Source organism: Uloborus diversus, unplaced genomic scaffold (genome assembly GCF_026930045.1).
Source record: "Uloborus diversus isolate 005 unplaced genomic scaffold, Udiv.v.3.1 scaffold_264, whole genome shotgun sequence".
In the NCBI taxonomy this organism is placed as follows: Eukaryota; Metazoa; Arthropoda; class Arachnida; order Araneae; family Uloboridae; genus Uloborus; species Uloborus diversus.
Window position 1 is genome coordinate 1 of NW_026558422.1, and position 144,179 is coordinate 144,179.

The window sequence follows — 144,179 nt, forward strand, 5'->3', positions numbered from 1 at the left end:
CTAAAATTCTTGCATCCAATATTCTAATAATGTTATGGCTCTGAAACTTTTTAAGGAAATAATATAAACACCTTACCTTCATTTACAGCGAAAACGGTAATGTTATGTTCTTTCACTGATTTATAATGAATTTTTTTTCAATGAGTTGAAATAAAAATTTTCAATAATTTTCACTCGATCCGAAATGAATGCCACGGTTGGCTCTTTGCCAATAATGCTTAGACAAGTGATAAGTAAACATGTTCGATGCGAATTGCTGTTTTCCTTTGAAGATATGTAATTAAGTGCACTGTTCGAGGGGGGAAAAGAGCAAAAAGCGGTTAAAAAAATCCTAGTATTCTGTACAAAACACTAATTTGAAACCAAAAAAATAATCAATTTTATTCTTTTCGTTTGGTTTCAATTATTAAAACCCTGAGTTAATCATGCACAAAAAGAATTAAAGACAAGGGCTTCGGGGTTACAAAGAACCTTTTTTCTATTGAAATAAATAAATAAATAAATAAATGAACTAGGATATTATAATTGCAAAAACACTCGAAAATGGATATTCAAAAGCTCTTTGTTTTTGAATTGTATATATTGTACTCGTACCTTGGGTCGATCCTTAGTTTTACATCGTGTGATGTGTCTCGCTAAAAATTGTACGAACAAATTTGGAACTAAAATTTTATATAACTTTAATTTCACAATGAGTAGGTAAAATGCCTTAAATATGGATAGCTCGCTAGCGTAGGAACGTTAGGAGACAATTATAATTGTCTCCTAACGCTAGCAAGTGTATGTGTGGGGGGGGTGGTATTTCCCTCATTTTGCTACGTATAAGGGGGAAAGACCCCCTCCCCCGGCACATTATTTGCAGCAATGAGCTGAAAAAATATAAATATTTATTTATTTTATCTAAAATCTATCTCAATTTTAAGGAAGAGCAAATTTTCTTAGCGAGATCACAAAATAATTTAATTTATTAACTCATTAACGTACATGAGAAAATTAACATAACTGAACGCAAACACATGTTTTAGGGGTGCAGTGAATCTCTTTAGCGTTGCATAAAGGTAAGCGTTTTCGAAATTAATTGGATGATTCTCATTCCATAACTTACGTCTTTACACATTGATGAAGCGGTTTCTCATAACCATGAAACTCGTGTCTGAAATTTTATTGTTGTTTGTGCGCTCAAATATGTCGATCTTTTCATTCAGTAGTACTTGTGATAACTTTTTTGCAAATTTATTAAATCTTTGTAGGTAAATTCAGTTTAAAATCATGACTTGTCACAAAAAGATCGGATTATGCACTTTTTTTTAAAAAAATCATTTAAAAAAAGGGCAGTTGTAGGCGGAAGATTTTTTTGCTGAAATTAGCACTAGAGACTTTGCCAAATACGATGCAACTTTCAAAACAGCCCGACCAAGCCCGGCACCCACTTAAAAAGCTTTCTCTAGTTATAAATTAAGGCGAAAAGCCTTTAAAAATCTCACGTACCAAGTTTTCTTTATTTTTTTCACTAAAAGAGAATAAAAATATTTACTTTGATTTATAATTAGCACTAAGCCCTGACATTTCTTTATACCGTAAAATTGGTTTGGCTCAATTCCATTCATTTAGAAAGCCACAAAAAAATCTACATTGGAACGTAATAATTAAGCTGAAACGTAACAAAAAAAGCGAAAATTCTTATAGAAATCTCATTTTTCACTGAGGCTATGAGCAATTGTATGTGACTCAAGTTTCCAAAACAGGTGCCGATCGATGCACCAGTTAGTCAACTATCATGGAATAAATTTTCATAAAAATCGGGTAAATTTTTAATTTTGGACTTTTGGCCAGGATTTTCAGTCAAATACTCCACTGTGCGGCGCACCGGGCATTTGCCCAAATGCCCGCGTAGCCCGTTCGACCATGCCTCTGGCTTGGGGGTGCTGGACCAGGGATTGCTCGGCTTGTGGTCTGCTATAAAAAATCAGAGTTGTCTTCGGGTCCCATCTAACTGTTTAAACAACAAACAGTTTGTAGGTACAGGGGAGCCTGGAGTGAAAAGTGAAAAGTCTGCACTGGTAAGTTTATTTACAAACTTACCAACAGACTGGACTTAATGCCTAGAGTCTCAAGGGATTCTAATGATGTTCATCATCCACTCTCGACGCTCGAGTCTTGTTTGACTCACCCTGTAGTGTTGTTTTTCTGAAGTTTCTTTTGTTTTAATTACGTAATAAATTATGTATCATGTAATTGCAACACATTCTCTTTTTTTAAGGGACTGTACTATAACCAATTGAAGCTAACTTTTATCTCCATGAAAATACAGCGTCAATGAAATGAAACGAAATGAGAAGATTTCATTTAAATTATTCTTGTTTTCCCAAGCTGTCTGAATAGAATTTACCGCAGCAGACGTATTTACAAATTTCAAAATTTGTTGTAGCAATCTTTTTTAGAAGGAAAAGCTTAATGTTTCTAATGCTTATTAATTAAAAGAGTGATATAATGTTCAGAACCAAAAAATTAGCTGAGCATATACGAAAGTTTGATGCATATCCTAAAACATTAGAAGATTTTCGAATTAAAACATTTTCCGGCGCGGCTGGTTTGTGTTTCATTTCTTGTCAAATATATCTTTCACTTCGTATGCTTTTAAAGCAATTCCTGTAGCTGTTAAGTGTATTAATTTCATTAATTGAATCTCTTCCCCCCATGTTTGTTGGTTTTCCTCAGAAAATTACACCTTACAATGTAAAAATTGGCATCTAATTCATAATGTTCTATTTTGAAAAAAAAAAAAAAAAAATGTTACACGGTATTAAAAAAGGGGATATTTCGATAATTGGGAATCTGGCAATCTTTTTTCATTGGCGTCAATTTTTGGCGTAAATAATTAAATTTTGGTAACCCTGCTGATTTATAGTAACCCTATGTGACTAGTAGATTTGCAAAGAAAAATACCTCTCGCGCAGGCGCTGGAGCCAAAAATTGGTGCCAATAAAGAAAGATCGCCAGATTCCCAATTATCTAAATTTTCCCGAAAAAAATTATTTAAATTTTCGCTTATTTATTAATCTTTTTGTTTTCAAATTGCACCTCCGTGGAACCAAATTTCGATTGATTTTTTTCAAATATTATTGAAACTTTATTTAAATAACAAAAATCAAGAGTTGTATGAAATTACGTTATTAATGTTTTTTAATGTTTCTGTGTAATACCAGTATAGATGACTGAAGAGTATGTAATTACATCAGTACTGTTATGCTATTTTAGTTTTCATTTTGTATGTCCATATTAGTTATACTGAACTAAATGAGAGGATGCATAGAGAGAGCATTACACACTTTTTCTTTGGAACTACTTTGATATACCCCCCCAAATCGTAAATTTGGCGACTTTTTTTTCTCGCCAAGCATTATACCTGTACAAAAAATGGTACAAAATACAAGAAAATACTAAATTTGGCAACAGCAAAAACCTAAAAGCTGAAAAAACCTAAATTGTCAACACCAAAATAAGAAACAGCAACCCTAAATAGTTCTTAGGGAGTGCCAGTTTTGGCGCGTAATTTTTGGGGGGGTATATCAAAGTTATACCTTTTCTTTTTGTGCGTTTGCTAATTTTTCCTATTTCAGGCAAAGTGTTTTGAAAATGATATTTGAATTAAAAACAAATGAGAAGTATCCAAGTGCATTTGCTCAGGAAAACAGAAATTTGATATTAACAAGTTAGCTCATATTTGCTGATTAAAATGTCCCTGTAATTTTAGTTTCAATTTAGAACTTGATAATTTTGTAAAAGTTAATTGCAAAAGGGCGAAAAATCCAAGTTAAATATAACGATAACTCTGAAGAATGAAATTTTGCTCTTTGTGAAATACTTAGTTGCAGATATATATGCAGTTTGATAAAAGTTTGAAAATTCATAAACGGGGATTTTGTCCACATTGACCTTGATTATAGCAAATAAATGCCTGTTTTGTTCAAAATAAGTTGAATTTAAAATAGCAAATGCAATTTACAAAATGTTACATAAAATTTTATATAATAAATTTTTTAAGCGAATAAAATATTTGCTAAGAATAAAGTGCACTTAAATAGAACTGTAACAAAATAGCACTTACCTTTTTATATTTGGCATTACTTTAATTGGTATGGTTGAAAGCATAGTCGGATTTATTATTTTGTTTAGAGGCCGATGGTATGAAACCTAATTGAACAACCATATACCTATGAATGAAACAACTGTAAATAATAAGGAAAACTAGCAGTTGTCGGTTCTGTATTTTGCTAATCTTACATTCATTGTCTTAGACTAGTGGAATTTGTTGGGGACCTTTCCGTATGTTTTGATTATTGTAACTCAAATTTTTTTCTCATTAAATGGACCTGTAGTATTTCCAAATTCTTATATAATATTATCTTTATGTTTATTTCAGTTACCATAGTGAGTGCGATCCTCATCACATTACTATTCATTTCTGAGCTCAACTATTATCTTACACCTGAAGTGACAGAAGAGCTCTTTGTAGATGTCTCTCGCAGTGAGAAATTGAGAATCAATCTGGATGTCACATTTCCTAGAGTAACTTGTGAATGTACGTTTTTCATCATTTACAGTATAACCTCGTTTATCCAGACTAACTGAGGCCAAAGGGAAGGTAAAGAGCAGTAAATGTAGAAATATGCGTTTTTGCGATATTTGAAGAAACTCGTTTTGGATTCCATACAATAAGGAAATGTTGGAAATTGGAGGGGTTTTTTTACGAGCTTTATTTTGAGCGAAAACCAAGTAAGCAAGTTTCTACAGAAAGCAAAAGTACAATAGTTCAAAAAATTACAGATAATGCTCATTACCTTCCCTCATCAGAATGAGATGCTACATACATTTTATCATTTTATTGTACGTTAATATGTGAAGCTGCCAAAGCTTTGGCATATTTTGAGCTTTGAGCAAGCCCCGCTTCGTGCTATCACTAAGGTACTTCATCATAAGAATGTTTCACAATTCACTTAAACTTTTCGAAAACTTTTTAAAATAAAGATACAGTAAAACCTTAGCATTCCTCCACCTCTCTCTTTGTACTACTCGCTATTCATCCAACTTGTTCAAGTAAAATTGAACTCATCATTTGTACACTTCTTCACTATTCACACAGTATCACTTAAAAGAGTTTGTGGAGAACCACAGAAATGTGAGAGAACCGACATTTGAAGAACTCTAAATACTGTGCAGGGAAGAACTAGTTAAGAGACACAGGGAGGCAAGAAGATGTGGTTAAAGAAATTTCTTCAGGTGATTTAGAAAGTAGTAAATGAAGCATTTCCGCAGTAGAAATTAAAGAAGTGTGCCACTGGAAGAAAACTCATTAAAAAAATGCCATCATAAGACTGCTGTGGTCAACTGCAGCATCAACTTGTTCAACGCCATGGTTATTGTTCAACAATATTGGAAAGTTTTTCATAGAAGAAAGCCAAAGATTCTTCTAGTGCAAAAATAGATAAAAGAGATAACACCTGAAAGAGAGGAAACACCTGAAGGATTTTTTGTGGAAGGCGACTCCCCTTCCTAACAGTGGCATCAACACCCCTCTTTCTTGTCCTCACATTCCACTTATGTATTTCATGTACAGTACTGTTTATTTATTGTTTTTCATAGGTTTAAATAAGCAATCTTCCGTAATCTGGAACACATTATTTAAATTTAGATACAGTGGACTCTCTCTATTCTGAACACTCGTGAGACCGAACAAAAGTGTGGGGATTCAGATTATGGGGGTGTTCATTACAGAGGGAGAATGGATAATCCGTGTATATGTGTTCTATTTCTCAAATAGACTATGTTCAGTACTTTGCCTAGCAAGCTATACCAGTTACTGAGATAAAAGTGCTGTATTTTGGATTGGTGACTAGTGCAATGCCTAATTCAACTGAGTAGGACCTAAACCATTTCCTTTCTTTCTTTCTTTTTTTAATTTAAAAAATTTTATGTAGCATTCACTGATGAAATATTACACTACAGCTATTGGTACAGTACCTGAGAAAGAAAAAAGAGTAATTTTTAATTGGTTTTGCATTGTGTATTCTCATACAAGGTACATGTTAACATCCAAGTGAAAATTTTGCAGCCACATTTTGCATTGAGGTAATTGTACTTTAAAGGTATTGACTATTGATACAATGGGAAGATTCTTGAAACATATAGTTCACTTCCAAAAACTTCAGGCTCATATTGCTCTGCTGAATGATTTTATGTGATACAGTTTTATCCAGGAAAATATAATTTTTCTTTTTTCTCTCTCCATCTTCCCTTTATGCCCTTCAATCATTGTGTTCATTCATAGGAATTCCTGAGTACTGATTGTGAACATGCTCAGTATATGGAGAGGTAATTCTTGAAGGGGGTTGAAAATAGTGTTCATAATACTGGGGTGTTCATATTATAGGGTGTTCAGAGTACAGAGAGGTCAGCCTATGTTACGTCTATGGAGTTTCGCCGGGACCATCAAAATGGGTTCAGAATATTGCTGTGTTCACATTAGAGAGTGTTCAGATTGAGGGAGTCCACTGTAGTAGCTTAAAAAATGATTTGCCTTGTAAAAATGATTTGCCATTCGAACTGCCTTCTGGAACAAATTGTGAATGAATAGCCAGATTCTACAAAGGAAAAATTGAAGTTATGGTTTTCTAACTGCAAGAAATGTTTATTTGTGACAGTAATGAGAGAATCTGGGAAAAAATTAAGATTCTAAAGTTTTGGAAATTCTGTGCAGAGCTGTTTTTACCTATAGGCAAGACTATGCAGTCGCCTCGGGTGACAGATTCTTGGGGGTGGCAAAAAGACCTAAAACCTAAATTATAATGAAATTTATAACAAAATTATTATTCTTTTGAACTTAACCTGTAAGTAAATTAAAATATTATGGATAAAACTGCAGATAATATCGATTTTATAAAAATGTGTGTGTGTGAGTATATTTTCTTAAATTTTTTTCATAATAGAAAACAAATCTTTAAAACTTAAAAGGATTAAGTAATACTAATTATCATGCAACAGTGTTTCTTCAGGTTGTTGGGGGGGGGGGGATTGTTTTGGGCCTTCTAAAAGCTAAAATTAAATGATAAATATGTAAAATAATTTATCTTTTCTCATCAGTGATGTTCCCATCAATTTTTCTGAGGATATACTCCCAGTAATCAGTCATGCACAATATGTGTATGCAATCATATACATAATATGTCATAATATGAAAATTTTTGAAGCTTGAAGGTATACACTACTGTAAAACCTTGCTTAAAATTGATACTGTAGGGCCTAAAAAAATATTGTTATAGACATTTTGATTATTCATGGTGACATTTTTCTGAGACCAAAGAAAATATTGTTATTGACAGGTGTATTGTTATAGACAGTATCATCGTTATACACAGGTTTCACTGTATATGAATTTAAAAAAAAGTTTGACAGTATGTGCGGTATATGGAGTATAACCCTATTTGAACACCACTTTGTTTGGCATATACATTTCTTTAAATGCACTGTTTTCTAAAACTTGCATTATATTTATTTGTACATTGAACTTATTTGCAAAAATTTTCTTTTTTTAGTCCTTTCCATTGATGCAATGGATATATCTGGTGAGCAGCAAATTAACTTAGATCACAGTATATATAAAAGAAGGTTGGATGAAAATGGAAAACCTTTAGAGAAACCAGAAAAAGAAAGAAAGTATACATTTTACAGTTTTTAATTTGAATGCCCTCCTTGAGCTACTCATTTTGCTTGAGGCTAATGTTTCTTAGCAATGTTGAAACTGTTACACCAATCATATGTGCCATTTAATCACTCTTATTGTATTTTTAAATTAAAGTCAATTGCTTTTGATTTTGAATTTATATTTTTTATAACAGTTTATAAAATGGGAGTTGAAAATCCTCCTTTTCCCCTGAAATTCCACTTTTTTTGTGATTTTTACCTGAGTTTCGCTTTTATTATTATTTCTGCCTTGTTTGTTATTTTGATAAAAATTCCACTTTTATTGTAATTTTTCCATGATTTATGTGTTGTTTTTATTCAAATTTCTCAATTTTATGATGAAAAACTGAATGTGTCATGGAAGCAAATTCCCACTTTTTTGAACACCGGCAGTTCAAAAATGTGATTGTAGAATGAAGCAAACCAGAATAGGACAAGAAAATAATAATTTTACTTTCTATTTTTCATTATTTTGTATTACAGCATGCATATCTGTCAACTTTAGTCATTAATCCTAAAATTTCTGCATTTTAGCTGCTATTATGCTTTTACATGCTAATCCAGATTTTTTTTCGTATTTTGAGCTCAGAGTACATCTATTTTTGTTAAACTCTCTTATTTTAATCTATTATATGATTCTACTTCCTAGACATAACTTTGTGCTGAAAATTATTTTCAATCCTTCTTATATTTTATTTTTTGTTGTGGACTTGCCCTCTCATTCGAAAATTTCTATCCTGTTGCATCCACTTCCTAGTTAGCTTTAGCCAATACAGTTTTCAAAATTTAGCCTCAGTTAATTCTTACCTGGTTTACTAAAAATAAAGTTTGTGCGGAAAATTAATTTTACCTAGTAAGTATTAAAAACATTTAGTATGGCAATAGATTTTAGAATCAAGGAATTTTATTGTTCTCTGGAAAAAGTTAGGTAGAAGACTAAAAAATGTGTAAATTATTCAAAGGCAGGGTCTTATTTTCAACCTTTCTTAAAGAGAGCTTTTTTTTTAAATTGAGCATGTGAGTATGTTAATGTAGTAAGTGGAATTTACAAAGCAAATTTACATGTTCATTATTGAAACATTACATTGAGGTTTTCTCAAGCTGTTTTTGCACATCATATTGTAATTAATATTTCTATGTTCTATTGAAATATACCAAATGGTCGTATTTTGCTCCTTTCGAAATAGTTAGAGCATGCAAATCTCAACAGTTTAAAGACTACAAAATAAAAATCATTTTTGGTTCCTCTAACATTGATTTTCAAAGACCTAAAACATTTTGATGGAAAATTTCTAATTCCAATATTTTTTTTAGCTTTTTTTTCAATTGTGTGCTTTTATTCCTGTGAATAAAACATAGCAGTTCAAACAACGTACAAACACAAATTTTTTAAATGTTCATGGTGGAGTATGCTTAAAGCATACTGTTATTCAAGCATTATTATTAATTAATTTGTTGTTAATTCATCTTTTAAATATGTTCATACCTATTTGCATTTCAATTGCTTTGATTTCTCCCCCCCCCCCACCTTTTTTTACAAAAAATTTTCCATTTTTTAATCTACTTTAAAAATGTGTTTTTATTTAAAAGAAGTCTATCAATTTTTTCCTTTTTAAATTTCAGAAATAGGATCCTCTGCTGTTCTGAACATGGTAATTATAATTTCCATGTTTTATTTACCCTAAATATCATATCAACATATTATTTTTAAAATTAAATTCTTGATAATTTCGTGGAAATAGTATTAGTCAAAAGTTAAATGTATCTCTAAAATTAAGTTTAATGCTGTTCTAGAGTTTATTTATTTTTGCACTACAATTAAAGTAGAAAGTGAAACTACTGTACCCATGGGGAGGAAATTTACTTTTAAAGTTTTGCTGATCACTGAAAGGGTAATCGGTTGAGAAATTTTTCTGTCAGAACATACATTTTTTCATTTGAAAATTTCAAAGCTAAGATTTTAGTACCTGTTTTGCCTCAGCAATTAAAATTTAAAAAAAAAAGCTGAATGCATTACCTGAAAAAAATTATCAGAGTAATTATCTTTGTATACCAAACAGTTATTTACTGTAGTTTTTGTTTATAATCCAAACAATGTCTGAAACTTGAGGTGATATTGGGATTCTTGGCAAATGTTACTTTAAAAAGTGATAAAAATAGATCAGCTAGAGATAGAGAATGATAAATGCAAGTTAAGCGTAAAAATTGGTGTACTGCTAGCTACAGTGCTTCTCATATAAATAAATCAAATCCTTTTGTCAATTGTCTGTTGCCTGATCATTGCATTTAATTTCAAAATAAAACATACTGCAATTTTATGTTTTCACTTCATAAATAACTAAAGTTTAAACTACATTGTCTAAAAATTTGTTTAAAAAAAATCACTTCTCTTTGAATTATGCTCTAAAACAGAATTATGGTTCATTACATTTGATGAAGCAATAGTTATTTATTTTAAATAAAATTACTTCTTTTAAGGTGCCTTTAAAAAGTGCTTTATTTGAGGAAAAAAATATTTTTGAGAATCAACATTAATTGAAATTTTTGCATACTTGCATTTCATATTTGATTTTATAGACAAATAACATATGATTGGATGAAACATGTTTAAGAAGTTTGTGTGCTTGCCATTTTAATCGTGTGACTTAGCCGCTGGTTGTTAGGGTTGTAAGGCATGTTAACTTTCTTGCTTTTGGCAAGAAAGTTCTGATTTTCCCCTCATTTCTCTTACTTTTTTATAATTCTTGCATATTAAATGCAAAATTTACACATTTTTGATGTTTTTTATGCTTAAGTCTTGATTTTTTAAGCATTTTAAAATCCAATTGCATCTTCTGCGATAAAACTTGCCCGCTTTTGCTAACAATCTGATTCTGTCATTTGAACATTTCTAGTTTTGTACTCTTGATTATTTTCAATACTTTTTATTACATTAGCAACTGTCTTACAAGCTTGTTATTTATTTATTTTATTTTTTGTTAAGTATCCAGATTAAAGAAAAATCTCCAGATTTTGCTGTTTGACTGGCAAATATGGATTGTATTAGGCTGATGGATTTCAGCAATATATGAATCCATGATTGTCTATGAAATAACTGTTCCATCATCACTTGTGGTTCCATTGTCAGAAAATACGCTGAATTAAATGACATTATTCTAGAATCTATTCTTTTCACACGTTGGCTGCCAACTACAAGATTTTTAGTAGGTTGTGTTCTTTTCTAGGACACCAACTGCGAGTTATCTCGTTTTTGTTTACTTGCCATTTTTGTGCAGATACGATTAAACTCAGAATATATTAGTGCAAATATCGATCGATGGCTTCTGGGAAAAGAACAAAAACTCAATGCTTTCTTGCACAAACAGCAAATTTATTTTAAAAATAACAAAAAATATAACTATAAAAATGAATTCAAATTCCAGAAATAAAACGATATTTTATTGTTTGTGGAACTTCTTTAAACAATCTTCCACACAAAGGACTGGCTTCTCTTTTCATGCTAGACATAAATAATGCTTTCTCGCATTTTTTTTTTTGCTTCAGTACATATACAATGTGTCTTTGTCGGACGCTGTTTTTTTTTTTGGTAGGTGGTTTCATTTTTCATACTTTTTGATGATAATTATGCACTAGAATTAGAGTTTTTAATAATATAATGTGGTTAAATTAAATTGCCATTTTAGGGCAGATTCTAAAAATTGCTGTAATGTGTTTAAAAAAAAAAATCTCTTTTTGCTTGAATAATTGGATATTTACCTTATATTTTATTTTTAAGACTGTTCCTCCTACGTTGGATCCAAACAGATGTGAAAGTTGCTATGGAGCTGAACTCCCACCAAGAAAGTAAATTGATGACAGATTTTTTTTACTTAATATTTTCCTGATACAATCAATCAGCTTCTACCAAAAACTGATGTCATTTATTTGTTTGACTGTTTTCCCATGAGAAAATGTAGGCTATTGTTGTATTGTTATACAGAATGTCTGAAAAGTCGTTGACACATTTTAAAAAATCATAGAAAAGCTACAAAGTGTCATATGAATCATATGAATATGCAATTTGCCCCAAAATATTTCCCAGATTCAAGAATTTTTATGACATTGTTTAAAAAAAAAAGAAAGAAAAAGTATAAGTATTTGCTGTATCACCACATTAAGAAAAACTAACTTCATGTGAGGTATTTAAATATTTTATTAAACACAAAAAACACAAAGCAATATCTTTCTTTACCAGCATTCAGCATGGACACCATATGTTGCTCAAACCACATCTAAACAGTGCTCAAGTTCATTCCATGTCCACAAATGGTACACACATTGAACTTTAGTAATGAAAGAAAGTATTGCTTTCTGTTTAATAAAATGATTAGACACCTCACATGACGTTTGATTGTTTTACTATGTTGATACAGCAATTACTTGTTAGGTTTTTTTTTTTAAATGACTTCATAAATTCTTGAACCTGTGAAGTATTATGGCTCAAACCGTATATGCATACAATAATTTGTTGCTTTTCTATGAATTTTTTAAATGTGTCTAAGACTTTTCAGACACCCTGTATTTTTTATCCGATAGCTTATGAATTTTGTCTGTGTGTTTCTTTGTTAAAGTGCTCATACCCTCTACGAGAAAAGTTTCAAAAGTTCTTTACAAAACTAAACAAGTAAACTTTTCCATATGCTAGTATAGGTTTTCTTATGATAAACAACATATGCACATAATGTTATGAAAGCTCAACAAAACTTTCAACAGTCAAGTTGCATGCCTGCCAACTCTTCCGTTTTAAAATTTATGTTTTTGCACTAAATCTTGCAATCTAAAGCCAGTAGATTAAATTCGTTTTTTTTGATTTTTCATCGAATTTATTGTTTCTATGGCTTTTTTCTCTCCCACAAACCCTAACTCTTTTTCTGTGGTATTAATAATATTGACAAAGTCTTATCAATACTGCTTTAAGTATGTTGGAAAGTGAAACATTTCCTCAAAAGCGCCGACATAAAGACATAGGACATGCAGAAGAAACTTGTTAACATTCATCCAGGGGTGAGTAAAATGGAAATTTAGGGGGGGGGGAATCATGATTACATTTTGACCTGTAAGTTATATACAGAAGTAAAAAAAAGAGGCTAGGATTGGAACCAAAGTTCATTATTTCAAAAAACTGTTTTGTGGTTAATTTTAATACAAGATTTCACCAAATATATTTTGCTGCTCTTTGAAGAAAAAGAAAGGGAAAGTTTTGTGATCTCTCTCTCTCTCTCATCCTTACTTATGGCTTATGATTTGCCATATATTTCTTACATTAATGCATTTGAGTTAGGGTTCATGGGGATCATGGACAGGACCTGACTAATTCCGGGTCCCAGATCCCCAGGGTGACTAATAAAATACCTTAGTGATTAGTTCTATCAGAACAAGCATCTTTGAGAAGCCCTGTTACACTCAATTTCCCTATAAACTCTGAGAAATAATTTGTCTAGCAGCTAAAATGTTTTTCTAGCTCCCAAGATTTTACAATTTTTGTGTGGTCTCTGATCGTGAAGCAGAGTTCAATGGGGTTGCTTCCTTCCCTCAGCCAAAAGTACTACTTTTGGTCACTAAAATTGATAGAGTAAGCAAATAATAATAATAATAATAATAATAACATGGAACAAGAAAAAAACTAATTTTCCCAACGCTTCATTTTTAATTAGTTTTTTAGAATGTCCAATTTTGAAAATAAGGCGTAGTCTTTATGACGTCACAAATGATGTACTTTTCTCCGCACACACTGCTTAGCGGGTCCCCCACATGGCTGGGTCTGATGGTCAATACAAATGATGTATTTTGGCACATCTGTCTACCGCGTTTCCAGGTTATGATAATCAAGAAGCAAATTAAATATTGAACTCTATGCTTGCTATCAACCATATCGTTGCCAGTACACGTGAGTAAAGATGCGAATTAAATATTGCGCTGTGTGAATGGCATTTCATCATTTGTGATGTCATTGGTAGAAGTGTAAACAATGAAAGTGCATCAATTAAAATAATGTTTGAAAAGATATTAAACTTTGTCAAATTATTTAAAAAATGGTCAGATCCTATGTTTTAAAGCATACTCTTTCAGAAAAAAATACTTCTAAAATTTCAGAAGCGACCCCATTGTATGAAAATTTGTTTATTGCAAGAGAAATGGATTTTGCTCCATTTTGTATCATGTGTGCTGCAAAAAAAGTATAAACTTTGGCAGCTACAAATAATTCAAACTGGAGGGCTCTGCCCCCTGCTCGTTTTGCTTGCCACCTGCAGCGGATTAGAATCGATGATTTTAATGTTTTCAACCCAGGATGTCCAGCCCCTTAAGGTTTAAAGGGGTTAGGCAGGGCAGTATAGCTTTTCCCGGATGTCCTGCATCCAACAATATCAGTATTGTCCTGGGTAGATATTGCCAGTTTGGAAGAGATAAGGTTAGATAAGGTTACAAACACACACACATACAAATTATTAGTATGTATCAATAATTAGTTTTATCTTAAGATAAATCTAAGTACTCAAATGACGGATAAATTATTTTATTTTTCCTGTGCTAAAATTTGTTTAGCCAAATGTAAAGTATTATACAGTTTAAGTTAGCACAATGAAGTTTGAGGATTAATGTACAATAGCCTAAAATATATTTGCTAATTGCATCACAGATTTTATAAAAGTTGAATTTCTGTTGACTGACTCTTTTATACATTTATGCATATATGTATACTGGTATATTTATTTATTTATTTATTGTTTAGCTGTTGCAATACCTGTGAAGAAGTTCAAAATGCATATCGTTTAAGAGGATGGGCTGCTCCTGATGCAGATAGTATTGAACAGTGCAAAAGAGAAGGTTGGAAGAAGAAATTGCAGTCGGTGGATAAAGAAGGATGTCAAGTTTTTGGATATCTTGATGTTAATAGGGTTGGTACAAACGAAAGTTTTGCCTGAAATGTTAATTGTTTTAACAGACCTGAAGATATACACTCATTAATGTTTCCCCAGATATTAATTAGCTCATTTCTACGGGAGATACCTTTCTGGACAAATCATTTATATTTTGAATCTAGTAAGATTAAGGGGCAGATTCAACTGAAACATTTTTTGAACGTTTTCCCCTTTTCCATCAAACGCTTCAATCAAAAGCAGCGACTCCGGCTTCAACTGAAAGATTCGAACGTTTTGTACTACGTGTGACCCATCCGAGTGGTAGGATTCGAACGATTGGGAAGATTCGATTGATTTTTGTTTATCTTCCAGCAATGGCGTACGAAGTGTAGCGGCCAGAAATCGCTATCGCCGATGAAAAATATTTTGCTATATTCGCATCCGCAGTTGATTTGCAGGTGAGTGTTACATTTTTATTACAAATAAATACTTTTAGGACTTCTGTAACGATGATTGCTGCTTAAAATTAAGTTTTTATCTAGTTCGAACATTCATCCTTTTTTTAAACTTGATAACATCGTGGCAAGCTTCCAAAATTAAATCAAAATTTGTTTGCCAAGAAGCTATTTTATAAAAGTTCCTCTAATTACAAAGTAATTGTAACATATGACAGCATTGAGTCTTGATTATTTTAGGAAATTATTTAATGAATTATGAAACTATTTAATGAATTATGAAATTATTTAATGAATTATGAAATTATTTAATGAATTATTACTTTATTTAATGAATATATCTACTTCCGCAAATTCTTTCACTGCTTACATATAAGGTTAATTAAAAGATATTGCTTATTACTGAAAATACTAGTGTTTTTTTTAAATTTATTTTAAATTCTATGAATAACAACTATGTCTATAAAAACTTGCTTCTTGTAACTGATTAGATTTCAATAAACAAATTGAAGCATCTAGGTTTAGTTAAACTACTTGGGTTTTCAAGAATACAGTTTCGTATATTGCTCCTCCCTCCCCCCTCCCCTCTTCCAAGCGTTTAAATGCTTGTTATTTGTATAAATGAGTGTAATATATATTTTTTTTAAGGAAATGAATAAACAACTATTATTCTTCATTAAAAATACATTATTTTGAGAACTTTGAATCATATTATTCTTAGCAATTTCTTTGACATTCTAGATGCTGTCCACTTGCACCTTCTCAACGCTGGAATCTTCCAAGGGGGGCAGGAGAATGGAATTCTTCCAAAAGTTTCAGTTCCCAAGAAATATGAAAATGACGGACGGAATGCAACTGATCAAACAAAGGTGCAAGTACCTATTATGTTCCCAACTTGAACAGAAGAGGTAAATTTGTTGTGAATATCAAATTGTGAGTACAAAACATGTGTTACATATGCATGTAAAATTAATATAGTATATACACTAGGGTGGTCCTTATTTTTGAAGTTGTTGATATTTTACACGACGCCCCCTCAATTTGTTCCATTATACAAATAAATGATCCATGCAAAATTTTAAGTCAATCCATTATTATTAACACGTGCCCCTAGGGGCCCCTTTTTTGAGTTTTGAAGAAAAATTTGGGGATTTTTTCATTTTTACGTAAAAACATTCCTAGGTTTCATATTTAAAGTAATTTTGAACCTTAATAGATGTTGCTACTTCCAGACGAACCATTCTCCCACTTTCATTCTGTAAAATTTTACATATTACATAGGGTACATGTACACCAATGGCCTTGGGACAGGCATACCGCTATTCACGCTCGTTTCAAACCAAGCGGCATGGGAACATTTCTTTCCACCAAGATGGACACAAGGGATTCTAAAGGCTATTAATGAATGGCCTAGGCCATTAATGAATGATTTTTGACAACAACAAATAGTCTCCTTCAGGCTTTGGGGGTGTTGATTTAGAAAATTTTCTGGGTATGTAATAGGTGTGGCAAATAGGGTCACTATGTTTCCATGCTATAAATATAAGTAATGACAATTATATTTTAATTCGTTGTTCTTTAGTTATATACTTAAAAGTTTATGCATTCTTATAATTTAAATTTTGAAAAATCCTTGATTACCCTACCATAAAAATAAATAATATCTAAAATATAAATTTAAAAAAATTCCAGATCGGAATAATGTAAAAATCTATCCTTTAAACTGTCTTCTATTTCAGAACTTAGTCCTTTATTATCATCAAATTCCTCTTGCAATTCACAAGATTTAGAATCCGAAATGGGTATCTATCCTAACCTGTTGAACCTTTTTTCTATATCTGGTCTACCACAACGCAAAAAAGCTTGACAACTATTGAGATCTGCTGGCATCTCATCAATGTTAGACAAATGTCATATTAAAGACAAAGATGCTGCTCATTTATTAACAGCCTATGTAGATGCAGTAAATTTAAATCCAAATACCCTTATGATCAATTGTACATCCCTTAAGAGAACAAGAGAAAATCCTTGAGAGGTAAAATTAGATTTCATGAATTTAAATTTAGATTTTTTAGTTATCTCCTGGAATACAAAGCTATACATCCAGATGTAACTGGAAAAAACGCCGATAGGCTTACCATGATAGCTTCAGGTTCCAATGTTGAACAGCTACTCAGAATTTCTGAGATATTTCTTCAGTCGTATATGATATCTTAGATGATTGCTCTTTATTGCTAACTGTTCAAGCTGTAGTGTTTTATACAGCGGCTTACAATACCGGCCGTATAAATTGTGCCTGTAATTTTTTAGATCAAAAGCTGAACGGTGATATATTGCATTTGTATTGCTATCATCATGCACTTTAAATCGTACTGCAGAGTGTCTTTAAAGAAGTTTTTGCCTTTCTTAGATCTACACTCGATATTCCATTATTTAAGCGCTTCAAAATTCAAAAATTACACATACCACTTAAATTCTAAAAGAAGAATTTGATGACATATTATTGTTCATAGAAAGCGGAATTAAGAAATATTACAGAGAATTCTCCTAACGTGTCATAAAATTTCTTGGTGAAGTCCTCCCTCCTACAGGGACATGTTTTCGGCAACCTGGGGCTTATCTGTGAACCAGATGGGTGGCAAAAGGAATTTATTGTTTGAATATTTATATATTTAGGAAACCATTTAAATTGACCTTACATGAAGTGATTGCCCGTAAATGCTGTTTTACAGTTAAATGTTGTATGAAGATATAGTTTTTCGCAGCAATCCATTCCAGGCCTTTTAAATTAATATAAAGTCTAGTGTCTAAAACACCTGCAGCGTACAAAATGATGACAAACATGCAGCAGAAGCAGTGATTGAAAAATTCATAAATCACTTATGGTAATTATGGGATGAAGTAGTAGCTTTGTCCGTATCGGATGAAGGAATTAACTTTGAAGATAGGAAAAGAGTACTTCAAAAAAATGCTTGCTGAATAGGAAAACGTGTCTGATGACTGTATAAAAAATTTCAAATAACCGTAGATGATTTGATGGAATACTTTTTTTAGTAAAGATCTTCCTCTTTTAGAATCAATTACAAGTCAATAAAACTGTTTGATAAGTTACAAACACCAAAAGATGTTTTCCTATTTGATCCTGATTCATGGCGATGCATTAAAATGAAGGAAGCTATTTAAAGGGAAGAGATATCGTTAAAATGCTGAAAGTTGTGGATGACACAACTGAAAGAGGAGCACAATTAATCGAAGAATTTCTCAATCAATTTACCAAATATGAGTCACAAAAGCAATTTAGTATTTTACTGACACTCCAAGACTATCGGGGAAAAAAAATGCACACGATTGAGATACATTGAGAAAAGCGTACGATTAAGGTAAAGTTTCTAAAGCAATATTTCATTCTTATTCAATGTAAAATCTTTAGACGATATGAAATAATTAAAAAGATTAATTTTAGTGCTACCTCGCTGTCAAAATATTTTGCAAACATAGGAGAAACGATGTACGTGGTCTGAAGTTAAAACTCGAAGATTTGTGGGAAAATTATCAAAAGTGTTCAAGTTCAACGTCCTAGGGGCACGTGTTATTATTGACCGATCGAGTTCAAATTTTGCACCGATTACTTTTTATTATAGTGTCACAAAACTAGGGGGCGTCACCTGTTGAATTCCGAAAATTTTTTTTTCCCATATACATAAGGACCACCCTTATATACACGTTCAGTGCATGTGCAGAGTCGGACAAAAATTGTGAACTCTTGGTAGCCAGAAAAAAATTGTAGGCTACCAACAAATTATTTATCCGAGTTAATAGGAAAAATCTGAAAGATCTTCTGAAAGAGTCTTTGCTCTAAAACAACTTGTCACCTAGACTTTTTTTTTTCTTAAGTCACCTGTGTGACATGTTGGATCCAGTATATTTGTAGAACTGGTGCCTGACCTGTTACTTTGAGATTTCCCATGCTGAGGAGATCAATTTCAAAGCTGCTTTTTATTTGGCTTTTCTTTGATTAACCTTGTTGTACCAGAAATTGAGCAATCCCTGGTCCAGCACCATCGGAAGTATCGTTTCACTTCGAGGACTTTGTGACTACAGCATATTTAACATGCCCCAGTCACCATCAGCGAACTCGGAACCCTCCAGTTACAAGTCCGAGGTTTTTCTGATCAGGCCTGAGCATATACTTTAAACAGGGGTGTCATAGCGCAGACTGCGCCATTAAATTTTAGGGGCCAGTGAGCATATCGTCACCTCAGAGCAACAGTAGTGTTATTTCTGGAATTAGATAGCTCACTGTTGCTCTGAGCAACGATATACTGAATACTGGGTACAGCACTAGGTATACGAATATATTAAGCTTAAAAGAAACTGTAGACAAATGAATATGAATTGTTTATAAGGTCACCCACTTCTAAGATCAGTTTCAAACAGTCCGGAAGGGTGACCGTATATCGAGATACAGCTCGATTATATCTATTATGATTCATTTTACGACACTATTTTTAAAATTATTGATTAATATATTCAAACTAATTAATATAACTTTCTGAAATATATATTTTTCACGGATAAGTTTGTTTTCTTTCTTCAGAGTCAAGTAATGAGGTTCGGTAGAAAAATCGAATTAGCAGATAAAATGTTATACTTACTATAGTTGGGGCAAACCTAACTTGGCAGTATTGTGAAGGCTAGCCAGATCCTATCTCAGTATTGCATCGTTGCCAGGTTAGGTTTGGCCGAACTATAGCTACCTGAAATACACCGCCAGCTCAGTCATTCCAACCGAGGACTGCAGTTTCGTGCTTATTAGCACTCAACAGCCCGGCATAGGAAGTGACTGAGCTGGAGGTGGAAAACCTCTTAAGGAAGCCAAGAGTGCCAAACAAATTGAGTGCTAATAAGCACAAAAACTGCAGTCCTCGGCTGGAATGACGGAGCTGGCGGTGTATTTCATGCATTTCTGCCTTAGCCCTGGCCAATGGGCGGTAACTTACAGAAATTATAGCTACCTACTTGGCGAATCAGAAGAGATTGAAAATTGTTTTTGAGTTATTGGCTGGCACATTCCATTCTAACATATTTACTACAGACTGCTGCTTGTAAAAATGAAATTATTAATTAAAAAAATTATAGCAAAAAAAAAAAAAAATCGTGCAGCAGTTTGATAAATTAACTATATATTTAAAGTAAAATGCCTAATATCTCTTCAAACCTCGACACAGTGCTTTGAACTACTTATTTTGCTTGCTGTCAGCTTATTTTCCTGTTGCCAAGAAAAAATCTAGTCAAGTATCCTACCGTAGGTAATTTTTTTGTTTTGACGTGTATGTTTATGTCGGGACTCCTGATAGTGTACTCAATAAAAAGTTTATTTGTTACCAAGAGTGTGCACAGGAGAGGGAAGGGACACCCGTGCCCAATAGGGGCCCAATATTTTCAAAACTAGGCTTGGAATATAGAAGTAAACAATATGAAGGGGGGGGGGGGAGGGACGGAAAACTCATTTTGTGATGGGACCGAAAATCTGTGGACGGCCTTGTGTGTTACATATTTTTGATAATGCATTGATACTCTTATCCTTCTTTTGTAATTTAGGTCTCTGACAATAACTGCAAATAATTGGAGTTGTTGAAAGATGGTCAGGTTGTACCTACGATTCTTACAATCTCAAAGTTTGAGTGCCAAAGATACTGATGATGACAGCAAAGGAAACTAATAATTCCGCATTTGTGAAAGCAAATAATGTTAGAAATTGTGTAGCACAAATCTGCAATAAATGAGTTTGTACTTGTAATAAATGTTTTGTTTTATTGAAAACAATGTTAACTATGCACAATTGATAAGTTTATATAATTTTGATAAATTTAAAATTAATGGTAGTTATTGTCTAATGAAACATTGCATGGCTAATTACAGGAACTGTTTTTTTTTTTTTTGGAGGAAGGGGGAGGAGTGTAATTTTTGTGAAGACTGATTTTAAAAAAAAAGAATAATTTGAATTTTGACATCTTGAATTCAAATTATGTTTTTCGCAATCATATTTTTTACGTGTGTGCAGGCATGTGTGTGTGGGTATTTGTCTCTGTGCAGGCGTGTGTGTGTGGGTATTTGTCTCTGTGCAGGCGTGTGTGTGTGGGTATGTGTCTGTGTGCAGGCATGAGTGTGTGGGTATGCATGTAAGTGTGTGTTGTGTAGGCATGCGTGTGTGTATGTAGGATATGGACGCAACCTGGAGACGGTTTTTGCTGGAGGAGCAGCATCGTGAGGCCAGTCGACGGTGGTGCTGGCAGAGGGAGGTGGTGGGAAAATAAAATTACAGCACGCCAAAAACAGTCAAGTGAGAACAAAAAGCAATCGTGATTGCTCAAAAAAAAAAAAAAGTTGTAATGCTATTTACAAAAAAGCAGGAAGTATTTCAAGGTTAAAATATTTTTTTATATCGTTTTGCCGTACTTGGTTATTGATTGCATCTTTCTCTCAATTATACTGCTACTCGTAAATTGCATTTTTTGTCATTTTCTAAACCAAACGTTCTCTCTTTTTTTTTAAAGTAATGTTTCTTATAAAAAAAACAATCAGTAAAAAGAAATTTAACAACATTAAATATTTACAGAATACTGAACACTTAACTGTAATTTGTTTCGTAAAAATATTAAATCCAATGATAAAATGAAGTTCTTATTATTTAAAAGGTTACTTTTATACAGAAAACATACATATCATAAGTGTAAAAATAAATCAATAATTTGCAATTAATAACTATTCATTAAATTTCAATATTTCAACTATGCTGTTGCTTTTAATAGATGTAATACACCACTGAACAATCAAAATGTGATTGAAAAGATTTTTTGTTTCAAAGTTTTATGTACAGGGTATCTGTTATATTCAGAGTTTTCAAGTCCATGACTTTCTGTTGACATTTCTCGCAATAATTGTGCTTTGTGAAAATAAAATTGCATCTGAGCTGCGGTTACCCCCCCCCCCTTCAATATACTTCTAAAAATTCAACTTTAAGCAAAATGTATTGAGCTAAGCTATTATTATAACTAAAAACCAATTAAAGCAACAATTGTTTGTGATGCAAGTTACATGGAAAAAGTAAGATCAATATATTTTTTTGCGATTTACAATGAACCATGAAAATTTAAAATTACAATACATTTTAACTTCATGAGATGAAAAAAATATTTTTTATTCTAAGAAGAAAAAGAACCACACAAATAAATGGTTATGGTTATAAAGTTTCGGTAGCTTTCTAGAAAAAAAAAATGTGTGTGTGTCTTTTTTCAGATTTGTATTTAACACTAAAAGATAACTTGCAGATATCCGGAAAAATAAACACGAAACGAGAATGACATGACAAACGTAAACAAGGACAACAGCTGCAGTTACAGGTAACTTCATTCCCTCATTCAATTTTGTGATTGGCTGCCTCGAACTTCCGGCCATATGACGAAACGTCGAGCGAGGAAAACATTCGATTGCAACCCTACGCGTTTTGATCGAACGTCAAAAAGCAAGTTGAAGTGCAAAATTCGAACGATTCCGAAAACGTTCGAATTTGAAGGAGAATTTCGACCGTTCCTGATTCGATCGAACGCGTTTCAGTTGAATTCCCCGCTAAGTCATTTCTGCCTTTATTTATTAAGTATTCAGTGTAACATTACTCTAAAATTTACATGAGGTACTTTTCATTTTGCCTAGTGAAAAGAAAAAGAGAAATAATTTAATTCCATTTCACCAATTGATAACAGCCATTACTTATGAAAAGTGACTACTAAACTTAAATTTTCTGGTTATTGAATACTAATTTAAAATTTAAAATTCCAGATTAACTTATAGTGTAAATAGTTCCTCTACTTATAAAGAATGAAGTTTTGGTTGGTGTGCTTGTGTGTTTAAATTTTTTTTTTCATATTTTTTTTTCATTCTTGTTAAGAATAAAAATTTTCCTATCTAGCAGAGAAAGTGGGGAAACATTTCCATTCATTCATGCTGAAAAAGCATAGAAGTTTCCTTTATGTAACGCTTTGTCATACGAACATTTCCAGTATGAAATTTATCCTTTTTCAATACTGATGGCAGCTTTATCATTTAATATTTCTTGCTAAATTTCATGGGAGGGGAGGGGGGGCATGATAAAATGTATAGATGTCGCAGAGTCAATAGATATCAATAGTGTTTTAGTATTACAGTTTGTCTAGACATGAGATTAAGTACAGTCGGACCTCCATACATCGAAGTAGCAAATTGATGGAAAAAAATTCAATATATAGAATTTTGATCTATAGAAACAATCTTATTTTATCCTAAAATTCTTCTAAAACATTAAAATTAAAACTCATCCCTATCACAATTTTCGTGTATGAAACCTAATTTTTAATTTATATGAGCATTGGATTAAATGAAAGTTAATAATTAAAAAAATAACAGAAATTGCATTTTTGCGCTTTCATACATCTTCATTCTTCGGCAATTCAACTTGATCCACAACAATAGGGGATTTTCATTTTGACGATGTAATCGCAAGAAAATAAAAAATCAATCTGCTTAACTTGAATGAGTTTTATTGCAGCTAACAAGACTAGGAATGATAATCAATGGACAAAAGGGCTAACTTGAAACTGATTTTACAATGTTAGTGGTTAGAACTAAGATATTTGAAATAAATTTGAGGGAATTGAAGAACTCCAGAACAAAACAACCAGCTATCTACACACCCCTCAACCCCAGATTCTTTATGAGTTTCGTAGCAACCTTTAGTAAACATAATTTTCTCCCCTAACCTTTATTTTTCATGAGACAAACAATCTAAAGTGGAAAAAAAAATCTTCAAATGTCTCAAAAAAAAATTCGATATGTGGAGATTTTTTCGATAAATAGAAACAATTTTTCTATGTAATGGACATAGAAATTTGTTGGGATTTCGATATATAGAAAATTTGGATATGTGGAAGTTCGATATATAGAGGTTCAACTGTATTCAATTTTTCTGATATTTTTCATTTTTTGTTTGTTTTTGTTTTGTTAATATATTGGTGTAAAAACATTTTAAAGTTAGTTTTGATCTTTTATTAGGTTGCTGGAAACTTCCACATAGCCCCTGGGAAAACGTACAGTCAGCATCATGTTCATGGTACGTATTATTTCTTCTCGTTATTTGTAGCAGAGTTGTTTTCATTATTCAATTATTTGATTTCAAAAGGAACATAATTCCTATATATATATATATGAAGAAAGTTGGAAGTTTTTGCTGCAGATTTTCGTAAGAATAAGGGGGGGGGGGCATCTTTTTTAAATGAGTGTTGTATGACTTTACCATGATCAATTTTTTTTTTCACTTTTTTTTTGAGAGAGAGAGAGAGAGAGAAATGTATGAGTACTATTTTTTACATAAACTGCATTTTTCTTTATTAATTTTTGAGTTTTAAAATGGAAGTGACGCTAATTAATGATTTTTAGAACTTGGTTCAACATTATGATCAATGCATAAGTCAGATAATTTGGGTTACCCTTATTTAAATGAGATTCCCTAATCTAGAAAGAGTTGGTTCTTTCTACATTTGATAGATGTTTGTGTAGTTTTTAAACTGTTCATTTGTGTCTTGCTCAAAATTATGTTTGATAACTGAATACTTAAAAAAGTGAATAAAATTGAATATTAAAATGAAAATCTCTAACAGCTCTTTGTGCTAAAGTTTGACCTTTTAAAAAGTAAATTCTTATATCTTTTTCCAAAACAAATGGTGTAACAACAACTTTTTTCTTTGGAAAAGGGGTTTTTTTTATAACTTCCAGACATATATGTTTTGCAATTTTCTCTCTCATTATTTATGACTAATCAGTTACTAAATCTTCAATAGGGGTTAGTATAAACCATATTAGCATCAAGAAATATAAAACTTATTAACTAAAATAGTTAAAACTGAAAATTAAAACTAGTTTCAAGGAAAGAAAAGAAAATTAAAACTTTTTCTAAACCCGGCCTCACTTCACTATGGCTCAGTCTGGTTTTGATTATAAGGGAAGTAAATTAAAGTATTCCAGTGAACATAGATTCACCGAGAAAACAGAACATTTAATTTAATACATTACTTTGTGTTGCTGTTGCTTGAGTTTGCAGTGAAATGAAAGTAAAAAATAAATCAATATTTTTCACTAAAAATGTGAAAATCATTTTATAGTGCATAGATAGTAAATGTACTATATTTTTTTGTTTGTCTGTTTTCTACATATTCTTAAAAATCAGATTTTTACTGATTTTTGTGCTTGCAACATAAAACTACCCATGAGAGAGAAAAAATTTTCAATCCATTCAAACCCCAAATTTGCAAAAGTTGTCCTTGTACTTTATTTTGACAGCAATACCAAATGCAAAGCGTGTTTGAAATTGCTCTTCATTGAACTTAAAATCCTTATGTGTACAAATAATGGCTATTCTTGGTAGTACTGTCAAACCTTGATATCTCGAACCTCCTTATCTCAAAATCCTTGATATCTTAAAAAAAAAAAAAAAAAAAATCCCCAGCATTTTCTATAAAAACCCCTATGTATTTTCTATAGTTACCTCAAATTTATTTTTCGAAACCCTTGATATGTTGAAATTTTCGCACAGAAGCAAGTTTCAATTGTCGTTTTTCTTTGGCAATGTTCATAGTGAAACCAATTCCAGAGACAATTGCTTAACGTTTTCGTCCCTTTTCTTGGAAATTTTGTGAATAGGGGACTGGGGCAAGATAATAGGGGAGTGTTGGTATGAGAGGGTGCTGCAGGACATAAAACTGGTCAGTAAAAGTGGTTAGTCCAAACTTAAATCCAATGTTAAGCGCATGGCATTATCAAGGACGGATGCAAGGGGGGGGGGGGGGGTGATAGCCTCTCCCTTGAGGGCCCTGCGCCGATAATTTCTCCGAATTGAGGTCCAAAAACGATAGTGTAGGCCATCTTTGACATGACTTTAAGGAAAGAAATATGGTTCAAATCTCCCTCCCGGAAACTTTTTGGAAGAAAAATTTCAAAAGGGCAATTTTAAACGGTCTTTGTGTGCTATAACTACGTTGGTTTTCTCCAGTTATTTCTCAGCATAGGGTTATTTCTCGCTCTTTGGTGATGTTTGGAGGCCTTCCACCAGGCATTTTTCAAAATTTAAATCTTGAAAGATAAGATTGTATGTATATGGGGTAGTGTTAGGGGAAGGAACGGGTTCAGTGACTTTCCTCTGGTAGTTTTGCAAATCTGATGTTCCAAAAGGCGAAATTTTAGACGACCTTCAATGATATTAGGAGGAGGGGGATCTGAAACTTTTTGCCGGAATTATTACAAGATTGAGTTTATAAAACGTTTAGAGTAGCTGTATATCAGATATGTTGGAGAGGTAATGGTAAAAAAAAAACAATAGCCTACCCCTTGATAAATTTCTGGATCCGCCCTTGGGCAACATTGGGCACCAAAATTATATGAAGCTGGAAGCCAATGTTTTTCGCCCTAGGAATAACTTGATATTTACCATGGAAAACCATATGTTTGAAGTAACTAGCGGTAATGGAAACACAATTTCATAATTTCATTTGTAACTGTGTTTCTCAACCTTAAAAAAAATTCATAAATTAAAAAGTGTTTGTAATTATAGAACACCCTATTTTTTAGTTTCCCATTCGTATTTTACTGTGAATTGTATTTTATGCTTGTATCTACATTTTCGGGACAGGGTGTAGTTTTCGTACATGCAAAAATATTTGCTTATTAGTAAAATTAACAGTCTGCTAAATGTGCTGTGAGTTTACCAAAAGGTGTTTTAACTATAAACTAACAGAAATAAGTGTATAATTTATACATTTTTTCCACTTTGTATTTCCTAATTTTAGAATGTGTGTTACAGTGAAACCTGTGTAAGTTGACCACTTGCAGTGCATTACTTTTGCAGTCAACTTAAATAGGTGGTCAACTTATAGAGGTTGAATTATATGATAAAATCTAATTCTGTGCCCGAAAATAGCGGTCAACTTAACAGGTTTTACTGTAATAGTGAAAAGTAGGGGTGCAATGAGAAAAAATTCTAATTCTTCGAAGGGTGCTATAGAGGAGATGGAAAAGTTAGGGAACCCCTGCTGTATATATGCTATTCCGAGTGTGAATACAAGGATACAACTGATGTGCACATGGAAGTTATTGTGATTTTAGATAATTTATAATCATTTTTTCATTCTGGAAGCTTTTATTTTTCATTATTGAAATGATTTACTGTCGGCTCTCTGTTTAACGACTTTCAAGGGACCACAAAAAATCGTCCTTAAGTAGAAAGCGTCCTTAAATAGAATGATTTTAACTCTATGGCAGACCAAATGGGTCATTAATATAGTTATCTTAATATATAATAATCTTCTGTGCGGACGTTTGTCACCATAAGGCTTTTAAACGGCTGGACCGATTTTGATCAACTTTTTTGTGTGTAATTAAGTAGTGGCAAGCATGGTTTCGAAGCGCGATGGATAGAATCGGAAACGTTTTTGTTAATTAATTAATTTAAAACATTGGATGGTTATATCTCCCAAATGATTAATATTTATCTTAACCTATTGTTGAGCGAGAACTGAAATAAATATTTAACCCGTTGCCAAAGGACAATAAGAAAGCCAGCTCCACTTTTTGTAATAAAATTTCCTACTGCGATATGTCATTTGAGAATAGATAAATGAGAGAGAGAGAGTGAAGCCTTCATTTCTTGAAAGCAACGATTTTATGTCCTGAGATGTATTTTAAAGTAAAGTACCGGAAGGTTCACGCAATATGTTCTGTCGTCGTAGTTGAACCATGTGACCAGATCGGTGCTTTAGGTTTTCCTAACCAAATAACCAGAAAGTACCGTACCTAGCAACATTTGTTTCTCGGCTCAAATCCATCTGAGTTTTGGCACCAATGTCAAGAATACTTTAAGGATTATCTAACTAATCAGTACATTATTAAAAGAAAAGATTATGGAATTTAAAGACGAAACAAATTTTATTTTCGTCCAGATAAATTACAACAGATTAGAACAGAGTAGTTCTGTATGCAAAAGATCAGCGTAGTGGAAGATCTTTATCTTTCGTGGAAAGAATAAATTCGGCAATGTATGAAGATTAAAAAGTTTTTGTTCAAAAGATCGGACTGCTAACCGGTCGTAGTTGGCTTCGCTCACTCATCGAATGGATTACAGTAACGTGGTGGCATGACGACTTTGGCTATAAACAATAGAGTTGCGTGATCATTTGTTTACATTTTAAAGCTACTGTTAATGTAATTTATTGTATTTTTTGTTTATTTGGCGAAATATTTCAAATTGCAAAGAATTGCTTTTTGTTTTTAGTCATTTCAATTGAAGAATATGTTTTTTTTTACACCAGGAGGGGGGGGGGGGTGGAGGGATGAGTGATTTTTGCTTAATCAGAGAATTGTTTTTACCTTTATCATTTTTTTAAACGATATCTTTTCCATTGTTTTATTCTTTTTCATATGGGGGATGTTGCTGCGGGATTTCCCGTTTGTTGTAGATAGGGTAGTTAATTTTTTACACCTAATATCTGACTACGCTTTTTATCCTTTGAGTATGGCTGAAAGAACAAACCATCAAGTACAGGAGAAAAAATAGTTAATAAAATAACTACCCAGTGGGCATTAGATAAATCAAGTTGTAATAAATATACGTATTCTGACACCCAGCAGCTTAAAACATTTTCTTTTTACTTATTTTTTTCTACAAAACGGTTCACACACTGATAGTTAATTGAAATTTTTTAACTTTTCAATTTACAAAGTTTGAACAGAACAACATCTCCTCTAGTATAAGTTAAATATAGTTAAAGTCGTTAAATAGAGCGTCCTTAAACAGAGAGCCAACTGTATTTTGTAAACTGGTTTGCTATATGAGTTTTATTTTAAATGCTTTACCTAAACACTTTTTTAAAGGTCTTACAAATTGCTCATATTTTATTTCTTGTATTTTTAGTTCATGATCTGCAACCCTTTTCTGCTAGTCAAGTAAGTCTTGTGCCATTATATATTTATTTGTATGCTTAGAATTTTCTTTTTGAAATATAGTGTTTGTAATAAGGTATTTGTCAAATGTTCATTGAAAGTAAACTAAAATTTCTACTACATTAAGTAAAAATCTATGTTTTGCAACATCAAAGTAGTATATGTTTTGCCAATTAAATTAAAAATTAAAAAAAAAAAATTGACTGAGTCGCAAATGTAGAATCGAAAATGAATATTGAAAATACTTTTAAAAGCCTTGTACTATTAAAAATCAAATGAAAGTATTTTGTTTGTTAACAAATAGAAACTGGCCAACAATGAATTCAGTTACCAATAACTTGAATAAGGGCTTAGCCGTATTTAAAATCTGCTTTAAAAAAGCATTATAATTCTAATTCTGTATAACATGGAAGATCCAAACTCATTCTATCAGACACAGAAAAAAATGCTCTTAAAATTTTTAAATGTGTTTTCACTGCAAAAATCGCAAAAAACTTTTTAGAGGTTTTTAATTAATATCTTCCTCAATTAATGTCATCCGAAGACCCAACCTAACAAAGAACACTCTTGATCAACTCCCCTTTTAAATAAAATGTTTTTTTTTTTCAAAATCAATCCATCTTTTTAGGCGCTAGAATGCCACAGACAGATACACAGACGTGTCAAACTTATAACCCCCTTCCTTTGTGTTTCGGGGTTGATTTAACTTAAGCTATCTTAAGCTAACTTTTTTGTTTTTTCGATTCAATTAATGTCCCTGTGCATTTTTCAATCAATATGAAAGTTGCGAGTTCATTTAACATACAAGCTATCTTAAGCTGACTTATTTGGTTTATAATTTCTACAGTATTTATACTTAACCTGAATTTAGTTATTGTTAAATTATTGGTAGTTACTTATTTTAGGAAAATATTAAAATTTAAATTTGTGATAGTTCAACTAGATGTACAATTATGTGCATGCATGCACAAACACATGCACATATACATGTACAGCAACCCCTTGTTGCATTGTGCCTCATTATATTGCTCATTTGAATACAGTGAAACTTCAGTAAGTCGGAAGTTGCAGGGAAAGCGGAAAAATTTCGAGTTATCGAAAATTCGGCTGATTGAAAACAAAAACAAACCTACAGAATAAAATAAAATACTACCACTGACATTTTTGTTTTTAGTAAAACCCATTTAAAGTTGCGGTCCTAGATAGGCTTTCATTGAAAAGATTTTCTAAACTGTATAGCAGCACCTACCAAGGCTACTAGCATTAGGTCTTGCACCAAAACAAAGGAGAAATTCACTTACCATTTGTACAGGTTATCTGAAATTTTTTAATTTTATGACTTATATCCCTTTGCTTCTCATTTTCTCAATTACATATAATTTGTTCGATTATTTGGTTATTCTGTGTTATAAACTTTTGATCCACTCCACTTAAAGTTGCACTCAATGAATATTAGCATTTTTTTCTGACCAACTTTCTGAAGTTGTAAAATAAATTTATCATATTTATTTTTCCCCAGCATGTTGAAATGTTATCTATATACGAGGGCAAATCAAAAAATCTTTGCGCCTATTTTTTATATGCCAAAAACAGGTACATACAGGTATTTACATCTGTACATAGTATACTACGTAACTTACATTATTTCTCCACATAGTCACCACACCGGTTCAGGCATTTTTCCCATCGCAGCACTAAATTAGAGATTCCCCGTGGTAAATTCTTCCGGCTGCCTGTGGAACGACCGTCAGACCATGTTCTTGGCTTCTTTGTCGCATGTGAATCTCTGTTCTGCCAGAAACTTCTTCAGTAGACCGAAAATGTGAAAATCATTAGGGCAAGATCTAGGCTGTAGGTGACCCTGTGAATTGCTATGAGCTTTTGTCCATTGCTCCATACAAAACGAATAACACTTCGCTGCTCATAAGTTGTGGACGTCTGTCGAACAACTGTCATCTTAAATGACTGATAGCAGCTCTGCTTTTCCAAGCAAAAAGCAGATATGACTGGAATGGTTCAAGGAACTGTCACTGCTGGGAATGTATATGTTTTCTTTGCATTCACAGCCATATTTTGGCTGAAAAAAAAATAAGCGCAAAGACTTTTAGATTTTCCCTCGTAAATATAGTCAGACCCCGATTTAACGAACCTCTATTTAACTAATTTTGCGATTTCGCAAATTTTTCTTTTTCCCCGACGAAAATGAAGTCAAAACCCTCTATTTGCCGAATAATAAACTCTGAATTAAGGAATTAGTTAAACAACCGATTTTTTAAATTAATTTCAGCTAGGTAGGTGTTTTCCAAATATTATATCCACATTGTTCGAAGCAGACGGAGACTTTTCTTGGAGTCGGCAATTTTTGACGGGAGAGGAGGCAACCAACGAATAGTGATTCTGATGCAAAAAGCGATAATGAAACTCTCATTAAAACTTACTTTTTCAAATGATTTTTTACATGGCCTGGAAACTAAAAACATATCACATGCAGCAGGCTGCAAATGACACAGTATTTTCTTCTCTCCATAAAGTCAAAACTGAACTATTTCGAGTCAAGAAAATTGTCAAACATCTATTACTCAGTAGTTTAAATTGTGGAATGCTGAATAAAAAGTGTACACTTTGTAATTATGGATATTCTTGCACAGTTGCATGATAGGGATTTTAGATAAGGTAAGTGCAAATTGAAAAAAAAAAAACCCTTTTCACATCCCGATATTACGAATAAGCCTGATTTAACATATAAAAGTTTCGGTCCCGATGAATTCCTTAAATCGGGTTCCAACTCTAATTTTGAAGTAACCAATATTTTTGTGTGACAAGTATCAATGTAGTACTTTTTTTTCTTTAATTGCATTTAATTTGTTTAAATATTAGTGTGCAATTTTACTTTTTGAAATCTTTTTAGTTTAACTTAACGCACAGAATAAGGCATTTATCCTTTGGGAAAAATATACCTGGAAAAACGAATCCACTTGATGGCACAATGCAAGTTGCAGATAAAGGTAAGTTCATAACTTTTTTTTTTAATACTAAAATAATAACAACAACAACTGATGTTTCCTTGTTGGTTTAATTTAAAGTATTTGACCTAAACATTCAGGTATTCACAATATTGTGTTTTGAGCAATTCATATTTAATATTTGTGCATAAATGGCCAGTGCATCAAAAGATTATGGCATCAAACTAGGTGTGTGTGTAACCTCAGGTGTGTGGAGAGTGTTTGATTTACACTTTTTTTAATGACTTTTTTTTTATTTCTTTTTTTGGAAAATTGGACTATATTACTGAATTTTAAGGTTATAATTGATTAACTGACCTTTTCCAAAAAATTGAGCCCATAGGCTGAAAAGCAAGACGAATGGCTACATTGCAATGGGTAGGTAAAGAGCAGTAACTGCAAATTTTTCATTTTTCATTGTTTTGCATTTTTGTCATCTGTTGTATCAGACCCCGAAGAGTTCCTATTTTTCCTACTTTTTCCTACTTTTCAGATCTCTCTCCTCATTTTCCTACTTTTTCCTTTTTTTCCCTACTTTTTCCTTTTTTTTCCTACTTTTTCTTTCTTTAGTATAGAACTTTTAATTGTGCATTGATTCTTATTTTTACAATGCCGCACCCATAATTTTCTGCATGTTTCAATTTTGAAAAGCAAAAGAAGCAAGCAGATCCTGAGCTTTTCATTGACTGACTACATTAATTTCTAGAAAGAACAAGAACACTGCGGCGTTTGCCTGTTTAAAAGTCAATTTTTCGTAAGTAACTTTGTTGCCGTTGCAGCGTTTACGATCGACTTTTCTTTTTATCGCCCCGACTTCAGCCTACTGTTTTAACGAAACTATAAAAAAAAGACACTGACACATTCTGATGCAATTATATATTATTTACCCGTTAATTACAAGCTTTAGTTAAAGCAAACGGCCGACTGTTCAAAAAGTTCGGGAAAAGCCGAATTTCCTAATTGGCAAATTGTTTGTATGACTACAAGTGAAATGGAGCTCTATTTAAACAGAAAGGCAAAAAAGGAAAATAAGGAAGGAAAAAATGAAAAATTTGTACACTGTACATATTTTATTAATGTTAGTGCAAAATAAAATCGACAGACAACAGAAATTGGCAAAAACGGACCACTTCAAAAATAATCGCAGAAACTAACTTTTTTCGTACATAAATGTGATTATTGTTCATTCTAAATTGTAAACACTATTATAAAATTCATTAAATTTGATTTTCTTTCCTTGCAAAGAGTGTATTTGCAAAAAAAAAGCGGCAAAACCTGGATGGGCAAAACATTCCTAATTTTTGGAGAAAAATCGGAAATCAATTTAAATGAGAGATTCTGTTTTTATTTCTTCACATTTTTAAAAGTTGATTGATAGAGCCACAAGCGAATATGTATTTTTTTTTTTCTTTTTAATGGGTATTATCTACTCTGATATATCATCAATATCGAGGAGTTGCTCATCATTCTTATGTGCTGGGTTTATGGCAATGCGGTATTTCTGAACATTAAAATTTTTTTTCAAAGACTATTACTCCTTTTGGGGTGCGGCAATTATACCGATGCGGCGCATCTACTGTAAGTTATTGTACTTAGTGCTTCTGATCAAAGGGTAGGGGGAGAAAGAGATATATGCAGGCATTTGATTCCAGGTGCTCCCCCTCCCCCACTCTCAATTTCGTGAACAATTTCCGAATGAATATTTTTGTTGTATGGTGAGAATTGAGAGAAACTACATTCCTTCCCTTTTATGCACAGAGAAACATTAGAAACTGATCTTTGTCTTTGATAAAAATGTTATGATTACCATGCATGGATGTTTCCTTTTTTTTTTTGGTGACAAAAATTTTTGAACAAGAGGGAGGTAAAAATCACCAAACCATTAAAACAATATTCTTTTTTATTGCTTGATTAAAATTGAAACTAGCCGTAACATTGATTCCCCCCCCCCCCGGAGGTGGCTAGCGAAGGATGTATACTAAATGCAAATTTTATCTGAAAACAACAAAAAGTCCCCAAACTTTTATAGTTAAGCATTAATTTTCCAAAGCCAGGGAGGTAAGAAATTGACCCCACTGACCCCCATAAATGACGTACCTTAAACAAAAATGTATGTTCAATGCTAAAAATACAGAAATACAGAACATAGTACAGTCGACTCCCGCTACAACGCGATTCGACTTACGTGAAATGGCTATAAAGTGATTATTTCACCAGTAAATAATATTTGACCTAACAGGAATTCCTCCCCCGCAACACGAAAATTTTCAGAAGGGAATCACGGTGTGAAAGTGTCAGCTTTGTTATTGGCTACTAGAATATTAATGGACCTTAATCCCTTTAGCATCACTGGCAGTAGAAGTTCCCACACCGTACTAGTCTGAACATAGATGTGTTTGTGTGTACAACTTACTACTCCTCATTTACCTTTTTTTTTCCATTCTAAATGCGAAAGTTGATGAAATATAATGACATCTAAGAGCACAGTTCCATCTAAAGTTTATGAAAAGAGAAAGAGAAAGTTTCTGACATTTAAAGAAATGCTAAAGTTTCTCAATGTGTTTGAACAAGTAGGAAGTGGAGCGAAGATAGCACGACAATTAGGTGCGAGTGAATCTCCCATACGTACAATTAAAAGTCGAAAAAAGAAAATCCGTGAAAGATCGCCGCAGGGGTATGCACAGGGTTGGAGGACACCTGTTGGCCTGGGTCCGAGCCTAAAGTTGGTCCGAGATTTTTAAAATGAGGGGAAATATGTGTAGAGATGTAAGGGTAAACAAACAATATGAAGGGGGGCAGTAAAAGTCATAGTGACGGGCCCCAAAATTTCTGTGCACACCCCCTGGTTCGACTAGTAGTGTCTAAGCAAAATGCAAAAATTATGAAAATGGAAGCTCTTCTTGTATTGAGAATGAAAGAAACCAAGAGGAGGGGTGGAAGCGTTATAAAAGAGCTACCGAATCAACTGAATTTAAAAATGTATTAGAATAATGATTTTATTACGGAGTATAAATCATCAACATCTTCATTTTTTAAAGTTACAAGTATCATTACTGGATCTACTGCACAGTATTATTATAGTACATCATTTTATTATTACAATACATACAGTACGTACCGTACTGGTTTATTTTATGTCACGTTGATCACTGATTTCGTGCACCTTGACTGTGTTTTATGTTAAAACAGCTTTTTAAAAAGTACAAATAAAAATTCAGTTCTTTATGTAAGAAACGATAATGTGTAGTTAAGGTATGGTTTAAAACAGTTTGAGGTGGTGTTAACAAGTGTCCAAAAAAACTAGGTATGTTAAAAAAAAATTTACACTTGCACAACTTATACAATGCGAAATTTCGACGTACGCGAGAGGTCTTGGAACACATCCCTCGCGTAAGTTGGGATTCGACTGTACAAACCCTTTAGTTTACTTATTTCGTTATTTATTTAGTTTAATTATTTTATTATAAATTTTATGTCCCATATTTAAGAACAAATTTATTTTAGTTCTGCATTTTCAGTCTTTTTCCTTTTTTTTTTTTTTCAAATTTAAACATATGTCTCTGTTTATGCAAGAATGCATGTCAGCTGCTGATTATTTTCAACTAAAACTAATTGCTTTTGTATTATAGTTTATGACAACATGAGCTGAAAGTGTTAGGGTATTTTCAAATGATAAATAGATGCTCTCGAATGTTTTCGTCTTTGACAAAACAAATCTTTAACAGAAATTGGTTTTATTGCACCAAAATAGGAGTTTTTATTATTATTATTAGTTTTTTTTTTCACACTTAAAAATTTTGTTACTGTATTGTTGAAAGGTGTTTGTTTGTATTTTATTTTCATATTTTTGTAATTAAGATTTTTGTTTCCACCAGTTTATTTTTCATACTAATGATTGTCAGTCGTCTTGACGTGTGTGTAGTCCTATCTCTTCCTATTTTTTCCTACTTTTTTAATTTTTGATTTCCTTATTTCCTACTTTTTCTCCTCAAAAAACCACTTCAGAGTCTGTTATATGTTAGCATTACTGTACAATCATTTGCTTGTTTGGTTTCTACTAAAAAATGAGCTGATGTGTGCATCACATGACTTTCTTTTACGCTAATTTAATGATAATAGTGCCTTGGACTTGAAGTAGGCAAAGAAACACTTTACGTAGTTTCACCCCAAGTTTGTTGCAAACTGAACCGAAGCAAAAAAAAAAAAGTTTTTTTAATGTGATTCAATTAACTCTAAATATCGCCAATAGTGTAAAAAATGAAACTAGAAAAAAAAACGCCAAGTTGGTGACAAAACTTAGCGACCAAAAGCTTGATGATATATTACCAAGTGTTTGTCAAATTATAACACCACTTGAGTTTGCTTTGAAATTAACAACGATTTCCCTCCAAAAAGGGGTAAAAAAAACCCTTTGGAACATCTGAATGCAACCAAAAAGGGAAATGCACAACTAGATCCCACAAGGAGTCAACGTTCCAAATTTCTACTTTCTGGGACATACCGTTCTTGAGTTATGCGACATACATACATATGCGCATACATACATACATACATACAGACGTCATGAGAAAACTCGTAGTAATCAACTCGGGAATCGTCAAAATTTATATTTCGCGTGTCTATACATTCTTAGGTACTTATCCACGTGTGGTCGAGTCAAAAAAAAAAAACTCAGCATTCATTTGGAGGTGAGCAAAATGGAAATTAAGGCCGATTTTTGAGTGAAACTTTTTTCGCAAATATAATACTTCTTTTTTTGTAAAAAAAAGTAAAAAGTGGGAAAGAACCGTCAAATTCCAACACTTCCTTAAGTTGACCACTTTTGGTGCATTACTTTAGCGGTCAACTTAAACAGGTGGTCAACTTATAGAGGTTGAATTATATGATAAAATCTAATTCTGTCCTGAAAATAGCGATCAACTTAGACAGGTGGTCAACTTACAAGTGTGGTCAACTTAACAGGTTTTACTGTATTGAATACAAAACATGTTTCTTCAAATACCTCAAAAACTCTTTTCAGAAGATACTGTCATTTACCTGCCCATGGCAGTACAGTGGGACTCCCTCCATTCAATTCAAAGTCACATTTAAATTTGTATGAAATAGTAACATAAGTAAAAAATGAGATACATTTATCTACATATATATAAATGGATGTTGGTAAATGGGGGATGGATGTGTGTGTGTGTGTTCCCCAAGATCTCAGGAACTACCCGGCAAATTTGGCTGAAACTTTGACCGTTTGTTCTTTTTGGTACTGGGAAGGTTTATAGAGCGGTACGAAAAAAATCTGATTGATAGTTCCGTTTTTATTCCAATTTAAGTCCCAATTTTTGCATAAATGACCCAATATGGGGGTGAAAAAATCCTTGCACGTGTTAACATTATGTGTCCATCGAAAGCGCTAATTTTTCTGCTGAAGATGGCATCTGTTAGAAAGTTCTAAGTTGTGTAAAAAATGAGTTATAAGCTTTTTAGTTCCATGTTTGAAGGCTTTCATCAACGTAATTCATTATTTAATGTATCATCTCAACTCCCAGTTGATAGTTAAAATTGTTGTATTGTTGAATAATTTTGCATTTCTTCTGACTGTTTGAGACTTTTCTCAAGTCAAATCTTAAAGTAACGTTTTTCCACAAGATTGGCTAATAATAAATGGATTTGGCTGATTGTTTTCCTTTTAAATGGAATTTTAATGATTTTTTTTTTTTTTTTTTTTTTTTTATTTATTATTATTATTTGCTCTGATCAGACACTTTCTTATTATCCAATCTACCAGTCGAAATCTCACCAAAATTTTTGCAGAAATATTTCAGTAGCTGATGCGTTTGGCAGTTTTTTCGACTGCCTCTGTTTCTGAAGCTAAAGACTTTGTTATAATGTATCTCAACTTCTACCATGTAAACAAAATATCGCCATTAAAAGAATCTTTAAAACTTTTTTTCAATATGTGAAATAGTCCATCAACTAAATTAGACAAATCCATAAACAGCACAAAAACTTCCATTAATTTTTTTTGCACAATTTCAAACCATTGCCAAATTTTAGTACTTATTTTGCAAGCATTTCGGATGAAACTTTTTAGCGCATTTTATGGTGACCAAAAGAATCTCAGCATCTCTTTAACAAAAATTAGTAAAATTCAGTTTTACGAAGTAAGAAGAGGAATCATTATCCAAGGTATCCCAAAACGATTCCCGCAAAATCGGTAACATTTTAAATCTCACCAAGAACCCACAATAATTGAAATTTCCCAAAATAACTAAAGCAAGTATAGTGGGATTATGGGCGGCTACATTTTCCAAACTGTTCGTACTTCAATATTCATGCAGAGATGGTAAGACTAAAAAATAAGTATTAACTGATAAATTTTTTTTTAACATGTGAAGTTTAATTTCATATTTCGAAAATTCTTCAATTTGTATATTCTTTAAATTCTTTCACTTAAAACAGAAAACAAGTGCAAGTAACGATTGTTTGTCATAATTATTACTGGCCTAGGCAACACCGGGTATTTTTGCTAGTGCACTTATAAAGTAAATTCTTCTTTCTCTTTGTAAATCGATTGACACTATTGTTTTTCAAGCAGCTGTTAATTTTCAACTTGAAAAGTGGTGTGGCAAGGCTGCTTTACTTTCGGAAGTGAGTTGGCACTTGCTTCACCCCCCCCCCCCCTTCCTCTGTGCGAGCTGCCTATGTTTAATGCAGGAAACGAACACATTATTTGACTTTCTAAATGTCAGAATTTCTCCAATTATTGCATGCTTAAAGTTTTTTAAATGCAATATTTTAGTTGCTTCAGTTACAAAGATCTCAAAGTGTTGATGAGTGACCCTATCCCGTACCTCAGGTATGCTAAGAAGAAATTTAAAAAATAAACTAGACTGAATTACTACTTTCAAGTGCATGAAAGTAAATTGCTTTTGTACATGTAAAACCTATATGCATTTGTCCTTATAATACATAATTATTTCCTTATTTAAATCCATTTTTACCCACTTGAAAACCTGGAAAAGTCAGGGAAAATTTCAGCCAACTGAACAAGTCAGGAAATTTATTAATATCTGAAAAAAGTCAGGTAATTTTTAATTCCTAAAGAAAGGATTGGTTTTTTACTGTTTAAAAACTAAACACAAAGCATTGCCTTTACTTTGCTTAACTCTAGAGTATTTTTATAGCAATCAAATCCCATTTTAACCAGGGGGTGCTGAGGAATAATTTCACTGTTTAGAGAATTTCATTGTACTAATGTTATGAATACAGTTGAGTCTCGACTTACCCAAGGGGAAAAGATCCAAGACCCCTCGCGTAATTCGAAATTTCGCGTTGTGGAAAAGGAAGTGCTCACACATTTTGTGTAAACAAACTTGGTTATTTTATGCATTTTTGTAAACTCTCAAACTGTTTTAAACCATTTCTTATATAAACAAGTGAATTTTTACTGCATTAAAAAATTGTATTACTCAACATTACAATGTGCAAAATCAATGGAAGAAAGAGGCATAAATTAAAATAGTATGGTATATATAGTATGTAGTGAATAATAAATTGCAGCACTAATAATAGTACTGTACAGTAGGTACAGTAATGATGTTTGTAACTTAAAATTTGAAGACGGTGATGATTTATGCTGCCCAATCAGATTGTCATTAGTCTTCCCCTTACACTGCGTCAGAAGAAGAGGAAGAACAAGAAAAAGTGAAGAATTAATCTTCTGCTAAAAATCTGCATGTTGTGGGCGTAAAAATCGTGTTAGCTCTAAAATTCGTGAAAAACGCGCGTTATAGCCATTTTGTTTAAGTCGAATTACGTTGTAGCATGATTCGACTGTATTGATCTAGTCCTATATAATTTGAATTGGGGAGAACCAAAGTCTTTACTAAAACAAGACTTTTGCTGCTTACTTCGTTAAAATGGGATTTATTTCTTTTTGAGATAAGCGATTTCAATTTCTTTTTAATAATTAAAATTTTTATATCAGACAAAATTATATCATGGAAATTGAGTGTTGAAGCTACTATTTGAAACTTGAAATTTAAAAAATGAAATAGAGTAATTTTAATGCAGTAAACTCCCGATCATTTGCGGAATAGGGTGGTACAGTAACCGCGGATAATTCGAATCGTAGGTAAACGATACTTAGTGTGTACAAGCTAAAAAATATTAATAACACTCACACATGCATTTAAATTCTAACTAAAAACATTGCTACGTTGTATCTACTAACATTTAATATAAAAATGTATCCAAAATCTAAAAGCACACAATAATACAAGGTTGAAAAAAAAAATGTGAAAAGACCCTCGGACAATCCAACCATCGATTATCGAGAGTTTACTGTATATTGATAGAATTTTATAATAATTTTAAAAGAATGTAAAAAGATATGTATAAATCAATGGAAGGAAATATTTTACAAATACAAATGTGACGACCAGCAACAGGCTCTGGGCCCAGCTAGGCTGGTCCTAGTCAATTAATTATTCCTCAATGAAGATTAATGGCCATCTTAAAGCTATCCCTTGCTCATTACCGCCTCTTCTGGTAAGCTATTCCAAGTGACCATGACCCTACTAAAGTAGTAGTTTTTCCTAATTTCCAAGTTAGCCTGAGATTTAAATAGCTTAAAACAATGATCCCTCATCCTGCTTTCCCCGCAAAAATTTGATCCATTTACACCTTTCATTTTGATAAAATTAAATTACTGAATTATGTCCTCTCTGACTCTCCTTTGCTCCAGGCTACACATGTTAAGCCTATTAAGTCTGGTATCATAACCTAAATCTGAAAGTCCCCTTACTAATCTACTTACCCTTCTTTGAACCCTTTCCAATACAAAAATATCTTTCTTCAGATAAGGCGACCAAAACTGAACAACGTACTCTAAATGAGGTCTTACTAAACTCCTATATAAAGGCAGAAGAACCTTCTTAGATTTGTTTGAAATAGATCTATTGATAAACCCAAGCATTTTGCTGGCTTTGTTACTAGCAATGCTGCTTGACTAAACTTGAAGTTCTGATTTATTAAGATACCCAGATCCATAACATTTTCTGCCTGATTAATGACTGAACCCTGTAAACGATATCTCGTACGCTTATTTCCATGACCTAAGTGTAGCACTTGACATTTCCCTACATTAACTGCCATACCCCATTTACCTGCCCACTTAGTAATATGATCTAGATCCTCTTGAAGTTGTTTTAATTGGTCTCCATTTTCGACAATCCCCATAACTTTTACATCATCAGCAAAACAATTAATGCTTCCAGAAATATTTTTATTGATGTCATTCATCAAGATAATAAACAAAAGAAGCCCTAAAACTGATCCCTGAGGAACCCCGCTTAAAACATCACTCCATTTAGAATGATTTTCTCTCACAACTACTCTTTGCTTCCTACCAGTGAGCCAATTTCTAACCCATATCTATTTAAATGATAATTTTTAAAAATACATTAACTTTTTGATATCTGGAAATTTAATGTTGCCAGAATAAGAACATCAGGTGGAAAAGTCAAGGAAGTTGAAAGCTGATCTGGAATAGACACCCTGTTTCGATTGAAAGAATTTCTTGCTTGTTTTGTGCTAAGGTTTGTTCATGAATAATGTCGCCCTTTTTAAAAGATTTTTGTAGCCTACCTCCCACCTTTGTCACAAGATGTCACACTTCACCTTATCTACTTCCCTCCTCGTCTCACATGCCATGCTGTATTGCATAAACATATAGTTATGAAAATGTTTTTATTTGAAAGAAAATGAGTAATGTCACACTTCTTGTTACACCTTTCCTCCCCCTTGTCAGGGATATCTTGGCCCAGACCCCCATCCCCTTCCCATTTTGGCCCAAAAAAATACTTATGACCACCCCTCGGGAAATGACCCCCTCCAGAACCAGAAGCTGAATCCGGCCTTGTCTGGAGTATATTATTTTGCTCCCAAAATGCCAAAAAATTCTTCGAAAGGAATAGTGTGCATTGAAGGGGGGGGGGGGCATTGGTGAGATAGTAGTTTTTATTCTTTTAATGAATATGGGAAAACTAGATCTTCTCAAGCAATTAATGGTAGGAAGGGCATTGTACCTTGGAATGAACGGCATAGTCCTGCCGCAATTTGATGACTGACAACACTAGCCTCTGACAGTTCTTCGCTAAGCTATTTTAGTCTGTAGTTTAACTAGCAACTTTAAAACAAGATTTGTAGAATCTAAAAAATAAAAGAAAAAATTTCATCTGTAAGAAATTTATTATTGTTACTATTTAATTTTTTTCCTAGTTGATTAGTGTTAAAATTAAGTTAGTGTATTAAACTTTTAATTGCGTTCTACTTATTGGTAAGTAGTCAATCAGAACAACTAACCACAAACACTTTTACAGGCTGTGTTTTTTTTTTCTTTCTTTTTTTTAATGTGTTGTATACATTGAAAAAAAAAAAAAAAACTTCTTCTGTCCTTGGGAAAACTCTGCAATGTCTCTGATATCAAAACTAAATGAAGATAAGCAAAGCCTCAATTTGTCTACTATAGTAAAAAGTTGTATGTTGTGGCCATTTCACGAAACTTTCTTCTGTATCTATCTTATAAATTCTTGAATCTAACATATAACAGCTCATGTAATAGCTACTACAAAATTCTACTATTCTCAAAAGCCAGAAGATTTCAATAATTAGGCTAGCAAATGATTTCCCATGCGATTTTTGTGATACAATTTAGTATGGGAGTTAGTGTTTCTGAAAGGTACTGGCACGAGGAGAATGGATTTGGATGTTAGCACCCCTGAAAATAGTGAAGGGGAGCGGTTATAAGTGCACTTGGGAGCAAGTGGTTTCCTATTCAATTTTTGTGATACGATTATGGGAGTTAGTTTTTCTGAAAGATATTGGTACAAGAAAATCGAGTTTGGATGTTGCCAACCTTGAAAATGGTGCAGGGGGCAGGAGGACGGTTATAACTGCGTTGGGTGGGAGCAGGTTGTTTTCCATTCAATTTTTGTGCTACGATTATGGGAGTTAGTTTTTCTAAAAGTTATTTGCACAAGGAAAACAAATTAGGATGCTGCTACCCCCAAAAATTCTGCAGGGGGCAGAAGGCGGGAGTAATTATAACTTTGCGGAGGCGGGGGGGGGGCAAGTGGTTTTCCATTCAATTTTTGCGATACAATTATGGGAGTTTTTCAGAAAAGTATGGGTCCGCGAAAAACGCATTTGGATGTTGCCAACCCTGAAAATGGAGCATTGGGGCAGGGGGCAGTTATAAAAGCACTGGGGAGGGAGGGCAAATGCTATTCCGTTCAATTTGTGTGATACAAATATGACTAATTTTGCCCAGATAAATTCTAATCCAAATTTCCACGAATATACAGGTTTAACATGAAAGAATATCCCGGTTTTAAAAATTTATATTTCACTAACTATTACACTTACCACTATAAATGATAAATAAAAATAAAGATAAGTTGTCAAAGTTTTTGAACGCACGTAACTAAGCTTGCACTTTCTACGCTAGAAGCGCAGCCAGAGATTCCTTTGGGAAGTGGTTTTTTGGTCACAACAGTCCTTACACGTGTATTGACTACTGAATTAGGATTGGTAACATTGTTAAAACCGAGCCCTCTCGGGGGGGGGGGGGGTTACCCCTCACCCACTTTGCTGTGCCACTGACGTTCCACAAAAGTGGATTGGCCTTGCAGGTGATTGTGATTTACCCTGTATGCGTTGGCCAGCCAGATCCCCAAACCTAACCTCATGTTTGTTTTTTTTTTTTTTTTTCATTTTATGGTGTTTTGTCAAAGACAATGTTTATGCACTGCCATTGCCTACAACATTGCAAGAACTGAAAGATCGCATATGTGTATAGCACATATGTGTTATAGATGTGTGTCGCGTTACGAAAGGCGCCCACATCGAACATTTGTGAGTGAAAAGAAACTTGGACAGTTTATCTTTATTTTTATGTGTCATTTATAGTGCTAAATGTAATAGTTTATAAAATACAGTGAAACCTGTGTAAGTTGACCACTTGTGGTGCACTACCTTTGCGGTCAACTTAAACAGGTGGTCAACTATTGGAGGTTGAATTATATGATAAAATCTAATTCTGTGCCTGAAAATAGCGGTCAACTTAACAAGTTTTACTGTACAAATTTTTAAAACCAGGATATTCTTTTATGCTAATCCTGTATAATCGTAACCCGTAGGAAGCAGGATTCTGACCCATTGTTGTGATGTTGCATTTTAATCAGTAAAAAAGCATTTCTTTTAACATAGTAAGTACATGACAGAATTAGAGATCCTATATGGAGAGATTGGACAACGGCGTGCCGCTCTCCGCCATGTTTAGTCCAAGTGTTGTCAGCTCGAAATGCTGCGCTGTGTGAATTTCTAGCTTTCTCGCGGAACATAGGACATGAAATCTTCTAAGAACAGACTTATTATTTAGGGCTCGACCGATGGCATTTTTTGGCCGATGGGCAGATGCCGATTGTTGGCCGATTGTTCAAAGATGGCCGATGGCCGATTGTTTTCCTCCAAATGGCCGATTGCCGATGGCCGATGGCCGATGCCGTTGGCCGATGGAAAAAAAAAATCAAACAGAAATAAATTGATAAAATTGTCAGAGATTTAAAGGATGATTGATTCATTTCACTTTACTTCCTTTCTACGAATAAGGAATTGCAATCACAAAAAATAAAAAAAAATCAGATTTTCACCTAAATTTTTATTTTACGATCACCCAATTTAAACTTCACAAGTTTTTTCGGCACATCTGTACATGCATATGTACCTAAGAACATGTAGATGACCGAAATATCCATTTTGAACGCTTCCTCAGTTAATTATCGCAAATTCTCTTGTGATGTCTTCATGCGCGTAAACTTACGTCACTCAAAAACGTTATGAAATAGTAAGTTGAAAACTCATACGTACGTAGTATGATCTAAAGGTTAGAGGACAAGTTGTATAAAACCTTACCCTGAATAGTTCACATTACCGAAGCAAATCTATCTACAAAATAGTTACCTTGAACGACTATGCACTTCTGCCAATGTTCGTATAGCTTTTAGAAGCGCTCCTGGAAGACATTTTCGCAACTTCCTGCAAGGCCTCTTGCGCTGCTGCTTTAACTTCATCGTAGGAAAGAAAGCGACTTTCATGTTGAGGATGCACGGTTCGATTGGTCAATACTCTGATATGACAAACAAATAACATAACGTTTCGTTGGACTTAGCTCCGTGTGACTTTTACCTGTTCCCAGCAAAAAAACATTTGCATGGACGATGCTTTCCTCTGTCAGGAAAAGATAAAGCTGCATCATAGAAGGTAGCGAAAAATGGCTTTCAGAAGTGTTTCCAAAAGTTATATGAACACTGGTAGAAGTACATAGTCCCTCAAGGTAAACTTTTGAAGGTGGATGTGCTTCTGTAATGTGAACTATTCTGGGTAAGGTTTTATACAGCTTGTCCCGAACTTTTGGATCGTACTACGTACAATCTATATAGGGTGTAGTTATGCTTCTCCTTTTTTGACTGCTGTACAATGAAAGATAAAGAACAACAGCCAAAAAAAAAAAAGAAAGAAAGAAAGAAAGAAAGAAAAAAGGAAGAAAAACAAAAAGACTGTTTAATAAACAATTGATTTTTTTTTTTTAAATTGAACATATAACTAAGATTTCAGTAATATTGTAATGATGCATGGATTTAAGTTCACTAAACATAGTTAAAAAACATTAAAATATGTTGTTAAATCATTAAAAAAAATTAAGAATAAAACTATGAAACCGTCAACAAATTACGCAATTAAATTGGAAAGATTGCACGTAGACAATTTTTAGTCATCAAATTAAAAAAAAAAGATAACAGATAAATTACAATACTAAATCATAAAAGAAATATTTTTTTCTTATTTAAAATTTATGAATAGAAAATTTTGCATTTTTCAAAAAACTAAAACAGTGACATAAATTTTGCTGGAAAAAAAATTGCCATGAAAAGAGCGAGGTTCTTAAAACGCAGCTATAAACAAAATCAATATTTACACAAAGTTAATAACTGAATACATATGACTACTTGATCTGATGTTTGCATACATAATATTGAACAATTAGATTGTTTAATCTTTTATGAAGCTTTACAAACAAGTTCAAATTAAATTGTTCAATTTAACAGTAATTTTCTGAAATTTAAAAAATTGCATAATAGAAAATCCTTGAAACTTTTCTATAAAAAACGAAAATAACTTATTCATTGATTTTATATAAATGCATAAAAATAGTTACTTACAACAGAAAAAAAAAATCGATCGCTATTAATGATACAAAAAAGATGGCGCATTACGAAATGGAGGGGGTGGGGGGGGGTCACCCTCTGATTTTGCAGTAACTCACACTTCGGCCCCAACCTCTGCCTAATATTTGTAGTACAGAACCGCTAAAACCAACACCTCGGAAGAGTTTCTGAATCTATTTCAGCACTTCCGAAGAAAAAATTCAAAATTCCCTTCGATTTCCGAATTGTGTCACCATTCAAAACGTCTTTCTTTAATCAATTTCTTAAATTAATGCTCTAAATTCTTTCTAAACAATAGATAAAGTTTGAAAAAAAAATCTCTAATTTTATGAATGGTGTTAGTTTTAAACAACTCAAGAGTATAACTAGAGTTTAATTTCAGAAATTGAGGAAGTGGGAGGAGGGGCACACAAGTGTTCTCGGAAATTCAAAATAGTCGTAAAAAATAGAGTTCAAAATAATCATGAACATTGAGCAAAAAAACCCTTCCGAAACTTGCACCCGAGTTTGTATTGACTTGCAGTGGCGGATTTAAAATACAGAGTGTTTTAAATTGAATAGCGGGGTTTTGCCATCTCATATTTGTTTCCATAGTCTCCAATTCGGCAATATATCACCAAATGACCGTCAGTCTGAGACGCTATCTTAGTTTTGCATTGAAATAAGTAATTAATAGCCACAAAAAATGAGTAAACAGGCTTTTCAGAACACCGGATCGAAAACAAAAAGGGAAGTGCACAACTGGAACGTACGCACACCCCACACGCGAAAACTTATCCTTCTACAGTTTACCATTTTGGAGTTATGACTTATGAGAGATACTACGTACATCCAGCAGCAAGAAACAACGCAATAATTAACTTGTTTGGTACCTGAATGCAGTATTAAAAACTCTTTCAGGGGTGACTCAAATAAAAATTCATACTGAAATTTAGTAAACAATTTTATATGAAAACAACCTTTACTTTGTATTAAAAGGTAAAACATCAAAGGTCTTTTTTTTTTCAAAAACATCGGCCAATTCCATCGGCTTTTCGAAGTTTTTAAGGCCGATGGGCCGATGTTTCTTGCAATTTAGCATCGGCCGCCGATGCCGATGCCGATGGCTAAATTGTTGAACCATCGGCGCCGATGCATCGGCCAGGCCGATGCATCGGTCGAGTCCTATTATTATTTCTTCTCCTCGTATTTTCATTAAACGGAGTGAGCACTAAGTCTGGCAATCCGATGCCAATAGTTTCATATCGTCATAGCGCTTAGAAAGAAAAAATATTTTCTCAAATACTTGTTCATAAAGATAGAAAACAAACGCATATTTGTGATCTGCATATTGTATTTCATAATATCATAACTAGCTTCTAATTTTTTCGATACAATGTACAGTGGTATTTGGGTCAGAAGATGCATTACGGTCTACGGGGAGTGAACATCTTTGGACATAAGATGGCCGCCGTTCCGAAGCTGTCCAATCTCTCCGTATTTAGGATCTCTACACAGAATCATAAAAATTATTTCTTGAGGGTGTTTTTTGTGGGTGCGCCATAACCAAAATACTTAATCGAACTTCAAAAATAAGACATCGATTTTAAAGATTTGCTCATCTCCATCATCAAAAAGGAAACAAACAAGTCACATTTTGGCTGCTTTCCGAAAAATTACTCTTAAAACTCCGGATTTTTGAATTCCTGCTGCCGCGTGGGAATACTTCGTACAGCTCAGCCAGTCACTTGTAAGAATTAATTAATTTTTTTTCAATCATGAACATTTTCTAATTTTATCCGAACATGTTATTAATGTATGTCGCATGTGTAAACTTTTTAAATAGCATTTTAAATTTCTTTTATTGTTGAGAACTTAAGCTGCCAATTAAGTTCATAAAGTTGTTGATTTGCAAAAAAAAAACAGAATGGCACCTATCTGTTTACAGCTGTAATAAATGGAATATCTTTCTTTCAAAGCATTCGAAACTGAAAAGTAAAACTCTTTTAAATTTTAGATTAACTAATATATTATAAATTTTTTAATCATTGTTGTGAGCTTTCAGAAAAAATGTACTTTTAGAATATTTCAAGATAAGGAGTTTTCTCGCTTTAGTTATTGTTAGTTTTAGTCTGATTTTCTTTTTTTGAAATTTAAGTCTAAAAACCAGAATCGTAAGTTGCCTTTGATGTCAAGGGAATATGTTCGGCGACCCTCACCCGGATCTTTTTTTGAAATTTAAGCTCTAAAAACGAAATTTAATATGATCTTTAATCATGTGAAGAGGGACAGCAGGCATTCCCCTAAATTTTTTTTTCGAAATTAAAATCCTAAAAATCCATTTCTTGTCTATTTTTGATGAGGTTTGAGGACGGGAAGGGGTGCGTGGCTCTTCCCCAGGATATTTCCAAATTTAAGCTTTAAAAATGCAACTGCAGGACACCTTTCAGGACAAGGGTTGGGGCTTAGAGAATTTCTCACAGAAATTATTCGAAATTGAAGTTCAAAAACGAAATTTTAGACGATTTTTGATAATGTTAGAGGGATGGTATTCGGTACTCGGTCGTGGAAATTTGTAGAGATTGAAGCTCCTAAACCAAAGCTCATGATAATCTTAGAGGATGTTCTTAGATCAGGTACTCTGGCTTGAGAGGGGCAGGGGTTGCTGTAGTCCCATATCCCTTTTCCTGAATTCACCATTGCGCTCAAGTATTGATGCTCCTCTAAACTGATATTTTCCCCCTATGGTATTTTAATTTTTCAACTATGCAATAATATATTTTTAAATATAGGGATGATGTCGCGATCCCCTAAGAAATCCTTCGTGGCCCCATTGGGGGTATCGACCTACAGGTTGGGAACCCCTGTATTAAAAGGTAATTTAACAGGTGGGCTGTGCATTAGGGTGGGCCGAAAAACAACTTTTTTTTTATTTCGATGATGAGTAGTGCGGAAAAGGTGCCATTGGTAGAGCAAAGTGCACATAAAAAATTTGAATTTTTTCTGACAATTCTTTGATCTGCCACAACTGTGTTGAAGTTTCGAAAAAATGCTGCTTTTAAATGTTTTTAGCCAAAATTAGTAAAAATAGTATGTTTTTATTTTCGATGATGAGTCGCGCGGAAGAGGTACCATTGGAGACACTTAACTCCCATAAAAGTTTTGGGGGTGATGCATTTTTAGATGCTTGGTGTCATAAATTAACTACTTATTGCGTATAAAATTTTAAATTTCCGCACTACCCATCATCGAAATTAAAAAAAAAAAGTTTTTTGGCCCACCCTACTGTGCATGAACGGCAGGAAAAAACCCACTGCTTGTCCGTAAAACTGTAGCGAGGTAAAGTGGATTTTCCTGCATTGACACTACGCTGGCAGCAAAGCAACTTTTACAGAGTTTGTTCTCTCTTATTGATAAGCAGGTGATATAGTACTTGGTGCTGCTGCACAGGTTTTAAATGCAAAATACCAGGGGCTGTGTTGAAGTTTCGAAAAAATGCTGCTTTTAAATGTTTTTAGCCAAAATTAGTAAAAATAGTATGTTTTTATTTTCGATGATGAGTCGCGCGGAAAAGGTACCATTGGAGACACTTAACTCCCATAAAAGTTTTGGGGTGTGTGGTATAGCTCTTTCCTTTGCTACAAATTATGGGAGGTCACTGTGTCCTTCCAGAAAGTACCTTATTCGGCAAATTTTGTCTTAGAATTCGGCAAAATGTGGAGCCCCATTCGGTAAATTTATCCTCATTCGGCGAAATTTGGAGTTCCATCCGGCAAGATTTGGAGTTTCATTCGGCAAATTGAGAATTTTCACAATCCCAAATATTTAAGTTCGGGGCGCCCCTGAGTAAGATATCCAAAAACTCATTTACTTTTGCATTGAAAAAAAGAACCTTGTTACCCCGAAATGCGTTATTTTGTGCTTGTTTGACGTTATTGATTTTATTTTCATTGAGGTGGTAGTTCGAATTAAAATGATGCGTATACTTTTCATTGCAAAAAAAAAAGCGATTAGTACTCTTTTTATTTAATAACCTTAAATTAAATAGTGGTTGAATTAAATGAGATTGTCTTTGAAATTAATGCACTTGCACCAACATTACTTCGGATAGTCTTTGAAATTAAAATATTAACGTATTGCAAAAATTATAAAATTTAGCATTGCTCCCCATAAGCAAAAATCTGCATTAGATCTGTTGAAAGGTTGTGTAAAGCAGAGATTCAGACAGCTGAACATAAACAAATACGTTTAATACGAAACATGGGGACACACATACAGCAAGACATAGAGAAAAGTAGTGAAGCCCGATAAACAAGACTGCGGCTCTTTAAATAGAATAGAGGGCAGATTTTCAGTATCCAATGATGTTTCTCAAATAGCAATAAGCTTTCTCCAAAGTCCGATAGTGGATTTAAGAAGAGATTTCGCGAACTCCGTGGAAAGCTGCAAATGTCTCTTCCAATAAGAAATAAGCACAGTTATTTCTTTTAAACCAATAGAGAAAGCGATTACATTCAACAAGATCTATATTTATCGTGAAAAAATAAGAATTTTCTCTGTATACCTAAAATGAAGGTGTTGTACTTTATTGGATTTGGAATGTAGAAATGCTTCAATTTTTTTCGCTTGAAATCTTTGTTTCATTAAAAGTAACATGGATTAAAGTTGTGAAACACAATAGCGTGAGAACTAAAGTAATTAAATTGCCGAAGAATTGTCTCTACTAATAATAAAGTTGTAAGTTGGTATGTAAGGATATGTCTTTCTGTATGTTTGTGACTTACCTAAAGCTAAGACCGGTCGGTCAATTTTTATGAAATTTGACTGAAGTTTTTTTTTTTTTTTTGTTCTAATTGTAGGCCATAAAATGATAGGAAAAGGCTCTTTCTACGCGAACTTTGTATTTGAAAGTCTGTAAACAGAACGGATCCTAGGGTGTTGACGGTCCGTGTGCAAAGTCTTAATGCGCCACCCCTCTAGAGAATTTTTTATACTTTGCTTAATACTTAACGCCCTTATCCATCTTCCTTCAAATTTTCTGTATCAAGTTTTAAAAAAAAAAGAAAGAAAGAAACAGATAACATTATAAAACGTAAGAAGCGTTTTATAATGAGGAACACTTTGTGTGTACAATTTGTTGCTTAGAAGAAAATAATAGGTTCCAAAAATAATTCCTAAAAACGTATTTTAGTTCGCCTTCGATGACATCATAGGAAAGACGAAAGTTGGAGAATTGTGTGATCTCCCCAGAAATTTGTTGAAATTGAAGTATGAAAAGTAGTTTTAATTAATCGTTGGTGGTGTGGCGTCCTACTCCTTAGTCCCGGGGACCCGCAGTGGCCTGTCAGTAGATTTTCGAAATGCAAAAAATCGTTAGTGCCCATGTCGTATGACTGTGCGGCATTGCGAATGGTTAGTAGCCACTACGCGCAGCCCCATTAGAAAGAAAGAAAAAAAAAATCTTTGGTGGTGTTAGAAGAAGAGAGTCGGGTAGGTTCAGTTCTTCCACTGCGAAACTTTCAAAATTGGTGTCGAAAATCGAAATTTTATTTGCAATTTTACTATTAAGTTAATTTTAAGCTGCTTTTGGTAATCTTAGAACGGGTGGCGGCTCTTCCCGGAAATTTCCCGAAACTGAAATTTTTTTAACACGTTTTTGGGTATCTTTGTTAATGTTTAAGGAAAGGGGGAGGTTCGGGGCTGTGCCCGGGAATTTTTCGACATTGAACTTTGAAGAAACCAATTGCAAGTTACCTTTGATAGTGGAACGAGAGGGAGAGGATATGGTCTTTTCTCTTCTTCATTCAAAAATTTTCGAAAGTGAAGTTTTAAGGCATAAAGTCTTTGGCAAGGGTTGGGGTTTTGGCGACTTTTCTCTCGAAATTTCATAACACTGTAGTTTTAAAATCACATTTTTTGGCTATGTTTGTTAACGATAGTGGAAAGATGATTAGAGGTTCCCAATGAAATGCTTTTTCGAAACTGAAATCAGTTTTAGGCTGCGGAAGGAAGGGTTTGTGGGATCTCAGACAGGTATTTCTTAAAACGCAATTTTAGAAAATCTTTGGTGACTAAGAAACTCGGGCTATTTTTGAAACTAAAGTTTGAAACATCAATTATTGATTACCTTTAATGACGCTGACGTGAGCGGGATGCCCTAACATCGTAAAAAGTTAACTCAGGCGATCCCAAAAACGCAACTTTAAGCATTGTTTAAAAACGATAGGGAAAAAAAGGTTGCGGGGGGGGGGGGGGGCAGGGTGCTCTTTTTTTAAACTGAAGTCAATTTCAGGCTGGCTTTGGAAAAGAAGGATGTCTTGGTTCCATGGAACTATCTAAAACCGAAATTTTAAGCTATCCGTGACTACGTTAGGGAATGAATATTCTCTTCCGAAAATTCTTCGTAACTAAAGTTTTAAAAACACAATTTTAGTCTATTTCTGAAGACATTAAATGAGGGGGGGGGGGAGTTGGGTATCTTGGAAATATTTTGATAACCAAAACTTAAAGGCGTAATATAGACTAGCTTTGGTAGTAATGTCTGGAATATCGACAGCCTTCCGCCGTAAAAATTTTCGAAAATTTAGTAGAAATGAATTTTTTTTTAGGCAGTGATTGATGACGTTAGAAGAAGAGACGGTTTGTGGGCTGTCCCCGGATTAAACATTTTAGAGCCATCTTTATGGACTTCGTAAGAAAGAAGGAATAAAAGTCTAAAGATCGGCAACGGTTCACCCAAGAAAATTTTCCAAAATTAAAGTCCTAAAAATGCAACTTAAGGCTCTCTTTAGTCTTTTCAAGGAGAGACCTGCTTTTGGATTTGTGTTTTGGAACCACGCTTGAATTTGCTACCCGGGATACGAGCTCTGGACCCCTCTCTGATCTAAAACGGAGCAGTTAGTTCATTAGGGATCTTCACTATCTACCGAAAAAAATGTTGTAAAGTGGAAAAATTATGGAATTTTAGTTCGGAATTCATGTATGTTTGATCCGCAGGGTGGAGGAATTCCCTATTCCCCCCCCCCCCTGTTTCCGCGATTATTGAAAAATATAATTTTATATTTGAAGGTGTATCTTATTAATATAGTTATTTTATTCTGAAATAATTCTGATTGTATAAGGTCTGTTTAAGCTTGTAGGTGGCAGGCGAGGGGGGGGGGGGGCAGTAGTGGTCGCCATTGGTACCCCTTATAGAAAGCCCCCTTTTATCCTTCGGAAGGAGCAATTGCTCTTATTGCCCCTTCTCTGTATCTGCGCACGGTTGCCTGCCCACCGATGGCTCGAATTTTGCAATCAAATGAAGGATATTGTCAAGAGAAGACACAACTGTGCACTAACTTCCCTTTTTCTATGCAATGCTTTTGGGAAATCGGTACTCAGTTAAATTTTCAAAGTTTTCAGTAAACTTTTAAAATTTAGCATATTTATGCGACTTACTATAAATTTTGCTTTGAGAAATTTTGCTTGACTAGCTGACCCGTGCGAAGCATTAAAAAATTCAAGAAACCAATTTTTTAAGCAATATTTTGAATAGATAAAATGTGATTTGTTTGTTTATTTTTTGCTGATAGCAATGAAAAAACTTTAAATGATGTTTTTCGAAGTTTGATGAAATCCGTTTTGCCTCATCTTTTAATTGTTTTAAAGAAGATTTTTATTTTAAACCGCAAAAATGGTTCTTTTTTCGGCATTTAGATATATAGAGTTATAATTCAACTCTAAGCACATCAATGTAAAGCTTTGGTTGAAGTGCTGAGAAAAAAAATAGAAAAATCTTTTTGTCAATGCTGTCTGCTGTTTTTTTTTTTCCTCACAAAAAAAGTGTGTGATTGAGATCAATTGTTCTAAATCAAAGCATTGTCTTATTATACCAGTGTAGTGTAGTCCTAGAAAAATAAATTGGAAAGACATACAAAAAAACATAAAAATCATTTAAGTTCAAAGAAAGGGGGAGGGGGCGAGCGTAGGTTCAAAATAAAAAGTGGGTATCGCTGTCCATCCTCGACTACACTAAACTGTCTAAAATTAAAAAGCAAATTTGTAGAATTTACTAGATTAAAAATATTAGCGATTGCTAGTAATTTTTTCAATTCCATATTATTGGTTTCAGAAAATAACGGTCACGGAGGGGGCGGTCGGCACCACCGCCCCCTAGTAAATCCGCCACTGGTGATCCCCCATACGCAACGTGGTGAAACATATTTTCTACAACACACTAACATACTATTAAAAAACGCATTTTCAGACCCCGGGCGGGACGATGGCGTAGATTGCACCATTGAAAATTCAAGAGGAGGGGTGTTTTAAATAGTATTTCTTTCTGTCTTTGAAGGGATCTATCTCATTCTGAGACACCGAATCTGTCATTTAGGGGTAACCTGAGTGGGGGGGGGGGGAATCCCCCCTCTCAATTTTAGAAAATGTTGAAAAAGTATGCATACAGTGGGCGTCAATTTGTTTTTTTGAGCAATCACGATTGCTTATTGTTCTCACTTGACAGTTTTGAATTCCTATGATTTTATTTTCCCCCCGCCAGCACCACCCGTCGGCCGGCCGCCTCACGATGCTGTTCCTAGAGCGAAAACCGTTTCCAGGATGCGTCACTTACTTGCCTATACTTACACACACACCTACACCTGCACACATACATCTACACACCCAAACACACACCTACACACACAACTACCCACACCATACATATACCCACCCCACGCAAACACATACACACAACTACCCACTCACACATGCCTACACACATGCACATACCCCCACACACAAACAAACATACCCCCCCCACACACACACAAACACTCATGCCTACATACACACACTCGTGATTGGGAAAAACATAATTTGAATTCAAGATATCAAAGTTCAAATTAATTTTTTTTTTTTTTTTTGGTTTCATTTACGATGAGTGATTTCCTCATAGAAAAATTGGAAAAGTCGGGTCTGCATGTCTGCCTTGTGCCGTTTATGCCTCAGAGCAGGAATTATAATATTTTATCTCTTCTCGATGTATACAGTAGCAGAGATAAACTTCCGTTTTTTAATATTTATATTGCTCTAGTTTTCTCAGTTAGTCTATTAATTTTCGATTTGTGCATGATGCCATTTTTTGTTTTAAATATTATTCTGTTATAATTCTACTGTAAAAGCAGAATGCACTCACCAGAAAAAGAGAGTTCTGATACTTACTTTAGTATTGAACTTAACGCGAATTAAATATTAAAATATCTGATAGACTGTCGGGTCTCATCATGCACTGCTTTTTCATTGTGGAGATATGAAACTTTTCATCTCCTGGAATAATTTTCAACCATTTCACAATCATTTAAATCTTTCAATAGTAAATCAAAATTTATTATCTTACGCGTTAATGTCTTTGATTCTCTGTCAGTCGTAGTCGGTGGCTCAGTGGTCTAGGGGTATGATTCTCGCTTCGGGTGCGAGAGGTCCCGGGTTCAAATCCCGGCTGAGCCCCATTTTAAAGAAAGCTTACTTTTTTTGCATACTATATTGGTGTTCTTTTATGATTGGCCTTGTATATTGGTCTTGTATGATATTGTTCACGTATGATTCTTTTTCCCATTCGACCTGCAGTATTGTAGCTTTAATATCTGCGAAGAAAAAATTGATTTTTTTTTCTGATGAATTGCATTTTTTTCCATATTGATTCAGTACTTATCATGAAAAAAAAAAAAAAAAAAACGAAAACACTACGTGAAACTAAACAAATGTGAAACTAGAGTTTCACATTAGATACCATGTCCGTCGTTCCAAATATTTTTTCTTGGTCAAAAGGTGTATATACTCATTGCAGAAAAAAAATGAAAAACCGCAAAACACTATATGGATTTACATTGATTAATCAAAGCCAGGGGGAATCAATTACCCCTTCCTGACCCCCTTAAATGTCAGGCCTGTTTTTACCCCCAACAAAATCTTTTAGTACTGCATTAATATTTTTTCCTGAATCGATTCGTGTTAGAAATGAACAAGTGCTGCCATCTATGGTTTTTTCTTGAAGATATTAACCCATTCCTTCTACATTTGTCTTGTTTACGAAATTCTAATAGTATAAAAAACATTTGTTTCTATTTATTTATTTTATTTTTTTTTAGGTGCTATGATGTTTCAGTATTATGTGAAAATTGTCCCAACAATGTATGCACGAGCTGATGGTCAGGTAAGAAAATGTTAATCTATCTAAATTTTATAAATTATTTACGTCATGAGTTTATTAACAAAAGTCTGTTTGATAGTGGCCCGCGCCAAGCCTGATCGGCGTCGTCGTGCAAATGGCTTTTGAGTGCCTTTATGCAGTAGCGTTTGATGCAAATATAGTTGACAAATATAATATAGGAAAAATACTTGACATTTAATTTATTAAAAAACAATGTGCGGAAATTTTGTGATTCATCAAAATGCAGACTTTATTTATTTAGAAGCTAAGCAGCTTCACATACATAGAGGACTGCATGCCAAGTGCCTTGCCTAAATGTAGACTTAAGGCTGCTCTTCAGTGGGAAAGAAAAACGATCTCGCTTGAAAATGGGCTTTTTCTTTAAACGAAAGCAATGTTCATCAGTGAAGTGATTGACACTTCAACAACCAATAGAACGAGCGGTGGCCGATGAAAGTGTGGATCATGTGACCTGTCACATTTTGCAGGGGGACAGACCGGACGCTCCCCTGCTGTGCAGAGTAGTCGAAGGAGGTAATAGCTGACGGCGAAATGAAACCGCAGCTTTTTACAGACCCTTCCAAGGAAATTCTAGTTCTTTCCCTCTTGAGTCTTGACTACATAGGTAAAAGAAAAATTACTCAGTGTAAAAGGCGCGGCATTTTGCAATCCCGCTTGTGATATTAATTTATTTGCATTCGCACTAAAATTAATTTTTGAAACGAAGATTTTTTCCCCATTAATACGGTTCCTGATCTCATCTAGGAAAAATTAACGAATGAATGAATATTTGCAATAAATAAATTTATAAATTCGTTTTATTTTTAGAAAAATGTTCGTTATTGAAAATTGATAATATCAAAAAAGGAAGGAAAAAAAAAGATAGCCTACATGACCACACTGAATTTTAACGAAATGAACTCCAAATTCTAACAAAAAAATATTCTTTAAAAATGGATGATCCTACTTAATAAATCTGAAAAATCGAGTGCCGAATAAAAGTGGGGACTAACTAGTTATCGGTTGGCGAAATTCTTTCACTTCCTCTGCCTGTTTGCCACTCTCCCCAACCCCATCCGAGTTAGCAGTAAACATTCTTAAAAATGAAACTAGATCCTCTTTGCATAGTTAATACTTGATTGTACAATAAACATTAATGCCACTAATTACTTACATTAACCTTTATTTGAACTGATAATATTTATATTTTAGTGCTAAATTAAATACTACTTTGTTGGTTAGTTACCTGTTTTACAAATGTAGTGGCGACTAGAAAAAAATGTGGCTACTATAAATGCCTTTTCTCACCACTGGTGACCAGAAAATTCCCCTAATCTTTATCTTTGAATCCTTTTCTTTTTGAAAAAATATTTATTTATTTATCTAAGTACTATATGCAGATGAGAAGGCTACGATAGCATTTCTCAAGGGGTTGTTATGGTGAAAGTTCTTTCAAATTGAGCATAACAACGGCAAAGTCGCGGACGGCTACGGATAAGGATTTCCTGAATTTGAAAAATTAAAGATTTTTCTCTGATCTTTGTATGCAAGGGTGCTCACCCTGCTCCAAGCTCAAAGGCAAAAATCACTCCTTCCCCCACTCTCAATGTTTGTAAACTATCTTGCGTTGAAATTTTGCAATAAAACTAAACCTAGCACTTTTAGAGTCTCAGATTCCCAGTTACTAAATTCGGCAAAATACATGAGGTATTACATGCATTATATGACCAAAAGTATTGGGACACTTTCAAAAATTCACAATTTTACGGATTTCTCAAAAAATAAAAGACCAATTGCTCTCTGCTCTGTAATTTTTTTCTCATGAAAAGTATACTCCAGACGTCAAATCCAATAACAATTAAGTCTGATATTCATTTAGGGGACCAGCAACAAATAATCTGTTCTTATCATGAATCACTCTATAACGATGGCAGGAAAGTGTTGCCAGTTTGCTAACAATTCCTTACCATTCGTCGCCTATCCTAGAATTATAGAAATTCGGCTCATTAGATTGCTGATAACTTTTTTAAAATTTAAAGAAATTGCGGTGGAATTTTTTTCATGGATTGTAGGATGTATCTGAGCTTTGAATTATGAACGTTATAAATTGCTATCTTTCGTGTCTGCGCAGTGAAAAATTAATAGCTTTAACTGTTCATATTTCAACAAATTTTCAATATTTTAACTTCAAATTTTATTATTATGTTTCTCTAAAATGCTGTCAAATATTTTAAAAGTTTAGTAACGTTTGACGAAATACTCTGCGTAATATAAGGCGAAAACCTTCAAAAAAATTTTGCATTTTTGAAAGAAATGCTTATATTTCCATGGGTATAAGAGATACTTTCACAAAAATATAAAAATAAGTTTTTGATAGATTTTTAACTCATTTCTGAAAATTATAGCTTATTCCCAGCAATTTGCAATGAAAAATTATCAAAAAACTTTTTTACTCAATTTGTTGTCGGTCCCCTAAATGAATAGCAGACTTAATTTTTATTGGAAAATGACAACTAGAGTATACATTTTATTCGAAACAAATTATAGAGCAATTGGTCTATTATTTCTCGAGAAATCCCTAAACATGTGAATTTTTGAAAGTGTCCCAATGCTTTTGGTCATATAGTGTATATAGTGCTCAGGCCCGTGTCCAGTATTTCATAAAGGGAGGGGTTGAAACTTTTTACCTATGTAACTTATGCTGTCAAAGGAAAACTAACTACGCGTGTTGAATAGTTCATTTTAGTTCGATAACTATAGGCTTTTTTTTTATACGTTTTGCGTTTTTTCTTTTTTCTTTTAATGAAATCTTATTTGCACAGTTGAACATTTTGTAACAGCATACATATTTCTTTTATGCCACCTAATTCTAGTTTCTTTTTTTTTTTTTTTTGTTTTTCCATCAAATAACATTGAACAGGAATTTAATGAAAATAAAAATTGTGTTAAAAAAATTGCTGTTCCGCATAGAAAGATTTTTCCTAACGTGTGAAACGACTAATTCATCCAACACTAAAGGCGTACCATAAAAAAAAACAGTAAGCAAAGTAACCATTTTCCGTGCTCCTAAGTTTTTTTTTTGGGGGGGGGGACGTCATTGTCTAATATTCGTTTAGATAATTTTCCCTTGCATGCTTATAGCATTGCCGAACTTTCCAGCCATTCCATTTTTTCAAGCACTTAGAAGCTAAGGGGCTTGGACATCCTACAATTAAAGAAAATGGTAATTGTTAAACATGGGGAAATATTAAAGAGGGTGAATACTGTATCAGAGTTTAACTCTAAAATTAATTAAAACTTAAAATACGTTTTGGAAAATCGTTTAATGATTCATTGATTTTTTTTTTCAATGGGAGGGGTTTAACCCCTAAAACCCTCCCCTTGGACACGGCTCTGATAGTGCTTCTACTTCAACACATTGAGTTTTTATTAAAATTTTCTAATGAGTCTTGTTGGTGTCTGATCCTCGTTAGTTGTCATAATAAATATTAAGGGTTGTCCTTTTTCTCAGAAGGCACGAAAATATTACCTACATGTATATCTGCCTGAAAAAAAAAAAAAAAAAAAAATCTCGAAATACTTAGATGAAAAAAATCTCAACGCCTCGCTCTGCCAGATTTTAAAGTTTTTATCGCTCTGCCTCGTTTTCATGCATCTTGCATTTAATGAATCAATAATAAAAAATAAAAAAAAGGGCAAGAAACAGATTTGCAGGAAATACATAAAGTTGAAACAAAAATGAAAATGAACAGTTTACATTTAGGAAAGCAATTATAGGTACAAGTAAGGGTTCACAATTAAAAAAAAAAACAAACAAGACAAACTTTTTCTTTTAAGTTCTGTGTTACGCACTTCTGTGCCGAAAAATTATCGTATCCTGTCTTCAGTCACAGAATAAAATGAATGTTCTAATCCAATGATTATCAAGTAATTTTCATTCGTATAGAACAAAAATCTTTTTTGAGATCCCACATTTTCTATTCTATTGACTCCTAGTAATATGTAAATACAGCGAGAGAAAGGATTTAGCTTCTTGTTTAGGAGAGGGAACCATTTCTATATTTAATTAACATGATCTTTATCGTAAGCATACTATTTACTCAGAAATACTCCCTATTTTCCCAAGCACTCTGTTTGGGGGCTATGCCTTTTAATTTTCTCGAAAATAAAAATTTTCAAAATGCACTTTTAGACGATCTCTGGTAGTATTTGGAAGTAAGTAAGAGGTCCTGTGATCTTCCACCAGCAAATTTTTGAACTTGAAACGCCAAAAACACAATTTCAGGTTCTTCAATTCTGTTAGGAAACGGGGAGTTCGGAAGCTTTCCCCGGAATTTTTCGAAATAGTCTAAAAACGCAGTCTTAGTGTGATGTTGGGGGGGAGGCAAAATTTTTAAAGTGTTATAAACATGATTGTAGGCCATCTTTATTAACGTTGGGGACATGCAGGTTTTTGAAATCCAAAAATGCAACTTTTTTTTTTTTTTTTTTTTTTTTTTTTTTTTTTTTTTATGGTCAAAGAAGGACTTTTCACAAACTTCCTTCCCGAAATTTTTTGAAATTAAAGCCATAAAAACGAAATTTAAGACGATCTTTAATGATGTTTTTTTAAGGGGGGGGGGGTGCTTATGTGACCTGAAAACCTTTATGCCTGTAATTAATTTTTTCTACATTGTATTAAAATGTTGATCTAGCTTCTGAGAATGAAAATAGAAAACAGTGAAAACTTGTAACCCCCATTCTATATTGTTCACATTTTAGTTAGCTTTGTCGGCAACATAAGGCTGAAAACGTCATTAAAACTAATACATACAATGCTTAGTAATTCTACCACGGTGTGTTTTTTACATTAACTGAATCATATTAAATTGCTAATATATTTTTCATGATTTTCTATGTATTTAATGAGTATGTTGGTGTACGGAATGTTTTCCGCTATTGAATTTTCCACCTCCCAAACCTTCTAAAGAAATTTGACGAGTCTGGCTCTTAAAGACACAAATAATTTTCAAAAATGTTTGTTGAGCTGTGGAAAGCACTTTATGTGTGTACCATTTGTAGTAACATAAAACACATGTAAAACGATGCAAAATACCCAGTATCTGGAATACGATTTAATCTATGTATAAAAATATTTTTCTACTGGAAGGGAAAAATGTCAACTTTTCGCATTCGACAGCATTGTAACAATGTTCATTATATTGTAAATAAACAATTTGACTCAGAAATATTCCTTTCAAATCTATTTCTTTTCAAACCACAAATTTGAAAAAAAGCAGATGTTGCGAATTTAACAGCTAATAGCACGCATCTACATGGATTCACTTTCAAAAGCACTTGATTCTTCACGAAAGCCTTAGGAAAAGAGGAAAGAAGAAAGGACGTCCAGCGGAGGTCATTGAGGGGAACTAATGAGAGGGTAATAAATCTTACACCCCATTAGCTTTTACCCCTCAAAAAGGGGAGGTAACTATTCTAGGGCGTGGCAAATGCAAAAAGTGAACGTATTTTGAAATTTTTTTCAATAGTTAGAACATGATATTTGTTTAAAAAATGGTCGCATTATTTCAAACAAGATCTCAAAAGAGAGCTGGAAATATTTTGCGTGTCAGGGCGTTCTTAAAATTTCGATAGCACGAGTTGCAGATGTTTTACAGAGCGAAATGTCCAACAGTACCTCGTTTTCGAAGAAATTCATTTTTTCTCGAATTTTAAAAAATCGGAGAATGGACACATCAAAAAAGTAAAAACTAAAAGAAACAGACATGGTCTTGAAAAATACTCAGAAAAAAAAACGGATCCGAAAACTTTACAGGAATTTGTAAAACAAGCTCCAACTTTCCCCCCCGTAGGTTAACATTAGATCCGAATCTTTCAGACTCTCAGTGAAGAGCACCCTTAAGCTACAAATTTAAAACTGATAACATTGACTCTTAGAAAATGAGTGCATTTAAAAACGGTAGTAATAATAAAAAATAATTTAGCTTTTGCAAGGATTTCACTTTTTTTTCTTAACACCTCCTGCAGCGTTTAGTTTTTCAACTAATCGTGCCTAGTCTCTCTGTCGATCTAATGCTTAATATTTTGCAGTTAATTTATTCGCATTTAAGTAGTGATTGTTTTCCTTTTCTGACTAATTACTTTAAACTGATGTTTCTTGATTCCCATGTCCGTAATTAAGCAGCGGGTTTTAGGGTTCCAGCCCCCTAAAAAAAATTTCAAAACAAAGCAAAAATGTGGTTTTTATAAAACTGTTTTGCTGAAAACTTCTTTTTATTGTTTTATTTTTTATTATTATTTTTTTTTAATTCCATTTAAAAAAAAAATAAAACTATTTTTTAACGATACAAACTAAGTGCTTTTTCTGCAGTCTTTATTTTTATTATTATCATTGTAAATATCATTTCTTTTAAAACATTAGTTCTCTTCAGGTTGGAATACTTGACACTAACAAAAACGTCAAAGTTTTTTTAATTTACAAGAGCCAAACTCTACATTTTACATTTTTTAAAAGTGTCAAAAAGTATGAATTTAAGAAGTATCAGTTTGAGTGCGTATACCGGAGTACACAATCTATTTCATTCCCCCCCTTTTTTTGAGTTTTTATATAGACATCGAATATTTAATGAGGGTGGTTACATATTTTTTTTTTTTCCATTTAATGGAAAAGTCCCCTTTTTTATTTGCTTATACTGGTACCCCTACCCTCATTTAAATAACGCATTGTAACAAAAACCAAAATAATATGCGAACAAAATCAAATTTTATAAGTCTCGTATAGGTTTCACGAGAAATGTGTTAGTAAAACCCTCCCTGATACAAAAATCTGGTGACGGCATTGTTGATTCTGACATTTCTTTCAGTCCATTTTTATGATAAAAGTGTAGCTGATTCACTGGGGGGAGTTGATATACAAACATTTTTTGAAGGGGCCCCCGGAAGTTGAAAAGTGCCTCTCCCCCCCCCCCCCCCTCGTCCTTACACTGTTTCACTAACAAGTTTTCATGACTTTACTTTTTAGATGATTTTGAAGATCCCCTTAAGACCGATTAATATACTTTTAACTACATAAATATTATTATTCACAGGTTTATTCACCCCCTGTTCAAAATATATTTTTGAACAGGGGCGTAAAATATCTTCAACATTTCAAAAAAATTAAATGCTAAACCCTGGATACTTTCACCGAGATGCTATAAAATGAGCGGTTTTAATAAAGAACATCGTTATAATGATTATAACATAAGGGCATGGTTATTAAATAGGCTTGCTAGACATCCCGGTTTGCCCGGGACGGTTCCGGTTTTCAGACAAAATTCCGGCATTCCGGTCGGTTTACTTCACGTCCTGATAAAAGATAAATTTGTTTATAAATCACCAAAATCGTTTAAAAATAATTGAGTGTGAAGGATTATTTAGAAAGATTATTTTATCATTTGTAACATTGACTTATAAAATTAGAGCCGGATTAGTTTGTGAGGATTTTTACAACAAGATGTAAACCAAAAAAGTCTTATAAAATGAAAAGTATGTCTAAATAATGTTCAATTTTTTATTTTTCATTCAAAATGTTTTTCTAGCTCAAATAAATTGCAAATATTTACATCTCGGAAATGAAATGTTCAAAGTTTATCTGCTTATGTTATTTTTTATTACATCTGTTTTATGTTCATAGTTAGTAACCATTTATTCATAGCACTGAGAATAAAATGCCGTACATTCAAAAAATCATCCACAGGTGTGTACCCTTTTGAATACCTGACACGGGGGGGGGGGGGGACCATCCATTTCGGTGTCCCGGCTGAACATTTCAGAAATCTGGCAAGATTATTATTATTAAATAAACTCATACCTCATTTGAGTTTTTTTAATTAATTTATATTTTAACCATAAAATATTATGTAATTGTAAAAATCATAGCTTTATAACATATAAGCTTAATTGAAGAATTCAGAAACTATTTGTTTGCAAATTTCAAAGCAGTTGCTGATTTGTTCTTAAAGCCATGATACAGTTGAGATGTTTTGATACTACATACCGTTTGCTTTAACATTATGGTTTTGCCAAGAAATTACTATGTGATTTGTTTCATTTTGCATTTTTTATAAGCTGAGAAATAAATCAAGCATTTCGCAAATAGCTTCGGATCAATATGGCTCTTCTAGGTACTTCTACACATATTTTTAAAAATGTAAATTTTTGATCCCATCAACAAAAAATTACTGAACAAACCGCGATGTTACCTTTCCTTGAGTTCGCAAACGGTGAATTAAGTATGTATTTTGTTATTCCTAATGACTCCAGCATTACTTCTTTAGCAAAGAAAAATGCTTTCATGCGAATATGCTTTGTTTAGTGTGCTCTTTTTAAAAAACTAAAAAAAATTCTTCATGTCACAGAGGAGTCAACTAAAAAATAGTAAATGAAAAATTAATTTATCCCTGTGTAAGGGGTTATGCCCCCCTCCCCCGCTTTCTTATTAAAATGCGCCTTTGTAATTCACCCATTACTGAGAAATAAAGTCGAGTTAAACTAATAAAACACGTGTAGCTGTTTGGATAAACACTAGTGAGGTGAGATATGGAGTCATTTGATTGGTCAATCGTTTCCCCGTCTCGAGTTGCAGGGCGAAGGGGAGAACAGGGTTGCCAGACGTAGTATTTTTGATACTACGGTAGTATTTTTTCGCCCCAAATTAGGGGCGTAGTATTTTTTGTAGTATTTCGCTAAAATATGGTTTATATGTGATTTTTTTTATTTCGAAAAAAAAGAGAGACAAAACAAATTACAAAGTTCAAATATTTAAAAACAAAGCAGAAATGTTGCCAATTTGAAGAAAAAAAGCGGTAAAACAAGTAAAAATGTAGTGGAACAGGAAAAATGAAACAAATAAATATATCTATCTATCAGTGTTAAGATTCATTTACATATATGTATTTGGTAATACTGTAGTTTTATAAAATGTAATGTAGATGGCGCCAAATGTAGTATTTTGTAGTATTTTTTCAGAGGAGGTGTAGTATTTTTCTGCTTCAAAAATCTGGCAACCCTGGGGGAGAAATTCCTCACTAGGCGGTTTGAGCGTAGCACGAAATGTGGCAACCGACTATTTTCTCATCGATCCTCCCTTGTCGTGAGGGAGAAATAGACGTCACTGGAAGTTGCGGACGGCTTGAGCGTAGGTCGCCTCAGCGGCGAGTATGCACGTGTCATCTGCGTAAATGGCTGGGTGTTGTCAGTGTGTGGTATGTCGCTCGTGTAGAGAGAATAAAGCTACAATGTCAAACAATGATCCCTCCTTGCACGTACCAAAAATGTGTACTATGGCAACCCTGTTGGCATGATTGGTATCCTGTTATTTTCCCTTCGAAAACGAGGGACAGGGAATTTCGCCCCTAGATGGCGCTCATAGCGAGGCCAACAAAGCTCTCTGACAGGTAAACACAATGTGTTTTGGACTGTCAAACTTATTAGATATCTTGCTATAATATGCATACTTTTTCAAATTTTCAACTTTCAAGCATCTAAGGCAACCCAGGTTAATCTCCCTTAACACCTGGAAATGAAAAATATTATCCTTTGAGTCACAATAGCGCGAGGAAAACAAGCCTCAAAAATGAGATAAGTTCCGGTCAGAGAATTAAAGTAATAATTTCAAACACAAAGAATGTCCTTGGTTTTCGTTAAAAACTTCTTTTACTCTTCTCGGTGCATTTTCCAGATAACATTTTGTTTTTGCCAAATGTATTTTTACACTTTAATACGATTTTTTTTTGAGCAATCACGATTGCTTATTGCTTTCATTTGACTGTTTTTGGCGTGCTATCATTTTATTTCCCACCGGCGTTACCCTCTGCCAGCACCACCCGTCGGCCGGCCTCACGATGCTGCTCCTCTAGCGAAAACCGTCTCCAGGTTGCGTCCATATCCTACACGCATACATACACACACACGTGCCTGCGCACAGACACAAACACACATTCCTACACACACACATACACACACTGATGCCTGCACACAGACACAAACACACACTCCTACACACACACACACGAACGCCTACACACACACACGAACGCCTACACACACACACACGAACGCCTACACACACATACACGAACGCGTACACACACAGCACTGCATACACAACACACACACACATGAATACACACACACACACGCTCGTGATTGCGAAAAACATGATTTGAATTCAAGATGCCAAAAATTCAAATTAATATAATTTTTTTTTGTTTCATTAGATGCTAAAACCTAACTTTCTACAAGCAGTTTTCTTTAAACATATGAAATTCGCAACTCCAGCGCTCGAATACGCTACCTTGCGGTGATTTACAAAACTGCAGAAGAAACTAAAACATTGCCACGTTGCGTTCCACGTGTGTCTGTTGATGTAAACACAGGCAGTTTGCTCTGAGTATTTATTAACGCAATCGATGTGTCTTTGTTTGCTTTCAGCTACAGAAATTAATTCGTCCCTTAGTAGTATGCTCGAGCTTCTCAAAATAATGTTAGTTTTCCTTATTTCCTTCTAAAATATGGGTTGATTGATAAATGGTGAAAGCGAAAACTCTGGATTAACAAACTTGGATAACGTTATACAAAGTAAAAAATTTTATTGTTTTGTATGAATTTGTAAGAATATGAGTTTTTTTTAATCTTAAATTAATTTAACTAATCATATTTTACAGCAGCATTTAGTTGGAATGGACAGTATGCAAAATATTTTCTTGAATATATTATCGTAGAACAAAATGAAAAATGTTTAACCGAGAAAGAATTTACATTATTCCTTTTATTCTCAGCTGAAAGGTGTCGCCAAATTTGTTTAGGGTTATAGTTTTAGTATTGTGCGAGCAAAGTAGCCTTGCGAGATTTTGCGTTTTTAGTTAAACCATTTTTAATTTTTATCTTGAGTGGAATAAAATGGTAGTAAGATTACAGAATTCGATAAGTAAAAAGAAATAATGGTCAATCAAACTGAAAAGAAAACTATCACCATATATCCGTAAGAATTTTGTAGATGATTTGCATTCCATGACATAATTGAATCGTAACTCAGAAATTAGAAACATCGAAACAGAAAAATTTTGAATTAACTGATTCGGGAATTCGAGAGAAATAACTCAGCTACAAATGCAAAACAATAAGCGCTACCCAAGCAAAGCAAAGAAGTATCATCTTCTTTTGGTAATAATTTGTAATGTCATATTAAATTTTCTAGCATTAATTGTTATTCTTGTCAGGCCACAATTATTATTTAGTTTTATCAAGAATTGATAAATATCGAATTCAACATCGTGAAAATGGCTGCTTAGAACTACGAACTACGTAGTTTGCATTAATGTTTGAGGTTTAGTAATGCTTCTTGAATTCTCATTTCTTTCGACGTGGGTCAGAAAATCAACAAGACTTTGAAAATTAATTTAAAAAGAATAAAGCGAAAAAATCATGCATACGAACAAAATTTACTAGGCTTATTAGCATTTTCGTCGGTACCACGTGCGTTTGTTTTAGTTTTTTCGTCCGCCATTAGACAGTGACTGCAGTGCCCCCTATAGTTCGTTGGAGTTGCGAATCCAGGGGTGCCCCCCCCCCAACCTTACTAACAAAAAGCACCCCTCCCCCAAAAAAATATTCTCGACCCTTTTTCCTTTCGTATTTTCGCTCATTTTTAAAATAAATTTGTTTTTAAAAAATATGTTATGATTATTTATTTTTAATTATTATTATTATTTTATTAGAAAAGTTCTGTGCTACGCAAATGACATACACAGACACACAAACTAACTAAATAAAAAAAGTATAAACAGTTTTTAAAAAATAATTTAAATCAAAAATAAATAAATTAAAACAAAAAAACTTTTAAAACTTTTGATTCTCCCCGCCCCCATTTAGATGGCATTTTCTTACAATTGTGAGATTCAACAAAATTAGATCAAAAGCTTTTTTTACCACCCACCCCCCCAGAAATTGTTGATGGTACAGGCTACGTTATGACCCTCCCCCCTTGTGGTCACTCCTGACGTGTAAAGCAATCCGAAGAAGCATAATTGTAAGACTGTGATAAAAATATGTATGACCTTTAGAGAATTAATTTCAATGTGAAAAGAAACAGGCGGGTGGGGGGAGGGGGGATCCTGGTGCAGACAGTGCTGAAATTTTTAGGAGGTAGTTTAAGAATTTTATTTGATCTCATAGCACATGATTTAATCTCATTAACTGTCTTAACCCGGATTCCCCCCGCCCCGCTTTGAGTTTCGTTGTCGCTTTGTTCCACACTGAAATGAATTCTCTCAAGGTCATGCATCTTTTTATCAGAGCCATAAAATACAAGCTCTTGCTTATGATTTTTCAGATAGTTATGTCTGGGTGTCAATGAGGAGAGGGGGTAGGTGTAGCACCGAGAACATTGAAAATTTCAGGGGGGGGGGGGCAATTGAAGAAGGTTTTCGATCTCGTTTCATGCAGTCCCCTTTTGGGGGGTGCAGGGAGCTCCGTGCAATGGTAAGGGTGCGTCATCGTTCTTACGTGGATGGGCAACGTATCGCCCATTCGAACGCTAAGGAGCGCCCTCCAATGACAAGACTCCTCAAAATAAAATTTAAAAAAAAACTCTAAAATTACCCCCTATCAATTTTAGTGAAAAAGACTACCCTTGTACCCCGTTTGCATCCAAACGAGAAATATCTCCCCCCCCTCCCCTTAGGATGAAGGCACACACCTTCAAATGCCATAAGCACACCCCGTTAACGAGACTCCCCCCCCCCCCCAAATAGGGCATTCGCAATAGACGTGATCCTGGAGGACATACAAAGCCGATGATGCTGATGACAACTCAACACCGTGATCTCAAGCTGCCGCGAAAGTTGTCTACATGGAGCTACGAGTGATAAGGAGAAGACATCGCTCCTGAAACTCTGCAATGGGAGTGAAGCAACCGCGAACATACGCGCCGCCATCTTGTGGTTTGCATCGTACGCTTTCGACTACATGCGCTTGTTGACTCAATAGCTTTGCTTTTGAACAATAAGAGTAGATAATTTATGGTTTTCTGAAGAGCAATACTCAAAGTTTTTTCCCCACCAGTTTAATGAAAAAAAAAAAAAAAGGTGGAAAATCGTTGCTTCTAAGAATAAAAGCTCTTCAATTAATTCAAGAATTAAAAAGCTGTTGCTACGCATGATATATTTTGTTTTGGTATAGGATGTGATTTTTTTTTAGAGCAAAGGGGGATTTATTAAAATTAATGCTGAAAGCAGGGTATAAAAATACATTTCCAACTGTCTGTAATGATTTCAAGACTCTTTTTTAAAGAACCGAAGACTTTTATTTGAACTAAATCTTTAAGTATCGTGTACTTGAAATAAATTTAAACCACATTGGATTTTTGAATACTTTATTCATCGAGTATTCTGAAAATTAAAATTAACTGAAACCAGCAAAACAGTTTGCATTAGTAAATATACTCAAAAAGGGCTTTAAACATAAATGAAAGATGGAAATAGGAAAATGAATAGACTTTTCCATTTGATTTAAATTACTTATTCCCAATTTATTTTTGAAAAGGGTAGATGCAAAACAAAATGAATATTACAAATATTTATTTACTGAATACTTCAGGATTACATAACAAAGATATTACTATTAATTAATGAAGTTATATTTTTCGTTTTTTAAAAACTCATTTCGGAGCAACAAAATATGTCTTTAAATATTCATTCAAGAAATACAAAAGGAGCAGTTTGCCTCTGTTTGAATCAAGGACAACATTACTTTTTGAAAACGTATAGAAAATAAAAACCTTATAATATTTCACTTGGACCTAAAAAGGGTTTGCATGAAACTCCTGTAACAAAAACTGAACAATTGCTGTGCGATGAGTTTAAATACATTCTAAACAAAAAAACTTTTATTTCCACTTTTCACAGTAAAGTGACATTGCAAACATAATGAATATTACAAATATTTTCTGTAGACAAGGTCTTTCCAAAAAAATATCCAACCCAGGGTTTCTTTCAGACTTTTTGCTCCGGGGGGGGGGGGGAGCACTTTAAAAATTTGCTGAGGGGGATGGCATATTTTAGGGGGCTGGACACTTTAAGAGTAAGGAGGGGTCAAAGTCGTATTTAAGGACACGACCCGTTTCCCCCGCCCCCTCTCTAAGAAACAAATTCTAAATTACCCTCTCATAATAATTTTAAAATTTCAAACAAAAGAGAAACGAACATAGGCATTTCCATTACAGCCCGTTAAAGATAACTCTAAACAGCTCACTATTCCCCCCCTCTATACAGTGATTTCCAACCAGGTTGTAGCATGAGCGCCCACAGTACACATGTCTTAAGGACCCGACCAGACCACTCCACCATGACTTCACCAATGCAATATCTGAGTTCACAACTGGATAGAGACCATAGTTCCAACCCTCCCCCCCATCACAGGGTTGCCTATTCCCCACCAACAGCAAGAGTGCACACAAATACCACAAAGACCCGCTAAAGAGCCAGACCCCCCCCCCCCTAGAAAAAGAGAAAAATACCCCTAAAAAAAATCTTTCCTAAAAATTTCAATGGCGCAATCTACGCCAGGTCCCCCCCGGAGGGGGGGGGGCTGTCTTGAACAACAGCAGTAAATAGACAACAGACAAAAAAGGAAACATCCCTTCTTGTTTGTTAAGCGTCGAACATTAATTGCCCGTATTTTTTCTGGGGCAAAATGTGCTTCCCCCCTTCCCTTAACCGCCGACAACATTATCCGTATACACTGTGTTCAAACAATTTATGCATAAAATGTAAAGGATTACAGTCTTTTCAATTCATTAATTATTTTTGAAAATAAATATTTGAACTACTACTTCGTTTCATGACTTGTAAAATTAATTTACAACATTTATCCCCCAATTAGGTGCTTTATTCCTAAACGATTTTTTGTTTTTTATTGACCCTCAACTAGTTTCAGAAACTTTTCGTACCGGAAATCGTAGTTTCGTGCAGAAGGGGGGGGGGTCATTCTTCAGTATGACCCCACCCCTTGTCCAAGCCTAAAATTGTTTTCTGTATACACCCCTGGACAGAGGCAGACTTTTCATTGAAAGTGACAAAATGGAGGCCACAGAGGCTGAACCCCCCCCCCCCCCCTTCCAGAAAGATTTCAGAATTTTCTATTATTTCCTTTTTTTTTCATTCAAAAAAAAAAAAAAAGAAAAAGAAAGTAAAAGAAAACTTCTCATGGTAGTGTAAAACGAATTCTTCTCGGGGGGGGGGTGCAGTTGGCATCCTTCGGGAAGGCAGTGCCCCCCCACCGGACAGATTCCTGAAAGAAACACTGATTCCAACCTTATTTTTTGTGCGAAAACTAAACTAGACGGATATAAATGATTAATTACTTTCAGTATACAGCAATTGATTTGTTATTGTTACACATATTAGAAATTTGGAAAAGTAAAGAAATTTCCCCCAGCTTTATCAAATATATACCTCGTTTAATCAAATAATATTTCTTTGGAACTGACGGTATTCGTTTAAGCGGACACTCCACCTTCTTTGTAGCTCGACTTGTACAGTTATAAGCCGTACAGCTTGTCATATTTAATTTCTGAATATGAAGAACATACTGTGTAATTGACTGCAATCATCCAATGTTTTGCAAACCACAATGGCTGCCAGTTAAAAGAACAGTTAACTAAGCTTCCGAAGCGGCTTCAGCGTATTCTGCCGTGTCTGCTCCGTATCACTCGTAGCTCCATGGTTGTCTGTTGTTTTGTCTGCCGTGCTGCAGATTGAAAGTGTAAAGTGCATTAGAGTAATGGGAAGAATGCAATTCTTCATCATTTATTTTTTTCAACTACTGACAGCATAACCCACCGAATATTTGAAGAAAACAACTTCTGTTCTTCGTCTTCTGTTAGCGGAAAGCATTTGAATGCATGTTGAAGCTAACGAGATAATTTCATTAGTGCAGCGGTCCGAACTCTAAATGTAGGGATAGAAAATAAAATAAATTTTAATTTTACACAGCAATGATCATGTGTAGGGTAGTATTTGAAGGTGAAATACTAGTGAATTTTTTTATTTAGCTTGAAACAGTGACCGAAAACTTCGTTACTCTTATGTTGTTACAGTTGATATTTTTGTCAACCTAAAATTAGCGACTTCAGATCTGCATTTAAGATTCTGTTTAAATAGTATTTTCAGTGTGTTGGTTTTAAGGCTGCTCTTCAGTGAGGGAAAACATTGAAGTTAGGGTGTAAATGACTTTCTTCCTTGAACGACGGGAGTGAACCTGAATCAAGTGATTGACACTTCAACGGCCAATGGAGTGGACGGTAATCGATGTAAGGCAGAAACACGTGACCTTTCACAGCTGTCATTATTCTGGAGGGAAAGGATCCTCTAAATGACCCCCGTCGTGAAGCGCAATCAAAGAAATTAGCTGGCGGCCAAAACCCTACTTGAACAGTACCGACGCGAAGGTTGAACAGAGTAGAAAATAAAGTCAGTACCAAAGGGTCTGCGGTAATTTTTGAAACAAAGTTTTGTTTTTTGGATATGCGTTCCCAGATTTTATATTCATGAAAAATTGATGAATGAAATGAAAATTTATCATAAATTGAACAGGAAACTAGTATGTTGTGGCCATCACGAAACTTTCTTCTATATTTTTCCTTTTTCTGATCCCTCCCCATGTTTGACGAGGAAGCAATGTTCCCAACAAAAACAAAATTACACATGCAAAAACTTGCATCCCAATGTCTGAATTATTGCAAACGCAAAGCAAAGAGCGAAAATTGAAAGTTATTTTAAAAGCCTTGCTTGAATTAATTACAAATATTTTATTTGTTAACAAACATAAGTTGGCAACAGTTAAAAATTTTAAATCATTGAGATAATATTTCCGATCATTTCCATACAATTAAAATCACGAGAAATACGCAGACGACAATCTATTACGATTTATCTTTCTTATTGTTGCATTAATAAAGCTATTTTTATTCGCTTAAAAAATATTGATAATAAAAATAAATCAGCACCTCTTGGCGCGATTGGCGCCAAAGTTGAACCAAAGCCTGTTTACATATGGATTCACATATATTCCAAATTTCAACCAGAACGTAGCATTACTTCTTGAGATAGGGCACTCACAATGGAAAAAAGGAACGGGCGATTGCGCTACCCCCCTTTTTAGCTGTTGACACCAAAATAAAATCAGCTTTTATACCCACTAAGGGCTACTTGTCGAAAAATTTTTGTTTGATTCCGTTCGTTATTTCTTGAGATACAGCAGTCACAATGGACGACAAAAAACGTTCTATAGCTCAACCCCCGTTTGAGTTATTGACACCAAAATTGAATCAGCACCTGTTCCTGTTACTGGAAACATATAGACCAAATTTTGTTTGATTCCGCCAGTTACTTTCTGAGGAATAGCAATCACGCGTAACTCAAAAAACGTCCCATTGCTCCACCCCCCTTGGATGAATTCGCGCCAAAAACCAATGGGCACAAGTTCACATAGGGGCACATATGTGTACCAAATTTCGTTCGATTTCATGCGGTAGTTTTTGCTGTAGAGCGGCCACAAAAAACTGGTCACACACAGACGTGACACACATACACACACACACACACACACACACACACACACAGACAGACATTTTCCAAAAATAGTCGAAATGGACTCAGCACACCTCAAAACGTTCGAATCCGTCAAAATTCGAAATTCGAAAATTTGCACGAATCCAATACTTTCTTCTATATATTAGATATAGAAGAAAGTAAAAAGAGTGCCTTATGCCTTTTTTTTTTTTTTTTAAACGATGTTTTCAATTATCACGTTCGAATCTTATTTCGTTCATAAAGCTAATTCGTTTCTTGTCTGAAGTTTAATTAAAGAATGCAATTTTTTGCGTTAGGATATGATTATATATATATAAAAAAAACATAAGAGGTATAAGCTTAGTGTAAAACTGTGGTGTAGTCCCGGAAAAAAAGGGTGAGGGGTGAGGAGGGATGATTACATATCGGTTGTCGGATATTTACAGTCAAGAGGTGGAACGATGCTGAGTTTATTACTTTCTTCTATATCTAATGTATAGAAGAAAGTATTGGATTCGTGCAAATTTTCGAATTTCGAATTTTGACGGATTCGAACGTTTTGAGGTGTGCTGAGTCCATTTCGACTATTTTTGGAAAATGTCTGTCTGTCTGTGTGTGTGTGTGTGTGTATGTGTGTGTGTATGTGTGTGTGTGTGTATGTGTGTGTGTATGTGTGTGTGTATGTGTGTCACGTCTGTGTGTGACCAGTTTTTTGTGGCCGCTCTACAGCAAAAACTACCGCATGAAATTGAACGAAATTTGGTACACATATGTGACCTTATGTGAACTTGTGCCCATTGGTTTTTGGCGCAAATTCCTCCAAGGGGGGTGGAGCAATGGGACGTTTTTTGAGTTATGCGTGATTGCTATTCCTCAGGAAGTAACTGGCGGAATCAAACAAAATTTGGTCCATATGTGCCCCTAACTGGAGCAGGTGCTGATTCAATTTTGGTGTCAATAGCTCAAACGGGGGTTGAGTTATAGAACGTTTTTTTGTCGTGAATTGTGACTGCTGTATCTCAAGAAATAACGAACCGAATCAAACAAAATTTTTTTGACAAGTAGCCCTTAGTGGGTATAAGAGCTGATTTTATTTTGGTGTCAACAGCTAAAAAGGGGGTAGCGCAATCGCCCGTTCTTTTTTTCCATTGTGATTGCCCTATCTCAAGAAGTAATGCTACGTTCTGTTTGAAATTTGGAATATATGTGAATCCATACGTAAACAGGCTTTGGTTCAATTTTGACTCCAATCGCTCCAATAGGTGTTGATTTTTTTTTTTTTTTTTTTTTGCGAATAAAAATAGTTTTATTAATGCAACAATAAGAAAGGTAAATCGTAATAGATTGTCGTCTGCGTATTTCTCGTGATTTTAATTGTATGGAAATGATCGGAAATATTATCTCAATGAATTAAAAATTTTAACTGTTGCCATCTTATGTTTTTTAATAAATAAAATATTTGTAATTAATTCAAGTAAGGCTTTTAAAGTAACTTTCAATTTTCGCTCTTTGCTTTGCTTTTACAATAATTCAGACATTGGGATGGTCGTCAAGTTTTTGCATGTGTCATTTTGTTTTTGTTAGGAATATTGCTTCCTCGTCAAGCATGGGGAGCATAGACTAATAATAAGAGTAGACCGAGCTATGGCAACCCTTTTGCTGCTCATAAACCAAACCATGTGACTGGTGGATATCCTAGCAACAGCGGGCGTTAATCGTAGCAGACGATCTACGCCAGCGCGAAATAAAATAAATAGAATTTATGGAACACGGAAGAATGATCTTTTATGGAGTCCGATTTGTAAATTTGTTATTCCAAGTTGTAAATATTTTGTTAATATAGGGAGTTTTTCGTTTAGATAGTATTGTGCATTTTCTTTAGTCAATTTCAATAACTCTCTAAGCAATAAAAGATGCAAGCGACCAAGAAGAATCAGCAAACGGTAAGATTTTTACCTACAGTTTCAATTTAAGATACCGACTAGTACATTTTTGCGTTAACGCAAAACGTTTACGCCATTTCGTTCACGCCAACGCTGACAGCTCCAAATGAAATAAAAGTTACCGAAAACTGATCAAAAACTATTACTAATGTCAAAATAATGCATAACTAAAAGAAAAACAGTTCAATCTCTGCACCTGGAAGTTTTTTTTTAATGAAAACACATTGTCTTAAAATACATGTCGAGTGCCAAACTATGGATAATGCTGCCATCTAGCAACCATGCTGCCAAAGTCTTCGCCAAGCCCTTCCACTAGTCACATGATACATCTATGAACCAATTTTCTTCATCAGCAAGAATGAGAAAGCTCGGTCTGCTTATTATTAGTCTATGATGGGGAGGGATCAGAAAAAGGAAAAATATAGAAGAAAGTTTCGTGATGGCCACAACATACTAGTTTTTACTTTCTTCTATATCTAATATATAAAAGAAAGTATTGGATTCGTGAAAATTTTCGAATTTCGAATTTTGACGGATTCGAACGTTTTGAGGTGTGCTGAGTTCATTTTGACTATTTTTGGAAAATGTCTGTCTGTCTGTGTGTGTGTGTGTATGTGTGTGTGTATGTGTGTCACGTCTGTGTGTGACCAGTTTTTTGTGGCCGCTCTACAGCAAAAACTACCGCATGAAATTGAACGAAATTTGGTACACATATGTGCCCCTATGTGAACTTGTGCCCATTGGTTTTTGGCGCGAATTCCTCAAAGGGGGGTGGAGCAATGGGACGTTTTTTGAGTTACGCGTGCTTGCTATTCCTCAGGAAGTTACTGGCGGAATCAAACAAAATTTGGTCCATATGTTGACCCTAACAGGAGCAAGTGCTGATTCAATTTTGGTGTCAATAGCTCAAACGGGGGATGAGTTATAGAACGTTTTTTGTCGTCAATTGTGATTGCTGTATATCTCAAGAAATAATGAACGGAATGAAAGAAAAATTTATCGGCGAGTAGCCCTTAGTGGGTATAAGAGCTGATTTTATTTTGGTGTCAACAGCTAAAAAGGGGGTAGCGCAATCGCCCGTTCTTTTTTTCCATTGTGAGTGCCCTATCTCAAGAAATAATGCTACGTTCTGGTTGAAATTTGGAATATGTGTGAATCCATACGTAAACAGGCTTTGGTTCAATTTTGACTCCAATCGCTCCAATAAGTGTTGATTTTTTTTTTTTTTTTTTTTTTTTGCGAATAAAAATAGTTTTATTAATGCAACAATAAGAAAGATAAATCGTAATAGATTGTCGTCTGCGTATTTCTCGTGATTTTAATTGTATGGAAATGATCGGAAATATTATTCTATTCTATTCTATTCAAGAGTCACAACTGACTTCAACTGTATTTATGTCGAGGACTGCATACTAAGTGCCTTGCCTCCATTTTTTTATATACCGATAGATGGCAGCACCATCACCGGATCGAACAGTTAGTGAGAATTTTGAACTAGTCCAGGAGCTAATAGCTACCTAGTACTAGCACCCCCAGAGGTATCGTTTCACTTGGAGGACATTGAGACCACGAGCATATTTAACGTCGCCCAGTCCTCTTTAATGACGACGGTGGGTCTCGAGGCCCTCCGGTCCCGAGTCCAATGCCTTACCGATCAGGCTACCACGGCCCTGGAAATATTATCTCAATGATTTAAAATTTATAACTGTTGCCATCTTATGTTTGTTAATAAATAAAATATTTGTAATTAATTCAAGTAAGGCTTTTAAAGTAACTTTCAATTTTTGCCCTTTGTTTTGTTTTTACAATAATTCAGACATTGGGATGGTCGTCAAGTTTTTGCATGTGTAATTTTGTTTTTGTTAGGAATATTGCTTCCTCGTCAAGCATGGGGAGGGATCAGAAAAAGGAAAAATATAGAAGAAAGTTTCGTGATGGCCACAACATACTAGTTAATTATTGGGGGGACGGCAGAAATGTCGTAATCAGAAAACAATTTCATATTAGGATATGGTTACATTTCAAAGAGGGGAGGGGGATCCCGCTATCTTTAGTATATATATATATATATATATATATATATATATATATATATATATATATATATATATATATATATATATATATATATATATATATGGTCGAAAAAGGAATACTTCTGCAATTCGGTGGAGGATATGCAACGCTGAACTGACATTTTTGTTAATTAATCAATTAATGTTTTTGATATTTATTTATATTTTTCCGGTGATTCATCATGCGCAGAGCTGCATTTGTTTACTATCAGTAAACAAATCATCCCGCAAAAACATAGATAATCAGCATGGTGACTAGAGCAGCATACACAAGACTAAATGATTAATATACTTCTTAAAATTGAAATTCTTTTTCAATAATAAGAATAAAAAAAAAAAAAATAATAATAATATTTTACGCATCAGACGAAAAGTGCTAATAAGTAGTTGGTAAGTCTTTTATTGAAGTGTATTTTCGAAGCACGCAGTTATATGATGTTTGAGAACATTTGAAAATAAATTTCGTGGGTGGAATTACACGAGCAACAGGGAATTACTTGCAATAATGTACTTAAATTAAAAATACAAGCTGCAGTTTACTTGCAGTACACTTGGAACAATGTACTTCGACTTATTCAAATGCAAAATGTTAGGAGGAATAGAATAACTTTTTAAAACTTTTTTTGATTTTTTTTTCTTCTCAGGTCTTTTTTTTTTCTAATGGTTTTCAATTTTTGGTTACATTAGTTATGCATTGCTTTCTGCGATTCAAAATAGTAATAATAACAATAACAATAATCAGAAATGCTTTCCTTTCTGCGGATACTATGGTGAGAAAAATAACGGCTAAAAGCACAATTTTCAGAAAATTCATTCATGCTCGCATTTCGAAATTAAATGAAACCTCTTTATTACCACACAATGTTGACAGCTTCGTGCAAACGAAGTCCTAAACTTGATAGCTGCACTCAATCAAGCTTTCATTGATGCAAACTATTGCAATCAATCAAACAATCGTAACAATTACGTGGAATATTCCCTATTTACGTCAATTGTTTGCTCGTAAGAACGTGAACAATGTCTTACATACGTAATTTATATTCAGAAAAAAATATCAGAATTGAAAATATAATCCGACATTTGCAAATCACAGACATTAGTATGCTATATCCTTTAAATTTAAAAAATATTTCAATTTAATTTTTCTCTTTTTGTATAAAAGTATTCATGAAGCAGAATTTATAAATTGTTGAGTGAACTAACATTTATTGCTCCAATTTTTCTTTTTTTGATCTCTTCTCGACTTCCCGGGGAAATTTTAAACTGTTAGCAAAATTAAGGTAACTCAAATAACTCTAGGACGTGGAAGAGAAATCTGTCAGGCCCAATAAAAACTTTTTGAATGATGTAAAAGACAGAAACACATATCTCTATTGATAAAGATGTTCTTAGTAACCCCGAAACAAGTGTAATTTAATTTGCACGTTTGTACATTAAAATAGTGTAATTTCTATGTCAATAAATGTTAACATTTAAAATCAACAAAAGTTGAGAGATGTGCGCAAAGTTGCGTGAGACTAATACCAATCATTCGCCCTCAAATACCTTAATATTGCTTGACCAAGACCAAATATATTCTTTTTTTGAGCGACCACAGTTGGTTATAGTTTTCACTTGTCCGTAGTTGATGTTCTTTTCGACTTTATCTTTCTATGCTTTTAATGCAAACTCGTCTGTTCCACGTGTCTTCGCGAGCATGTCCCTCCTCCTGGGCGGTGAAGTTCATGTCCCCCGCCATCGACTTTACTTGTTCCCGACCCTCTCGATTTTACACAATACTTTTCAGACAAAAACAGCATTCAGTCAACAACGTCCAGCATCCAACCCCTGGAATTCATTTGAATGTAGACGTCATGTATTCAAATCATGACTTTTACAAATATAATTCGGATAGGAACCATTTGTAGAAATAAGAAACCCAACGAGTAGGGTTCTACTACAATTCGTGATTGTGAAAAACAATTTAAATTCAAGACGTCAAAATTCAAATGAAAGCTATGGGCTGGATGCTAAATGTTTCTTTATTTTCTGTTTGGTATTAATTATTATTATTATTATTATTTTTTTTTTTTTGAATTTTTTCCCCCCATTTATGAATAATATTAAGTAATGATAATGTTTCAATGAAGCTTTAACACCATTTAAAATCGGGTGTTCCAAAATATCTTCAATTTTTAAATGTGTAAATAAAATATGCACTTTAAAAAGCATGAGCTTTGTGCAAGAAATAGATAAAAGTCAAAAACAACGTCTTAAAAGCACAAGTAAAAGATGTAAATTATAAATGTAGAAAATGCATTGCTTGATGAAAACTTGTGGCTAAGTATTTGTTTTTTTATCCAGGATATTAAAAAACTTTGACCTTTGACACTTTGAATTAAAATTCAACTAGAAATTTGGGTTTTCGTACTAATATTCAAGCCGTATATATTGTATTTATGGTTCAGTTCCCTTCTTGTTGTTTACCTTTTTATAGCGAAACTGAGGCTATAAACGAAATTGTTATTCGGTTCCTTAAACTTCACTATGAACAGGCGCGACTGCACAGTGCATACACACAAATATATATTGATAAAGACCGGCTAAAATTGAAAAACCTTAGGTTTCAGGGAAATGTTTTAGACGTCAGACAAATTATTTGTCTGAGCTTATGAAAATTTCAGTGTAACACGACTACCGAAAGATTCTTAGAACATTGTGTATTCATCGACGAGTTGACATTTTCTATGGGCCTACGGCGCTTACGCGCCTTTACCCCGATTCAAGGGAGGGTAAGAGTGAGAGGGAAAGGGAATGAATAAATTTGAATGGGCCTCCAGGCATTTAGGATGCCTGGGAAAAGTCCAAAAAAAGGGGGGGGGGGAGAGAAAGCTTATGGCCTCGCTAGGGCTGCGAGGCCGCTTATGAGGTCGTTGATCTGTTGCTGTTGGGCCTGGAGTTGGTTCAGTACTTGAGTGATGAGCGACATGATCTGTGTCATGTCTTCCCACATAGCACAGTCACATCTCAGCAACGTAGCAAATACGTCGCACTGCGACGTTTGTAACGTCACGGCACATTCCAGAAACGTCCCAGAGATGTTCTGGCAACGTGGAATTGTCCGACTTCAGTTACGTCGCAATGCGACGTGTATGGTTCGTCGCAATGTGATGTTGTCGTCGCATTGCGACAGCCCAGAGACGTTCTGGAGACGTGGAATTGTCCAACTTCAGTTACGTCGCAATGCGACATGTATGGGTTGTCGCAATACGACAGCCCAGAGACGTTCTAGAGACGTGGAATTGTCCAACTTCAGTTACGTCGCAATGCGACATGTATGGGTTGTCGCAATGCGACAGCCCAGAGACGTTCTGGAGACGTGGAATTGTCCAACTTCAGTTACGTCACAATGCGACATGCATGGGTTGTCGCAATGCGACAGCCCCCTGACGTTCTGGAGACGTGGAATTGTCCAACTTCAGTTACGTCACAATGCGACATGTATGGGTTGTCGCAATGCGACAGCCCAGGGATGTTCTGAAGACGTGGAATTGTCCAACTTCAGTTACGTCGTAATGCGACATGTATGAGTTGTTGTAATGTGTCAGCCCAGGGATGTTTTGGCACCGTGGAATTGTCCAACTTCTGTTATGTTGCAATGCAACATGTATGTTTTGTCGCAGTGTGATGTTTTCATCCCAATGCGACAGCCCAGAGATGTTCTGGACACGTGGAATTGTCCAACTTCAGTTACATGCACATTCATTGGGCTTGTGTATTGATGAGGAAATGTGACAGCTCGCAGCTATAAAAATTTCTGAAATTTTTTCTTATTTATTGGGAAAAAACAAAAATTTTGTATTTTTCATCAAGTAACATTCATATTAATTCTAAATGTTTGCTAAAATTGTATAGCTAACCATTCAAACAAAATATTTAAATTCCCACATAACAAACAATTCGTACAAGTTAGTACGCACTAACTTAAGAAGTACAAAAGAAAAAAAAACTCAGATTAGTTATTGCCAGGGGCGTGCAAAGGGGGGGAGGACACCTGTTGGCAAAATATTTTTTAAACTAGGGATGAAAATAGGGATAAACAACATAAAGGGCTACGGGAAAGTCATTTGTGATGGGCCCCAAAATTTTTGTGCATGCCCCTGGTTGTTGAATAACGAATAGTGATTTTTCAATTTAAAAAGTAGAAAATAATATAGCAAGAGAATATTGTCGCCTCAGAGCAACAGTAAGAAATCTAATCCCAGGAATAACACTAAGATATCCTACTGTTGCTCTGAGGTGACGATATATATATTTTAGTAGCATTTAGACCCAATAATAAAATATTAATGCAAAAATATTGTTAAATTCCCAATATTCACGGTTGATACAAAATCTCGGTTAAAACAAATATTTTCTTAGTTAAGTTGGTTTGAAACAATCATGGAACCAAGCAAAAATGTTTGGATTATGGACGTGTTCTTTATAGGAGAAAATTGGAAAATGCACATGTATTCTGGGACTATCTTGTGTTCCGCCCTCCCAAAAATTTATGTTTCAGGCCAGTGCTCACTTTAGCGAGTGTTCAGATAGGGTCCACTATATATAATCAGTGGTGCCCCCTAGGGTATACTCCATATAGTACGCGTATACTCTCAAACGTTTTTAAAACATATATCCTATACCCAAGCTTAAAAAATTTTCATATTATGCATATGATCGCATACACATATTGTGCATACTTGATTACTGGGAGTATACTCTCAGAAAAAATGATAGGAACATCACTGTACATAATTAAATTGAAAATCTTATGCACAATAGGTGCATTCAAATGAAAGTTTAGGCTAAGACAAACAAAAATTTTTGACCCCTCCTCTGAAAACTTTTGCTGATGAATGCCATTTTTTTGTCGAAATTATGCATCATTTTCTACGACTAAAAAGTCAAGAATGCGTTGAATATTTTTGTATGGAGCATAAAGCCCTTATACCTGTTGTCTGTGGACATTTCTCGGAACTTTCTATGTGTCAATGCGGATTATCACTTGTTCCTCCACCGTTTAGCATCCTTCTTTTCAAAAAATGGAAAATCTTAATAACTAACAGATACGTTCATACCGCAATAATGAATAGTAGTAATTCATTTTTTTAAAGACAATACTCATTTGTTTTTTTCACTATTTCACTTATTTATGCAACTGTTATAAATAACAGCTAATCGAACAAATTGTGGAGTTTCTGGCATTTCACATTAAGTTCAACTGTACAGTAAACTCCCGATTATATAAGGAATTAAGAGGCACAAGTACAGTGGATATCAAAAATCGCGGCCAAACCGCTAAATGGCTATAGAGAGGGACAACCAAAGGTAAAAAATATTCTTGCTGACAAACATGGCTTTATTGATACATAGTATTTTGTTTTGTGAAAATATATGCAGCACAATAAAAATGTTTTTATATTTTTGCACAACAGAACTGAACATCAATAAATAACAAGGGCATGCAGGATGAAAAAAGTGTAAAAAATAACCAAATCAATAAATAATAAAACATAAACAACTATGAGGTTAAATCTGCAATTTTTCGAGAAGAAAACAGCCATTGGCTTAAGCTTCTTGCTGCGAAAATACATGTTCTTGATTGTTGAATGACTCGCGGATAATCAGGAGTTTACTGTATATAATTAGAAGGAAATATTACTATTGGTTCACAAAACTCATCTTCAATATCAAGGTAATTGGAAATAATTTCTACTTTTTTAGATTGCACAGGGTGGGTCAGTTTACAAGGTTTGTCAACATACATAGATAATATAGACGCACGCTTGCATGGGTACATTTTGATGCTGTGCAGATACATTTGCTGCATCAGGGTTCATACTCATTTTTAAAAGTGAAAATTAAGGACTTTTTAAGGACTCTCAAAAAAATTTTAAGTTCTCATCGGAAATGATTATATAACTTAAGGTACACCATTTCAACGTTTTCCAGAGTGTGTAGGGTGGGGGGAAGGCAGGAGTACTTGATACATAAGCATATGATACAAGCAAGCATGTTACACTAAGTAATGCCTGTTTTAAAAAATTACAGTTTTGACATCAATTTTTCAAATTTCTACGGGAGAGTCCTGACCCCCTTCACGCATCCGCTTCTTTTTACTACCTTTCTCTAGCAATAAGTGGGGTATAATATTTATACTCTAGCTTTTATCTACGTTTTTTCGATAGGGAGCCATACCATGTTTGCACGCCTCTTTCTGTTCTGCGAATGCATTTTTATCTACCAATGTGATAATTTACTCAGCTTTATAAGAAGTTTTTGCCTGAGCATGGTTTTGGCTAGTATCCAGACTCATGAGCATAAAGCTAGAACGTAGTTGCTATCTCTGTATGCTGTAACTGACATTTTCGGTGTTTGCTTGCAATTTCGTCTTAGTTCTAGCCATGGGGCGGTAATTTGTAGCTTTATATCCAACTGAGGTGCATACAGAGTTTTCAGACCTTTAATATGTTCGCGAAATTATTCATATTCTTCAGTATACTATATAAGTTTATTTCAAGTAAAAAACCGTATTTAAAGTCCTAACTTTTTCGGGAGAGTTATCCATTGTAGAAAAAAATTTCATATTGTTTAAATAAGGGTGTGTGTCTCTCTACCCCCCCCCCCCCCCACCGATATTGAGAGTATCCGCAAAAACGACGAAAACGACCCTTTAAAACGGTGACTCCTTACTTGGACCGAGGTTAGCCCCCCACCCCCCTTGCTTGAGTTCTAGATCCGCCACTGAAAAAATCGAATGTTCGGCGTATCCAAATACTTCAATATTCTGCAGTGGAATAGTAAACAAGTTTAAATGATCCATAATTAGAGAACAAACAAATTTTTTATGCATTGAATAAAACTTAAAACATTGTACCAGAGTATAAAATTTGTTCAAATTGTTACTTTCTAATTTTATCAGATTCGAAGTAATTTTAATGTAAGAGAAAATACTCGGTTGTTGATCTAAATAGTTTTGCTTTTCAATTTTTCTTAAATCTTATGAGAGCACGTTAGCCGTCATATTACAAACTCATTTAAATATGACACAGTAACCAGAAAAAAATCATTATCTTAAGTAATATTAAATATATAAAGTCCATTTATTGTTACCTAACATTAACTGCTAATTTTTCATGTAAAATACGTAGTTAAAAAATGGAAAATCACCTGATATTAAATTTAGCAGTAATTTAATTTCTGAAGTTTTACGTCAAATGATAGAGTAAATATTGTTTAAAAACAACCTAATTAAAATTAATCGTTGTAATCAAAGTTTGATAATCCTTTGCAATAAAGAGAAAAAATGTAAAATGCGTGGCAGTTTTAAATTTTATTCATCAATCAGTTTCCGAAGAGATTAACATTTTAGAAACTCACATGAATAAATCGTAATTTGTAATGATATGTTAAGCAGCTCGGGTTTCTTTTTCTATGGAAGAAACACCAGATTCTTTATTTATTACACAAAATGTTATCGTACTTATCAGTTATCGAATCATATATAGGAAAGAAATTAACTATACATTTTTGCAGAGTTTCAGATAAACATATACCACATTAGCCTTTCGCTATATTTGTTTTTTTCTTTTGGAATGTTTTATTTTAAATTAAGAATTATACTTAATATAGATAAGTTTATGTTGTTAAATGCAAATGTATTTACTTTTCCGAAAAAAAAATCTATTTTAAATTGGTGTAAAATTAAAATCTTGCAGTAAAAAATTTTAAGCAAGTATTCTGCTGAATATTCGGTTTGAAATCCTTTATTATCTAATATTTTATGTATCTTTTCCCAAAATTTGTTATTGAATTCCCACTTCATTTGCTCTAATAAAACGACTGTTCCCAGCTATGTCGTTTTGGAAATACGTTCCATATAACCAAAAATACGCCTTGATTTGGAAGCCGCAGGACACCCAATGTTTAGTACTCAATGCTAAAGAATACTAAAGTTTCAACATGTGTCGATTCTTCTACTAAACTTAAACTTCTACTAACGCACTAAGAAAAATTCAATAAAATTTTACTTATATTTTTTTATTGCTTTAAAAATGAAACTTTTACATACCAATAAGAACGATACTTGTATTCAATTTTTTTTTCTTTTCTTTTTTTGGTCAACTTTTATGAGACAAGAATTAAAATGGCTAAACATTTATTTGTTAGAGTTCATTTGCTGAGTTTTACAAGAAATTTGGAGAGAATAACAGATGGATTAAGTTAAGTCCTCGTTCTGCGGTAAAAACGCACATTTGTGTATGAGGTCCTCGTTTACATTGAAAAAAAAAACCATGTTTGAAATTTTTTGAAAAATTAAAGTTTTTACGCACTAATCAAATGATTTTAAGCATAAAAATCAAAACGATGTTCTTCTGACATAACGTCTTCAGTAGGTCCTTGTAATTAAAAAAACATGAGCGTTCATTTAAATAAATAAAAAGCCATCACTTTTATATATTAAACGTTCTTTATAAGTGCTGTAGATTAGAAGTCAATAAAGAACTGCACTCTGAGGCAGTGGCTTATCTCAAGAATATTCGTGGTGCGCTTAAAATACAGCAATAAAGCGCGCAGACAGATTCATTATTTTGCGAATCGCTGTACGGTTCTGTTTTATTTTTTAATTTTTTTTTCGAATTTCCGAAAGTGATTCGGATAATTGGAGTTCGGATAACTGGAATTCTACTACTTGTTAGAGTTTAGTAGCTGAGTAACACAAGAAAACCCGAGAGAATAATGAAAGGAGAGCAAAGTCCTCGTTCTCAGGTACAAACGCACATTTGTGTATGAGGTCCTCGTTCTTAGGAACAAACGCACATTTGTGTATGAAGTCCTCGTTCTCAGGTACAAACGCTAATTTGTGTATGAGGTCCTTGTTCTCAGGTACAAACGCACATTTGTGTATGAGGTCCTCGTTCTTAGGAACAAAAGCACATTTGTGTATGAAGTCCTCGTTCTCAGGTACAAACGCAAATTTGTGTATGAGGTCCTCGTTCTCAGGTACAAACGCAAATTTGTGTATGAGGTCCTCGTTCTCAGGTACAAACGCACATTTGTGTATGAGGTCCTCGTTCTCAGGTACAAACGCACATTTGTGTCTGAGGTCCTCGTTCTCAGGTACAAACGCACATTTGTGTATGAGGTCCTCGTTCTTAGGAACAAACGCACATTTGTGTATGAAGTCCTCGTTCTCAGGTACAAACGCAAATTTGTGTATGAGGTCCTTGTTCTCAGGTACAAACGCAAATTTGTGTATGAGGTCCTCGTTCTCAGGTACAAACGCACATTTGTGTATGAGGTCCTCGTTCTCAGGTACAAACGCACATTTGTGTCTGAGGTCCTCGTTCTCAGGTACAAACGCACATTTGTGTATGAGGTCCTCGTTCTCAGGTACAAACGCACATTTGTATATGAGGTCCTCGTTAACATTGAAAAAAAAAAAAAAACATGCTTAGAATTTCTAAAAAAATTAAAAAATCGAGGTTCTTATGCACTATCAAATGATTTTAAGCATAAAAATCAAAACGATGTTCTTCTGACGCAACGCCTTCAGTAGGTCCTCCTAATTAAAAAAACATGAGCGTTCAATTAAATAAAAAGCCATCACTTTTATATATTAAACGTTCTTAATAAGTGCTGTACTTTAGAAGTCAATAAAGAACTGTACTCTGAGGCAGTGGCTTATCATCTCAAAAATATTCGTGTGGGCTTAAAATACAGCAATAAAGTGCGCAGACAGATTCATTATTTTGCGAATCGCTGTACGTTTCCGTCTTATTTTTTAATTTTTTCCTAAACTTCCGAAAGTGATTCGGATAATCGGAGTTCGGATAACTGGAATTCTACTATTTGCTAGAGTTTATTAGTTGAGTAACACAAGAAATCCCAAGAGAATAATGAAAGGAGAGCAAAGTCCTCACTCTCAGGTACAGACGCGCATTTGTGTATGAGGTCCTCGTTTACATTAAAAAAAACATGTTTGAAATTTTTTTGAATTAAAAAATTTAGGTTCTTACGCACTAATTAAATGATTTTAAGTACAAAAATGTAAAAATTGTTCTTCTAACACAACGCCTTCAGTCGGTATGACGTGCGAAAACGTAGGGTCCTCGCTTTGCACCATCCGCACACATTTGTGTATGAGGTCCTCGGTTACATTGAAAAAAAAACATGTTTGAAATTTTTTGAAAAATTAAAAAATCGAGGTTGTTACGCACTAATCAAATGATTTTAAGCACAAAAATCTAATGAGTGTTCTTCTGACACAACGCCTTCAGTAGGTCCTCGGTGTGACGTTAAAAAAGTAGGGTCCTCGCTTTGCACCATTTGCACACAGTTGTGTGTATGTGTGTGTGTGTGTGCATATGTGTGTGTAGGCATGAGTGTGTTGGTATGTGTGTGTGTGTTTGTGTTGGTATGTATGTGTGCATATGTGTGTGTAGGCGTGTGTGTATGTGTGTGTGTTTGTGGGGATATGTGTGTGTAGGTATGTGTGTGTAGGCGTGTGTGTAGGTGTAGGCGTGTGTGTATGTATGTGTGAGTAGTAGAAAAAGGCCGGTTCAACGCCAGCCCGCGGCTCTCCGGCTCATAGCCGCCGTCCATTGCCCCTGTGACCTCCGGGTTGCGCCTGTGACCTCGCCTGGTTGCGCCTCCTCTCACTCCCCCCTGACCTTGGGTTGATCTTCCTCCTGATAGCCGCCTCCCAGGGCCGCCGCGAGAACCCGTAGAAGGTTACGGGGTTTTTCCCGCGTTTTTGAATATTTTCGCGCGTTTTTTTTATTTATTTACAAACATACTGGACTTTGTCGTTTTTTCTTCTAACCTTATACGAAGGTTTTCGCATGACCACGTTTTCGCACGACCGCGTTTTCGCGCGCCCACGTTTTTGGACTTTGTCGTTTTTTAGGGAATGGCAACACTTTGAAGAAGATTAGGAGGTTTTTTACTTTTTGGATGGCAACACCAGTTTTCGAGTGGCAACACTTGTTGCTATGTTTTTACTTTTCGATTTTTACTTTTAAGAACGTTCGTGGCGCCATCTATCGGAACTTTGAATATTTTTTTCCGGACTTAGAATATTTCCGCGAATTTAATTATTTTTATTTTACAGAGTGTCGGGAATCGAACACCCAAACTTTGAGTTAGCAAAAACGTATGCTAACCACTATGCTATATTTTCCATTACACTTTCAGTCTTAATGTGAATCTGTACCATGACAACAAATATTACAATTAAATTAATTTTAAAACCATCAGTTAATTCACTCTTTAGTACTAATCATGGCATATCATTAACTGTATTTCAGCTCATAATTGATACTATCATCATTATTATTATTTTTCATAATAACAAAGTTTTCACTTAAGTAAAGATTTATTTAAATACAACCCATTCGAGATTTTCGATTTGGTTCAATGCTTTGTGGACTTGAAATATATTTTAAACTTTGATTTTCTTTTTCATGCATTTCAAACTTTATCATTTTTATTTTTTCTAACTTGTTAAATTTTCTTAACTAATTTCTTTTTTCTTTGTCAAATTGACAAATAATTTTTCTAACTTGTGAAAATTTCGAAGAAATAATTTTCTTAACTAATTTTTTTTTTTACTTTCATACAACAAAATATTTTTTTCTTATTTGTTAAATTTTCGAAGAAATAATTAACTTAAATATTCTTTCATACATTTTGAACTTTAACGTTTTTTCCTGTCATTTAGAACTTTGATTATTTTTTTTTTCACTATTTTAGCGTTTTTCAATTATTTTCAGTCTTTAACTATTTTCTTACTTTTTAGTCTTTAACTAATTTCAAGCATTTCAGACTTAGATTATTTTTTCGTGATTTCGATTTTTTTTTAAGTATATTTTAGAGTTTGATCATTTTCTCGCTTGTTTTTACTTTATCGTTTTTTTTCCCTGATATTTTTAAACTTAGAAATTTTTCACAAGTAGTGACAGGAATCGAACCTTCAAATTTTTCGAAACGTTATCATGCCTTCAATTTTTGCAATCATGTCAAACTTGCAATCAATTTACTCGTAGTAGTAATTAACACTTATCATTAACAAATTTTCACGGATTTTAAAAAATCAACTTAATTAATTTTTTCCAGTAAGCAAATTGCGCACTCAAGTTACATTCCAACACTGCATATACGTTTCAAGAGTTTCATTGAATTTATCACATTCCATTTAATTAACTCTAATAATTACTTTTTCATTAATACTTAACTTAATCATTTTATCATACATTTATTCCAGTTAAAAAATTATGCTTAAAAGTTATTTATTTTTCTTAGCACAAGAGATTTTAACATGTTCCTACTAAAATGCTTTTCACTCTAGTTTGAGTTTACTAAAATAGCAACTCATTTACTATTTAGATTCATTTAATCGTCTTTGATTCTTTTTCATTGTTAATATTTTACATTATCACATACGTTATTATTTTTATACATTTATCCATTTAATTTTCCAAAATTTACAATCAATTTACTTTTCGTATTAATTAACACTTATCACTATCAAATATTTTCATGAATTTTAAAAATTATCTTCTTAAATAATTTTTTACTGTAACCAAATTTCCCACTCAAGTTATATTTTATCACTACATATGCTTTTCATGAGTTTCATTTAATTTATCGCATTTCATTTAGTGAACTCTAATAATTATTTTTTATCATCGATATTTAAGTTAATCATATTTTCCTTTCTTTATTTTTTTTTTCATGCAAACACTCTTGATGGAATAAAACAAAATTTTCAACTTTCATGAATTAAAACCCCTCTGACTATTTTATTTTACTTTACCATACTTTACTATTTTACTTACTGCGTTTTACTATTTATCATTCATTACAGCTTTTCCAAAATATTACTTTACAACCAACTAATTTCATTAACAGAATTTTCATTACAATTTATAAATTTCACTTTTATTTCATTATTTTTACCTACGGTAAAATAAAACACATCACATAAAAATGTTAAACATCAATGAAGAACCCAAGAAATGTTAAAATTATAAGTCGAGTATCAAAACTTCATGTCAGCAAATTTTAAAAATAGACTTACCGAAAAATAACTTCTACTGAAATTCATTTCAAAACTTGGAATCAATTTACTCTTAGCATTAATAAACACTCATCATTAAGAAATTTTCATGGATTTTAAAAATCAACTTATTTAATTTTTTTCCAGTAAGCAAATTTCGCACTCAAGTTACATTTTATCACTACATATGCTTTTCAAGAGTTTTATTGAATTTATCACATTTTATTTAATTATTTTTTGATTAGTATTAAACTTAGTCATTTTATCGCTTAGTATTTAACTTAATCATTTTCTTGCTTGTTTTTACTTTATCGTTTTTTTTCCCGTTATTTTTAAACTTAGAATTTTTTCACAATTAGTAACAGGAATCGAACACACAAATTTTTCGGAACATTATCAAGTCTACAATTTTCATCCAACTAATTTAATTTAAAAACTTGCAATCAATTTACTCTTAGTAGTAATTAACAATTATCATTAACAAATTTTCACGATTTTAAAAAAATCAACTTATTTAATTTTTTTCCAGTAAGCAAATTTCGCACTCAAGTTACATTTCATCACTTTATATGCTTTTCAAGAGTTTCATTTAATTTATCACATTTTATTTAATCAACTCTATTAATTATTTTTTGATTAGTATTTAACTTAGACATTTTATCGCATAGTGGTTTACTTTATTATTATTATTTTTTTCATACAAGCACTCTTGTTAGAATAAAACAAAATTTTCAACCTTCATGAATTAGAATCACTTTGACTATTTCATTTTCCCAATAATATTTTACTTTAACAACTAATTTCTTTAACAAAATCGATATCATTTATTTTAGTCTTTATCCTTTTCGAACGATACATTCAAATGGACAGCTATACGTTAAATTAAGAAACTTAATCTAAAATTTGACAAATTAAGTTATAGCTAAATACTGACTAAAATTAAGTACAAAAGACTAACCTTTTTGGGGTGAAATCCCTCAAGTACCAGCTATCGCGAAGTTATTTAAAAACAGTGAATGAAATTGTAATAAGTGGATTGTTAATTATAACTCAATCTCACAAATTACAACTACACGCATGTTTTATTTGAAATCGCTGCATACGGCTGTTTGCCCATCGTCGATTTGCAGAAGGCATGCCGTGAAATCGCAAATCAACTCGGCTGTTGAAAAAAACTACCGTAATCCTACAGCACTTCGGATCGTCCACACACACCGATGCGAATTGAGGAAATGACTTTATCAATATTTCTATCTACCCTTTACCGATAACAGATAACAAACCCCACGTGCGAGTATGATTCACCATTTAGCAAGCACGTCTTGTAAGTGATGTCACTGTTTCTGACCAATTAAAATTTGTTCACGTTTCTCAAATATCAAGCACATAGATCGACAATAGCCTGATGTCAGGTTTTCCAAACAAAATTTTAGATTTTAATTCGTAGTTTCGAATTAATTTCTTTTTCATTTCAAACTTATAAAAAAAATTTCCAGCTTGTAAGAATATTTCTTTCAAAGACAGATTTTTGATTCAAAACAGTATTTTTTCAAACTTGTAATATTTTTCTACTTAGAAAATGAAATCAAAAATTTTTGTTTTCTTTAATCATATAAAATGTTTTTAAGAAATAATTTCTCAAACTTGTAATATTTTTCCACTAATTAAAAAAAAAATCAATTTTTTTTTTCAATCATATAAAAATAAATTTTTAATCTTACAACAATAAATTTTTCCGCAAAAATATTTTTTTCAAATCAAAATAATAATAATAATAATATTTTTGTAACATATTATTTTTTTTCTTTTCAATCTTTTTTTTTTTTTCGCAAAACTATTTTTTTTTTCAAAAATTTTCAAACTTACAAAATAAAATTTTTTCAACTGAATCTTTAAACGAAATGATTTAATTAAATTTAAAACTCAATATCACTTTACTCTTAGTATTAATAACCAATAGCACTTAACCATTTACTCTTTGCACTCTAAGTATTAATTAACACACATGCATTACAAATAATAATAATAATGTTTAAGATACTTACAAATCATCCACTCAAGCTTTCAAATATCCATCTAGCATGTTATTGTTCATTCGTGTGAGGGAACTTGTAATAAAACTTTACTCATCAACCGAAATTATAAGCGAAAATATCACATTTTTAGCATTTAATATAATCCTACAATTAACAAATGGGTTTTAACTTTGAATTTAAGAAAAATAAAAACTATTACACACTTAGTAACATATCTATCGATGTATATTATTTCATGACAAATCACAAATAGGTGATGATCTTTTATCGATCATGTGACCAACTAAGTTAAGAAAGAGCGTTCTTATCTCATATGAGAATTTATAAGTCTTTAATATTTCTCTTTAATGTAAGTGTATTGATACGTACGAGTTTGTGTATGTGAATATAACTGTGTATTGTTTTCAAACCATTGACATGTTTAAGCTTTACGGTTCTAATTTTGACTTTCCACTTAGCATTAGTCGAAGTCCTTCGCATGTATTAAACTATAGAAATATCACAAAAAGGATATTTTCATTCAGTCTTAATTACAAAACCATACAATAAGATGAAGACAACACCGATAGTATAAAGATTACTTACAATAAAGTGCATATAAAAAATATATGTAAGAGTGATTTCAAAGTATAATCCATCAACCATATTCAACAACTCAATAAAAACACAAGTCTCTTTTAAAATGATAAACACAATTTATTCACACACACAGTAAAAGACAATTAAAAAAACTTACATCTTTAAGTAAAACTCTTCAAAACTTTCAAGCGTATTTTTAACATTGATTGCATCAAATAAATCAGACACATGACATTTTAAACATGGACTATCAACATTCAAAGTAACGAAGTCACGAGTCAAGTTTTCCCAATTAACATTAAAAAGCGCCTGTTCGAAAAAAGTGTCGAACTTTCGACCCCTTGTTAATGATTCACATTCATGCACTCTCATGTAAAAAATGAATCCATTTTTACAATCCACACATTCTTTTTCAGAAAGGTAGTTTATGTTGCATATGAGCTCATCAAATAGTCACTTACGTAGAGAATCAGTCAGTTTACCAACTTCTTGCGATGTATATGTGCTGATTTTATCACATCGACAATCACAGGGATATTTTTTCTCAATTTCCGAAAGGATGTACTCTTTTAGAGTATAAGTCATAAGTTTGTCTTTGACACTACGTGAGATACAAGGGGACGCGTAGCACAATTTGTCAATCTGGCTTTCGAAAAGTAGAACTCTATCAGGCATCAACTGGAACACTTCTCGTTTCAGTTTGAACAATCTTTGCACACTAACACAGATGTTACCATTCGCACTCGACTCTCCTTTTTTATAACAAAAGCAAAATCACGGTCTTCGATTAATTTTTGATTTATATTTTTACGTAGGCTTGAAATAAGTGATCTCCACACATCTGGTTCTAAGGAAATACCATCCTTAGTTGGTCGAAGAATACCATCTTTCCCACACGTATATCTTCTAATATGCACGCGTGTACGTTTCCGAAAAGTATTCACCTAAAGTGAAAATACAATCACCCAAGTGTATCATATCATCAGGCTGTGGAGAAGCCTCAGTGTTCATTTTCATGTTCGTTGCATCCCATCTGTTCATCTTCAGGCTTCAAAATTTCAAAATGATTTTCACCAGCGTTAGTCATTCTTAACTCTCATAGGATTAAGAGTCACAATACTAAAACAACTTCCTGTGAACTTAAAAAATAAATCAAACTAGGTTTTAACACTAGCGGGTGAAGAAAAATCCTAAGTACATAGAATAAAATTTCACGACGTCTTTCAAAGCTCAGAATCACTGAAAATGATTCTCCAAACATCCACTATAAACCAATGAATATTCACTTTAACCAATGAGAAGTGTACATAAATCTCTTGCTACTGACGTCATAGAATATCACACGAACGTTTGAGCAGAATTGAGTTGTTTTCCACAGTATTCAGATTTTTAGAAAATGCCAACACTTTGACTTCCAACTTCATCCTGACCTACTACGAGTAATTTTAAGATGGTAGCAGGTTTTCACATCACACCGAATGTCGATGACGGTTTCGCATCTCGCGCATGACATGGTCAATCACGTGTAATTGATCATGTCAATTTGCATGAGATGCGAAAACGTCATCGGCATTCGGTGTGATGTGAAAACCTGCTACCATCTTAAAATTACTCGTAGTAGGTCATAATGAAGTTGGAAGTCAAAGTGTTGGCATTTTCTAAAAATCTGAATACTGTGGAAAACAACTCAATTCTGCTCAAAAGTTCGTGTGATATTCTATGACGTCAGTAGCAAGAGATTTATGTACACTTCTCATTGGTTAAAGTGAATATTCATTGGTTTATAGTGGATGTTTGGAGAATCATTTTCAGAGTGATTCTGAGCTTTGAAAGACGTCGTGAAATTTTATTCTATGTACTTAGGATTTTTCTTCACCCGCTAGTGTTAAACCCTAGTTTGATTTATTTTTTAAGTTCACAGGAAGTTGTTTTAGTATTGTGACTCTTAATCCTATGAGAGTTAAGACTGACTAACGCTGGTGAAAATCATCTTTGAAAGAAATATTCTTACAAGCTGGAAATTTTTTTTATAAGTTTGAAATGAAAAAGAAATTAATTCGAAACTACGAATTAAAATCTAAAATTTTGTTTGGAAAACCTGACATCAGGCTATTGTCGATCTATGTGCTTGATATTTGAGAAACGTGAACTAATTTTAATTGGTCAGAAACAGTGACATCACTTACAAGACGTGCTTGCTAAATGGTGAATCATACTCGCACGTGGGGTTTGTTATCTGTTATCGGTAAAGGGTAGATAGAAATATTGATAAAGTCATTTCCTCAATTCGCATCGGTGTGTGTGGACGATCCGAAGTGCTGTAGGATTACGGTAGTTTTTTTTAACAGCCGAGTTGATTTGCGATTTCACGGCATGCCTTCTGCAAATCGACGATGGGCAAACAGCCGTATGCAGCGATTTCAAATAAAACATGCGTGTAGTTGTAATTTGTGAGATTGAGTTATAATTAACAATCCACTTATTACAATTTCATTCACTGTTTTTAAATAACTTCGCGATAGCTGGTACTTGAGGGATTTCACCCCAAAAAGGTTAGTCTTTTGTACTTAATTTTAGTCAGTATTTAGCTATAACTTAATTTGTCAAATTTTAGATTAAGTTTCTTAATTTAACGTATAGCTGTCCATTTGAATGTATCGTTCGAAAAGGATAAAGACTAAAATAAATGATATCGATTTTGTTAAAGAAATTAGTTGTTAAAGTAAAATATTATTGGGAAAATGAAATAGTCAAAGTGATTCTAATTCATGAAGGTTGAAAATTTTTTTTTATTCTAACAAGAGTGCTTGTATGAAAAAAATAATAATAATAAAGTAAACCACTATGCGATAAAATGTCTAAGTTAAATACTAATCAAAAAATAATTAATAGAGTTGATTAAATAAAATGTGATAAATTAAATGAAACTCTTGAAAAGCATATAAAGTGATGAAATGTAACTTGAGTGCGAAATTTGCTTACTGGAAAAAAATTAAATAAGTTGATTTTTTTAAAATCGTGAAAATTTGTTAATGATAAGTGTTAATTACTACTAAGAGTAAATTGATTGCAAGTTTTTAAATTAAATTAGTTGGATGAAAATTGTAGACTTGATAATGTTTCGAAAAATTTGTGTGTTCGATTCCTGTTACTAATTGTGAAAAAATTCTAAGTTTAAAATTAACGGGAAAAAAAAACGATAAAGTAAAAACAAGCAAGAAAATGATTAAGTTAAATACTAAGCGATAAAATGACTAAGTTTAATACTAATCAAAAAATAATTAAATAAAATGTGATAAATTCAATAAAACTCTTGAAAAGCATATGTAGTGATAAAATGTAACTTGAGTGCGAAATTTGCTTACTGGAAAAAAATTAAATAAGTTGATTTTTAAAATCCATGAAAATTTCTTAATGATGAGTGTTTATTAATGCTAAGAGTAAATTGATTCCAAGTTTTGAAATGAATTTCAGTAGAAGTTATTTTTCGGTAAGTCTATTTTTAAAATTTGCTGACATGAAGTTTTGATACTCGACTTATAATTTTAACATTTCTTGGGTTCTTCATTGATGTTTAACATTTTTATGTGATGTGTTTTATTTTACCGTAGGTAAAAATAATGAAATAAAAGTGAAATTTATGAATTGTAATGAAAATTCTGTTAATGAAATTAGTTGGTTGTAAAGTAATATTTTGGAAAAGCTGTAATGAATGATAAATAGTAAAACGCAGTAAGTAAAATAGTAAAGTATGGTAAAGTAAAATAAAATAGTCAGAGGGGATTTAATTCATGAAAGTTGAAAATTTTGTTTTATTCCATCAAGAGTGTTTGCATGAAAAAAAAATAAAGAAAGGAAAATATGATTAACTTAAATATCGATGATAAAAAATAATTGTTAGAGTTCATTAAATGAAATGCGATAAATTAAATGAAACTCATGAAAAGCATATGTAGTGATAAAATATAACTTGAGTGGGAAATTTGGTTACAGTAAAAAATTATTTAAGAAGATATTTTTTAAAATTCATGAAAATATTTGATAGTGATAAGTGTTAATTAATACGAAAAGTAAATTGATTGTAAATTTTGGAAAATTAAATGGATAAATGTATAAAAATAATAACGTATGTGGTAATGTAAATTATTAACAATGAAAAAGAATCAAAGACGATTAAATGAATCTAAATAGTAAATGAGTTGCTATTTTAGTAAACTCAAACTAGAGTGAAAAGCATTTTAGTAGGAACATGTTAAAATCTCTTGTGCTAAGAAAAATAAATAACTTTTAAGCATAATTTTTTAACTGGAATAAATGTATGATAAAATGATTAAGTTAAGTATTAATGAAAAAGTAATTATTAGAGTTAATTAAATGGAATGTGATAAATTCAATGAAACTCTTGAAACGTATATGCAGTGTTGGAATGTAACTTGAGTGCGCAATTTGCTTACTGGAAAAAATTAATTAAGTTGATTTTTTAAAATCCGTGAAAATTTGTTAATGATAAGTGTTAATTACTACTACGAGTAAATTGATTGCAAGTTTGACATGATTGCAAAAATTGAAGGCATGATAACGTTTCGAAAAATTTGAAGGTTCGATTCCTGTCACTACTTGTGAAAAATTTCTAAGTTTAAAAATATCAGGGAAAAAAAACGATAAAGTAAAAACAAGCGAGAAAATGATCAAACTCTAAAATATACTTAAAAAAAAATCGAAATCACGAACAAATAATCTAAGTCTGAAATTCTTGAAATTAGTTAAAGACTAAAGAGTAAGAAAATAGTTAAAGACTGAAAATAATTGAAAAACGCTAAAATAGTGAAAAAAAAAAATAATCAAAGTTCTAAATGACAGGAAAAAACGTTAAAGTTCAAAATGTGTGAAAGAATATTTAAGTTAAGTATTTCTTCGAAAACTTAACAAGTAAGAAAAAATATTTTGTTGTATGAAAGTCAAAAAAAAAAAAAAAAAAAAAAAACAGAAACATACAAATGTTTTCTTTGATAGCAGAAAATTAGAAAAAAAAAAGTTTGATATGATTATTATTTTTATTTTAGATGAAAGCACTGTTAGGATTTTTTCAGATAAATTGTTTTTGAGTAATCTTCCATTTCAGCATAAGAAAAAAAATTATATTGAGTTTCATTTTAACTTCCTCTAAATCGAAAGCATTGGTGGCTTAATTGGCATGCGCGCGTCAATTAAAGCGTCAATGCTTTTTGGTGGACGCGTGTTCGATTCCCGGTCGCGACATTCTGTAAAAATAAAAATAATTAAATTCGCAGTCCAGAAAAAAATATTCAAAGTCCCGATAGATGGCGCCACGAACGTTCTTAAAAGTAAAAACAATGGTTACCATAGCAACAAGTGTTGCCACCCGAAAACTAAAAACTTTGGTGTTGCCATTCCCTAACAGTAAAAAACGACAAAGTACAAAAACACGGGCGCGCGAAAACGCGGTCGTGCGAAAACGTGGTCATGCAAAAATCTTCGTATAAGGTTAGAAGAAAAAACGACAAAGTCCAGTATGTTTGTAAATAAATAAAAAAAACGCGGGGAAATATTCAAAAACGCGCCAAAATAACCTCGTTACCTTCTACGGGTTCTCGGGGCGGCCCTGGGAGGCGGCTATCAGGAGGAAGATCAACCCAAGGTCAGAGGGGGAATGAGAGGCGGAGTGAGAGTGGGAGGAAGAGCTGATCTTCAAATCTTCCTCCTGCCGGTGAACATACATTATCTCCCTACTTGTGTGTAGGCGTGTGTGTATGTATATGTGTGTAGGCGTGTGTTTGTGTCTGTATGCAGGCATGAGTGTGTTTTGTATGTTGTTGTTGTTGTTGTTGTTTACAATCCTTCATTGATCCAGCGGCAGCTAGATCAGATTCATGATGCCATGAACCCTAGCGAAGTCAAGCACCAGTAGTGGGGCTAGCACAGACATCTGCCAGAGTGAACCCCAAACAATCAAGGATGTGGTCAGGGGATGCCGGTTTCAGATTGCATTTGCTGCACAAAGAGAAGATCTAACACCCAGAGTCGAAAATCATGTTCTTCAGATAACCACTTATGAGTCTCGAGACGGCCGTTTGATCATGTCTCTCACCCTCGACATCCAACGAGCCTCCCGGGGTCTTCCTGCAGTACCAGGGATGGGCGGGAGGGGTGATCCAGACTTGCCTGTCTCCTTGTTTCTTCATAGAGAAAATTTCCTTATAAGTTAATGTGAAGTCCTTGTTGGGCAACTCTGAACAACCTCTTTTATCCAAGATGTCTGCGGCTTCATTGCCATGGATGTTTACATGAGAGGGAATCCACTGAAAGTGGACTTCCCTTCCCTTGGTTAGGTTTTTGAGATGGGTGATAATCTGAATACCCACAAAGTCGCACACACTGCTCCAGTTCTGTAGGTATTGAATCGAGCTCCGACTATTAGTAAGGATCCAAATGTCACCATAGTGTTGGTATGTGTGTGTGTGTGTGAAAGTGTATGTATATATGCGTGTATGTGTGTCAGTCTGTGTGTGACCAGTTTTTTGTGGCCGCTCTACAGCAAAAACTGCCGCATGAAATCGAACGAAATTTGGTACACATATGTGCCCCTATGTGAACTTGTGTCGATTGGTTTTTGGCGCGAATTCCTCCAAGGGGGGTGGAGCAATGGGACGTTTTTTGAGTTACACGTGCTTGCTATTCTTCAGGAAGTAATTGGCGGAATCAAACAAAATTTGGTCCATATGTTGCCCCTAACAGGAGCAGGTGCTGATTCAATTTTGGTGTCAATAGCTCAAACGGGGGTTGAGTTATAGAACGTTTTTTGTCGTCAATTGTGACTGCTGTATCTCAAGAAATAACGAACGGAATCAAACAAAATTTTTTCGACAAGTAGCCCTTAGTGGGTATAAGAGCTGATTTTATTTTGGTGTCAACAGCTGAAAAGGGGATGGCGTAATCAAACGTTCTCTTTTTCCATTGTGAGTGCCCTATCTCAAGAAGTAATGCTACGTCCTGGTTGAAATTTGGAATATATGTGAATCCATATGTAAACAGGCTTTGGTTCAATTTTGACGCCAATCGCTCCAAGAGGTGTTGATTTTTTTGAGCAATCACGATTGCTTATTGCTTTCATTTGACTGTTTTTGACGTCCTATCATTTTTCCCACCGCCACCCTCCACGGCATCACCGTCGACCGGGTCCTCACGATGCTGCACCTCTAGCGAAAATCGTCTCCAGGTTTCGTCAATATCCTACACTTACACGCATACATACACGCACCTACACACATATACATATATACACCTACACACATACACCTACACACATACACATACACACACAAACAAACACACACACACTCACATACACACAACTACCCACACACTCATGCCTGCACACCGACACAAACACATATGCCTACACACACATACACATACCCCACACACACATACACACAACTACCCACACACTCATGCCTGCACACAGACACAAACACACATGCCTACACACACACACATACATTCACACACAAACACACACGCTTACATATACACACACACTCGTGATTGCGAAAAACATAATTTGAATTCAAGACGACAAAATTCAAATTTTTTTTTTTTTTACGAATAAAAATAGCTTTATTAATGCTACAATAAGAAAGATAAATCGTAATAGATTGTCGTCTGCGTATTTCTCGTGATTTTAATTCTATGGAAATGATCGGAAATATTATCTCAATGATTTAAAATTTTTAACTGTTGCCATCTTATGTTTGTTAACAAATAAAATATTTGTAATTAATTCAAGCAAGGCTTTTAAAATAACTTTCAATTTTCGCTCTTTGCTTTGCTTTTGCAATAATTCAGACATTGGGATGGTCGTCAAGTTTTTGCATGTGCAATTTTGTTTTTGTTGGGAATATTGCTTCCTCGTCAAGCATGGGGAGGGAACAGAAAAAAAAAAGAAAAATATAGAAGAAAGCTTCGTGATGGCCACAACATACTAGTTTATGTATGATAACACGAAGCAGTGGAATTACCACGAGTTAAAAATCACAAAAAGACTATAATTGCAGAAATTATAATGCAAGATGTTTCACAGCAAGAACCAAAATGATTAATAGCAAATATATCGCGCCTCGTATGTACTGTATTGTTGCGATTTGCCGTAAGAGGGCGTGTTCCTCACCTATTTAAGCAAGTTGTCTTGTATCTTTTGGTTTATGTTATGTTATGTTGTGCTTATGTTGATGTGATGTTGTGTTACATCAGTTGAAGGGAGCCGCCAGCCCTCATAATACTGGCAAGAACGAGCACTGCCTCGTTATCTTCATTCTCTTTTAAGTTTTAAATAAAAGTTAGTTTTAAATTAGTGTTGATTTTTGGAACCACCGATAAAGCTACACAAGTCAAATTTTATATGGTGCATTACGGCCACGAATGGAGCTGCTATGAATATGAGTAAAAGAGAATGTACAGTGAATTAAAGCTTCGACAGAAACTAAGGTAGGCTCATAAACTTCATTATTCAGTTTATCTCAAGTTTCAATTGTACGAAAATAAGTTTAAAAAAATGACTTCAATCCAAGAATTGGAAAGCGATAAGTTTCAAAAACTTACAGCAAAGAGAACTGTTTTGCGAAGGTTAACTACTCAATTAGTCGATCAAATTGAGAAAAAGTTAAAACATGTAGGTGAAATTGATGAAGCAGAATTACGCGACGATTATGAACTTTTAATTGCAAGGTCTAACGGATTGACAGCGCTTGATAGCGAAATGTTAGAATTTATTGAACTCGAACAAATAGAAAAAGAAGTAACTTTAAATGATGAATACGAAGCTAAATGCCTAAAGTTTTCTAAAAGAATATTGCGTTATTTAGAAGATAAAAATAAAGGCAGTCGAAATTTAAGTTCTTCAAGCAACCAAAGTACAAATGCTAGAATTAATGAAAACTCTAGACAAGGTTCAGTTAAATTACCTAAACTAGTTATAGAAAAGTTCTCAGGAGATCCAAAGCATTGGCAAAGTTTTTGGAACAGCTTTGAAAGCACAATAGACAAAAATGAAACAATTTCAGAAGTCGAAAAATTCGCGTATTTAAAAGCCCTTTTAATCGGTCAGGCAGCTAATGTTGTGTCTGGATTCGATCTTTCAAGCGAAAACTATGATAATTGTAAAGAAATGCTAAAAAATAGATTTGGCAAAAGAGATATCATAATTAACTCTTTTATGAACAAAGTAATTAACTTAGAAGAGGTTAAGAGCTCTTCCAATGTTCAAGCTCTACGGAGAATTCATGACGAAATTGAAATCGCTTTTAGAAATTTAGAGGCAATGAATGTAGAATCTAAATCCTTCGGACTCTTATTAATGCCTATTTTGCAAAAAAAGCTACCTCATGATTTAATACTGCAATTTAACAAGCAGAGAGAGGACGGTGATATTGAAATTTCTGAATTCATTTCATTTTTAAAGAAAGAAGTGGAATGTCGGAAAATTACTTTAGCAGCATGTAATGAAAATAAAGCTTCGACAATTTCTAAAGGTTATAGTAATCAAAAGATTGTTAGTAAAAAGTACGATAGAGATATTTCTACAGCCAGTGCATTGAATACTTCCGTAAATCAAGTATGCATCTTCTGCCAAAATGCGCATAGTTCCTACAAGTGTAACATTCGTGCAACGGAAAAAATAAAACAGCTTAAAACGAATAACAGATGTTTTAAATGTTTTAAGAAATTTCATTTGAGTAGGGTTTGTAATGATAAAAGTGTTTGTTTCAAATGTAATGGGAAAAATCATCATGAATCGATTTGTTTCAGAAACAGTGACGAACGTTCTAACTCAAGTAAATCTTTAGAGCAACTTACTTCGGAAAATACTTTAGTCGCTTCTAATTCAAATAATGAATCTGTAGTTCCTAACGTAAATGCAAACGCTTTTGTTTCTCAGAACTCTAGTAATGCTTTGAGCGCGAAAAATGTATTGCTACAAACGTGTACTGTAGTAATTTGTACAGAATCAGACTCGAAAACTACGCGTGCAATTTTGGACCAAGGTAGTGAACGTTCTTTCATAAAAGACACTTTGGTTAAATCTTTGAATTTAAAACCCATACGCACTGAGAAACTATCAGTTTTCGCATTCGGAGCGGAAAAACCCATTGTAAAAAATTATCCTGTGGTAGTAATTGAACTTTGCGACAGGGAGTTGAAAAACAAAATAAGATTAGAATGTTTGGTAACCGACACAATTTCCTCATGTCCTGTGAAGGGTCCAAGTTTACGCTCACTCGAAAAAATGCAGTGCTTGGGACTAAAGCCGGCCGATATTGTAGATAATGTCTCCGATTTACGACATTTGGGGGTATTAATTGGGGCCGACAAATTTTGGGATGTAGTGTTGACAGCGAGAAAACGCATAAATAGAGATCTTCAGGTCGTTAACTCTATATTTGGGTGGTTTTTAGTGGGTTTAGACAGAAATACGTTTAAGCAAGCCAACTTTTCGAAGCATTCAAATGTATCGGTAGGAAATGCAATTGTTTTAAATGATTTAAGAATATTTTGGGAATTGGATTCCATGGGTATAATTGAAGATTCTAGTAAATATTCGAAAAAAGACGAAGATTTAATTCATTGCTTCGAATCAGATTTGCGATTTGTAGACGGGAGATACGAATGTAAATTACTTTGGAAAACCACAACTGACGGTCTCGAAAATAATTTTGAGGTAACTAAAAGACGCTTTGAAACTTTAAAACAAAAACTGGATAAAACTCCAGAAATATTAGCGAAGTATAAGGAAATAATAGAACAGCAGTTAAACGAAAATATAGTTGAGAAATGCGCTAATGAAATCAAAGATAAAGATTATTATATGCCCCACAGAGCAGTCATTCGTAATAGCGAAACGACGAATATTCGTATCGTATTTGATGCATCTTCTAAATCTGAAAATTGTAAATCCTTAAATGAATGTTTAGAAATTGGTCCTAACTTGAATCCCTCCGTTCTCGATATTATTCTTAGGTTTCGGGAGCATGAAATAGCATTTAGTGGAGACCTAGAAAAGGCGTTTTTGATGATTGGGATAGCTAAACAAGATCGGGATTTTTTGAGATTTCTCTGGTTTGGGGAATCAAACGAACAGTTCAAAATTTTGCGTATGTGCCGCACGCCGTTCGGTACCAGTATTAGCCCATTTATACTAGCCGCTACTATTAAATATCATATTAAAAAATATAAAATTAAAAACCCTGATGTATTTGAAATGCTTAATTCATCAATTTATGTAGATGATTTGTTTTATGGGGCTAAAACGGTGGAAGATGCATACAAATTGTCTGTAAATGCAGTAAATATTTTCCGTGACGCGGGAATGAATTTGAGAAAATTGAAATCGAATTCGAATCAACTTAATGCTTTGTGGCTCAGGGATAATATTAAACAGGACGAAAATTTGAGTAAAAAATCAAAATTTTTAGGCATGAATTGGAATCCCATTAATGATTCTATCAATTTAGAGCTAACTGCTGTAATTGAATCTGTGAAAAGCAAACTAGACGACACAAAAAGGACAGTTTTAAGAACTGTAGCTAAAATATTCGATCCAGTGGGATTTCTTCAACCTTTTACTGTGCGGATGAAGATATTGTTACAAGATATTTGGCTGTTAGGTCTAAACTGGGATGAAAGTCTTCCTAGTGCTTTAAAAGGAAGGTGGAATAATTGGTGCTCAGAACTTGAGTTCTTAAAAAATCTGACTTTTCCAAGGAAATTCTTCAGTGAAGCTGATTACACGGAACTGAGCATTCACATTTTTTGTGACGCCTCTCCTAGAGCGTTTGGAGCTGTTGCTTATTTTAGATACTCTAATAGTTACGGGGAGATTAAAACTTCCTTCATAATGGCCAAGGGTAGAGTTGCACCTTTGAAAACTTTATCTTTGCCAAGATGTGAGCTAATGGGAGCTCTTATAGGTGCTCGATTAGCGAAATATTTAAAAGGCATTTTTCCGAACTTAACCGAAAATCTGTATTGTTGGAGCGATTCAACAATTGTACTACACTGGCTAAGAAGATCTCCAAATGAGTGGAAGCCCTTTGTTAGCAATCGCGTAGCAGAAATTCAGGCAATTTGCAGTCCAAATCAGTTTTTCTACTGCGATTCAAGAAATAATCCAGCAGATATGTTAACAAGAGGAGAACAAGCTGAAACAATGGCTTCTAGTCCACTGTGGCGAAATGGACCTAGTTGGCTTACCGAATCCGAAGAATTATGGCCAAAGAAAATAGCAAAGTTCAGCGAGGGAGAAATGTCCATTGAAAGCAGAAAATCGCGAAACGTCCTACGAATTTCCGCTAATAGTGAACCCAAGCAATCTGATAGTTCACTATTTGATTTAGATGAATTCGGCACTTTGAAGAAAGTGTATCGTATTACCGCATGGATAATGAGATTCATCAATAACTGCAAACCAAAATCTGAGAAGTTGTGTGGACCAATTGCAGCAGAAGAAATTATGACTGCCGAAATATTTTGGAGTAAAACCACGCAAATGGAACACTTCAAAAAGGAAATTGAAACCCTATCCGATGGAAAGAATATCGACAAAAATTCCAGCCTATATTTGTTGCATCCTGAAATTGATAAGAATGGTCTTCTGCGTTTAAAGGGGCGAATACAGTTTGCAGATTGTCAAGAATCAGCAAAGCATCCATTGATATTGCCATCAAAGTGCAGATACGTGGAACTTTTAATAATGGATGCACACGAAAGAGTATTTCATTCTGGAGTAGATGCCACACTAACACATCTCCGTGAAAAGTTCTGGATCATTAAAGCACGACAAAGAGTTAAAACGGTTCTTCACAAGTGTTTGATTTGTAAAAGATTCAACGCGCGTCCAGGGGCTCAGGTTGTAGCTCCACTCCCTGCAGATAGAATAATTGAGTCACCACCCTTTGCAGTAACTGGACTCGATTACGCAGGACCCTTTTATTGCAGAGAAAATAATGAAAAACATTATTTGCTTTTATTTACGTGTGCAGTTACTCGTGCGATCCACTTAGAACTGGTACCTTCCATGAACACTGAATCATTTTTACTGGCCTTCCGGCGGTTTATATCTCGACGAGGACTGTGTAATACAATTTATTCTGACAATGCAAAGTCATTTAAACGAGCAGATATTGAGTTGAAAAAAGTATTTAAATGCATTGGTCATCCTTCTGTTCAAGATTTATTTTCACATTACAATATAAATTGGAAATATATTGTAGAAAGAGGTGCATGGTGGGGAGGATTCTGGGAGAGAATGGTAAGAACAATTAAAACAAGCTTAAGAAAAATTGTTGGGCGCTCATCGCTCTCTCTCAATGAACTTGAAACGGTGTTTATTGAGATTGAAGCAATAATTAATTCTCGACCCATTACTTACGTATATGATGATCCCTCAGAACCCTCTCCCCTCACTCCTGCACATTTTTTAGTAGGTAAGCGATTGTTATCCCTCCCTCCAACGAGAATTTCAAAGGATGATTTATTAGGATCTAGAAAATCCACAGTTAAAAAATTTAAACATCAGCAAAATGTGTTAAATCATTTTTGGAATCGCTGGCGAAAAAATTATCTATTAATGTTAAGATCTGCTCATGTGTGTCAGCAAACTTCAAAAAATAAGGAATTTAAGCCTAATGATGTTGTTTTAATCGAAGACGATCGTTTCCCAAGAAATATGTGGTCTTTAGGGAAAATTACTGAAATTTTTCATGGCAGGGATAACAAAGTGCGCTCTTGTTCGATCAAAACTAAGACAGGAATTATCAGAAGACCTGTTCAACTAATTTACAACTTAGAGCTCACTTGAGCAAATAGACTTAAGTTTGTGCACAAAATTTGAAAATTTTAGTTAGTATATTAAAATTTTTTGTTGAAAAGTATTTAAAACTGTATTGTGTTAATAATTGTTTATATTTTGACAAGGTAGTCATAGAAGAAATGTTATGTTTGTCATTTATGTAGATGAAAACATTAGATGTCCTATCTGGTAAGTTTGTAAACTCTAAGTAGAGTTTAGGTGGGGAGTGTTGCGATTTGCCGTAAGAGGGCGTGTTCCTCACCTATTTAAGCAAGTTGTCTTGTATCTTTTGGTTTATGTTATGTTATGTTGATGTGATGTTGTGTTACATCAGTTGAAGGGAGCCGCCAGCCCTCATAATACTGGCAAGAACGAGCACTGCCTCGTTATCTTCATTCTCTTTTAAGTTTTAAATAAAAGTTAGTTTTAAATTAGTGTTGATTTTTGGAACCACCGATAAAGCTACACAAGTCAAATTTTATAGTATATAGTACGCCTTGTGTACTATAGACATACCGAAAGAGCATTAACGGCTCCACATTAAGAAGGATTCTGCTAATGTATGCATTAATTAAATTCCCTTCTTCCCTGTGTAAAAGATAGCGCTTTTGAATAGCATGTTTAGACACAACAAGTCAAAAATACTTCCTTTTAGATTCTGAGCGAGACGGATTTATTGTTTCAATTAGCAGTATAATTTCACCGCCGTCATTAGATATAATGAAGAATTCAATTTTACTTTTTTGGCAAGAGTTTTTCCCCCCATCATTTGGAGCATTTTTGATCAGTAGAGCTTGGCGCTTTTTGGCTCTAGCGCCGTCGTGCACCGTACGACCTTGCACATAAGGACGGCGCGGCCCTGAGTGGAACGTCCCCTCTAAAGATGATAACATGTCAAAAACAAAGTGCCTCGCACCACTCTTGTCTTTTTGGCCGTATGAACTGGTGTGAAGTCAAATTAAAATGTTCAGTCTACATTGCTGTGCTGAAGTGCTCTTAAGTCCACAAAAGTACAACAGCTTCGAAAATGTCCTTCTGATACACTTTTTTGATTCATTTAATGGCCCTCATCCATAAAAACCAGAGATTTTTTGTCACTTGTGCTGATTCCATCGCAGACAAATATTGACTTCGGAATTTTGCGATGTTTAACATTTTCTAAGGTGCTTGGAGTGTCTACAGACCAAATCCTATTGTTCTGGGGGTTATGAGCTGGTTGAACGGTAAATCAGTGAAAGGTATCCCCCTCTTCCAGCGTGGACTTGCGGCCCGTCTCAAACGTTTCTGGCATCTTTGGAGTCATACAAATGCCTGAAATTTTTGGAACTCGTAAAACTTCTGTTTGAGCTGTTTTTGCCCTTAGTCGCACTTGTCTCTCAAATTCCCATCGTACGGACGACTTCTCTCGTAGAAACCCAAGGATTTTATTGAACTCACTTTTGGATGACTTAACGATTAACTGAAATATTCACTGTTCATTTTTGTACACTATCGACTATCATTTCCAAGCCACTTGAAGTTGCATACCGCAACAAATACTGTTTGCCGAGGCACTACAAGGTAACGAACTGTCGTTCTACTTGAATAAACAACTTTAAAATAGCAGGTCTTTCACTTAAAGTTGTAAGAAAACCGAAAAACAATACATAAACTAGGAGATATGTTGTAAATTATTTTCTAATAAAGTGAGAGACAAAAATAAATAAGAAACTTATTAAAAAGAAATTAGTTTACTTCTATTTGAGATGCAACCTTTGTCCGAGTGTTTTTTTTTTTTTTTTTGCTTTGCGGCACCCTGTATACTGCCGTGCTAAGCACAAAAGTAGAATCTGCAGTTGAGCTCAAGCTGAGATATTGTGTTTTGAAGTTTGGCTCTTCCATATATTTGATTCAAATGTCTTTTTTTTTTCTACAAAATTTTTTTAAAAAATACTTCCTGATCAAATGACCCTAAAACATTTTATTTATTAAGTAAAATACGAAATAGGGAAAAACCTGGTTGTAATAACTCAGTTTTGTACAAAAGTGCAGGTATGACTACTTTTACTACTGTGCTTAGCATGGCCTTATAAATAAACTGAAACTCCAGTTAAGTTTTGGGTCAGCTTTAGAAACTATCACGCAGTTTTAGTTTATGATTTCTGTTGTAAAGAAAATGAAAAACCAATTTAGTTTTGATTTCGACCAAAACTGGATTGGAAACAATCAAAATTCAATAGCTTTCATTTTCAGACAGTAAAGTTCCATTGAAAGGAAGGGAAATCATACTTATTTTTCTTTCAAACAATAATAATCATGTTTGAAAGTCAAAAATTACAATTATTATTTCAAGTTTCAAAGGCAATCTGAAATAGAAAATGTAATTGTTATGAATAGACAGATCTTATCCAATATTATTGGTTGAACGATCACTTGACTTATATCTGGTGTTCGACCAAAAAAGTTCTCAGTTATAGAAAAAAAGTTTTTTTTTTTCTAATTAAACTTACCTTTATGTGTATTTCTGTCAAGCAGAAAAAGAAGATGCTTGGATTGCATACATTTCTTAATGCTTAACCCTTTATATGTTACAAGAAACACAGAGCTATTCATAAAAAAATCATTTTTTCTATTTTTCCAAATTTTCCCGAAAAAAAAAATGGTAAAAAACCGGTTTTTTTCCACCACTTCAAAATTTCCGGAAATTTTACATCTCTAATCTGCAATAGCAGGCACTAAAATACCCTTGAATATTTAGACGTTTAGCAGTATGTTACCACCCCTAAGCCAAGTACCGAACACTGATAAGAAAACACCCCGTAGTCCATACCGTGATATTGCGTCCAATACTGTGGTGCGCAGATAAAACGCAGTAACTGCAAATTTTTCTTATTTTTTTACTTTGTATTTTAGCCATCTATTGTACAGGCTTGCTTATTCGGCTTCCGCTGAAAAAAAAAGCGTCTAATTCCAACATTTTCCCATTGATAGTATTAAATTTAAAACTTCAAATATCTCAAAAACTCATTTCTGCAGGTACTGCCGTTTACCTGCCCAAGGCAGAATACAGTAAAACCTGTCTACAACGATATTGTTGGGACCTAAAATAATATTGTTATAGACAGGTTATCGTTATAGACAGTTTGAATATTTATTCAAAAATTTCGCTGGGACCAAGGAAACTATCGTTATAGACAGGTTTATTGTTATAGACAGTATCGTTATACACAAGTTTCACTGTAGCTTAAATTCCCCTTAAAATTTTTACCGCTGCGTCTCCGTTTCAAGATACCAAGGGTTCCCGCCTAGGAGGGGGGGGGGGGGTCACGGCGCACTGCGCCACTAAAATTTTTAGGGGGGGGTGTTTTGAGGGGTATTTTTCTCATTTTAGGGGGATCTCTAGCTTCTAGTGTGGTCTTTGTCATATTCAGGGGGGGGGGGACTATGCCCTTGCTCTTAGGGAGAAGGGTGAGCACCCCTGGATGCAAACGCCTGTAATGAAATTAAATTCCTGCTTCTAAATCTTTCTGCTGCCACCCGATTTCCCCAATTAGTCCAGTCATTTGATCGAAAAAAAATTGGTTACCTGGAAAGTTTTCCGGGAGTTTTGAAAATTAGTAATTTTATAGATTTTGATGTGCTCTTTTCGAATTTCCACTTTGCCACCTCGTATCTTTGCCGCTCGCGCCGCCATATTGAAAAAATGGCGTCTAAAAGCGGTATTTTGATGATATCTCCGTTCTGACTTATTTTACGATAAAAACATATTTTACAAAATTAAACTAGAGAAAATTTCCTACAATTTATGTCACAACAATTTTTTCGTAAAATAAATAGCTTCGGCGTACGAGCGCCGCAAAGTATTATTTAACACGCGTTATCGCAGAATAAGTCGTTCCACACTACTTTGAGGTTTAGTTATCATAACAAATCGAGGAAACGCAGAGTTTAATTAATAAGCATATAATACAAACACAAATTCAATCGATTTACAAGTTAATTTAGTAACTGCATAACAACTCACAATCCACAAATTAAAATTCCTTTTGTGGTAGAAATGAGCGAGAGGAAAAAGGCGATACGGAAACCAAATTTCATTTCAGTTATTTCTTCCTATCTGCACTAAAACACCGAAATAGACTCTTCCAACCAGGCGCCACGTGGATTCCCCCCATCTCTCCCTTTCCGAAATTTCTACCGGTAGAACTCAATAAAATATTTTAGTCTGCGTCATCAGTATACTTGTTACGAAAAAATTATTGAAGAAATGGCGTCTAAAAGCGGTATTTTGAAGATATCTCCTTTCTGACTTATTTTACGACAAAAAAAAATCATATACAAAATTAATTTAAGCATTATATATATTAATTTACATACAAAATTAAACAAGAAAAATTTCCTACAATTTTTTTATAAAGTTTTTTTTTGCAAAATAAATAATTTATGCGTACGAAAAGTGTTATTTAACAGCATTTTCACGTAGATACTTTTGATCGACCAAGAGTTACTGGTTTACTGGTTCATTGTCTTCAGTATCGATTGAGACGTCAAGCAATTTCTTCGACATCATCTAATATGGGATCATCAAATTCATCATGAGCTTCTTCGTTTTCTGTTCCATCATTCGTTTGCTCGAAAACCGTCTCCGTTTCTTCCTCTTCATCGCTATCATGTGATAAACTTTGCGAATTCTCACAATTACCACCTGTACGATTAGTACACATAACGGATCATTTTAACCCGGCTTTTCTGCATCCACAGGTTTTTTGACATCCTTTTTTGCATTTGCAAGAAATAAGTCTTAGTAAGGTCTGCGGAGCAGGAGAGTCAAGCGTCATAACAGGAATTAACCCATTCTTATTTCTATTCCATCCTCACTGCTCTGGGTTTTTTTCATTCCTACACCACTGCTGAATCTGGTGATAAGATCGAAAAGAATGTTGTCTTGCTGCTGCTTCTGTTGGAGGTAGCGACGAAATATTAAATTTACTTTTATATGCGGATTTTACAAAGCACTCATATCTGTAGGCGTTTAAAGTCATGTTTTTCTTGCCTTTTTTACTTTTCACTTCACTGAAACTGAAACCGTATAAATCAAGAAGGAACTCTTCTTCAGCTTTAGCAATGATCTCTGGATCAGCATTTGGATTTTTAAACGCTTTAATAGACTCACTTAAATTTGGATTTTTTCGTAGTACGTTAATAAATTTCGTTTTTCCTTGAATGAAAAGGGCACATGTTGTATCACAGCCACTAAAGGCATGCAAGAATAAAATATGATCTGCGGCTGTCTTATCTATGATACTGTCAGTTGTATATATTTGTTGCGAAATTTTTCCTTTTCCTGGTTTGAGCATATAGTATATGTTTGATCGCTTAGATAGAGCTGTCAAAAGAATAAGATCTACATCTTCGCCTACAACAATTACGGAATCGAATGCTGAAGAAACACTTATCACAGTATTAATCATTAAAGTGTCTGCATCTTCTGTGGATTGTTTGACCACAATATTAAAAAAAAAAAAAAACTTTATGATATAAATTGTAGGAAATTTTTCTTGTTTAATTTTGTATGTAAATTAATATATATAATGCCTAAATTAATTTTGTATATGATTTTTTTGTCGTAAAATAAGTCAGAAAGGAGATATAGTTAAAACACCTTTTTTAGACGCCATTTTTTCAAAACAAGTATACTGATGACGCTGACTAAAATATTTTATTGAGTTCTACCGGTAGAAATTTCGGAAAGGGAGAGATGGGGGGAATCCACGTGGCGCCTGGTTGGAAGAGTCTATTTCGGTGTTTTAGTGCAGATAGGAAGAAATAACTGAAATGAAATTTGGTTTCCGTATCGCCTTTTTCCTCTCGCTCATTTCTACCACAAAAGGAATTTTAATTTGTGGATTGTGAGTTGTTAGGCAGTTACTAAATTAACTTGTAAACCGATTGAATTTGTGTTTGTATTATATGCTTATTAATTAAACTCTGCGTTTCCTCGATTTGTTATGATAACTAAACCTCAAAGTAGTGTGGAACGACTTATTCTGCGATAACGCGTGTTAAATAATACTTTGCGGCGCTCGTACGCCGAAGCTATTTATTTTACGAAAAAATTGTTGTGACATAAATTGTAGGAAATTTTCTCTAGTTTAATTTTGTAAAATATGTTTTTATCGTAAAATAAGTCACAACGGAGATATCATCAAAATACCGCTTTTAGACGCCATTTTTTCAATATGGCGGCGCGAGCGGCATAGATACGAGGTGGCAAAGTGGAAATTCGAAAAGAGCACATCAAAATCTATAAAATTACCAATTTTCAAAACTCCCGGAAAACTTTCCAGGTTAAACTACCAGATGACTGGACTAAATCTTCTATTTCACAAAAGCCTATGACATTCGATTAAGCCACAACGGAAAAATGTAAGAAAATTATGGTCGCTATTCTTCCGCTGCGTCAATCTTTCATGCATTTGTCTCACTCTGTCTCTCCTTGAAAAATTGTGGCCACGAAGGCTGCCTTAATTGGGCTTAATGTCTTTCTTTCCCTGTAGTAGGGGATGTACGCGTATCAAAACAAATACTGAGATTTTCTTCAGGGAGTTTCAGGTGATTTCGTGACTGTATAACAGTTTACAGAAGAGAGAATAAATAGTGAACCTGGGGTGCTCACAGGGGGGATTGTGGCGCAAGCTGCGCCGTCAATTTTTTTTGTTTTGTTTGGAGGGGGGATTTTTTAATTTTTTAATTTATTTATTAAAATTTATTTGTTGATTTATTTTTAGTTTAAACTATTTATTTTATTTTCATTTTCATTTTATTTATTTATTTATTTTTTCGTGTGTATGTGTGTATGTTATTGGTGTAGCACGGAACTTTTCTATAACAAAATAATAACAACAATAAAAATAAATAATTAAAAACTATTTTTTTAAAATTGAATAAAATAAAAACAGGCTAAAAATAAAAAAAGGGCAAAAAGATGAGAAACATATTGTGGGGGGGGGGGAGATATTTGTGCCATCGAACTTGGGGGGAAGGGCGAAACCTAAATTGATCTGTTTGCACGATGTGTAATCCGTTTACAGTAATGAACTCTTTTTACCCGACTGCGCGTGCAATGTGTTTATGAGTCTATGTTTGTATGTATGTATGTCTGTTCCTATGTGGCATTGTAGAGGATAAACACCTCGGCCAATTTTGATGATTCTTACAAACATTTACGTTTAAGGCAAATCATAAATTCAAAAGCAGAATATAAGGATCAACAGTCGGGGCCCATTCAAATTTTACGGGGTTCCTTGATTGATCAAAAAGAATGGGCCCCCGGCTGTTGATCCTTCTATTCTGCTTTTGAATTTATGATTTGTCTTATGTGTGTATCGATTTTCAAAACTATTTCAATGGAGTAATTATTCAGTAGTACTTATTAACATTCTAAACTACTGGGCAGTGTTGGGCATCAACTAAAAAAATCAACTAAATTTGTAATTGATTGATTAGTTGACTAAAGTAATCTGACTCCCATTTAGTTCAGACTAATATTTTAAAAATTTCATTCAATTGCAGACGAAGATTAACGTTAGTTTAAACTAACTCGTTAGTTGCTCAAAAAAACTAATTTAGTTCAGATTGATTTAGTTCAGATTAAATTAATCAGGTTGAATTTAGTCAGACTAAAAGTAATCAGATTAAAAGTAATCAAATTGATTTGATTACTTTTTTAATTCAGATTAAATTCGTAAAATATAAATATCACATGAACAGAGGCACATTTGTATTTCTACGTGTATATATATATATATTTATGCAAGCATACACGAGTTAATGCGTGTACATACGACTACGTGCGGGTATATACGTATATAAACGTGTTATCCCGCGTATGTTCGTGTACGGAGGTATATTTGATATTTTAAGTAAATATACATATTTATGTGTGCATACACCAGTAAATACGTGTATATACGAGTATGTACGTGTACACATGAGAATATGCGTCTAGATACGTGTTACCCCGAGTATACTCGTGTAAAAAGGTACATTTGTATTTCTACGTCATATTCCAGCGTGCGTATACGAGAAAGTACGTGTAAATACAAGTATGTTCGTGCACACACGAGAATATGCTTATAGATATGTGTTACCCCGAATATACTCGTGTAAAGAGGTACATTTCTATTAAAACGTGTATATACATATTTATGCAGGCATATACGAGAAAATACGTGTATATACGAGTAAGTACGTGCACACACGACAATAGGCCTATACATACGTGTTTAACCCGAGTATACTCGTGTAAGATGGCACATTTGTATTTCTACGTGTATGTGCATATTTATGCGTTTATAAGCGAGTAAATACGTGTATATACGAGTATGTACGTGTACACACGATTATGCGTATAGATACGTGTTACCCCGAGTATACTCGTGTACAGAGGTAAATTTGCTTTTAATTGTGTATATACATATTTATGCGTACACACAAGCTAAGATACGTGTATATACGTGTACACATGAGAATATGCGTATAGATACGTGTTACTCCGTGTATACTCGTGTAAAGAGGTACATTTGTATTTCTACGTTTATATACATATTTAAGCGTGCATATACGAGAAGGTACGTGTATATACAAGTATGTTCAAGTACACACGAGAATATACTTATACATACGTGTAACCCCGAGTATACTCGTGTAAAGAGGTAAATTTCTATTTAAACGTGTATTTACATATCGATGCATGCATATACGAGAAAATACGTGCATATACGAGTAAGTACGTGCACACATGATAATAGTCTTATAGATACGTGTTTAACCCGTGTATACTCGTGTAACATGGCACATTTGTATTTCTACGTGTATGTGCATATTTATGCGTTTATAAGCGAGTAAATACGTGTATATACGAGTATGTACGTGTACACACGATTATGCGTATAGATACGTGTTACCCCGAGTATACTCGTGTACAGAGGTAAATTTGCTTTTAATTGTGTATATACATATTTATGCGTGCACACAAGCGAAGATACGTGTATATACGTGTACACATGAGAATATGCGTATAGATATGTGTTACCCCGAGTATACTCGTGTAAAGAGTTACATTTGTATTTCTACGTTTATATACATATTTAAGCGTGCATATACGAGAAAGTACGTGTATATACAAGTATGTTCGAATACACACGAGAATATGCATATAGATACATGTTAACCCGAGTATACTCGTGCACAGAGGTGAATTCGTATTTAATCTAGTACCTGCACTTTTATGCGTGCATATACGAGAAAAGACAAGTATATACGAGTATGTTCATGTACGCACGAGAATATGCGTATAGATATGTGTTTAACCCGAGTATACTCGTGTACAGAGGTATATTTGTACTTGTACGTTAAAATACATATTTATGTGTGCATACACGAGTTATACGTGTATATACGAGTATTTTTGTGCATATACGTGTATATACGTGTTGACTCGACGATATTCGTGTATAGAGGAATTTTGTATTTCTACGTGTATATACCTACAAGTACGTGTGCACACAAGTAAATATGTGTATATACGATACATATTTGTAAACACGAGTTTATACGTATAAATGCGTGTTATCCCGAGTATATTCGTGCACGGAGATATGTTTAATTAACAAATTTATTTGTGCATACACGAGTAAATACATGTATACACGAGTATATACGTGTACACAAAGGAATATACGTATGGATACGTGTTAATCCGAGTATACTCGTGAACAGAGGTAAATTTGTATTTAAACGTATATATACATATTTATGCATGCATATACGAGAAAATACGTGTATATTCGAGTAAGTTCGTGTACAAGCGAGAATAGATTTCTAGGTTCTTTTTTTAGCCCGAGTATACTCGTGTACAATGGTACATTTGTATTTCTACGCGTATATGCATATTTATGCATTTTTACACGAGTAAATACGTGTATATACGAGTGTGTACTTGTACACACGAGAATATGCGTATAGATACGTGTTACCCCAAGTGTACTCGTGTACAGAGGTAAATTAGCTTTTAAACGTGTATATATATATTCATGCGTGCATATAAGAAAAAATACTTGTATTTTCGAGTATGTACGTGTACAGACGAGAATATGCGTGTAGATACTTGCTTAACCCGAGTATACTCGTGTACAGACGTACATTTGTATTTGTAAGTTAAAATACATATTTATGATGCATACACGAGTATGTGCGTGTATACACGTATGTAAACGTGTTAATCCGAGTATATACGTTTACACACTAATTTTGTATTTGCCACGTGTATGTACATCAAAGTACGTGCAAACACAAGTAAATACGTGTATATACGAGTATATAAGTGTAACTTGTTATCCCGAGTATATTGGTGTACATATGTATATTTTTATGTCCAAGTGTATGTCAATTGCAGATACAAAGAGGGGTCATGAAGGTCAGGACCCGCTCCCCCCCCCCACACCGCGGAGAAAATTTTGAACGTTTGCTTGAAAAATACAAAAAAATATCGAAACCATGAGAAAATGTAATAATCTTTTTGAATTTTTTTTTTTTTGGGGGGGGGGCATTACAGTAGAACCTCGATAATTTGAATTAATTGGAATCCGACCCAATCCGGAATATCGAAAATCTGGAGAATGAAAAAAACAAAACAAAATAAAACATACTCACTGAAAATCACCTTAAAAGGAAACACATAGAATTACAAATAAACAGTAAACATGTCTACTTTGTTATTACAAAGTATGTAATCTTCTCCTGTGACAGTTAAATTTTTTCCCTATCGAGTGAAACAAATTGATTCAAAAGTTGCATTGCGAAAAAAAGGGAACTCAATCAACGACATAACACGATCTTGCCCGTGAGAGGGTTAAATAAATAATTATTATGGAATTTTGACGATCGCTCTTTAAATGTAAAGGGAAATCGGTCAAATCGATCGAGCCGGATTATCCGGTGATCCAGACTAACGGGGTCCGTGGCGCCGACTTCAAATTTGTAAGGTTTGTTTTTGAAAAATTTTCGTGTTTTAATAGGTTTTTTGAAGGCGGGGGAGCTCCCCAGAATATGAGGGACTTTCTTATTTAAGGAGGGGTATCCCCTTACGTAAGTTACTCAGAAATAGACCATGCATCAGCCATCTGGATTTAAAAAAATCAAACATTTTATTCCAATAAAACCAGAAGCAGTGTGGTCTACGGGGGGGGGGGCGTGGTCAGTGGAGAGGTTGGTTCAAACTTAAAATTTTTAGCGCTTGTTTTTGAAAAAAATTTGTACTTATGTTTTTTGGGGGGGAGCCCCCTTCCCCCGTAATTTGAGGGGGGGTTCAATCTAAGGGGGGTGGTATCCCCTTAAGTAAGTTACTTTGAAACAGAACAAGCATCGGCCATCTGTATAAAAAAATTCAAGCATTTTATTCGAATAAGATCAGAAGTGGTGTGGCCTACAGGGGGGGGGGGGATTAGTGGGGCGGGTGGCGCAGACTTCAAAATTTTAAGGTTTGTTTTTGGAAAATTTTCGCGATTTTAACCACCCTCCATAATTTGAGTGGAGTGAATTTCTTTTTGAGAGGGGAGCATCCCCTCATATAAGTAACTGCAATAGGGAATAGGCATCGGCTATCTGGATATGAAAAAAATCAAGCCTTTATTCCAGTACTAGTGGTACCCGCACGGCTTTGCCCGTAATAGAAAATTAAAAAGTCTTTTGGTCCGCCTGTATATTTACAAATAATGTATGGTGAATTTTATCGCCAATTGGCTTATGCCCATGTTATGGTTCCACGTTATGGTAATCTCGTCCATCTTATGATAATTTTATTCCTAAAATCGGGAAGAAAAACAACCACATCGAATTTTCGAAAAATCGCTTCGAGGTGCACACCCCCATGATACAAACTAACTTTGCCAAATTTCATGAAAATCGGCCGAACAGTCTAAGCGCTATGCGCGTCACAGAGATTCAGACATCCAGACATTCTCCAGACAGAGATACTTTCAGCTTTATTATTAGTAAAGATTATGTGAAAAAGGGCTTAAAATTTTAATAAAAAATTAATAAAATCGAATTTTCGAAAAATCGCTTCGAGGTGCACACCTCCATGCTTCAAACTAATTGTGTGTCAAATTTCATGAAAATCGGCTGAACGGTCTAGGCGCTATGCGCGTCACAGAGATCCAAACATCCATACAGAGAGACTTTCAGGTTTGTTATTTAAAAAGAAAGGAAAAGGAGAAAGATAAAGAAGTAAAGAAAAGAAAGATAAAGAAAGATAATTTTCAGAACAAATTCTTTCCCATTTTATTAAATTTCTGTGAAAAATGGGCTTAAAATTGGAATAGAAAAAGAACAAAATCGAATTTTCGAAAAATCGCTTCAAGGTGCACACCACTATGCAACAAACTAACTGTGTGCCAAATTTCATGAAAATCGGCCGAACGGTCTAGGCGCTATGCGCGTCACAAAGATCCAGACATCAAGACATCCTCAGGACAAAGAGAATTTCAGCTTTATTATTATTAAAGATTGTGAAAAAGGGCTTAAAATTTTAATAGAAAATTAATAAAATGGTATTTTCGAAAAATCGCTTCGAGGTGCACACCCCCATGCTTCAAACTAATTGTGTGTCACATTTCATGAAAACCGGCTGAACGGTCTAGGCGCTATGCGCGTCACAGAGATCCAAACATCCATACAGAGAGACTTTCAGGTTTGTTATTTAAAAAGAAAAGAAAAGGAGAAAGATAAAGAAGTAAAGAAAAGATAAAGAAAGATAATTTTCAGAATAAATTCTTTCCCATTTTATTAAATTTCTGTGAAAAATGGGCTTAAAATTGGAATAGAAAAAGAACAAAATCGAATTTTCGAAAAATCGCTTCGAGGTGCACATCACTATGCAACAAACTAACTTTGTGCCAAATTTCATGAAAATCGGCCGAACGGTCTAGGCGCTACGCGCGTCAAAGAGATCCAGACATCCTACAGACATCCAGACATCCTCCGGACAGAGAGAATTTCAGCTTTATTATTAGTAAAGATTATGTGAAAAAGACCTTAAAATTTTAATAGAAAATTCATAAAATTGAATTTTCGAAAAATCGCTTCGAGGTGCACACCCCCATGCTACAAACTAACTTTGTGCCAAATTTCATGAAAATCGGCAGAACGGTCTAGGCGCTATGCGCGTCACAGAGATCCAGACATCCTACAGACATCCTCCCGACAGAGAGACTTTCAGCTTTATTATTAGTAAAGATAAAGAAGATAAAGATAAGGAAGACCAAAAGCAGTATTGTGTACCAAATGGGGGGGGGGGTAGTGTGGGTCATGTCGCAAACTGCGTCACTCCAAAGGGGGTGTTTTTAAATATTATTGATTTTTTAAGGTCTTAAATCGGTAAGGGGGCAGCCCCCCAACCCCCAATGTCCCCCCCGTAACACATTAGGAGCTACTTAATATTCATTAGGGGGGGGAGAAGAGAAAGGAACCCCTTAAAGAATCCAAACGCAATCTGTAGTTTTAACAGTGTAGATATTTTTCAATCTGATTAGATTTAGTATAAATTTTAATCTGACGAAATTTAATCTGATTACTTTAGTTGACTAAATCAATCTGATTAAATTAGTTTGACTAAATTCAATCTGAACTAAATTAGTTTTTTTAGTCAACTAACGAGTTAGTTTAAACTAACGTTAATCTTCGTCTGCAATTGAATTAAATTTTTAAAATATTAGTCTGAACTAAATGGGAGTCAGATTACTTTAGCCGATAGAGGATTTAGTTGATTAATGCCCAACACTGGTATAGACCTCCATGTCCAAATAATAGTTTTTAGCCTACTTTCCCAGTAAAAGTCAGAAAAAGAAGAAAAAAGCATGAAAGAAGGCTTAATGCATCTTAAAAATATCGTGAAAGACAAAAAAAAGTCAAAAATAAATAAAATAATTAAATGAATATTGAAAAATTAAAAATTGGAAAGTAGGGTATTGAGATGGGGAAAAATGTCTGTCGGTCTGTCTGTCTGTCGGTCTGTCAGTCTGTCGGTCTGTCTGTCTGTCGGTCTGTCTGTCGGTCTGTCTGTCTGTCCCCCCCTAATAACTTTTGAATGAATAGTCCGATTCGAACAAACTTTTTTTTGTTCGAAAGATCTCGGCGAGGACACCTCATTCCCATATTTCACTTTTTGATTTGAACTATTTTTTGTTCAATTTTGAACAGTTCAAAAAAACTTAACATTAGCGCCTACGGGGAAATTCAAAGCAATTCCGAACTGTGAGGCGAATTTGCTTCAAACAAACTTTGTAGGAAAAAGCTTTTGATAAAAAACTTTTATATAAGATATCTTTTTGATTTGAACAATTTTCCGTTCAATTTTGAACAGTTCAAATCCCTTAACATTAGCGCCTACGGGGAAACTGAAAGTCAATGTAGATTCCGTACTTGAAGGCGGATTTACTTCAAACAAACTTTGTTGGAAATAGCTCTTGACGACCAACTCCCGACTCCGACTCCGAGAATTTAGGGGGACCTGATACTGACTCTGACTCCTGTTCCCGACAATTAATCGGACTCCGACTCCCCGACTTCGACTCTGACTTCGTAGCTTTGGCAAACATTTATACACGGAGGACAAATGACTGACTCCGATTCTTGGATATTTGACTCCGACTCTTTTATCCCAAAATGAGATTGACTCCGACTCCGACTCCGCTGCTGTGGTTTTAACTGTGAAATAATTATTGTTGATATGATTTGTTTTTATTTTCACGCTAAAGTTTTAATTTAGGTATTTAGTTTTCGGTGAATAAACTCGAAAAATATGCGCAGACGATTTTTTTTTTTTTTTTTTTTTTGACAATGAAAATTATTTCTTTAAGTTGACATTTTATTGTTTTTTTTTTTATTTTGGTAAGTGCATTAATTCGTTTAAAAAATTATTTTCGGCAACAGGGGAAAAAGAAACGATTTTTTTTATATGATGTATTTATTTTAATGAACTTATTATTATTTTTTCGTTTTGAAAGCTGTTAAAAAATTTTTTTTAATGGAAAGAAGTGTATTAGCTGCTTTGTTTAAAAGGTGCTGCTATTTTATTTGTTCGTTTTTTTTGAAGAAAAGTAAGGAATATTTTATTCCTAGAAATCAGCTTAAAATATTAAAAAAAATATGTTTGAAAAAATTTGCGATTTTAGCTATTTTTGAGAATATTGATCAGGTACTAGAAAGTAGTATGGGTATACGGGAAAGTAGGCTCGTCTAGTTCTAGACGGAACTTCTTGTTAAAACAGAATTCCAGCTGAAATTTAATTATGCATTATTTGAAAGATTTTGTTTAAGTCAATAATTTTACAAATAAGTTATTTTTAAAGTAAAAATAAACAAATACATAAGAGGTAGGATTAATCAAGTTAGAATTAAAACACATATAAATCTATACTTCTAGTCTGGCAACCTTAAAATAATTTTTAAAAGCAAATGAAACAATGTTAAAAGCACAAATGTGCAAGAGCACTGCAGACACGTGTTTCTGTATTACAAGGAACATCTTTTTCAGTGCATAAAATGTGAGCTAATGAATGTAGAAAAATCAGATATTTGCCGGATGTCTTCAAATACGTAAGCTCATATTTTGTGCATTGAAAAAAGCATTCCTTGTAATGCCAAAACACTTGTCTGCAGTGTTCCTGCACATTTGTGCTTTTAACGTTGTTTTATTTTTTAAGAAAAGGTATTTTTATGCTTCTTATAAATAATTTTGGAAGTGGCAAAAATACATTTAATAATATAAACATTTCATATTTTCTGTACTTACTTTTTTTTGCCTCATTTTTAATGAATAAGTTTCATCAACTTTGGGGCATTAAAATATATGATTTACTCCATTGAAGCATAACAAACTTCATTTTTCTCAAAATTTGAATTTTACTTGTAAATTTGAGCTGTAAATGATTGCAGTATATTATATGCTTGCACTTTTTTATTAAGTTTAAAATCTGCTTTGAACAATATTCAATTTTTTACACCTACTCGGTGTTGGCCGAGTATCTGATCAAAATTTGGCGGAGTACCGAGTACTCGGTACTCGGCAAATTGGCCGAGTACCGAGTAGTTACCGAGTACTCGGTATCTCTCTAGATTTAACACTTCACAAAATAAATTAAATGACATGAATGTGCATTATAACAGAGTTGAACCAAATCCCTTATTTGAAAGTATAACATGTATCCAATTTTTTATTAAATGTGTCGTGATCTTTTACTGCTATTCAAATCTTCCAAACAAGCGAGAAATCTTTCTTGACTTTGAGAAAGCTAAAAACATACATGAAGTATACCATGCATATGCTCTGCTGATTTCAAGCAACATCACTATCAAACCTGAAGAAGTTGTAGCTGAAACTAAAAAAAAAAGATTTTTTTCTCTTATTATTTGTAAGCCTACAGCAGTAAACCCAAAAACTAAATTTAAATGGAAACACTATAATCATTATGGTTTTAATTTTGTGATTGGATTAAAATGAAATTTTCTTCTTCCATGACTTGGTGCTTCTATAATGATAAATTTCCGTAGCTGTTTCCATTTTTGAACTATAAGTAACATACATTCTTGGGCTTTTGGATAATTTAGTTCAATATTGGTTATCAATAATTTATTTCATTAATTAATATTATTTACTGCATAGTTTATTTTTTTACTGTTTTTTGTACCCAACAATCAATAAAATCAAAAGATGTTTTGCGGCATATAGGGACAGTGCTTCCAGTATTGTACATAAAAAATATGACAAAAGTTTCAGTCTTTTTCATATTGTTTGTTTTTTATTCAAAGCTAGCTGCATTGCCCAGTTTTGCACGGTCTATTTCGAAAAAAAAAAGTTATGTCAATTGACGCGTGTTCAGCAATCAGGGGCGGACTGGCCACGTGTGAGATGTGGAAAATTCCACATGGGCCGTCCTTAACTCGGGCCGTTTTCTGTGCATTCAATGTACGTACCGTTTTCCTCAATTTTATGAAAAAAAAAAAAAAGTTCTTAGCTAGGCCGGCCGTTCTTGTGTTGAGGGCTACAGCCAGAACTACTCTTTTTTGGATGGGGGGGGGGGACTGCCGCTCTTTTTCCAACGGTCACTCTCAGGACGTTACTCTGTTCTTGCCTAACTATTACCGTATCTTGTTACGTAGGGAAAACGAAACAATGTCTTTGTTGGGTGGTCTTCGTCCGAAGCGAAGCCTTCGGGGTCCGTGGGTGTCTCTCGTATCTGTTCGGGATTGATGTTTCCTGGAATTCTGGTGAGGAGTTTTATTGGGGTTGGGGATCTTTTTTTGGGGCCATCTGAGACCAGGACTAGAGAATACAAGGGCTAGCTCGTTCCTTTGATCTTTTCATCCGCCGCGAAGTGGACAGCGAGAAGAGAAAACTCGTTTTTGACGTCATCGGGTACACTCCGCGGGACAATATCCACAGCGTATGCCCTAAGAATTGTGGTATGCCTTAGCTAAAATACAATTAAAGAATTTTTACTCTGTACAAGGATTGTTGAAGAGGCAGTTGAAGGGGCTGAGGCCGCTCCCAGACAAGGCTAAAAATCATTTATTATGAATAAGGATATGAATATTGTCTTCAAGGTTTGATTTCAATTTTCAAATGTCTCATAACATTTGACTACGGTTTCTTCAGAAATAAGCTCCTGCTCCTGCGCTAAATCTGTTGGCAGGTTATTTTCCCTTCACGTTATGCTAAAGTAAAGGTCACATTTTATAGAATCGAAAATATTTGTGGGTAATTATATTTGAAAGTATTGAAAATGCCTTCACGTGCTGATTTCCTAGTTGCTGAAAAAGTTCTGGAAACTTAAGCTTCCCTCAAGATTTTCAAAGTGCTCAAAACACACCCAAAAATTTAGGAATACAACCTTTTTTTCTGTTTTGAAATGCTTTTTATTTATTTATTTATTTATTTTTATTGAATACTAACTTTGAAGCTGCTTCAATAAATAATTGGGGGAAGAATTTTAAAAAGTTAAGATAAAGAGCAAGACAAATTTTATAAAATGTGGTGTACGAAGTTATTTTTTAATGTAGGATTTGGTTCAACCCTGTCACAATGCAAATTTATGATATTTAATTAGTTTAGTAACGGCACTGTGAGACCGTAATAAATTTCCTTCAACCGTAAAATTACAATGCATTTAGATGTAATGCATGAAATTTCTTTGTAAATATTATTCAATAGATTTAACTCTACAATTTCTTGAACACTGTATCCCCATGCTTAAAATATATAATAATTCGCATTGATGCGACAATGACTTAAAGATGGGAGAAGAGAGATTGAAAATGAGTACTATATCGTGATTATCTCAATCGTGTATCTATTTTTGTAAAGAAGCTTTTTTTTGTGATTATTTAAAGCTTTCAAATCAGATACATTAGTGTTTTTATGATTGTACAAAAGCTAGGCCATTTAATTGGTCTTCTGTATTGAAAGATCAATTGCCTGACCCATATAAAAAGGCTATTGAACTTTTTTCTTGAGTAAGAACATTTGGAAGAATCCGATATTTGAATGAAAAACTTTCTGAGGACAAAAGGTAAGCCGGCAGAAATATTTTTTTTTAATGGATTTTATCACAGAAGAAAACTTTGTAGAATATTGGGAAAGATTTCATTTATTACTGTAACGTAATGTTTTGGAGAATTCAGACATGAAGAAATTTTTCAGTCTACAAATAAGTTAGCTTTATAAATTTGGTGATAATCATTGAAACTTTAAATTTGGTTTACGTTGCTAAATTTCAATATGTTATTTTTAAATTGAAGTGATTGAAATGCTGATTAACAATTTCAGTAAACACCTATTAATCTGGACTTCGCTTTATCCGGACAACCATTTGAATGTACATACGGTATAAAAAAAGAACGCGTTAGCGCAATAATGTATTTTTGTAAGGCTGTAACTTTATTTTTTTAACTTTTTCTAATACAGTTTGATATTTCATTCTCTTTAATTCAAAATACAATTTTTACTGTGCTCAAGTATTTTACTTATGTACATTGGTTCAATTTATAGGTCATTTTGCTTAATTCGTTTTAAACAATCTAGATGACCTGGATCCTCAATTAGTCCAGGTTAATGAGGTTCTACTTCAGTTTTCAAATACAACGTTTGTTAAAATCCTTGGTCAGAGTTATAGTTTCTTCGTGAAAAAAAACTTCCTCTAAAAATATCGGCAGTATTTAGATTCAAATGGGTTATCGCGAAATTCCAATATGTTTTAGTTATTCCTTATATCTATCTTATCTCTTTCATTTTCTTTGAGACAAGGTTGAAATAACAATATTATTATTATTTTTTAAAGTCGAAATTGACAAAATTATGTACACACATGAGGAAACTTGACAAGCACAGTAAATTATTTTCATTTCTTTATAAGTTCAATTTTATTGCGCAGAATTTCCGCTTTCTACCCCTTTATAAAACATGCATATTGGATAAAGAATATCGAAAATTACACAATAGGAACTAAAAATTTGTATTGTAGATTTCTATTATGTTTATTGTCTTTGGTATCGCTTATTAACTTGTCGATAAGATTCAAAACATTTACCCTTGTATTTCATTTTTTTTGAAACTTAACCCTCAAGAAACTTTTAAACATAAAAACGGGGAAAGAGAGTGAAGAATTACGCACGCAAGCACTATACAAATGTCCCAGATCGAGTCTACCCAGTGACGTCACTGGCACTTTCCCCCTCGTTCCTACTTTCGCGGCGCTAAGAGCCAGCCCTTCTAACTTCTATAGTCCTGATCTGAGACTGTCTGGGAAAAGATTACATTGAACCTAATGAAAGAAGAGAAAGGTGCCATCCTAAGAATAGAATGTATAGGAGCAAAACGACTGCTAAAAAGCTTTTTTTTTTCCTTTTCATCCTTCGTTTTCTTGTTATGTTTCCCAGCACTTTGCAATAGATAGATCCACGACTTTCTCAACCAATTAGATAATTTTGAGATCTCCCCAATTTCGTCTCTGAAGAAAAAAACGAGTTATTTGTTATACACCGTGTTGACTGCTCAATGAGATTGCATGTGTTTTAAATCCAAGGGTGACAAGAATCTTTTTTAGGTAAGTTCTAAGTTAGTTAAGTAAGTATTTTTAATTATCATGTTTTTTTTTGTCATCAGCACTTTATTGAACTGTCGGTTATAGTTAAAACAAATTGACGTGTTACACAAAAATGGGTCAACCCACCAAGCGGTACTTTTGAGTAAACTGAGTTCTAAGCTGAACTTCATAGATGGCATATTAATTCAGAATTTGGGCTTAAATCGTCTTTGTATCCCCGTTGTGTATCAGTTTATCTGCCAACCTATATGAATAACTCATTATTTTTTTGAAAATTTTTGTTGGATGGCTCATTTTTGTATAACACCGACCAATTCATCTATTTCCGTTTAGCAAAGATAAAATTCACAAAAGTACAAACAGTATAAATATTTAAAACAGTGATTTCCAACATTTTTTTTATCCGTCGCCCCCTTACCTTTTTCCTTGAAAAAAGCACATTTTAGAGCAACGTAAAATCAATATTAGGTATTTTTTGCATACAGTGAAACCTTTGTAAGTTGACCACTCGCGGTGCAGGACTTTGGTGGTCAACTTAGACCGGTGGTCAACTCATAAAGGGCAGTAATGATTTTTTGTAATATTTTTTGTCATTTCTTGCACCGTGTATTCATTTTTCGAGGAATTCACCCTTATTACTCTTTCTGTTCAACTAACTTTCGTTGCTTAACATTAATTGAAAGTGAAACCATAATTAAAAATACTATTCAAATAGTTTTGTTATTTTTTCCTTGTTTTAAACTACATTAGACACTCTAGTTTTAGAAATTCCATACGTGCCAGCTAATTTTCTCTGGCTTTCTCCTTTTTCAATTCATTTTAATATTTCATACTTTTTATTAATTTCAAGTTCAACTAACTTTCTTTTTGAAGCCTTTTTATGTAACACTTATAGCACAAAGAGCAACAAGCTCGACTCTCTCAGTTCATAAAGGCAAAATTAAAATGTCCTATATCTTAATCCCTTTCACCCGAAATAAGCCAGAAGGGCTCTTTAGCAAGCCCGTATCTGCGTACCCACAGTGCGGGGGGCTCACTTCCTCAAGGGAGCTAACGACCCTAAAAATTAAAGAAAAAAAGCTAGCATTAAGTAGTTATTTAAAAAAACTACTTATTAACTTTACAAATAGACACTGCTGACTACTAGGGAGATGCCCTACCCATTTTGTTGCAGAGGGCCCAAAATGTACAGATCCGAGCCTTAGCACAATTCCAGTATTGCAACAACCTATTGCAACTGAGAGAAAACACTCTGTACTTTTCTACTGGCACCTATTTTTATTGAACAAAGTACAAAAAACTAGCTCAAATAGAACAACAAATGAAAAACAAGTTTGAAAAAAAGAGCAGCATAAGCTTTATGCTGCTGTTGAGTTAGTAAAACGCTAGTCCGTCTCCAAAGCATTAAAAACATTCTTAGAGAGCTATCTAATAATAATAATAATAATACAATAATAATAAATTGATAAATAATAAAATAAAATAATTTACCGAAGAAAGTTTTAAAAAATAAACCAAGTGGTAAACTTACAAAGGTTTTTTTTACAATACTCCAAACCAAATTTGGCGTACATTAGTGGTCAAGATAGACAAGTGGTCAAGTTACAGAGGTTTTCCTTCATTATATAAGATAGGACTAATTCCGTTCTTGACAAAAGAGGTCAACTTACAAGGGTAGTCAACTTTACAGGTTTTACTGTACTTAATTTTAATTTAAAGCCTAAATACTTTACCAATTTTATCCACTAATTGTTACACACATTTTTTATGTTTTTTTTTCAAGAGTAATTAATTTTTGAAGGGAGATAATAAACTAAGATTATTAATGTCCTTTTCAAAGACAGCAAAACATTTTTATTTATTTATTTATTTTTTCATTTTTTTTTCTTTTTTCTTTTTTTTTTTTTTTTTGTATAAAATTTAGGATTTGGAAGAATAAAAAACTTTGGCAGTTTAAACTTGAAGAAAAAAACGAGAGAGAATGGATTGTTCAGGTATCCAGAACCTGCCCCGAGTTCAATTCGTATGCTTGTCCAAGATATGAGGATGTGCATGTCCCTCCTGAACTTAATTCATTTCTTTTTTAAACTTCATTTCTTTTTTAAACTCTTTTTTGTCTAAAATCTGGACCATCGATTTTGCATACGTTTTCACTTTGAATATTTGCTGTTTTGTTTCAATTTTTAAATTCTTATGATTTATGTTTATTAATATTAATAAACACAAATCATTGGAATTTAAAAATTGAAAAAATATAATGATTTATGTTTATTACTTATGTTTATTATCATAATTATCATTTAATTTTTTGTTTTGAATGTTCATTGCCCCCTAGAGGAACCAAATCAACCTTTTGGGGGTAATCGGTTAAACTCTAGTTGAACATATTTACTTACGAAAAAGAATACGCATATCTTATTGCTTTTCCCAATACATTTCTCCGTTTTCACTTTAAATCTTGGAAGCTGATAAATAAATTGTTCTTACTTGAAAACGTTGTGAGTCAGTGAACTATTATTATTAAAGGCAAGTGAATATGTAGCATAGGCCACACATATACCGTAAAGCACAAGCGCGGCCAGAACTTGCCTTCTGTGGAGATGGGAGGGGAGTTTGATCATAACTATCTTTACATGCATATAAACTACCGTATTAAAATTATTGGCAATCTAAATCTACGTTAAAACCAAGGGTACGGGGAGGAGACCGCAATCCCCCCACCCCAAGAGTATATCCCATGATTTTCACTTTAGTTCTTAAAGAACCTGACAAATAAATTTCATTCACAAGATAACATTTTGAGAGATACCTTTGAAAATCAGTTTTTTTTTTGTAGAGTAATTTGGGCTTATCCGATATTTCCGATCAGTTCTCACTGTCTCATGATCTGTGATGTATTCATTCTGAACGGACAGTGGCGCATACAGGAATTTTGCAAGGGGAGGGTCCAAGATCGAAAGCCTCATTTTCATATTATGACCCAATACGTCGTTAAACATATTGACTTGATTTTGTCGATTCGCGAGAACGGAAAACAGTAAAAAAATAATTGAATAAATAATTAGCATTTTGTAATGAAACATACTTAAACAAATTACCAGAAAGCAAAATAATTTTACGCTTTTACTTTTCTTATAGTTAAGAAATGGATTCAGCAAAGCAAATTCATCGTAGTAAAAGCACCATATGGTTATAGAAGTTCATAGATTCTCATTTTAATCCATAAATACAAAACTAAAAACATCGTTATTATAGTGTGTTCATTTATAATCACCATACTACTTCTTTTAGGTCATTTGTTGTAGGAAAAGTGCACAATATTTTTGAAAATCTTTTAGCATCACGATTTTATTTTTTCATTTATTAGAACTGAAATTATTGTTATCTTTGTTTGGAAATATTTTACGTACAAAATACATAGAACCGTAATCAATCAGGGAAAAATCAAGACCTATGGGAGGGGTCCGGACCCCCTGGACCCCTCCCTGGTGTGCGCCACTGTGAACGGATATATTACGTTTGGTTTACATGAAAATTTTCATTAGTTTGAATACGTACAACACAATTTTAAGGAAAGACGTTTTTAAAATAAAGAGTTTTTTTCTAAAGGGTAAATAGTACCGCTCATGGCCATATGAGGTAGTGAGGAGCAAAGGGATGCACAAGAGGTAAAATTAAAAATTTGGAGATAACCAGTACAAATGGTAGGTGGACCCCTCCTCTGTCTTGGGGCAAGAGATAGTACTAGTAACCCTGGTAGGTGCCGCTGTACAGCATGATTTAGAAAAAAATTCAATGAAAGACAACCTAGGATGTAATCTTTATACGAGTTTTACTCAAAACTTGAAAATGTCTACTTACACCACTTTGCTTCTCACACCCTCAAATGTATTACGTTTTGTTTTAAAATAAGATTTTTGTTCACTTTTACATAAACGAAATACTCTTAAATGCGGATTTTCAAAGAAGCCACACAGTTTTCAGTGTTTTTTTTTTTTATTGCGTAGAGCAATTTAAGCTTGCAAATATTTTTGAGAAAGTTAGATCCTTGAAATATCACCTATATATTATGGGCGTTTGCTGCATGCTTGTTTTAAATCAATCTGCCCACTGGTTTGCTTGAATTGAAAAGTTGAATAAGGATTTCTGAAAAAAAAAATCTTGGTATTTCAGCGGGGGGGGGGAGGTGAGGGGGTGCTGGAGGAACCTTTTTTTTTTTTTGGAAAAACACACTAGCAACTTTTTATGTTTGGAAAACTATAGCCAAACTTTTTTGGATGGGGCCGGCATGAATTTTTTTTCCACATTAAAAGTTCAGGGCCAGTCCGCCCCTGTCAGCAATCAGGCTTCAATTAGAGGGGAAAAAAACCTGTAAAATTTCCCATCAAAATAAAAATAATCCCGTTTTTAAAGAAAGAAAACGTCAAATCAAAAATTCGTGAATAAATTAAATTCAACCCTCCATAAATACGAACAAAATCCTTAAAAAAAAAAAAAATTAAAGAAGAAGATAAATCGCCAAATAATAATCAAAATGGGAAATTTTTACCTCGAAACCTAACAAAATTTTATTTAGTCATTGTCAAGAAAAATGGTGGCAACCTTCTAAATGGTTTTATTCACACTAATTTAAAATGAGATCCTGCAAATGATAATTTTTTCATAAGATGTAAGCCTAATAAAATTCCATTAGGCTTAAAAGTGCTTTAAAAAAAATTTCTGGTGATTTTACAGCCGTTTTGTTTTGAAATTTTAAGGATGTGGATGAACCCTATGGAATTTTTTGGTGGACTTTCAAATGGGACCTGAATTAAAGAAATCAGATAATTATTTCAGGTAGAAAGAGACATTTTCGGATCCTAAAATTAAAATTCGAACCATTTGGTTGTTTTTTGGAGTTTGAAACCCCACCCCACCTTCCTTCTCGGGTGCCCAAGTACCTCCCTGCCAAATTTGGTCGAGATCCGACGTAAACTGTGGGTTTGTGTAGGGAACATACACACCTGCATATATATTCTCCGTTATATTTATAAAGATTTTTCTTGTCAAAAGTACTTGAAAAGCATAATATTCTTTTCAGATCAGGAGGGGAAATTGTTCAAATAAACGGGGAACTTTAACACTGCACTTATGGCGAAATGTTAGGTTCCAAAAGGTATAAATGTATTTTTTTATCTGTTACCCTATTACGCAGGGCTAGTAGTAGCAGTTCTAAACGTTTTCTTGTTCTTGAGGTTACCCAATCCAATACAACTTCAGCTTTTGCTTTAAAAACAAAAGCTAAGTCATACTAAGGAAACCAAGTAATGAATCATGATATCCGCTATCATTGGTCAAAATTTGAAGGTTGCTAACCGTGACAGGATGTTTTTGTGAAAGTTAAAATTATTTGGTGCATTATTACACTAACATTTAAAGCATCTAATGATATTTGAAGCAAATGCACAAGTTGTATTTGCATTTGTTTACTTTTCAAATAGCATATTTCAGAATCTGTATTTTAAGACGAAGTTTCACGCAGTTGCTTTAAGACCTCAAGGAAGATATTCTACAATTAATTGATTTGGATCTAAATGCAAATTTGAAGGTTAACTGAAAACTGTATTACATTATTTCTAAAACATTAAAAATAATTTTTAATGAATCATATTTGGGCATTGGTGTAGCTGTAATAAGCAAGATATACCTCACCATTGCTGTAAAAAAAAAAAAAAAAAAAAAAAAAAAAAAAAAAAAAAATAATGAAAAATGTATATTTATGAATGTTTTCTGATATTTACTTCCTCTAAATAAAGTATATATATATATATATTGTTAATTTCTGTTTTATTAAGTACAATACCAACTTGGCTGACGCACTGCCGTATATCTGCGTTTAAAATCTGCGAAAACTTTTCCTTCCATTATTTTAATAATATTTCCCTTATTTTTGTTAATTACATGAATTTATAGTTCAAAATATTCCTAATGCCAATTTATCAGTCTCCAGTGAAGGTCACTAAGCGTCTTCAAGTGTCTACTACCACCTTGACCATTTCTTCCAGTAAGCTGTTCTAATTACCTACAACTCTACCATAGTAATTTTCTTTAATTTCTAGATTAGGCAAATATTTGTGACTAGCATCGAACAATGACTTCTTATTTTTAATAACGAATAAATACCTTGTGCTTGAAAATTAAATGAATCAATTAACCAATGTTTTGATGCACAAAAATTGCAAAATACTGCAGGCATGTGTTTCGGTGTGACAAGGAACACCTTTTTCAGTGCTAAGTGTGAACTTTTGGATGAAAAATCATCCGAGGAAAGGAATGACTTTTCGTCCAAATGTTTCACACAGGGTTGCCAACGCAATTTCAGAAAAAAAAATTCCCTATGTTTTCCCTGTATGCAACATTACAAACAAGCGTACACTGATTGTTAAAAAAGAACATTAATATCCTGATATTTTGATCACAGGGGGGGGGGGAAAAATACTAAATAAAAATAAGGAGAATTTGAATATATTTCACTTTTTACACACACACAAAGAAAAAAAGCCTTCTTGTAACTATATATATTCATTACTTGGACTTAAAAAGATAAAAGTTTAGCAGAACAGTAAATATTGACGACTAGTTTTATGCTCTCTAAATTAAATTAGCATAAAGTTCAATATGCATGTAAAATAAAACAATAAAATTTTGCTTTTATAATAGAGATTTTAATGTTTACAAAAAACAAAAAATCTTTACCAAAATTACCATTTTTTATTTTATTTTACTTATGAACCCTATTATTTTTATTATGTATTTATTTTTGGTAGATTATACATTTAGGCAATGATTTTGAAACTTCAATTTAAAAATTCCCTGAATTTTCCAGGTTTTAGGGGAATTTTCAAAATTCCCTGTTTTTTTTTTTTTTTTGTTGATTTTTGAATTTCCTGTATTTTTCCGGTTTTCCTGTGGCGTGGTAACCCTGTCACACTTCTTTGTATTGAAAAAGGTGTTCCTTGGTAACACCAAAACACATTTCTGCAGTAATTTGCAATTTTTGTGCATCAAAATGTTGATTAATTGAATTCATTTAAACTTCTTATTTTGCCTTTCATGTAAGAGTAGCCCATCAACATCCTTCATCTTGATAAATTTAAACTGAATCATGAACTTTCTTTCTTTGCTTTTGACTGTACTGTACATATTAAGACTTTTAAATCTGGTACCATTATCTAAACCTGTAAGTCCCCTTACTGGCCAAGAAGCTCTCCTTTGAACCTTTTCTAATTAATAAATTTCTATCTTGAGATCAAGAAACCAAAACTTAACACTCCAAATGAGATCTTTCCAACCTTCTGTATAAAGGCAGAACCTCCATAGAATTGTTCAAAATAGATCTATTGATAAACCTAAGCATTTTATTGGCTTTGTTACTTGTTATGTTCATTGAGAAGAGATAGAATGGAGGGAGTGAAGACTTTTTCATTCATGAAACCAAGAACGCCACGTCACGTGAAAGAATTTAAAGCAAAGCATTGGAAGAAATCAGGTTTCTTTCTCTTGTTTCACGCAAAACGTGCTAACCATTCAGCGTTGTTGAGTCCAGTGGCTTGGGGCTTTGGGTCAGCTTTTGCTAAGCCAACGATTGGACTTGCTCATTCTATTTTAATTCCCGCTCTAAGGTTATGCTGCACTGTTGACTAAACTTGGAAGTCCATATCGTCGCCTTGGAGTAATACAGAGGGCCTGTTACAATGCTTTTATATTTTGACTGTTCAGCTACGTTCTGACAAATCATTAGCAGGGGCGGACTGGCCCTGAACTTTTAATGTGGAAAAAAAATTCATGCCGGCCCCATCCAAAAAAGTTTGGCTATAGTTTTCCAAACATAAAAAGTTGCTAGTGTGTTTTTCCAAAAAAAAAAAAGGTTCCTCCAGCACCCCCTCACCTCCCCCCCCCCCCCGCTGAAATACCAAGATTTTTTTTTTCAGAAATCCTTATTCAACTTTTCAATTCAAGCAAACCAGTGGGCAGATTGATTTAAAACAAGCATGCAGCAAACGCCCATAATATATAGGTGATATTTCAAGGATCTAACTTTCTCAAAAATATTTGCAAGCTTAAATTGCTCTACGCAATAAAAAAAAAAAACACTGAAAACTGTGTGGCTTCTTTGAAAATCCGCATTTAAGAGTATTTCGTTTATGTAAAAGTGAACAAAAATCTTATTTTAAAACAAAACGTAATACATTTGAGGGTGTGAGAAGCAAAGTGGTGTAAGTAGACATTTTCAAGTTTTGAGTAAAACTCGTATAAAGATTACATCCTAGGTTGTCTTTCATTGAATTTTTTTCTAAATCATGCTGTACAGCGGCACCTACCAGGGTTACTAGTACTATCTCTTGCCCCAAGACAGAGGAGGGGTCCACCTACCATTTGTACTGGTTATCTCCAAATTTTTAATTTTACCTCTTGTGCATCCCTTTGCTCCTCACTACCTCATATGGCCATGAGCGGTACTATTTACCCTTTAGAAAAAAACTCTTTATTTTAAAAACGTCTTTCCTTAAAATTGTGTTGTACGTATTCAAACTAATGAAAATTTTCATGTAAACCAAACGTAATATATCCGTTCACAGTGGCGCACACCAGGGAGGGGTCCAGGGGGTCCGGACCCCTCCCATAGGTCTTGATTTTTCCCTGATTGATTACGGTTCTATGTATTTTGTACGTAAAATATTTCCAAACAAAGATAACAATAATTTCAGTTCTAATAAATGAAAAAATAAAATCGTGATGCTAAAAGATTTTCAAAAATATTGTGCACTTTTCCTACAACAAATGACCTAAAAGAAGTAGTATGGTGATTATAAATGAACACACTATAATAACGATGTTTTTAGTTTTGTATTTATGGATTAAAATGAGAATCTATGAACTTCTATAACCATATGGTGCTTTTACTACGATGAATTTGCTTTGCTGAATCCATTTCTTAACTATAAGAAAAGTAAAAGCGTAAAATTATTTTGCTTTCTGGTAATTTGTTTAAGTATGTTTCATTACAAAATGCTAATTATTTATTCAATTATTTTTTTACTGTTTTCCGTTCTCGCGAATCGACAAAATCAAGTCAATATGTTTAACGACGTATTGGGTCATAATATGAAAATGAGGCTTTCGATCTTGGACCCTCCCCTTGCAAAATTCCTGTATGCGCCACTGTCCGTTCAGAATGAATACATCACAGATCATGAGACAGTGAGAACTGATCGGAAATATCGGATAAGCCCAAATTACTCTACAAAAAAAAAACTGATTTTCAAAGGTATCTCTCAAAATGTTATCTTGTGAATGAAATTTATTTGTCAGGTTCTTTAAGAACTAAAGTGAAAATCATGGGATATACTCTTGGGGTGGGGGGATTGCGGTCTCCTCCCCGTACCCTTGGTTTTAACGTAGATTTAGATTGCCAATAATTTTAATACGGTAGTTTATATGCATGTAAAGATAGTTATGATCAAACTCCCCTCCCATCTCCACAGAAGGCAAGTTCTGGCCGCGCTTGTGCTTTACGGTATATGTGTGGCCTATGCTACATATTCACTTGCCTTTAATAATAATAGTTCACTGACTCACAACGTTTTCAAGTAAGAACAATTTATTTATCAGCTTCCAAGATTTAAAGTGAAAACGGAGAAATGTATTGGGAAAAGCAATAAGATATGCGTATTCTTTTTCGTAAGTAAATATGTTCAACTAGAGTTTAACCGATTACCCCCAAAAGGTTGATTTGGTTCCTCTAGGGGGCAATGAACATTCAAAACAAAAAATTAAATGATAATTATGATAATAAACATAAGTAATAAACATAAATCATTATATTTTTTCAATTTTTAAATTCCAATGATTTGTGTTTATTAATATTAATAAACATAAATCATAAGAATTTAAAAATTGAAACAAAACAGCAAATATTCAAAGTGAAAACGTATGCAAAATCGATGGTCCAGATTTTAGACAAAAAAGAGTTTAAAAAAGAAATGAAGTTTAAAAAAGAAATGAATTAAGTTCAGGAGGGACATGCACATCCTCATATCTTGGACAAGCATACGAATTGAACTCGGGGCAGGTTCTGGATACCTGAACAATCCATTCTCTCTCGTTTTTTTCTTCAAGTTTAAACTGCCAAAGTTTTTTATTCTTCCAAATCCTAAATTTTATACAAAAAAAAAAAAAAAAAAAAAAGAAAAAGAAAAAAAAATGAAAAAATAAATAAATAAATAAAAATGTTTTGCTGTCTTTGAAAAGGACATTAATAATCTTAGTTAATTATCTCCCTTCAAAAATTAATTACTCTTGAAAAAAAAACATAAAAAATGTGTGTAACAATTAGTGGATAAAATTGGTAAAGTATTTAGGCTTTAAATTAAAATTAAGTACAGTAAAACCTGTAAAGTTGACTACCCTTGTAAGTTGACCTCTTTTGTCAAGAACGGAATTAGTCCTATCTTATATAATGAAGGAAAACCTCTGTAACTTGACCACTTGTCTATCTTGACCACTAATGTACGCCAAATTTGGTTTGGAGTATTGTAAAAAAAAACCTTTGTAAGTTTACCACTTGGTTTATTTTTTAAAACTTTCTTCGGTAAATTATTTTATTTTATTATTTATCAATTTATTATTATTGTATTATTATTATTATTATTAGATAGCTCTCTAAGAATGTTTTTAATGCTTTGGAGACGGACTAGCGTTTTACTAACTCAACAGCAGCATAAAGCTTATGCTGCTCTTTTTTTCAAACTTGTTTTTCATTTGTTGTTCTATTTGAGCTAGTTTTTTGTACTTTGTTCAATAAAAATAGGTGCCAGTAGAAAAGTACAGAGTGTTTTCTCTCAGTTGCAATAGGTTGTTGCAATACTGGAATTGTGCTAAGGCTCGGATCTGTACATTTTGGGCCCTCTGCAACAAAATGGGTAGGGCATCTCCCTAGTAGTCAGCAGTGTCTATTTGTAAAGTTAATAAGTAGTTTTTTTTAAATAACTACTTAATGCTAGCTTTTTTTCTTTAATTTTTAGGGTCGTTAGCTCCCTTGAGGAAGTGAGCCCCCCGCACTGTGGGTACGCAGATACGGGCTTGCTAAAGAGCCCTTCTGGCTTATTTCGGGTGAAAGGGATTAAGATATAGGACATTTTAATTTTGCCTTTATGAACTGAGAGAGTCGAGCTTGTTGCTCTTTGTGCTATAAGTGTTACATAAAAAGGCTTCAAAAAGAAAGTTAGTTGAACTTGAAATTAATAAAAAGTATGAAATATTAAAATGAATTGAAAAAGGAGAAAGCCAGAGAAAATTAGCTGGCACGTATGGAATTTCTAAAACTAGAGTGTCTAATGTAGTTTAAAACAAGGAAAAAATAACAAAACTATTTGAATAGTATTTTTAATTATGGTTTCACTTTCAATTAATGTTAAGCAACGAAAGTTAGTTGAACAGAAAGAGTAATAAGGGTGAATTCCTCGAAAAATGAATACACGGTGCAAGAAATGACAAAAAATATTTCAAAAAATCATTACTGCCCTTTATGAGTTGACCACCGGTCTAAGTTGACCACCAAAGTCCTGCACCGCGAGTGGTCAACTTACAAAGGTTTCACTGTATGCAAAAAATACCTAATATTGATTTTACGTTGCTCTAAAATGTGCTTTTTTCAAGGAAAAAGGTAAGGGGGCGACGGATAAAAAAAATGTTGGAAATCACTGTTTTAAATATTTATACTGTTTGTACTTTTGTGAATTTTATCTTTGCTAAACGGAAATAGATGAATTGGTCGGTGTTATACAAAAATGAGCCATCCAACAAAAATTTTCAAAAAAATAATGAGTTATTCATATAGGTTGGCAGATAAACTGATACACAACGGGGATACAAAGACGATTTAAGCCCAAATTCTGAATTAATATGCCATCTATGAAGTTCAGCTTAGAACTCAGTTTACTCAAAAGTACCGCTTGGTGGGTTGACCCATTTTTGTGTAACACGTCAATTTGTTTTAACTATAACCGACAGTTCAATAAAGTGCTGATGACAAAAAAAAACATGATAATTAAAAATACTTACTTAACTAACTTAGAACTTACCTAAAAAAGATTCTTGTCACCCTTGGATTTAAAACACATGCAATCTCATTGAGCAGTCAACACGGTGTATAACAAATAACTCGTTTTTTTCTTCAGAGACGAAATTGGGGAGATCTCAAAATTATCTAATTGGTTGAGAAAGTCGTGGATCTATCTATTGCAAAGTGCTGGGAAACATAACAAGAAAACGAAGGATGAAAAGGAAAAAAAAAAGCTTTTTAGCAGTCGTTTTGCTCCTATACATTCTATTCTTAGGATGGCACCTTTCTCTTCTTTCATTAGGTTCAATGTAATCTTTTCCCAGACAGTCTCAGATCAGGACTATAGAAGTTAGAAGGGCTGGCTCTTAGCGCCGCGAAAGTAGGAACGAGGGGGAAAGTGCCAGTGACGTCACTGGGTAGACTCGATCTGGGACATTTGTATAGTGCTTGCGTGCGTAATTCTTCACTCTCTTTCCCCGTTTTTATGTTTAAAAGTTTCTTGAGGGTTAAGTTTCAAAAAAAATGAAATACAAGGGTAAATGTTTTGAATCTTATCGACAAGTTAATAAGCGATACCAAAGACAATAAACATAATAGAAATCTACAATACAAATTTTTAGTTCCTATTGTGTAGTTTTCGATATTCTTTATCCAATATGCATGTTTTATAAAGGGGTAGAAAGCGGAAATTCTGCGCAATAAAATTGAACTTATAAAGAAATGAAAATAATTTACTGTGCTTGTCAAGTTTCCTCATGTGTGTACATAATTTTGTCAATTTCGACTTTAAAAAATAATAATAATATTGTTATTTCAACCTTGTCTCAAAGAAAATGAAAGAGATAAGATAGATATAAGGAATAACTAAAACATATTGGAATTTCGCGATAACCCATTTGAATCTAAATACTGCCGATATTTTTAGAGGAAGTTTTTTTTCACGAAGAAACTATAACTCTGACCAAGGATTTTAACAAACGTTGTATTTGAAAACTGAAGTAGAACCTCATTAACCTGGACTAATTGAGGATCCAGGTCATCTAGATTGTTTAAAACGAATTAAGCAAAATGACCTATAAATTGAACCAATGTACATAAGTAAAATACTTGAACACAGTAAAAATTGTATTTTGAATTAAAGAGAATGAAATATCAAACTGTATTAGAAAAAGTTAAAAAAATAAAGTTACAGCCTTACAAAAATACATTATTGCGCTAACGCGTTCTTTTTTTATACCGTATGTACATTCAAATGGTTGTCCGGATAAAGCGAAGTCCAGATTAATAGGTGTTTACTGAAATTGTTAATCAGCATTTCAATCACTTCAATTTAAAAATAACATATTGAAATTTAGCAACGTAAACCAAATTTAAAGTTTCAATGATTATCACCAAATTTATAAAGCTAACTTATTTGTAGACTGAAAAATTTCTTCATGTCTGAATTCTCCAAAACATTACGTTACAGTAATAAATGAAATCTTTCCCAATATTCTACAAAGTTTTCTTCTGTGATAAAATCCATTAAAAAAAATATTTCTGCCGGCTTACCTTTTGTCCTCAGAAAGTTTTTCATTCAAATATCGGATTCTTCCAAATGTTCTTACTCAAGAAAAAAGTTCAATAGCCTTTTTATATGGGTCAGGCAATTGATCTTTCAATACAGAAGACCAATTAAATGGCCTAGCTTTTGTACAATCATAAAAACACTAATGTATCTGATTTGAAAGCTTTAAATAATCACAAAAAAAAGCTTCTTTACAAAAATAGATACACGATTGAGATAATCACGATATAGTACTCATTTTCAATCTCTCTTCTCCCATCTTTAAGTCATTGTCGCATCAATGCGAATTATTATATATTTTAAGCATGGGGATACAGTGTTCAAGAAATTGTAGAGTTAAATCTATTGAATAATATTTACAAAGAAATTTCATGCATTACATCTAAATGCATTGTAATTTTACGGTTGAAGGAAATTTATTACGGTCTCACAGTGCCGTTACTAAACTAATTAAATATCATAAATTTGCATTGTGACAGGGTTGAACCAAATCCTACATTAAAAAATAACTTCGTACACCACATTTTATAAAATTTGTCTTGCTCTTTATCTTAACTTTTTAAAATTCTTCCCCCAATTATTTATTGAAGCAGCTTCAAAGTTAGTATTCAATAAAAATAAATAAATAAATAAATAAAAAGCATTTCAAAACAGAAAAAAAGGTTGTATTCCTAAATTTTTGGGTGTGTTTTGAGCACTTTGAAAATCTTGAGGGAAGCTTAAGTTTCCAGAACTTTTTCAGCAACTAGGAAATCAGCACGTGAAGGCATTTTCAATACTTTCAAATATAATTACCCACAAATATTTTCGATTCTATAAAATGTGACCTTTACTTTAGCATAACGTGAAGGGAAAATAACCTGCCAACAGATTTAGCGCAGGAGCAGGAGCTTATTTCTGAAGAAACCGTAGTCAAATGTTATGAGACATTTGAAAATTGAAATCAAACCTTGAAGACAATATTCATATCCTTATTCATAATAAATGATTTTTAGCCTTGTCTGGGAGCGGCCTCAGCCCCTTCAACTGCCTCTTCAACAATCCTTGTACAGAGTAAAAATTCTTTAATTGTATTTTAGCTAAGGCATACCACAATTCTTAGGGCATACGCTGTGGATATTGTCCCGCGGAGTGTACCCGATGACGTCAAAAACGAGTTTTCTCTTCTCGCTGTCCACTTCGCGGCGGATGAAAAGATCAAAGGAACGAGCTAGCCCTTGTATTCTCTAGTCCTGGTCTCAGATGGCCCCAAAAAAAGATCCCCAACCCCAATAAAACTCCTCACCAGAATTCCAGGAAACATCAATCCCGAACAGATACGAGAGACACCCACGGACCCCGAAGGCTTCGCTTCGGACGAAGACCACCCAACAAAGACATTGTTTCGTTTTCCCTACGTAACAAGATACGGTAATAGTTAGGCAAGAACAGAGTAACGTCCTGAGAGTGACCGTTGGAAAAAGAGCGGCAGTCCCCCCCCCCCCCATCCAAAAAAGAGTAGTTCTGGCTGTAGCCCTCAACACAAGAACGGCCGGCCTAGCTAAGAACTTTTTTTTTTTTTCATAAAATTGAGGAAAACGGTATGTACACTGAATGCACAGAAAACGGCCCGAGTTAAGGACGGCCCATGTGGAATTTTCCACATCTCACACGTGGCCAGTCCGCCCCTGATCATTAGGGGCATGCGCAGAAATTTTGGGGCCAGTCCCAAATGATTTTTCCGCCCCCCCCCCCCATATTGTTTGCCCATATATCTCACGCCTAGTTTTTAAAATATTGGGCCCCATTAAAGCTCGGGCCCGGGTTAACAGGTGTCCCCCCCCCCCCCCCCGCTGTATATCATTATTGCTTGTTACAGCCAAAATAATAATAATTATGTTAATCCAAAAAGTTTAGTTTTTAACTTTGTTTCTCTTAAGGATTTAAAAAAAAAGAAAAAGACTATATGGATTATTTGTAAAAGGGGCACATCTGCTCTTCCCACTGCATATTCAAGAAAATAGCTTTAAGAAATGACCTAGAGACAAGTATTTTCAGTAATATAAATCTTGTTTATTAAATAAATTTATTCTTTTCTACAAAAAATATACAGAAAACAGTGAATATGTACATTTAATAAAGCACTACCAATATGTTAAATTATAGTTGTTTTAATTAACTTAATGGTATAATTTCAATAAGCATGCGAAACAGAAAGCTTCTTCTATTCAAACATATAGCTGACAAAAAACATGCAAAATATTGGTCCTTATTGCAATTTGTAAATTTTATGTTAAGCGCATAGCAACAATGAACAACTACTATAATAAACATTAAGGCACAGCAGACTGCTTCATAATATAAAAATTACTTTTATAAAATGTAACATTAAAAAATGGAATTATTTGCTCAATATGAAATGGACAAAATTAAATCTCCTTTGATTGTCGGTACAGCATTCAATTTTGTGTAACAAAAAACCAAAACAACAATTTTTTTTTATATTGCTCATTTCCATCAAAATGATTATCTGAATGCGAAAAATTCCAATAACAGGCAGGATAAAAGCATTATGCATATGCTTAGGGATGCACCCAGTAATTCAGTAAAAATGTACAACTGCAATATTTGTAT

At 33.6% G+C, this 144,179-nt stretch overlaps 1 protein-coding gene and 1 non-coding gene across 2 annotated transcripts; both read left to right on the top strand.

Annotated features, from left to right (window-relative positions):
- The first annotated feature begins 2,490 nt into the window (after window positions 1–2,490).
- LOC129233227 (endoplasmic reticulum-Golgi intermediate compartment protein 3-like) lies at window positions 2,491–99,820 on the top strand. Its single transcript, XM_054867283.1, has 11 exons — window positions 2,491–2,590; window positions 4,424–4,582; window positions 7,593–7,709; window positions 9,364–9,392; window positions 11,516–11,583; window positions 14,510–14,675; window positions 24,182–24,239; window positions 29,088–29,119; window positions 32,025–32,121; window positions 56,504–56,568; window positions 99,764–99,820. Exons 1-11 carry the CDS (start codon window positions 2,491–2,493, stop codon window positions 99,818–99,820), a joined length of 948 nt encoding a protein of 315 aa, XP_054723258.1.
- On the top strand, window positions 55,791–55,862 carry Trnap-cgg (transfer RNA proline (anticodon CGG)). Its single transcript has one exon. It is a non-coding gene; the product is annotated as a tRNA-Pro (tRNA).
- Window positions 99,821–144,179: the final 44,359 nt, after the last annotated feature.

What these genes read in the sequence shown, in the direction of transcription:
- LOC129233227 (XM_054867283.1), top strand. Translation starts at nt 2,491, where the DNA reads ATGTTCAGAACCAAAAAATTAGCTGAGCATATACGAAAGTTTGATGCA. An exon ending in AGAGAAACCAGAAAAAGAAA is followed by an intron (nt 7,710 to 9,363) that starts GAAAGTATACAT and finishes TTTAAATTTCAG; the next exon opens with AAATAGGATCCTCTGCTGTT. An exon ending in ATGCACGAGCTGATGGTCAG is followed by an intron (nt 56,569 to 99,763) that starts GTAAGAAAATGT and finishes TCATTGATCCAG; the next exon opens with CGGCAGCTAGATCAGATTCA.